The following is a 137,287-nucleotide window of genomic DNA, read 5'->3' as shown; positions in this document are numbered from 1 at the left end:
CGGTGTGCGCGTGGGCGTTGTGTGCGTCCGTCTGGGCCGGGCCGGCAGCCAGGAGGCCGGCACAACACGGTGTGTGGTGCGCTGATGAGAACAGAGTTGTCCTACGTATTTTGCTTGTTTGGGCTTACATAAACACAGTTGGGCCCAACTAGAATATATAAATATAGTATAGTGTACATACCGTGTTTTTTTACTTTTTCAAAACTATTGGTGCACAGATGTACCGCCCATGCACATTATTAATCCTGCATGCCGTGGATGTAGTCAGTTTGGCAGAAGAACCAACTGTGGAACGGCTATTTCCAACTTTTGACAATCATTTCTTTCTGTCTCAGATACAAGAGATGCTTGTAAGTGACAGTGTTCTGAATTTAACATGGCAATTTAAGACAAAATCGTGAACTCTCGGTTAGATTCCTTGCAACGGAACATATCCACCTTTATTATTCAAATCCTCAGCTTAACATTGCTCATATTTTTCTAGATTTAATCTAAGATTAACGACGTTAGTCTTTCAATCGAAGGTGTCATGTAGAGTTATTCTTTTAGCGGTAGGTGACGTGCGTGCGCCTATAGTGACTTTGTTCTCACAGGGGTAAAAAAATGGATTTTACAAAAGTATTCTTTGAGTGATAGGCGATGTGCATACGTCTATAGTGATTTTATCAATCTCGAGATTATATCTGTCTAACTCATTTCTTTAGAGGTGCTCATAAGGGTAAAATAATATTAAGATAAACCGATTGTGTTCTATTTCTAAACTGACTATACAAGTTTATTTGACTTTGTCAATCTCAAAATTTATTAGTTTAATTTAGTTCTTCGGAAATGCTTACAGATATAAAAAACTAATTGTGTTCTTTCTCTAAACCAACTATACAAGTTGGTTCTTTAGTACCGGTGGAACATCGGCTTCTAAATTTCACAGCTCCTAATTTAACAAAGCTTTAAGCAATTAATATATGTAATCAATCAGCTAAAGTTTTGACAAAATTTAAGGCTCCAAGCAGAAGGGAGGACGACCACAAATTTCTGTCAGTGGAGGAAAGCAACAAGTGGGGTTTTCTCTTAAGATGACAGAATAACAAGAGACGAAAATGAAGAAATCACCAACTTAATATAATATAGATACATATTTATGTCAGTTATTTTTTTAGAAAGGACAACAAAAGCGCGCTTTGCCGCGAATTCTATTTGATGAAGAAAGAAAGAAAAGGCAAGTATCTGTCTAGTTTTTTGGATGGAAACTAGGCTAAAAAAGAGGAGAGTGCTCCACTCGTCCTGCACAACTTTGCTCCAACTAGACATCTATCAAAACTTGTGCCACTATTTGCTCCAACTCGGTCGAATCAACCCTAACTAACAACTCAATTAACAACTAACAAGGCCTGAAGAAACACAATGACCTGCCGGGTGAGACCAAACAACACAACTTGGGACACCATCATGGCTAGACGGCAAGGAGCAACTGGGAAACTAAAAAGCCTAGGAATGTCTCCAAGAAGGAAACAATGCTAAAAGAGCCAATAAGGTAGCCCGCCAAGAGAAGGTTTTCACCTGTGATATCCAGAATAGTAGGAGAGGTAGGAAAATACACCTCTAATAAGGGAACAACATCAGACGTATGTCGTCCAAGCTTTCACCCTTAACTTAAACAACATCCACACCATAACCACTAGAAACCAAACCCTACTAGGGAGGAAGGGTGTGACGATGGATCAACAACAACTTTGCCTTGCCGCCACCCCTAGAGACGCTTGCCAGGAAAAGCACCAGAAGAAGCTTGTCGGAGAGTCCACTCGCCGGCCGAATCCGACAAAGCCGGCCAGCAGCAAGCAGGTCAGCTAGCTCCACACCGAAAGCCAACCTAGGAAAGGAGGAATGTAGATGGCAGGGAGAAGAGGCTAGGATCAGAAGAAGACCCCACTCACCTAGCCCACCATTGTCACAACCCCTTTCGAGCCAGCCCCACATCAACCACTCCATACAAGGCCTCCAATAGCCTCCACTGGCCCCATGCCACCTATTCCGCCATGTCGCACCACCCCCGCTTGCCATGGCTAGTGCTCCTCGGCCACTGAAGCTACTACCATTAGTAGCCGCCGCATCTCCACATGGACCAATCTAGAGAACACTAGATCCAGCAGTTGGAGACCCGGATCTGGTTCCCCTTTGAGCGAGCAGCGCAAGCTAGAAGCACCCGCGCCTGTCCCGACCAACAGGGACGGCAACAACAACACTAGTGAGGTCAGACTTGACCCCTCGAGACCCTCTCCATCTTAGCACATGGAGACAACAAATGTAGGCTAGGGGAAGCCAAATCCGCCCGTACCGACGCAGGATGCGCCGGTGGCTAGCTCCCACATGACAGTGCCAGGTCTGCTCGAAGAAGCCCCACTACACGGGAGAGAGGGATGGAGGGAGAAGAACCTAGTCGCTGCCATCATTGCCCTCCGCCGGACCTCCAACGTCAAGGTCCGATGGTGGTCGGGCCGAGGTAGCACGAGGGCTGGCCCTACGGCGACAGTAGAAGGGGTGTGGCGCTCGAGTCGCCCTAGCGGAGGAGCGACTTAGGGGGTGAAAGAAAGAAAAGTCTCCCGGTACCTCCCCTTCATGTCAGGTTGTGGACATGTGGATTTTGACAATCATGTATTCATGTTGGTTAGGATGAAGTACATGTCAAAAAAAAAGACAACTAATGGATCTGTAAGCAATGATGTTAACTATCTAACAAACAAGATTGTAGCATGAAAGCATTATAGAAAAAGATTTCCAGAGATTAACTCTGCTTAAAAAACAATGAGTAAGGGCTTGGATTGCCAAAGCAACCACAACCAAATCTCAGATATATGTGTGTCCAAGATGTCGTGATTGACAATCTCGTGCACCTTCTCCTTTAAAAGAATGAGATTACACATTGCTTCTTGGAAAGCATATGTGCACCTTGTCCTTATATTAATTATTAAAGGGGTGTTTGGATCAAGGAGCTAATAATGTGCCTATGTTTTTATACCACTTAGTAGAAAGCCTAAATATGGGCTAATTCTAGGCTAATAAGAGCTAAAAAGGGGGCTAATCAATGGTTAGAGTCCATTAGCCTTTATTAACCCATAATTAGCTCATGTTTAATCTATAATTTTTTTACCCTGGAACCGAAACAGGCTCTTAGGAGTCTAGGACACTACGTTTTTGCGGCTGCCTCATTTTTCTTTCACATATAACATATCTAGAAATAGTGGATGTGCCCACAAAACAGCCCGACACGCTGAAAACCAATTTCAAGAACAGTCATATTGTGTTGATTGTTCCTATAATCTAGGGATTTTCACAAACCACTAGTACACAGACATATTATACAAGCGGTTGAGAACATATTTGTATACTGCGCTGGGGGGCTTGTACAAATGGAACAATACCACAGGCGGCGTTTCTCAGCGTCGACTACACTGGGGGCTTGTACAAATAGGACAATATCACAGGCGGTTCACATTGCCTGCGAAAACCTGTGAACCGCCTGCGAAATCATTTTTTAAAAATTGGAAAAAAGATTTAATCTTAGGGAGGGCCCATTAGCTAATCGTAAGTTGTAAGTCGCGTATTTTTCATATTAAATCGTGCGCTTCGCGGCCGTAAAAAAAAAGTTTGTCAGCGCTGGGGGCTTGTACAAATGGGACAATATAGCTAATCGTAAGTTGTAAGTCGCGTATTTTTCACATATAAAATCGTGCGCTTCGCGGCCGTACAAACGTTTCTCAGCGCTGGGGGGCTTGTACAAATGGGACAATATCATAGACGGCGTTGGAGGGATTCGAACTCGAGACCTCACCCTCGCACGTAGCCTCGTCTACCACTCCACCCATCACTCACTTGTGTTTATATTAGAGTTTAGTTCCCCACATATTATCTTAAACCGAGCATACATTGATTATTTGAGGCCTAAACGGATTCCAATGGAAAAGTTGTCAACTACAAAGTTTGATAACTTTTCAAGATCTACAACTTTTATATGGATAGTTTCTCCATCCGAGGTCACTTACAAAATTTGAATTTTAAATTTGTGAGATTCAAATGTAGTTTTCGATGACAAAATGATCTCAAATAAAAAAAATTTCAACTACAAAGTTTCATAACTTGAGATCTACAACCTTCATTTCAGAAGTTTTTCAAATGAGGTCATTTGAAAAGCTTAAAAATTTTAATTTCAAATTATTTTTACTGACGGTTTTCCTAACAAAATCGCATGTAGAAATACATGATTTCTATATGCGTTTTTTTAAGAAAAGCCGCTTGTGAAAATTAATTTTTACAGGCAGTTTTCTTAAAGAACCGCTTGTAGAAATCATGTATTTCTACATGCGGTTTTGTTAGGGAAACCGCCAGTAAAAATTGATTTTTATAGGCAGCTTTTGAGTCGAACCCACTGATTTCTTTTCACAAGCGTTTTTTAATTGAAATCGCCTATAAAAAAATTCACCGCCAACATAGAGCGGTTTTGTACTAGTGGACGGTCCTAAGTCTTACTTACAGATCAGCCATAGAAATTGATTTTTATGACTCCTTTGTATCGCCATATTTTAGAAAAAACAAAATATTTTTTATTCCGGTCTCCTAATGAGTTGTGCTCTCAACCAAATAGTTTAATTAGTTTATGCCTTTTAGCAAAAAGCACAAACAATTTTTTGAACACAAAGCATAAATTGTGCTTTGTGCTAAAAAAAAATGTTTGTGCTTTTATTCATGATTGCCGAAAATTTCTATGACTGCCATTTTCAACATACCGCCTTATAATTTTTTTTATATGAAATCTAGTAAAGAGAAATTCTATACCAAAATCATAGAGTTTGGAGACATTTCACGGTGGGTCATAGAAATCTTTTTTCAAAGGTACTTGGTAAGTAGACATGTCTAGCTACGCCTTGTTTAGTTCCGAAAACTTTTTGGTTTTTGAAACTGTAGCACTTTTATTTTTATTTGATAAATATTATCTAATCATGGAGTAACTAAGTTTATTAAAATTATCTCGTGATTTATAGGTAAACTGTGCAATTAGTTTTTATTTTCATCTATATTTAGTATTTTATGCATGTGCCGCAAGATTCGATGTGACAGAAATCTTGAAAAGTTTTTGGTTTTTGGTTGAACTAAGATTCGATGTAAAAATTTTAGTTTTTGGCTACTGTAGTACTTTCGTTTTTATTTGACAAATATTGTCCAATCATAGAGTAACTAGGCTCAAAAGATTTATCTCACAAATTACAGATAAACTGTGCAATTAATTTATATTTTTATTTATATTTAATGCTCCATGCATGCGACCAAAAATTAGATGTAACGAGAAATCTTGAAAATTTTTGTTATTCTAGCTACAGCTAAGGAAACCGCCCGCAGGGAAATCAATACTAGTCATGTATGAAAATTGTTGATATACCATTAGTAGTAGAGAACGAAGGACATCATGCCAATGTCGTGTAGGTAGTACCGGCACTCTCCGTCACATAGTACTAGGAGATCGTACGTATTCAATGAAAACAGTAGATCACATGGACAGCATGGCAACAGTACGAAGTGTGATGCATATATGGGTGGTGGCGATACGAGAAATTTCTAGGTCTTATCCGCTTGTAATGCCTGTTGACAAGTCGCCTCAACTATGAGAGCATCTGGTGCCGCAAGAAGACATCCAGCTCGCTCTGGCCAGGACTGCTTCACCATCATGATCCCGAACGATGAATCCCCAGCTTCGTTGCATCGATTCTGGGATGAATGAGATGAACCAGCCTTCTGCATTGATCTTCAGCTGGTCCTGTGGTGGAGCAATCCATCTTTTCTGGGCCGCCTCGCAACGCATCCGCTGCTGCTGCTCCTTATCACCGAGATCGTCAATCAGGTTCAAAACATCGGCAGCCACTTCATCATCAGATCGTCCCTTTTTCTCCTTGATTAAATTTGTTGCACACACTCCACCATCTCCATAGAAGAAGCATAATCTTGGTACAAACATCCTCCTCCAAGCCAAGCACAGCTACTGATTGACACGGCAATTTTAGTCACTGGAGCAAAGCAACAAGTGGGGTTTTCTCTTAAGATGACAGAATAACAAGTAGACAAAAATGAAGAGATCACCAACTTAATATAATACAGATACAGATTTATGTCAGTTGTGGACTTGTGGATTTTGACAATCTTGTATTCATGTTGGTTAGTAGGGATGAAAACGGATCGGATACGGACGGATATCACTGATATCATATTTGTTTTCATATTTTTGGTCGGATTCGGATTCGAATACGGATAATGTCAACCATGTCTGATAAGATATGATTGGATGTCGACATCACAAATATACGATTTAAGTATTCGGATACAGATACGGTATCGGATGTTGAATATTCGGACTCGGATACGGACAGATCTGAATCCCTCTAAACGAATTCGGTCTCAAATACGGTCGGAAAATATCCGTACCATTTTCATCCCTATTGGTTAGGATGAAGTACACATGTGGAAAAAAGACAACTGAAGAATCAACAAGATTGTAGCACGAAGCATTATAGAAAATGATTTCCAAATATTAAGTTTGCTTTAAAAAAACAATGAGTAAGAGCTTTGATTGCCAAAGCAACCGCTTCCGAATATTAGACATATGTGTGGCCAGGATGTCACGATTGACAATCTTGTGTACCTTCTCCTTGTATTGTGCGCCTTAATTAAAGGGGTGTTTGGGTCAGGGAGCTAATAATTACCCTATGTTTTTAGATACCGATTAGGAAACCTAAATATGGGCTAATTCTAGGCTAATAAGAGCTAATTGGTGGTTAGAGTCTATTAGCCTTTATTAACCCATAATTAGCTCATGTTTAATCTATTTTTATAAGATGGGCTAATTTGTAGCCCTAGGATCCAAACATGTCCTAACTACTACGAGTCTAGGACACTACGAGCCTGTTTGGTTGGGTGGCTAACCCTAACTAGGCTCCAAGAAGTCACCTTTGGGCTGTTTGATTGTTTATTTGGGGTCCGAAACCAGGCTCCAGGAAGCCACCGACCACCCCTTAGCTTGGCTCTGGATAATGCAGGGAGTAGCTATTTTTTGGGAGCCAGGCTTGGCCAGTGTCCCTTCTCCAATTTGGTCTCCTACCGGTCGAGTAGAGAAGGCATGCGAGCTCTGCCTGCTCCTACCCAACGGTGGTCCTCTGCTTGTCTTCCCCATCGTTGCTCCTCTCCTCCCCCTCCCTCTCTGTTGCACATGCTACACACGCTACCCCACCCCTCCCTCGCCACATCACTTCTGAATCTAGTGGGGGCACCACTTGCGGGTTCCCCAACACCGTCGACTTGGGCGACTTCTCACAGTGCGCTGCCCCAACAACATCCACAGACATGGCGCAATTTTTCGTCGTGAAGAAGGACGACGAGCTCAATGAGAGGAAGTTGGTGCAACATCGCGTGGGTTCGATTGTTGTGTCCCTCCCGAATGCTACTTCCCTCTCGAATGCTACTGCTATGGATTCGGTCGCTGCTGCCATGGATCTCTGCAATGCAATAGTGAGCTCGTCCCACTGCTATCGTGCTCGCGAGAATGGCCGCACGCTAGCACGGTAGGGGGTCTGTGACGCGGTGCGAGGGAGGGGGGGGGTCGCGCGGTAGGGTGTGCGAACTGCCGCCGCGTGATCATCCACCGTGTTGTGACAACCATTCTATGATCCTGCAAACCAAAAATGTTTGACGAAATGACTGAAAGGGGGTAACCTTGCTAGTCAGGCTTAGACAATGCATGCAACTAAAAAAATTAAAGATTGACTTGCTAGAATCTGGCTTAGGCTATCGAAGCTTAGATTCTTGCTAGACTATTAGAAGTAAGCTAGAGAACCAAATATACCCTACGTTCCTACGGGTGCCTCAATCATTCGTCGTGAAGAAGGACAACAAGCTCAACGAGAGGAAGCTTGCGCAGCATCGCGCGGTTTCGATTGCCATGACTCCCGAACGTTGATGCTATGGATTCCGTCACTGCTGCCATGGAACTCTGCAATGCAATAGTGAGCTCGTCCCACTGCTATTGCTCGCGAGGATGGCCATAGGGTAGCGCAGCAGGGGGTCTATGACATGGTGGGGTTGCGCGGTAGGGTGTGCATGCCGCCGCCGGCGTGCTCGTTCACCGCGCTGTGACAACCATTCTCTGATCCTGCAAACCAAAAATGTTCGATGAAACTGAAAGAGGGTAACCTTGCTAGTGAGGCTTAGACAATGCATACAACCAAACAACTAAAGATTGGCTAGCTAGAACCAGGCTTGGGCTATCGAAGCTTAGATTCTAACCCGGCTATTAAAAGTAAGCTAATTTATAGTAAGCTAAAGAACCTATTATACCCTACGTTTCTGTGGGTGCCTCATCTTCGTTTCACATGCAACATATCTAGAAATAGAGAGGATGGCCGAGAAGATAGCTTGACACTGGAAACCAATATAAAGAATAGTTGTATGACGGATCATTCGATTAAATCTAGAGATTCTCAGAGACGTTCCTAAGGCCGGTCTCAATGGGGGTTTCACCAGGATGTCATGCATATTTATTAGAGCGTCATATCAGTAAAACTGCACTTTTTGCATGAAACGAAGAGGAGAGAGAAGTAAGTAGTTTCACCATAGTGAAACTCCGCGGGCGTTGTTTCCCACGCGGTGAAACGGGATAAAATCCCCACGGTGGGCTAAATCGTTTCACCATCTTGCATGTGATCCAATCATTTTGCAGTAATTAAATGTTTTGCCCAGCCTAGAAAACGTCAAGGTGAAACTCATGCATTGTGGAGGTTGTTTCATTATTCGGTTCATTGATGCCCTATCAACAGATTTGTTTTGGAAACAATCCATTGAAACGGGCACTGACACTAGCCTAAGCCCTACTTATAAATTATAAATCAGCAGTAGAAATCGATTTTATGACTCGCTCCTTTGTAAGAACTCGCCATATTTCAGAAAAAACAAAATATTTTTTATGTAGGTTTCTTCACATGAGTTGTGCTCTCAACCAAATAGTTTAGCTTCTGCCTTTTAAAAAAAAGCACAAACATTTTTTGAGCACAAAGCACAAATTGAGACAGCCAAAGCTAAGCACTAAGCCTTTTAGAAGACAACTATTCATGATTGCCGAAAATTTCTATGACTACCAAATCAAGTAAAGAGAAACTCTATACCAAAATCATAGACTACGAACCTTGCTTAGCTACAGTCAAGGAAACCGCCCGCAGGAAATCAATACTATCCATTAGGAAAATTGTCGATATACTATTAGGGGGTGTTTGGTTTCATAAGTTAAGTTTACCGCCTGTCACATCGAATATTTAGACAAAGTATTAAATATATACTATTTATGAAACTAAAAACATAGCTAGAGAGTAATTTGTTTGACGAATTTTTTGAGTCTAATTAGTTTATGATTGGATAATAATTATCAAATAAAACAAAAAATGCTACGTTATATATGTTAAACTTTAACGACTCTAACCAAACACACCATCACACGGTGCCAATGTCTTATAGGTAGTACCGGCACTCTCCGTCACATAGTACTCGGAGATCGTACATAATCAACGAAAACAGTAGATCACATGGACAGCATGCATGGCAACAGTACGAAGTGTGATGCATACATGGATGAAAACAATGTAGATATTTTGCAATCGTATTCGAGATCGAATTCATTTAGCGTCTGTCCTTTTTTCTTTTTAATCGTATTTTTTCTGCCAGCCAGCAATATTTTTTTCTTTCACAATAAATCAGCCAACAGTAATTTTAGCCTTAACTTTCCAGACCAACGAACAGGTCCGCCCGCTTGGAATGGTCTGGAACTGACCTGGAAGCATGCATTCGATAAATTGTATTGGACTACGATTTGCTCGTATTCGAGTTCGAATATTTACCATCTGATACCGTATCTGTATCTATCGACATCTAATTGTATCTTATCCGAGACATGGTTGACATTATCCATATATTAACTAAAGAACCTAATATACCCACGTTTATGCGGGTGCCTCATCTTCCTTTCATAGACAACATATCTAGAAATAGAGAGGATGGCCGAGAAGATAGCTCGACATTGAAAAATAATTTCAAGAATAGTTGTACGATGGATCGTTCGATTAAATCTAGAGATTCTCAGAGACGGTCCTAAGCCCTACTTATAAATCAGCAGTAGAAATCGATTTTCATGTAGGGTTCAAAATTTTGGCAAAATTTCACGAATTTTCGGTAATTTCGGTGGTGATCGAATAGGTGTGTAGTCATAAATTATATTGATACTTGTTTAGATTAATTTTTTTAAAAGAAAAACATACTTCATGTGCTAGTCTTTAAAGAAATTTCGATGAAATTTCAGCCGAATTTTATCAAATTCGGTAATTTCGATGGTGGCCAAAATTTTTGCGATGCCGAAATTAAAAATCTTGTTTTCATGACTCCTTTGTAAGAGCGCGCCATATTTCAGAAAAAAAAAACAAAATATTTTTTTAATCCGGTCTCTCCGTGAGTTGTGCTGTCAACCAAATAAAATAAAATTAATTTTTTCTAATAAAAAGTATGGATCACTTTCGTCAAACGTAATTTCGTGCAGCCTTTCATCCAAAATGGCGAGCGCCCGCATATGTGCTTGCCATGATTTAAATTTTACTGTGGTTCCTACACTTTTATTTTGCGCAACGTTTTACGTATGGGCTCCGAGGCGAGCGTTATATTTGCCCACCATAGTTATTTAGGGCCGGCTCAAGCCGACCAGCCCACAGGACAACTGCCACAGTTAATAATTAACCGTGGCGGGCAATGTTAACTAGCCGCCATGATTAATATCTATTAACCGTGGCGGACATTGTAAGCTAACCGTCACGTTAATAGGTATTAACCGTGGCTTTTGCTTATAATGCTCGTCACAGTTAATAGCTCATTAACCATGGCGGATTCTTAACATTGCCCACCTCTGTTAAGTCTGTGCTATAAATGCAGCTGCGCCCACCCTTCTTTCCCGCGGCTCCTCCACCATCTTTTAGGGTTTTGACCTCAAAACCTTAAAAGTGTCCATTTCTAGAGGGAGAGATTTTGCCCTTAGATTTGGTGAAGGAGGACACCGCAAGAGGTTGATTTTCACTCTCAATCGCTCGATCCTCTCTCTTTTCTACGATTTGGATCCTTTTTGTGAAGTTTGCTCTAGATCTAGATCTAGATCTATTCTCGGCTATCTTTTTTTTTCTATACTTACATGCGTTATTTTTGTTGCCCCTACAAGGGAGCGAGTTATGGATAAGGAATGGATGTACAAGATGTTAAGGTTGGATCCAGCTTATATTGAACATTTGACAAAGTTTATTTCCGCTGCCAAAATTCATCGTCTAAGTCTAAAAGCGGGAACTCACCATATGTCCATATAAGAGCCGCAAGAACCTTTATGCCCATGGAGATGACACAATATAGTATCATTTGGTCCGGTATGGTTTCATCAAGAATTACACTATTTGGAAGTTTCACGGGAAAGCAAAAGATTCGCGTGCCGGTGCATTTGATGGAGGAGGGAAGTTGTCGACAGCGACCGAAGCAACGATGAATGCCAGACCACAAACCTCATTAGCAACAGATGACAGGCATGGTAGTGCTATTGCCCATAATGCAGAGCATGACTACATCCTGATGGCTGATCTGCTCCAAGACATGGCTAACGCCGATGAAGGGTACGATGGCAGTGATGAGCCAGTGAGGGATCCCGAGACTATGGAGTTGTTGAGTCAATTGCTAATCGTCTTGACAATGACGACATTCTGTTTGGGAGCCCAAGGTGCTTGGAGAATTTTAGAGAGATGAAGTAGGCGACCATTGATCCCCTCTATAAGGACTATCGAAAACACTAGATGACACTGCATTTTAACCTCCAAATGCTAATGGTAAAGGCTCGCCATGGCTGGTTAGACACTAGCTTCAATGACCTATTACGTATCCTTGTTGACACATACCTAGAGGATAACAAGGTGCCCGTCAACACCTATGGGGTGAAGAAGCTCATCCGACCAGTGGCGATGAAGCTTAAAAATTTTCATGCCTACCACTATATCCTATATCAAGGCAAGTATGAGAAATTGCAGAGTTGTTCACACTGTGACGCGAGTTGATTCAAAAGGAATGTCGGTTGTCGCATAGACACGGACGATGAGAGAGGGCCAAAGAAGAAGAAGATGACCAAGAAGACTACCACAAAGAAGCAGATCCCATCGCTAGAGGACAAGGAAGAAGAGGGTTACAGGCAAAGGAAGATTCTAGCTTTAACGATGTGGTACCTAACCATGATTGATCGTCTGTGTGCTATATTTGGGAATCCTGAGGATGCCAAGCTAATGTCATGGCATGCATCTGATGAGCGCATGAAGGGTGATGGCAAGCTGTGACACCCCACCGATGGAAAACAGTGGAAGTATTTCGACACCAAATTTATGGAGTTTGGTGAGGAGGCGAGGAAGGTTAGGTTCGTGCTAAGTATCGATGGGATGAACCCATTAGGTGACCTTTGCAGCTCACACAGCACTTGGCCGGTCATCCTCACCATATACAACCTACCTCCCTGGCATGTCAGAAGCATATGTATCTTTTACTAACCTGTATTATTTTTGGACCGAAGCAGCCAAGCAATGATATAGATGTGTTCCTAGAGCCATTCATGGAGAACATAAAGATACTATGGGAAACTGGGGTCACCATGACGGATGCATCAGAAAAGAAGTTCACTCTAAAATCCATTATCTTTGTGACCATCACCGATTTCCCTGTCAGGGCAGATCAAGGGTAAGTAAGGTTGTGTAGTTTGCATTGATGGTACCTGCTACACTTATCTTAAATCATCCAAGAAGTTGGCGTACATAAGGCATAGGCGATTCCTCAACAAGAACCATAGGTACCGAGTAGGTATGATGAATGAGTACTTCGACAACAAGGACAAAAGGTGTTTGAAATGGTGAATGACATAGAAATTGAGTTTGGGAAGAAGAAAGAGGAAGCTCGGACCATGACAAGGAAGAAGAGGAAGTGGGATAACGTATAGGACAAACCACCTATTGCCCTAGTACCTTTCAAGAAGCAATCGTGTTTCTTCGAGTACCTGCCATATTAGAAGAAGCTAGACACGCCCTATGCCATCAACTGCATGCACCTAGAGAAGAATGTCTTTGAAAGCACCATTAACATTCTGCTTGACATCAAGACTAAGACAAAGAATGGTCTGAAGTCATGGGTGGATCTTGTGAACAAGAACATTAGGACTGAAATTCACTTGACGCAGTTAGCGTGGAGTGGGAAAGTGGATCTTCTGGGCGCAAGCTACAGTCTAACGAGAGATGAGAAGAGGGCAGTGTGCCAATGGTCTAGGAGTGTCAAGGTGCTGACCTGTTTCTCTTCACACATGAAGAGCTTGGTCTCGATGAAAGACCTTACACTAACCAGCTTCAATGCACATGACTGTCATGCCATGCTTACAGTGTTTTCTTCCCATTATGATCAGGGCTATTGGACTAGAGTATGTGAAGATGGTCATCACATGCCTTGGTTACTTCTTTAACTTCATCATACAAAAGGTGGTCGATAAAGCTGAGCTGCCAGGCCTAAAGCAGTTCATCTCAAAGACTCTTTACGAGCTCGAGATGTGCTTTCCAGTGTCTTTCTTTGATATTATGTCACACTTGATGATGCACATGGTTGATCAGATACAAAAACTAGGCCCCTTGTACCTACACCAGATGTGAACATACGAGCGGTTCATGTCAACCCTCAACATATATGTCCTTAACCATGCCTAACCAGAGGGCTCTATGATCGAGGCATACACAGTGTTAACACAAGGACAATTAGCATGAAGGCAAAACTACACGAGAATTGGTTTCATAGGGAGGAAAGCATGCACCGATTTCCAATATGAAATGGTGAAAGAAGCTCATCACAACGTCCTCAATCATCTAGTGCTTATGGAACCATTTGTTGACAAGCATTTGGAGGGCATCCATGCTACTTGTTATGGATAACGCATGAAGGCATGGGTCCAAAAGCAACACAAGGCCAATTTCACAATGTGGATCAAAGAGCTATGGGACATACCCCACGGGGAATCTGATGAAGCAAGGATTGCGTCTGACCCATCGACCCAAATCACCACTTGGCAAGGATATGACATCAATGGATACAAATTTCACATAAAGGAGAAGGACAAGAAGAGTACGACACAAAATAGTGGGGTTTGATATGAGGGCATCAACGACTCAGCGATGTAGAACATATTCTTATTCATTTGAAAGGTATGCTACTAGCATGCATCGTCAATCTATAATTCATTTTGAGATGCTATCTACCTTTTCTACTCCCTAACATGTCAAGCCCTGGTGTTGTAGGCCAAAAACACCTCCATCCTTTTGGCCCCGGTTGGATGATTGTCCCCAAAATTATGTGCATGGGAAGTTCATGTTGACCGTGGTCGACCTCCTTTAAGAGAGGTCGGAGGTAAGGAGGTTCCATTTGTGGTACATGGAAGCCACAAAAGTGGGCCTCCAAAACTTCATCATCAACATTCCGGCTGAGTATTTCCACACACCCACGAATGGTGAAGTTGTTGTAGATTTCCACGACATGCATAGACTACTACGATGAAAGGACCTTGACATCACCCAAGTCACCATATTTGCCTTGTAAGTTAGTTACATCTTTGATAGAACCTCATCATCACTATGGGAACTTTAGGAATAAACTAATAATGCCATGATGACTTCTTGCAGGATGCAAGCCTATGTAAGCAAGGAATTGAATAGGGATATTATTTATCTCTCTCCGATCCTTCTCACAGAGAGAACCATTGTGGGTTATAATATACCAGACACTCATGAAGACTTAGTGAACTTAAATCCAGAACATAACGAAATATAGGAAAAATCTGCTAATTTAGTATAGGTATCGAGCAGGAATGTACATCTATGGGGAAGAAGGTTCGAGAAAATGGATGTATCATGGCTGCCCTTCAGTTTGAGTAAGATCAAAAGATACTTTGAATATATATTGCAATTGAGACCATGACTTCTCATATTTGAACATTCCAAGTCTGTATCGTCTGAATGGTGCAGGCATGGCATCCTAGGTCACTGTATTGCATTTATAATCTATCCTCAGGATGGAAGGGCCTCCATATTAGACTCCTTATGAGAAACAAACAAAGCAGAGTACAAGCACTTTCAAAGAGTTTTGAGATAGTAAGTGACAGAACTTATTCTTATTCCTTTACAGTTAACATATAAATGTCTTCAAATTATCATTGACACTAGTAATTTAGGTATAGTGCTTATAGGAAGTACGTGGAAGATCCTGATTGCCATGATCGGAGATCTGAGAAGTTGAAGATCAAGAATGGCAAAAAACTAAAACTCAAACGTAATTTCCCGGTAAGTAGCAATACTAATAATATACTACTACTATATTACTACTACAACCACTACTACTAGATTATTACTACTTTTACAATACTATACTCACTACTAGTTGCATGTGGATTCTATGTTTGCGAGTACCTAAGGACGTGCACCGGATTTAACAGTAGCTAGAAGCAACTCAAGGAAGCACAAGGTTGGTGGGAAAGGGAGAAGGTTGGGTCATGATTCAGACAAACAGTAGCAAACATATGTAAGTTTGTCACCGAGGCCGCACATAAAGGTCAAACATTCTCAACAAGGAAAGCGAGTTAGCTCTGGATCGAAACTAGAGCGATAAGGAAAAAGGGTTATAAATAAAGCATTAATTGTTGCACGCGTTAGATGATATGTAGGACCTTGTATATATGAATGATGTGTGTTTATGAAACAATGATGTGATCACTAATGTTGGTTCATTTAACATGCATGAATGTGTGTGTGTGTGTCATCTATTTGTTGCTATATTGATATTTCCATTAGCAAAATTTAAATTCAAATTTGAAAAAGATTTTTTAAATTATATAAAACATTAACAGAGGCGGACAGTTAAAAACAACCATTTTCATTAAAACTTTAATCGAAGCGAGCTATAATAACAACCGTCTCGATCAATCATTTAACTGTGGCGGGCTACTTAAGACAACTGCCGCAATTAATATGTATTTACCGTGGTGGTTGCCTTATGTCGCTCGCGACGGTTAAAGGATTAACCGAGACAGTTCTAAGAACCGTCTCGATTAAGCCACGATTAACCGTGACCTTATGGTCGTGGTGGTTGCAAAAACCGCCACGGTAAATGCAAAAGGCCTCCCACGGTTAAGTTTTACTATAGTAGTGCTAGAAATCTACTTTAAAAAATGCTTTGTAAGTAAACATTTCTAGTAGAGATTGTCTACCCCCTATAAATGTGTTATTTATTCTACAAACCTTGCTTAGCAACAGTTAAGGAAACTGCCCCGAGAAAACAATACTCCATCTCTCCTAGGACGTTTAACTTTTTTGACCCTGATCACTTGTCTTATTTAAAAAATTTATACAAATATAGTCAAATTTAAATCATTTTTAAAGAACTTTTATTAATAAATTAAGTCATGACAAAAGATTTATATAATTTTTTAATAAAATGAGTGGTCAAACTTAATGTTAAATTGTTGTCCTGTTAGTACAGCAGACAACAAGGGACATGATGTCATGTCGTGTACCGCCACTCTCCGTCATAGTATACTATAGTAAGATCGTACGCAATCAACGCAAACAGTGTACGAAGTGCAATCGAGCGGTGGTCACGTACGCTGTGAATGCATATCTTAGTTTTTCTTTTTTTTTAAGAGAGAGACGCATGCATAGCTTAGGTACCTTCACATCTATCCTCGGCAGTCTGAAAATTCAACTGCCTGCCATCCCTAGCTTCCTGCTCGTCGTTCTCGGCGCGCGCGGCCCACAGCGTTCCCACGCCATATCCTTGTCGTCCTGGCCGTCAGGCGGCTCAATCAAGCACTCGATCGTGTCCAAAGCTGTCCTCCCCTGCGCTGCGATGTCCCCAATTAACCAAATGGTTTGTGAGCAACGTCGGCATTGGGTAATAAGCCCCCGTAAGCATGATGTGTTTGTGACGTGGCCCCGATCTATATATATATTACGATGAGACTCTGGCACTAGACCTTACATACGGTGGTGCAATGGATGACCTCCCGCCTTGTTACTCTCCCTGCTTCATGTCACCCGACGGCAACGGTGCAATGGATGACCCCCACTTCATGTCACCCTTTTCCGCCGACGACCACCGCAACCAGAATCCAGCGTCGTCCGAGTTCATGTCCAGCGATGCCCTAGAGAAGTGGTTGTTGGGCAACGACCAAGACAACGTGCTAGACAACCATGAGGACGAAGACCCCCACCAGGACATGAGCTCCACCAGCCTGCCGTCGCCGGCGGCACCACTCGCGGGGAGGAAGCGGGGACGGAAGCCTGGCTCTGGCTCTCGCGCCGCCGGCACCACAATCGTCGTCACCCACGTGGAAGCCGAGCGGCTGCGGCGTGACAGGCTCAACCGCCTGTTCTGCGACCTCCGGGCCGCCGTGCCCACGGTGACTGGGATGGACAGGGCGTCCCTTCTCGCCGACGCCGTCGGCTACATCACCAAGCTGCACGGCCGCGTCGAGCAGCTCCAGGCCGACGCAGAGGCCAATAAGCGGACGACGGCGGCCTCTCTCTCCCAGCTCCCCTGCTTGCTTTTTGGTGGCTCCGGTCAGGAGCTGGAGGTGCGGGCGGTGCACGGTCGGGACGCGGCGGCGCTGCGCCTGACGACGACTGTCGCGACGCGCCACGCCCCCGCGCGCCTCATGGCCGCGCTCCGCGCGCTGGACCTGCCGGTGCAGCACGCGTCCGTGTGCCGCGTGGGCGGCATCACCGTGCAGGACGTCGTCGTGGACATGGCCGCGGCCGGGCTGTGGGGAGACGACTGCCTCCGCACCGTGCTACTGCACAAACTACTGCAGGAGAGCGGGTAGATGGCACTTATTACAAAGCATGCACTAGTTACTCGGCCCCATTACAGTTCAGCCAATTTCGTTTCCCAAATAATGATGTTTATTTATCAACTCTTAAAATAATATGAAATGGGAAAAAAGAAAGTCTATCTCCAATAGTTTGACATAATTCACTTGCACTCCCTCCGTGCCTTAGAGCATCTCCAAGAGATCTTCAATTTTGTTGTCCAAAATATAGTGTTTGCCGACTTCTAAATTAGTATAAGAAGGAAAAAAAAAGTCTATCTCCAAAAGTTTCCTATATTTCTCTCCTAAAAGTTTTTTCTCGTCATTTTTTTCTATGACTTAGTCTCATATTTTGTATTAGAAACCCAAAATTTGTTTCGGTATGCTTGTAAGTCTTTTCACCAAATCTTTCTCTTTTGTGTTTTTCTCACCTCGAACCTTGTCTTTCTTCCAACTTACTAGACGCGCCGGAAAACTCTAGATACGCGCTCTTAGACCGTGCGCTCATGATGAAGTTGGGAAAAATGGGGAGGGAAAATGCTAAACTATTGGAAATTTTTTTATTTTACCAAAAAATTAAGAATGTAAAAACCAAATGGCAAACTATTGGAGATACTCTTAGCTCCTCAGCTCCTCCCAGGGCGGTCATCAATCGCAGCTCCTCCTAGGTGATCAACAGTGTGTAATCGGTGTACTACCATTCAATACAATTAACGTGGCCATGTTTAGTTCACGAAAAGAAAATTTTTCAATGTCATATTGGATATGCCGGCACATATTTGAAGTATTAAACGTAGACTAATCGAAAATCAAATTACATAGCTCGTTTAGAAACCGCGAGACAAATCTATTAAGCATAGTTACTGTAGCAACTATGGCTAATCATGAACTAATTAGAATTAAAAGATTCATCTCGTGATTTATAACTAAATTATACAATTAGTTTTTTCATCTACATTTAATACTTCATGCATGCATCAAAAGATTCGATGAGATGAGTGAAAAATTTTTGGGTGATGAACTATCGCAAAATTTTTTAAGTTTGGCTACTGTAGCACTTTCATTTGTATTTGGTAATTATTGTCCAACCATAGATTAACTAGGCTCAAAAGATTCATCTCGTAAGTTATATGTAAACTATGTAATTAGTTATTTTTTATCCATATTTAATGCTACATGCATACGTTTCAAAGGATTCGATGTGACAAGGAATCTTAAAATTTTTTTAGATATAAGGACAATATATCTCCTTTGTCTACCTAATCAAACCGTGTCTTCTAATGAATTCAGTAAAACCATTCACATCTTGTATGTAGGAAGTTTCATGTCTTTGTTTTGTGTACATCCATAACTTATCCATAGGTTGTCTTGGAAGAAAAGATATATTTGCATCATTATATTGTTCGCATATAACCGGTGAAGAAATAGTCCATTTTTTGTATAAACATTATATTATATTCTAGACCAAGAGCTTAAACATAATGTAAAAAAGTTGTAAACCAAAAATGACAAAGTAAATATACAAATTAACTAGAGTTCATGTGAGCCAAGTAAGTTTGGCAAAAAAACATTTGTCTAAATTGGTAGCAAAAATAAAAACCGCTCCAGCTTCACGAGAAGTGTTAGATTTAGTCCAACATCGGTAACTGATGGTGGAAGAACACAACATATAAGATGGGGCAGTCCTCACCAATCAAGGCTGATATTTTTTAGTTGAGTTAGGCCTAAGGCCTTAGTATGTTGTGGGTTCCGATGAACCTAGGCTTGAGGGGTGCCGACTCGTGGGGATAGCAAGATAGACTAGATTTCGCTGCGACCCATGGTTAGAAGACCTAGAAAATCTCTGGGTTCACATGGTAACGGGGGAGCCCGTTAACGTCCCAAAGGTCACATGGGTTATGTGTGATATCACTACTATAATATTTTTAACCGATGCGGGCAAAAACGCTTAACCGAGGCGGGCAGGCCAACCGCCTCGAACCAAAGGTCACAGTAAATGAGACTATTTTCGAGGCGGTTGCCTGTTCGCCTCGGTTAATCGAATAAAAAACTAAAAAGAACCCATGAACAAGTCCAACAAGCCTATCCACAGGGGCGCCAAGCCCATCCATGGGCCATCGCCCCCATAGCTCGTTGTACCGCTAGGATCCGGCTGCTCGCCGTTGGATCTAGCCTCTGACTACCGGATCTTTGAGCAAGGGAGTGTAGGGGAGGAACACAACTGCAACTCGCCCACACCATCACCGTGTGGCCAACTCCTAGATCCGGGATCTCCTCGCCCATGCTGCCACGCCAGAGGAGGATGAGGACGCGACCATGTTGCCCCTGCACGGATCTAGGCCCTTGGTAGCCGGATCTGTGCTCTCTACATCACGCCATGCTAGATCTGGAGGGAGGGGTGCCGCTGTCAGAGTTGGAGGAGGTGTCGAAGGGTGGAGAAGTTCGACCGGTGAAGGAGCTTGCGCCTAGACCATCGAATCAACTAGGCCTGCGCCATCCGTTGTCAGGCAGCCGCACTGTCGGGCCACCAAATCGCTGCACCATGGGCTGCCATGTCACAGCACCACCAGGCCACAAACTTCTCTAGATCCACCGGGAGAGGGGGGCACTAGCTGAAGGGAGAGAGGAGGACATGCCAACAGGAGAGAGAGAGAGAGAGGGGGGGGCGCTCGGTGAAGGACTATGAAGGGCGAGCGACGCTGAGTGAGAGTGTGAAGTGAACCCTAACTCTGTAGTTCCTATATATATATATATATACCAACCCTATAGGATTGGATGTGGGTTTTTTCTGGGCCTCAAGGATATTAACCGAGACAGGCCTCATAAGTGGCTCACCTCTGAAAATAAAGGTATTTTGTAAATCGATTTTGCGAGGCGGTTGCTTGTAACCGTCTCGGTTAATAAAAAGCGATAGTCTTGTTTAATGACAGTGTTGGGACAAGCGTCCCGAACAGGGTTGAGAGATGGAGGCTCCTCGTGGATTGTTAGCTGAAGAAGGTCCCTCGGTGAAGGTCCCGGACGAAGGCCTGGCTAGAGAAGGTTCTCGACGAAGGTTCAGGACGAAGGCCTGGCTGGAGAAGGTTCTGGACGAAGGTCCAGGACGAAGGCCTGGCTAGAGAAGGTTCTCGATGAAGGTCCAGGATGAAGGTCCAGGACGAAGGCCTGGCTGGAGAAGGTTCTGGACGAAGGTCCAGGACGAAGACCTAGCTAGAGAAGGTTCTCGACGAAGGCGTGGAACAAGTCTCGAATGGAGGTTTGATGGTCGTTCTCTATAAGGGCTTCATGGAGAAGACTCCAAGACGAAGGCTACGCAGAGAAGGCTGTGCGACAATGGTCCAGTGCGAAGGTTCTATGGAGAAGGTTATCGAAGGATCCAAAAGACGAGGAGGGAGAGTGCGGCGGCAACTAGGGTTTTGCGAGAAAAATAGTGGGAGAGTCAAGAGAGCCCCCCTTGCCCTCATGATCATGGCATTATTTAGGCGGAAATTTACAAGCGACCCTCCGTGGGGGTGGATTTTACATACCACTCCAATGGCTTGAGTTGGGCCTCTTCTAGGGACTTGGCCTATGTGAACATGACATGTCCCAACAGACAGGTATTAACCGAGGCGGTTGAAATTTGTGCCCGTCTCAGATAGTGTTTTCAAAAGATCGCGATAAAGATTTTTGTGTAGTAGTGTATGAGCGTTGGACTCGAGGCCTACATAACATATTATGGAGATCACATGGTATAGTATGAAGTGAAGAGTTGGGTTCAACATGTGACGAGGGATATTGTTAGGTTTAGTCTCACATTATTAATTGATGGTGGAAGAGCGCAACATATAAGGTGGGGGCAGTCCTCACCTATGAAGCTAGTCTTTTGAGTTGAGTTAGGCCGAGCTGGGTATGTTGTAGGCTCCAGTTGATCTAAGTTCAAAAGGGGCACTAGCTCGCGGGGATAGCGAGTTGAACTAGATTCCGCTACGCACTCTAATATAAAAAAGCTATTTATGAAGCCAAAACCTAAAAAAGTAACTTCAATAGCAAAGCGAACCTGAGCCGTGCCAAACGAGGTTCCTACCCGTCCTCCCTGACGTTTCCTTGCAACTCCTGAGTCCTGACCCTCCCGTTAACTCCTGAGTCCTGACCCTCCCGTTAACTCCTGAGTCCTGACCCTCCCGTTATTCCTTGCAACTCCTGAGTCCTAACCTGTTGCCGTCTGCTCCTCCTCCACCGCCCCTGAGGTCACCAGTGCAAGGCGCTGAGAAGCTGACGGGGACTTCATGAGGGAGCTAGCCAGGGAGGTCCCCACATGGCCACACCCGCCGACCAAACTTCTCCCGCGAGACGCTACCGAGATCCGGCATGAATCTTCGAGCTTGCGTCTGCTTAGCTGAGGAAGCAGGAAAGGTGCGTGTGTTTGCAGCTGCGAGTGAGGAAGAGATGCTGTCGTCGAGCGTCGTGGAGATAAGGATGGGAGTGTGAGTCACTGCTCATGTAATAAGGACTAAATTTGCATGAACGGTGAATGTATCGCGCATACAGTTATTTTTACATTTTGGTAGTCCCCCATTTATTTTATCCACAACAAAATGCACAGGTATTGTTTCCTAATACAACACAAATACATTTTTATATGGCTGCCACCCTTAAATCCGGCAACCAGGAGTTGGAGTTTCCTCATAAATTAGCCTTTTGGCGTTGTCAACTAGGTCACGCATAGTTAAGCTCTCCGGGATCACTCCTTCTCCATCGAGGAAGACCCTGTATCTTTCCAATCTAGATGGGGTTCCTTTGACCATGTCCAGGGCATCCTTCGCGCCCTTTTCTCTGAAGATTTTTGTGTATCCAGGACACAATTCCACAATTGATATGGCCTCAACAAGGACCCTTCTTATCCTTGGGTACTCAAGACATGGCTCCCTGTTGGACTTGAGAGTATCCAGAAGCTTTGTTACAAGTTGTTCCGCTGCAGCAGCATCGGTATCGGGATCAAGCTCCTGGGCAACGTATTCAGGGATCACATAACCAATTTGTGAAGCGACACAGAGTGCGGCCTCCAATTGTTTGCCCTCTTTAGTCCTGATAATTTCCATTGCCTGCAAGGTGTGAGTGTGATGATAATGACATTGTTAAACAATGAAGGATCACTTCATATATTGTTATTTTCTTCTATGGAAATGAAGCTAACATGCATAATGAATATTGATTGATCGACACACATATATGTAGATATGTTTATACTAATACTAAAAAATACAGATGCGCGAGCCAGTGGATTTAATGAAGGACATACGAGGAAGGAAAAATGATGCTAGCAGTTTGTCATATTGATGGAGATGCTTACCTTTGACAGGGCAGATTCCAGGTGCACGTTTGCACCAAGGTCGATCAGCATGTCTCTGGAGTTTACACAAAGATTATGGAGTAGATTTGCTGCAACACATATGTAGTATTCATCATCAAGCATGTCGATGAGCTTCGTGAGAAGATTATGCTCTGGGTCCGCCAACAAGATAGCGTAGCAGTTGTCTGCGCTATTTATTGTAAGATTTGCCAGTGCTTCCCCTGCAGCCATTCGTAGTGACGAACGATCATCGTCGTACATGTTGGGCTCAAATTCATGCATCAAATTGGGAATAATAGATTGGTTGCTCCCAATCTCCTTCCTTGCAGCCTCATCCACGGCCAGCGTTGCTACTATAGCCATCACCTTCTCCCGTAGGTCATCTACTTGCCAACCCCAAAAGTTCAAGATACGATCGAGGCTGTCCATAAAGAAGGGGTTCTCCGACAGCTCCTTGCGAAACCTTGCGCTAATTTTCCCACCGTTGATAGCAATCGTCCTCACAAACTCCAAACACAATCGTGCCACTTCCATCTGCTCTGTCCTTTTCTTGTGATGCTGTTCCATCTGCTGTGTCATCGTTTTTTTGTGATTCTGTAGGCCATGGCCACCACTGTTTTTTTCCTCAACGGTGAGATAGCAGCTGATAAGTCCTATGATATTAGTGATGATGTTTTTCGTATCTTTGACTATTTCTGTAATGAGCTTCTTATTGGATTCGGAGTCACCTCGTTGCAGGCTGTTGTCGAGAATCCGCAGACCAGCAATTTGCATTTCATGGCTTGAGGTGCAGCCAAGGGACTGAATGGCGAAGCTCTCGAGGTCGAGGCTTGGCGTGTATTTCTCTTTGTCTTGTTGACGAAAAAGTCCCGTTTCCATGCGTGTCTGGTAAGCTTGACGGAAGTATAGGCTGATAGCTTTGGCTCCCCACTCTTGTCTGAATCCCAAGTCACGGGCAAGCGATATGCGACGGAGATAGGAGATGAACCCGAGGATGACTGCCAGGATATAGGATGACCCCTGGCATAGCTCCAGCATGAAGAAGACCACTATGGATGGCACCAAGTTTGGGCTTGCCCCATCACGCAGGAGGTTATTATAGTCATGGCGTTGATGACCTAGCAGGCTGTGAAGGCGCAAAATCGAATGCAGAACCTGCAGGAATGCCACTGGGATCTGCAAGTTGGCGATCAGCACCCCTGCTGTCACCGAGAATAACATATAGAATGAAATCTCAAGGGAGACGGGTATGCCAGGTAATGGGAACATCACGCTCCAAAAGAAGAGTATGGGCAGGATTGTTTCGACGATCTGCAAGAAGAGGCCACAGGATGAGCTACTATTTTGTTCCGAGGTTTCTGTCTCTGGAGAGCTGTTATTGTTGTTTAGCTCCGAAGTCCCCGTGGAGCTAGAGCTATCATCGTCTGCTCCCCAAAGCACTTCGTTGCTAACCATTAGTAGCGTTATAGCGACTGATACGCTCAAGTATTTGTAATAAGAAGCTAATAATGTTGCTTGGAGGAAGGGCAGACATGCCAAGGCTGAGGCTATAAAGATTTTAAAGCGAAGCAGCGGTATGGGATTTCTCATAAACGGTAAGAAGGACATGATTCGACAGGACAGCACTACCAGAAGCATAGTTCCGAATAGCCAGGCAAAAGCTAACCCGGTAGCCTTTAGGGAAGCAAGCGAATCATGCTTGGATGTCTTGGATCTTTGCGGCGCAGTTTGAACATAACTATACATTGTTGCGCTAACACAAACAATCCCCATAAGAAAGAGGACAGTGTGAACAAAAGAGCCCCTCTGTAGTCGAGTCAGCAACTGGCTGACAATAAGCAGGAAGGCCACCTTCAATATGCTTGAAGCTATTTCCGGCCGAAACTCGGGAAAGAAGGCAACGCCGACACCTATGGACACCGCACTTAATTTCCCAGACGTTTGTCCCACTAACATGCGAGGGGGAGAGAAATCTTCCCATCTGAATGCGTGCGTGGAGCCGAATATTAACCGCTGGTTGACTGACGCATCGTTGCGGATGAAAACCCTGATGACATATATGCGGCGGTAGCCATGAATTTTGGTGAGAAATCTTGAAATGCCAATGCCTTTTTCGTGATCTGTATATAGTACATGCATGTAGTAGTAGTAGTAGTTCAAGAAACGCACCAGCTGGAGCCTTCTATGAAGACCATGACCGTGGCGAACCAGAAATCCACGCGGATCAGCAGAGAGCAGAACCCGCCGAGCAAGACCACAGTAGACCAAATGAAGGCGAGAGTGCCGGCAATGTTGCTCGCCCACTCCAGGAACGCAACGCAGAACACGATCTTATTCAGAGTTTTCAGCTTCCTCCTCACCACGTCGTCGGCACTGCGGCTCTCGCTCTGCTGCGCCTCGCCACCGGCAGCGGCCGCCGAGGGCTCCACTGTGATGGAAAGCTCGCCGCCACTGGCAGTCGTCGCCATTGTTGTTGTCTTCCGGCGCTGCAGTGCCGGTTGCCTGACAATAACCTAACTAGTGTGTTTATATATGTACCAGCACCATCAATTACAGATGTAGCCATCCTGCTTGTAGTTGTAGCCTTGTACTCCACACCGGGTCACGGTAACCGGCATGCATGCCTGTGGCCTGTGCTATATAGCCATGCTTGTAGCCTTGTACTGAACAACGGGTTACCGGCATATGCCTGTGCTTTGTTATCGTGGCTGTTTGCCGGCTCTTTGCCCTGGCATTTTTTGAACAAACGCTGGGTTGGGACGTGGGCATGCTCACCCCTCGTTTGTTTTTCCTCGAAGAAGACATGATAGGTACAATATTAATAACAAATATTTGGGAAGATGGCGTATCACAAATCATGCGTGCTTGGTTTCCAGGTCATTCATTACGTGGCAAAAGAACCCCCAACTCTGCTACTTCCGACGTGATTTGATTTGACTCCAGTTGTAATCCTCACTGCACTAGGGAATTTAACTACCTTCGGAGTGGTATGTTACGGATTTATGTAAAATGCATGAGTAGCAATTCATGGATTAGCACTTAGTAGTATATATTGTCCATGCTAACGCTACAGTATTATCTAAAAATACGAATTAACTAATAAAAAGCATAATAACTCATCTATGAGCAAGGTCAATAATTTTATATTTGGTAATTATTGTTCAACTATAAACTTACTAGAGACTCAAAAGACCGTCTCGCAAATTACAGACAAAATATGTAACTAGTTATTTTTTATCTATATTTAATGCTTCATACATGTGTCGAAAGATTCGATGTGATGGAGAATTTTGAATTTTTTTTAGTTTTTTTAAGAAACTAAACAAGGCCTTAGTCGTGGGTGTTTTGGTTTGATTTTCACTCAATAGTTATCGGTTTATTTTGCCCACCTCTGCGGATACAGAGGAAACGATAGGGTATTGTATATTGGGCTTAATTGGGCCTGAGGAGTCAGTTAGCTAGACTATAGTTTTTACTTTTCTTTTCAGGAAAGTTTTTTTCCTCCCTTAACTTCAAAATCAGACAAATTATCTTCCTCAATTTTTTTAAACAGTGCATTTTACCTCTCTGGAGTAGTTTCGAATGCGCTTTTGCTACAATAAATAGTAACTTTGCTACAGTCACGATTGTTTTGTCTTTTTCTTTTTTAATTATTACGGTTGAATCTTTGAAAATCATAGTTCACAAAAAAATCATAAAATATAAACTCTAATTTTTTGAACTCAACATAAGTAGATTTACACGGTGAATATATAATATGGTATGCTTTAGTACAAAGTTTTGCTATAAAGGTTTTGTCTTTGTCTTTTTTATTATTTGGCCAATTCTTTAAAAAATCATAAATAGAAAATATATTTTGTTGGAATCCACATGAGTAGATATACACAATGAACATATAATATAGTATGCTTTAATCCAAAAATAATAATTATAGAAGCTGCAACTATGAATTATTTCAATTAATTACGGAAAAAACATAGATCTAAAGCTACAACAAAAAAATATACTAAGGGGGTGTTTGGGACTGCTCCATGAACTCTGCTCCATAAACTCCGTCGTGGAGCAGCTCCACAAAAAACTGGAGTTCGTGGAGTACCTCTTTAGGTGCTCTCACAACTCCAACCTTTTTTCTCGAACTGAGTGCGTGGAGTTGAAACTGTTTGGCTAAAAAACGTGGAGCAGAGCTGGAAAAACGTGGAGGAGAGCAGTCCCAAACACCCCCTAAAGCATACCACCTTCAAAATTGTTTTAGGGAGGTAAAATACACGCTTTAAAAAGTTAAGAGATGTGGTTTAACTGGCTTTTTAGTTTTTTTTTTAGATTAACCGGAGTTTATATTAGCCATGAGCAAGGTTACAATCATCATCAATGATAACTCGTAAGCCTGGTGGAGCTAACAGCCACTCTTCCACCGGATTGCCACGAGAAACCAATTTAGCACACTCATGAGCTAACCTATTACAATTTCTACTAACAAAGCATAAGCTGAAAACCTCAAAACTCCGGCTTAGTTGCGCCATTTGGTGCATAAAGGGTTCTATCTCCGATTTTTGCATAGCGCGGTTCTCCCACAGATTCACCAGAACCTGACAATCAGTCTCCACCAGTAGCTTCCGCACTCCCCTTTCTCGAGCAAACTGCATGCCGTCACGACATGCCATTGCTTCAGTGGCAAGGGCATTCAGAGAGTGCTCATACCATCTGGCTGAAACCCCACACGCCTGTCCATCATGATCACGGAGAACCATTCCTGTCGCACCTGTGCGATCACCATCATTAAACGATGCATCCACATTACATTTGATCCATCCAGAATCTGGCTTCCTCCATTGTTGGCAGACTGCTGGTGTCAGTCTCTGTTTTTTTGGTGGATGAGCAATTTGCCAGAGATCAACTGGCTTTTTAGTTGAGAGAGGAAAAGCGGATTTTCGTGAAAGTTGAAAGAAGAAAAGTAGACTTTTTTCTTTTAACGATAGGGTGTTGTATGTTGGGCTTAATTGGGCTAAGGAGTCAGTTAGCTGGGCTGTAGTTATGCGCTCGAGGAGGGAGTCAGTTAGCTGGGTTTTTTTTTGCGTTAAAGCTGGGCTGAAGTTTTTCTCAAAAAGTTATGTGGCTAATTAAAGTGCATAACACATAAATCAAGTATCTTTTTTAGCCCGAATACTGATGTAGATACAAAAGCTGAAGTCTGTGAAACACTGAATATTTTGACGGAGTCCTTATTAACTGATAAGTATGTGGGGCTACCAGCTTTGGTTGGTGTATACAGAAGTGATTGTTTCCAGTACTTAGTGGATAGGGTGAGAGGATAAACAAAAGGTTGGAAGGAGAAACTACTAAGCATGGGAGGAAAAGAAGTCCTTATAAAATCAGTGGCTCAAGTCGTGCCAGTGTTTGCGATGATGGTGTTCAAAATCCCAAAAAACATATGCAAGGGGATAATCGACGCCACATCCCAATTCTAGTGGGGTGATGACGGTGATCACAAAAGGATACACTAGAAAGCTTGGTGGAAGTTATGTATTCCAAAGAGTAAAGGAGGTATGAGTTTTAGAGATTTAGAAGCTTTTAGCAAAGCACTGTTGGCTAAACAAATTTGGAGGGTGCTGGTGGAACCGGACTCACTCTGTGCCAGAGTATTAAGATCGAAGTATTACCCAGATGGAAGATTACTGGATGCAAAGCTGGAAAAGGGATGTTCATTTACTTGGCAAAGTATTATTGCTGGTTTGGAGTGTTTCAAGAAAGGGTGTATCTGGAGAGTTGGAGATGGGTCCCAAATAAAAATCTGGGAGGACAATTGGATCCCATCAAGTCATAATTTGAAGATTGTAACACCTAGAGGAAATAGTCTGATTACAAGAGTAGAGGAACTCATTAACCCAATCATGGGTGCATGGGACATCCAACTAATCAGGTCTATGTTCTGGGAAATTCATGTTAACAGAATACTACAGATTCCTCTAAGAGATGGAAGAGAAGATATTGTGGCGTAGCACTACACAAAGAATAACTTCTTCTCAGTTGGATCGGCCTATCATTCACAATGGCTACATAAGTTTGGAGAAAATAGAATTAATGAACAAGCAAGTGGAATGGGTGATGATAAGGTGTGGTCTCAGCTATGGAAATTGGAGGTGCCAGCAAAAATAAAAATCTTTGGTTGGAGGGTGTTACATGGTCTCATTCCTTGTAAAGGTATTCTGGCAAATCGACATATAGAAAACTCAAGCAGTTGTCCTGCCTGTCAATCTCACTGTGAGGACATTAAACATGCTCTGTTCGAGTGCAACCAAGCTAAAGAGATTTGGAGAATTCTGGGAGTAGCTGACAATATCAACTCGGCGCTATCTCTACACCCTTCGGGGTCAGTTGTTGTTGCTGAGATGATTACGAGGCCAAAGCAGATTGATGAACTGAATCACATTGGACTTGCTGAATTAATACTCACGGGAGGTTGGTATATCTGGTGGCAACATCGGCAGTTAACTCATGGGGAAACTGTTCAAAATCTGACAAGAGCAGCACTGTCCATTGCAACTTTAACAACAAACTATCAGAGATCATTGAAGAAGGTGGGGAGAACTGGCAAGAAAGAAGAAGGTTGGAGAAGACCACCCGAAGGTGAATTACTACTGAATGTAGATGCAAGTTATACACCCAAACTCGGATCGGGAGGAACAGGAGCGATTATGAGGGACTCAACGGGTTCATTCCTGGGGGCTAAGGTAAGCTACCTTGAATTCATGTCTGATGCTATTACTGCTGAAGTGACTGCACTTAAAGAAGGTCTTGCTTTAGCTCAGACAATGGGATGCAATAGAATAAGAATTCAATTGGACTGCTTGGAGGTAGTGCAAACAATGCGACAAGGGGGTTTCACAGCTACAATCAGTGGTCCAATTTATGAGCAGTGCGAACTGATGTGGCTTGATTTTGTTTCTATTTCATTAGAACATTGTAATCATGAAGCAAATGGTGTAGCCCATGAATTAGCTAGAGTAGCGCTTCAGGAGAAGCTTACATGTAATTGGGTCGATGAACCCCCTAGGTTTCTGCTAGGAGCTTTGGTGAACGATGTAACTGTCTTGCAAAATCAATAAAGTGCGCCAGATGGCTTCCTCAAAAAAAAAGTGCATAACACATTATTCTACCTCAGACTGTATATAGCACATGTGCGTGTATAGATTATATAAACATGTTTTCCTTATTATTTCCTAATCTAGCTTCTCTTGCTTATTCCATATTCTAGCCACGAGCATAGATATTACATTCTGTTTTTCGTTACCCGTGTTTTTCTTTATCAATAATAGCTGGCGCACTTCACTAAAGGCCTCATATTTGTACGATAGAGTATGATATTGCATAGAAGTGCTGCTGACCTTATCTCTATGTTCTTTGTTCCCTTAATAGCTTATATATGGGCATGTTTAGATCATCCATATTAGTTAGGGTTTCTTTGGATGCATGAGATTATGTTCTTTGTTCCATTAATAGCTTTATATATAAGGGCCTGTTTAGATCAACCAAATTAGTTAAGGTTTGTTTGGATCCATGAGATTAAATAACTAGTTGACTAATTTTTAGTCCATAAGGATCTAAATAGATGAGCTAATGTGCCTTAATTTTTAGCCAAGCCACAAACTAGTAGTTGTTAGCTCACAAGTTGACCAAACAACAAATTGTGGCTAAAAGTTAGCACAAAACTCAAAATGAAATAAGTACCCTCCTATGTATCTCTTCCCCTCACTTCCATGTGCGAGCGTCGTCACCCTTATGACTCCTTCCCCCTATGTCGCTACACCACTGATGCTTTATGTCCCGACCACCACTATATATCCTCATAGTTCTGCCTATGAGGCCAATTGACACCCTAGCCCCACGCTTCCGCGGTAGCTAATCTAGTCTAGCCTTCAAAACGGCCACCTGCCCCCTCCCTGTGTGCCTCTGCCACGGCATGCATGTGCCCCACGCTCACATGCCCTGCCTCTACCATGGCCAACCTCTTCCTCTGACCACACCTCAGGAAGGGAAGGGCTGCCTCGACCCGTGAGGTGATGTTTGCCAAGTCTATTACACATGCCGCTAGAGAGCCTCTCCATGCCCTACCCTATGGTGCAACCAAGGGTAGTGTGATTGTCAATGGAGAGAGATACAGAGGAGAGATGTTGGGCACCATAGAAGAAGGAGATAGGTGAGCACCAAAGAGACGACAATAGAGTTGTAGTGGCAGGTGGAAGCCCTAGTAAGGAGAGAAAAGAGACATGGGATTTCTAGTATAAATCCAATCATTGCATCTACCTTTAGCTAGCATGATCCAAACACACCTGTGGGCTAATTGTTAGTTGTCTAAAGTTTACTTGGATAGATTTTAGCTAGGGCTAATAATTAGTTCTAGTCCATCAAACCGGCTTGTAGTCATATTAAAGTTTCGGTGAACAATGTTTAGACCACTAAAGTTTAGCCGCCTGCTATTTGGGAAATGTGGATACTAGTTAAGCTAGACTAAAAAGTAGTACTCTTTTAGGTAGGGTTTGGTGCAGGGGAAGAGGAAGGATGAGTTGGGGAATCCAATTTTCATTGGTGTTTAGTTAAGGGGCGTGAGGGACGGAGAAATGGCTATGTTTCCTAGATCTGGTGCAACCATGTCCCCTAAATCAGAGATATGCAGTCATCCCACCCTCCACAATGTCAAGTGTCAGTGTGTGCTCCTCTTCTTCTCGTAGGCCTACCTAAATCAGAGCGTGAAGGGGTGGTGGTTGGTTGGGGATGTTGCGAAGCTCTAGTGCAAGCTCCTAATGGCCTCCCACATGACCATGACACGTAGCTCCTCTAGTTGGAGGTGTAGCCTTGGTAGGAAGATGTTGTGGAGGCGGTTGAGGATGGTGCAGAGCTCTTCGAGCAAGGGTAGGCAGGGGGAGGGGGTGCAGATAGATGCGGTGGGAGTGGGCAGGGACAACATGGTTGGTCGATGAAGGGTAGCTAGGTGGGGATGATGGGGCAAATGGAGGAACCATGGAGTGGGTGCAATGTCCCATCCATAGTGACTCTTCACGTGTTTGGAGGTTTAGTGGCTGAATCTTGGGCCCCACTAACACCCCGGGGATAGAGCTTGAGCTAAGATGAAGGATGCCATGCAATAAATGGCATAGATTATGAAGGAAATTCATGGCTTTTTTCAAGTGTAATAAGATAATGAGAAACAAAGATTAGCGGAGAATCATATAGTTCAGGTAGAGCATGCCCATGTTGGCTTTACACTAAGCTCTGCTCCTGCTAATGTTAGTAGCAAAGGATAGATAACGGCTAGTTCATCCTAGCCTTCTCTATTCCGCAAACCAAATAATAAATTTAGGAAGACCCTGTCCCCTTGATAAAACAAAAATGTATGTATCTTTCGATTTCAGAAAATCATAATGAACTTATCTATCCTAGTCCTCAACCCAAATGTAATCTTACTCCACCCGTTTATGTAAACTAGACTAAACTTTAATAATCATCTAAAGTTTAATAATCATCTAAAGCTAAAGTTTAGTCTTAGTCATCCAAATAGAAAGAGACTTAAGTTTTAAAGAATTTCCGGAGGAAAAGGTACTCCAATCCCTATATTTAGCAAGATGGTAAGCATAAAAACCAGGCACAAACTCAGCTGCACACTTACACATCACCGAAGATTGTGAATTAAAAGAGTTCAAGATCCCCTGATCCCTACACCTCCCCAATTATTTGCATAACAAAATTGCAATTTGGCTGCCGAAAATCATTCCCTCGTCGAGGCGAGGAGATGAGATCTTGCAGCAGAGAGCATATGCCTCGCGAAGTTCCCAGCCCAACCGGTTCCCTCCAATATTCCCCTTCGCCGATGGAATATCCCCGGAATTCCAACCCAGGCCCGCCTTCGTCGTCGTCTTCAGTCCTTCTCCCGCTTATATACGCAACGGCGAGCTCGCCCTCTTCCTTGCTCCGACACATCATAGACAGATAGCAGAACACACGCGCCGTGCACGCTTGCGCAAACCCAAGGATTGCCGCTCTGTTCTTGGTCTCCTCCTCGGGTGACCGCAGGGGCAATGGCGATTAACGGGGAGGAGGCGCCGCCTCTGCTACTGGACGAGGCCGCGCGCCCGCGCCGCGTCGCGCTCTTCGTCGAGCCGTCTCCGTTCGCGTAAGCCTCCTCGCCGGACCCTGCTCTGTTGTTTCCTTTTTCTTTTCTTGGTGCGGGCTTTGTCAGGGTTGGTTCTTGGTCTTGTGCGCACTCTTGGCTGGATTCATGAGGTTATCCCCAGGAACGGCGAAGGGTTTCACTCTGACGGAGCCCTGACGCGATGTCCTTCCAAGCTCTCTCTTGTTTGCCGAAAAAGTTTGGATCTTTCTTGGGAATTGGGATTCGTGAAGACCGGATAGAAGTAGATTAAGATTTCAGTTGATTTAATACACGATTAAGAACAAAATTAGCTGAGCTTAAGGCAAGTTTGGATACAGTGGCTAGTAACTAGTTGGGCTAAAAATTAGCCCAAATTAACTATGGTCGGTTAGCTAGTTGGCTAACAACTAGTTGAACACTTGGCTAAAAATTTAGTCCACGTATTAGGCCTCTTGTTTGGATGCACTAGAGCTAATTTGAGCTAAAATTAGCTAGCTAACAATTTGCCCATGGTATCCAAACATGCCCGTATGAATGAATCACAATGATCAGTTTTAAGGTCTGCCACAACAGAAGTATATGCTTTTGTTAGATACTCCTAGATTGAATTTTCATGAAAATGTTCTCACTAATGGAAGTAACTCTGCATCTTGGTGTCTGCAGTTACATCTCTGGGTATAAGAACCGGTTCCAGAACTTCATTAAACATTTGCGAGAAATGGGGGACGAGGTATGCGTTTTGCTGTCATTTGGTAGGGTTGAAATTCTGGAGGCAGCTGATTAGTAGGCGTCGATTAATTTGGTTTAGTTCTGTTCTTCAGGTCATTGTTGTGACCAACCATGAAGGAGTTCCCCAAGAGTTTCATGGTGCCAAGGTTATTGGTTCATGGAGGTAAGTTTTTCAGGATGCTTGTGCCAACTTCTGTCTTAAAATATCAGTGACAGTTTAGGCAATATTTTTTGAAGGCCTGAGTTTTCTTCTTGTTGTTCAAATAATGAAATGAGAATGCCTACTCTGTATAGAAGCTTCCACTAAGAAACATTTGCTGCTAGCTTCTACTCCGTGCGAAGTAGAGACTTAATCCAGATCATAACTGTACCTTTCCTAAAAAAATGATATGCCTTGGAACTGTTCCTTATGCTACTGCATTCAGGTTGTCTGGTTTTGGACATATTCTTTTAGTTAGTATAACTGAATGAATTAATAAGTGAGCACAAGTACAATAGCTTACTTATTTGCTACATGATAAATATTTTAAAAATCTTTCCTAAAGTTGTTAAGTTATTGAACAATGATATCAATCATGCTGCCATGCTGGTTAGACTGGAAGCATTGTATTCTTCCCTATGGGGTACATGATATCTGGCGCCTTTAGTTGTGGAATCTTATGCTTATGGCTGTTTTCTCATCCTTTACAGCTTCCCATGCCCCATGTATGGAAAAGTACCTCTTTCGCTGGCACTCAGTCCTAGGATCATTTCAGAGGTTGCAAAGTTCAAACCTGACATTATTCATGCATCTTCTCCTGGAATTATGGTAAAGTTTATTTTAACAGTCAAATCATTAATTATCAAATCTCTCTGATTATCTATTATTGAATATGACTAAAGTCCATTGCTCTTTCAGGTTTTTGGTGCTCTAGCTATTGCCAAGCTACTCGGTGTCCCCCTAGTCATGTCCTATCACACCCATGTTCCAGTGTAAGCTGACTATGAACTTTATTGCACCAAGTTTTACTGCAAACTGACAGAAATCCAGATTTTTTCATTTCCACTGCATCATATTTCTTTTGCTTGCAGATACATACCAAGATATACATTTAGCTGGCTTGTAGAGCCAATGTGGCAAGTCATAAGTGAGTATTTTAGTCCCACCTCATCTCTGCTTTCCTAAATAGGAACTTGCATGCCTATCTGTGAAACACACTGATTCTTCGTCTTGTTATTCCTAAAACACAGGATTCCTTCATAGAGCTGCTGATTTAACTTTAGTTCCATCTGTTGCTATCAGCAAAGATTTTGAAACTGCCCAGGTCATATCAGGTTGGTCAATTTTTGTACACGTTGTACCATATGTGCATATGTTTCACTGTATGATGCTAAAAATGTGATTTCCCTCATTCAGCTAACAGAATACGCCTTTGGAACAAAGGTGTTGATTCTGCAAGCTTCCATCCTAGATTTCGCAATCATGAGATGCGAGTCAGGCTAAGGTAATACTCTATTTCCTTTCTTCCTGAATGTTCTGTATGCAGCAAGTTGAGATAGATTGTCTTAAGCTTATGTTGTTTGATGTATTCCTTCAGTGACGGCGAGCCTGAAAAACCACTAGTAATTCATGTCGGACGTTTTGGGCGTGAGAAAAATCTGGATTTTTTGAAGATGTAAGCTATTGCCATACTTGCTCCTTTTTTTATTGATTTGATCTTTGATTTGTAGTTGACAAACATGATCAATCTTTATTAAAAACAGAAGAGTAATGTATAACTAAATTAAAATTATCCAAATGCCATATTTGTTCTTCATTCATGCCTTACATCATTGGCTACTTGGAACTAATTTTGCTTTATTTTTTTTACCAGGGTAATGGATAGGTTGCCTGGTGTAAGAATTGCATTTATCGGAGATGGACCATACAGGTATTACCAATATGGTACCTTGTTTTTATTCCATAACTCTTACGCTTTTAGTTCATTAGTCAGCATGGGTGCTGATAAGAAATCTGAACATCATCCTTTCAGGCTGATAAGAATTAAGAAGTACTGATTTCAACAATTTTTATTGAAGTTGCCATTGTTCTGTGTGTTGACTTTTTTTTAAATACTGTGCATTGACATTGTTGAGCCTTTAGTGCTAGGTTTTTACATTTTTTGTCTTTAACTACATGACAGGTGTGAACTAGAGAAGATGTTTGAAGGAATGCCAGCAGTGTTCACAGGAATGATGCAGGGTGAGGAGCTCTCGCAGGCATACGCCAGTGGTGACGTTTTCATCATGCCATCAGAGTCAGAAACGCTTGGCCAAGTGGTCCTAGAGTCCATGTCATCAGGAGTGCCCGTTGTCGCGGCCCGTGCCGGCGGGATCCCTGACATAATCCCAGAGGACCAGGAGGGCAAGACGAGCTTCCTGTTCACCCCTGGCGACCTGGACGACTGCCTCAGCAAGGTCCAGCAGCTGCTGACGAACAGGGAGTTCAGAGACAACATGGGGCGGACTGCCAGATCCGAGATGGAGAAGTGCGACTGGCAGGCAGCATCGAAGACGATCCGCAACGAGTTCTACAACGCCGCGATCTGGTACTGGCGAAAGAAGCGTGCGGAGCTGGTGAAGCCGCTGCAGTGGCTAGCACAGATGTTCCTGCCGGCGCCTGAGGTCCGCAGCATCAAGCAGTGCTGAGGCCTCTCTCCACTTGTGGGACGATGGTGTTGCTTGCAGCCATGATCCAGACAAGTGATGGATGGATGGAAAGCAAGACATGCATATGCACTCCTTGTAAATTCCTGGTGTATAGTGCTGTGTCGATAGGTGAGATAGTTCCCCGTTTTTTTATGGAAATTGGAATTGGGTTGTGATTGTTGTGGCAATTCCATCGATTACATGTGTGTTGTGTAGCAAATCAGAATTGGAATGTGCTATATATCTTGATGGAAATTGTAACCTGTAAATCATGATTAGGCCATTAATTAAATGCATGAGTATGCTTTTGTGCTCAAAATCAAGAGTGAACTTTGTATTGTTTGTGTTTCATCAACACGTGTGCCTGTTCGAATGCATCATTTACAAGATGGAAGCACACAGCAACAAGGTTAACATGACTAGCAGATAGCCATGTATGTTTGCCTCCTGCAGATTTTTTGTTCTAGGTGAGCAAGGATTTGTTTCTTGGTATGATGCGCGCACGGAGCGGGTACTTCATGACGGTGGTGAAATCCACGGTTCTTTCCATGTTGACGGCCTCTCCCTTCGCCGCCGGCAGCCACTCCAGCTCCCTCACGAGGCTTCCCACGAAGTACTCGGCGTGGTGCATGCCCAGCGCATACCCCGGGCACATCCTCCGACCAGCACCAAAAGGCATCATCTTGATCTCCCGGCTCCCCGTGATGTCCACGTCGCAGCCCTCGCCGCCGTCCAGGAACCTCTCCGGCCGGAACTCGTGCGCGGCCGTCCACACCGCCTCGTCGCGGCCGATCTCCGCCACCAAGAAGTTCACCTCCGCGCCTTTAGGCACGGTGTAGCCGCCGATCTCCGCCGCGTCGCTTCGCAGGCCGTGAGGGATGACGAAGTCGCCCGGTGGGTGCAGCCGCAGGCCCTCGAGCACGACGGCTCTCAGGTACGGGAGCGACTGAAGGTTGCCGGCGTCGTCGAGGACGTCGGCCTTGACTCTGGTGGTCACCTCCTCGTACACCTTGGCTTGGACGTCGGGGTTGTTCGCGAGCTCGGCCATGATCCACTCTACCAGGGTCGCCGTCGTGTCCGTCCCGGCGTTGAGGAACTCGGAGCAGAGGCTCACCATCTCGGCATCCGTGAGCGGCCGCTCGCCCTCGTCGTCGGGCACCCGCAGCGCGAGGAGTGAGTCGGCGTAGCAAGGCGGGGGGTCGTCCTCGTCCTCGTCCTCGCCGCCATGCCCGCGCGCGGCGTGGATCAGCGGCACGAACAGCTCCTCCAGCCTCCGGCGCACGGCCACGTGCGCCTCCCACCGCTTGCGGAAGAGCCTCTTAGTGAGCGGTGGGAAGAAGGCGAACACCGGAAAGGCAGTGAAGGAAGCGAGCACGTGCCGCTCCAGCGCCTCGACCTCGTCGAGCGCGCCAAGGCTGAGCCGAGCGCCGAAGCACATGTACACGAGCAGCTCGAACATGGAGCGCCGCAGGAACGGCCTGACCGTGACGGGCTCCGTCTCCGTCTCAAAGGAGGAGACGCGCGCCGCGCGGAGGAGGCCTGTGACGAGCGCCTCGCACGCCCACCGCCTCGCCGGCGCGAAGAGGCCGACGCGGGCACGGTCGGCGGCGAGGTTACGGCGGACGAGGCGCCAGTAGAGGCCGTAGGGCGCGGTGTTGATGTCGCCGGCGCTGAAGAGCGGGTCCGGCTCGGCGAGCAGCGGGCGGTCGGCGAAGGTGACGCCGTCCCGGACGAGGACGCGGTGCGCGAGGCGGCGGTCGGCGACGAAGACGAGCGTGGTGAAGAGGTGGACGGAGATGACGGGGCCGTGGCGCGCGTGCAGGTCCCGGAGCAGAGGGGCCAGGTCGAAGATCGATCGCCGCAGGGCCAAGAATTTGGCGAGGAATACCAGCGCCGGTGGTCCAGGGGGAAGGCGGCCCTTGCTCTTAGTATTTGACGTTGACTTGCCGCCACCATAGCGGCGGTGAAGCAAGAAAAGGAGAGAGACGAAGAAGGCCATGCAGCAGCAGAGGGGTAGGGTCGTCGAGGTGTTGGAGGCAAAGCATAGGAGCTCCATGGCTAGCTCTGGCTGCTCTTGCAATGTGCAACAATGCAACCACTGCTTTTACTCTGATGAGAAGCGCAATCCGGCGGCAGCTCGACCAGCTTATCTTTCAGCTCAGATGGCATGATCGTTTCTTCCAAAACTTAGGCCTTGTTTAGATGAGAAAAGATTTTGGATTTCGCTACTGTAGCACTTTCGTTTGTTTATAATAAATATTGTCTAATTAACTAGGATCAAAAAATTCGATTTACAGATAAACTGTGCAGTTAGTTTTTATTTTTGTTTATATTTAATGCTTCATGCATGTGTCGAAAGAATCGATGTGACGAGAAATCTTGAAAATTTTTTGATTTTCGGTGTGAACTGAACAAGGCCTTAGTTCTCATGTCAAAAAAATCGGTTGTCGTGAACTGCAATACGATTGGATCGATGCCTGATTTGGCCAACTTGGGCGACCCTGGCCCCCCGCCACTGCCTCTTCCTCTGCCTCGGTGCGGGCGTGACAACCACTGCTGCCAAGAGTGTCATAACGCACAAGAATAATCAAAGCTAGCGAACTAATTTCTCACAAGCATATCACGACGTTCGCAGTCTCTGCCAAATCGCTAGCGACGTACTCCCTCCCTCCCAAAATAGGCGTCGTTTTCGCTTCTCGAGAAATAACTTTAACTAAATATATAGTAAAAAATATTAGTATTTCTAGTACATAATTAGTATCATTAGAAAGATCTTTAATTCTAGTTTTTTAACAAATTTATTTAGAGATATAAATATTGTATATATTTTCTACAAATCGAGTCAAACTTGTGGCACAAAAACCTAAAACGACACTTTTTTTGGACGGAGATTGAGTACGGATAGATTGAGTAAACAAAGAGAAGTAACAAAAAGGCAAACCATGCAAAGTAGAGACAAACAGACACATTTTATTGGAACACGTGTGAGCCTAACATTTTACTTGAGGTGATTTCTTTACTTTCTCTCTTCAACCGATAGTATAAAAAATACTTTTCTCTAACCCCATTGAAATGCCCTCACCGTCAACCACCGATGCCAAGAGTGGGATAACAGAGGGACACAGCGGAATAACCAAAGGTAGCAAACTAATTTCTCACAAGCATTTCACGGAACACCTTGTGTGCACGAATTATACAGACCCTAAAAATAAATCGATCAAACCACAAGCTATCCAAATCTTCCAGCAACAATATACTTACATCAATTAGTTCACCAAAACACCAATTACCATCATCTCCAACTCAATATATCAAAGAACACCCATATGCTATTCATGCCAACATATCCATACAAGCAACCACTTCATACATGGAGCAATAACAAAGCAAGATGATGACTTAATAAACAAATATGGCAAGGAAAATACTGAATCAAGAGAGAACACCAAGATTTACGTGGAAACCCCCCGTGGGGGGAAAAATCACGAATGATGGAAAGGTGGTTCCACTATGAGATGAAACAAAATACATAAGGCGTAAGATTCAAGAAATGAGGGGAGACTCTGGTGGATCAAGCTCTCTCTCAACTCTCCCTAACCTAGTTCTCTCCCAAGAAGAACATAACACTTTCTAGAAGCAATTGAGTTCTATGTTGGAAGACGGGGAGCGCACAACCCCTTTTGGGGTGGTTTGGTCATTTTTCTAAAGAGCACTCAAAGTTATTGGATACTACAAAAGAGCCCTAATAATATATCCCAAATGAAGCTGCACTCACAAAGAGGAACAACAAAGAGCTGAGGCACGACTATGTGGTGGATGACCCTCACTCCTCAGCGGTGCTGGACGTGTTGGTGTCCATGGGGCGAGGACGTGCACAAGCTGCAACACATGCTCTGGCACAAGCTCTAAATTGTAGTTTTATCCTAAGTAAAGTTTTCTACTTTGAATTAAGTTTATATATGTTATACTTATACCCATTAATTACCTGATAAGAGGTAATACTTCAAAGCAATCTGAACTATTGATTTATTGGATTTTTAAATATAACAAATAAACAAATAATATAAGAACACAAAGAAAAATCTACATACAAACCTTCCCCTCTGTGATTTACACACAAGTGGGGCCTATCCCTTCCTAAGTTTGTGCGTGACTCAATTTATATATAGAAAAGGTTATTTATATATTTTAATTTATTTTGACAAATAATTATATGCATTAAAATGTTTGTGTATAATAGTTTTTAAATTTTGGTATATTAATATTCACTCTCACGTCAAGATATATGTAAACCTATCATGAGGTCAGAGGTTCAGTTATATACCAGTGACGTTGGGATATTCCTATAAAAATTAGCAGGTTCATTATTATATACTAAAATACATATTAAGAGCATCTTCTAAATTAGAACACGTTTCATGTTAGGTACGAAATGTTGGGAATGAAGAACACTACAACGTGTGTAGCTGATAGTTCCACGTATATTTGATGTTAATTACACTAACTAAATTATGTAATGTGAAGTTGCAAAATAAAAAGGTTTACCATATTAAAGAGATCACATATGTATCTATTAGATCAAAAAATATTTATCTAAAACTTTCCTTATTTATCTATTTTTACAAAATTAAGTATTAAATAAAAGTTTATCAAACTAAGTAATAGATGATCTTAACTATTAGATCTCATTAAATGAATAACTCATAAACATTTGGGTGTACCACAGTAAAACCCTATATAAAATTGCACAAACATATACAACTTCAAACAAGATTTATGAGATACACCAAGAAATATATTTTGATAATGCACTTAGTTTGATATTATAACGTGTAAATCATGACCACGCCATCAACACAATCAAGAGTTGACTAGGTTATGGAGATATATATATATATATATTAGTAGCTGTCTGTCATGCTTCGCATCTACAAGATGGAAGCACACAGCCACATATTGTCTCCTGGAAATTTTTGTTCTAGGTGAGGTAGGATTTGTTTCTTGGTACGATGCGCGCACGGAGCGGGTACTTCATGACGGTGGTGAAATCCACGGTCTCCTCCATGTTGACGGTCTCTCCCTCCGCCGCCGGCAGCCACTCCAGCTCCCTGACGAGGCTCCCCACGAAGAACTCGGCATGGTGCATGCCCAGCGCGTACCCGGGGCACATCCTCCGGCCGGCACCGAAAGGCATCATCTTGATCTCCCGGCTACCAGTGATGTCCACGCCGCTCCCCTCGCCGCCGTCCAGGAACCGCTCCGGCCGGAACTCGCGCGCCGCCGTCCACACCGACTCGTCGCGGCCGATCTCCGCCACCATGAAGTTCACCTCCGCTCCTTTGGGCACCGTATAGCCACCGATGATCTCGGCGTCGCTCCGCACGGCATGCGGGACGAGGTAGTGGCCTGGCGGGTGCAGGCGCAGACCCTCGAGAACGACGGCTTTAAGGTATGGGATCGCCTGGAGGTTGTTGACGGCGTCGTCGAGCTCGCGCTTGGCTCTGATCACCTCCTCGTACACCTTGGCCTGGACGTCCGGGTGGTTCACCAGCTCGGCCATGATCCACTCAAGCAGGGTCACCGTTGTGTCTGTCCCGGCGTTGAGGAACTCAGAGCAGAGGCTTACCATCTCGGCGTCCGTGAGTGGCCGGTCGCCGTCGTCGGCCACCCGCAGCGCGAGGAGGGACCTGGCATAGCACGGCGGTTGGTCTTCGTCGGCGACAGCGGCGCTCGTGGCGTGGATGAGCTGAGCGTAGACCTCTTCCTGCCTCCGGCGCACGGCGACGTGTGCCGCCCAGCGCTTGCGAAAGATCCTCTTTGTAATCGACGGGAAGATGGCGAAGATCGGAAAGGATGTGGCGGTGCGCAGCGCGTGGCGCTCGAGCGTGTCGATCTCGTCGAGCACGTCCGGGGGAAGCCGCTCGCCGAAGCACATGTACGCGAGGAGATCGGACATGGCGCGCCGCAAGAACGGCCTGACCGTGACGACGACGCACTCGGACGTGTCGCGGAGGAGGCTGGCAACGAGGGCGTCGCACGCCCACCGCCTCGCCGGCGCGAAGAGGCCGAGGTGGGCGCGGTGCAGCGTCTCGGCGGCGAGGTTGCGGCGGACGAGGCGCCAGTAGGGCCCGTAGGGCGCGGAGTTGATGTTGCCAGCGTTGAAGAGCGGGTTGGGCTCGACGAGCGGCGGGCGGTACGCGAAGGCGGCGCCGTCCCGGACGAGGACGCGGTGCGCGAGGCGACGGTCGGCGACGAAGACGGTGGTGGTGAGGAGGCGGAGGGAGATGACGGACCCGTGGCGCGCGTGCAGCTCACGGAGGAGCGGGCCGATGTCGAAGCGTGGTTGCCGCATCAGCGACAGAAGCTTGGCCAGGAACAGCGGCGGCGGCGGGCCGGGAGGGAGAGGTGGCCGGCTGGCCTTACCGCTACTCTTCTTTGGGTTCTTGCGGCCATGGCTCCGTTGAAGCAAGTAGAGGACTGAGGCTGCGAGCGAGACGGAGAGGAGAGGGATCGGCAAGATGCGCAAGGTAAGACCCAGTTCCACCATGGCTAGTGGTGTAGACTCTGTTTGCCTTGATCTCAAATGCTGTGTGTGTGTGTGTGTGTGTGTGTGTGTGTGTGTGTGTGTCGGCATATGAATCTGATTTGTACTACTAGTTTGATGTTGTTAATTTGGTCTTATTTGTTGGTCGTCGTGAGCTGCAATTCTAGGACAAACGGGTGACCATTACAGCCTAGATATCACCGTACGTAAGTCGTCGCATGGCCAAATGAGGCAGATTTTAAAAGGGAGTAGCAAACATCAGCATGCAGGTGGATTGGCTTTGTCAGGTAGTATTAGTGGTAAGTAAAATATAAGTACAGGAACATGTCAGAATAAATGAAGGGAATTAAAATCGAAATGCAACCCTGGGCTGTCGAGACGTGATGTTTCCCATGGAATCTTCAAGCCCATTATTCTTTCAAACCCTGGGCTGTATTGTATGCTTAGCAATGTTATAAATGAGCCCATGTCCCAATTAGCACGACGAGTATTTTGTATTTCTTTTGGATTGTGGCCCTATTTTCTACGGTCTGCAGTGTGCTTGTCACTGCTGGTAGTGTCGAACAGCTCTAGTGACGAATGAAATTACATGTGCAGCTATGGATTTTATGCCTATAGTACGCGTACAATGGCATAGGCCACAAACCAAGGAAATTGATCTATCATCTCCAATGTGTTGTTGGAATAAATGGTCTTAGCCTAACTGAGAATTGTTATTATTCTCGAATAAATCTTAAAGAACCATTCATCATGCCTGTAATAAGTGGAAAAAGTTATACAACTTTAAAAAGTAAAGATAATAGAGGTAGGGTTTGCGTCTGCCTTTAATAACAGGAATTTACGTCCGTTTTTAAAAATTAAGGTCAGTTTTAATAGAGTTTCATTCAAGGGGTTCATGCATAATAAATAGGATATCAGAGCATCTCTAAAGGCTTTGGCAAATTGATTTAGCATTTGTTGCTATTTGCAAACTCCCATAACTAAGAGCATCTCCAAGGGCTTTGCAAACAAACTTTGCATTGCCCTATTTGCAAAAAAGAGTAGAAAATACCCCTCCAATGGTTTTGCAAATAAGATTTGCAATTTGGTTAACTTTGCAAATAGAGGTTGAGGCTTTGCATATATGCAAACCTTCCCACCACTTTGCATCCACAATTTCGGCCTTCCACGTCGGACTCCGTCACCCCGCCCCTCCCCCCCACCCCGCGCGATTTCTCTACGTCCGTCCGCCCGCCCTCCAGCTGCCGCGCGTGCCCGCCGTCCCTCCAGTTGCCATGCGCGCCCGCCCTCCCAACCGCGCGCGTCCACGGACTGGCGGTGACCTTGCCTGGGCGGCGACTGGCACGCACGACATACATCAAAATGGCACGAAGGAAAAAAAACACGCGGGCGCGATCGGTGAAAAAAATTTCGGGGGTGGGGTTCACACTTTGGGTTTGCCAAGTCTAAATGCAAAGTCCCTTGGAGTTGGACTATTTTTAGACTTTGCAAATGAGTTTGAGACTTTGCAAACAACACTAAATGCAAAATTCATTTGCAAAGTCCCTTGGAGATGCTCTAAATGCAAAGGATAAAAATAGGCCATCTTCAAAGGAATTGGCATTTGGACTTGGCAAAGGATAAAAATAGAAGGTCTCCAGGCGCGCGCGCTTTCCTTGCGCGTGACATTGCTCGCACGATCGGGTTTGCAAAGTCGTCCACAGCTTGGCATTTTTGCCAAGTTTACTCCATCATTTGCCAAGTTGTCCAAATTGCAAACTCCAAATGCAAAACCATTGGATACCTCTTTTGGAGCTTTTTGGCAAATTACTCAAATGCAAAACCCTTGGAAATGCTCTCACATTAGTTTTTTGCGTGAAACTGAAAGGAGAGATAAGAGAAAGGTTTCATGGCCACAAAACGAATCAGCGCGGTTTCCAAGTCATGAGAAATCGTACGACACCCGCACTGAGGCGCTTGATGTGCTTCATCGATCCCGTGCTCTAGTTCTTCCTCGCCGCTGGCACGAGGGTAGCTACGGTCGCGTCCTCCGCTGGGCACAGCTTTGCCCGTCGCGGACGCGAGCTCTGCTGGCCTCGATCGCGATGGCGGCCGCGGACGGGCTTCGCCAGCTGCGGTCACGAGGACAGTCGCGGTCGCGAGGTCCGCCAGGTATAGCTCCGCTGGCCGTCGGCGTGAGGGCAGTCGCGGTCACGAGCTCCGCCAGGTACGGCTCCGCTGGCCGCCAGTGCGAGGGCAGCCGCGGTCGCAAGCTCCACCGCGCGAGGGCAGCCATGGTCGCGACCTCCACCGGGCGCGGCTCTGCATCGGCCAGATCAAGCGGAGCAACTCCAGGCGCTAGAAGAAGGGAGGTTTTGGCCATGAGCCAGGCCGTCACGGAGGACAAGGCGCGGATCCTCATCGGCACCTACAAGCAGTACCACGATATCTTCGAGTACGGGCGTCGTCTTCGAGTACAGGCGTCATCTTCGGGCATGGTCCCCTTCTGTTTCGCGCGCTCACCATGTGTTCAACACATTGCTCCATCCGACCTATTTTCTCAGCTTCTTGGAGGTGTTGTAGGTGGAGCTGGCGAAGTGGCTCATGAAGGTGTCATGTTGAATAGTCTCAAAATTACTACAGAAGCAGCAATATTTGTTTCCTTGCCAGTTTCTTTTAACTAGGTTGTCTTTAATTAGTATTAATTACAGCCTTTTTGAGGAACCACAAAAATATCTTAATTTTAAGTGGTAGCTTTACACGCCAAACTTCCTATATAACCTTGATGTCATTAGTGATTAGGCATCTGTACATCGACTTAACCATAAAATTATCACTTGTACTTAAGGTGCATGTGATAGTATCCTTCCCTACTTGTAGATTTACATTTGCAGTAGTTGCAACCAGATTATTTCATTCCAGCAATTTATTTCCTATTAGTGCCCCCCCCCCCCCCCCCTAAAATAGACATTAAGGGGAATAGTGTTGAATACTTCGACTGCAGTTGCATATTTTTTGTGAACTATGTTCAACAGGTTTGGGATCTATAACTTAAGAGTTGGTTCCCTAACGAGCTGAGGTATCTTCCCAGAACCTGATTTGAGAGCCATCCCTTAGGTTGAACTTCACCAAATTAAATAAATTGATCTTTCACTGCCATTAAGCCTATCCAAAAATGAGAATCGTCAGCTTTCTTATTAATTTAGGAAAGTGTTTTATTTTTAGGTACTTATTTTGTAATAATTCTTGCCACATTCCATCTTTATTACAAAGTTTGTATAACCATTTACTTAGAAGGCATTTACCGTGTAAATTTAGATTTTGAATACCCAACCCTCCTCGTTCATTCCTAGGGTTGGGACACTAAACCCTATTTTATAAGCCTATATTTTTTCTTGTGTTGATCATTTTACCAGAAAAACAATGATCTATAATATTATATTTTCTTGAGAACCTCTCAAGGTACCTCGAAGAACGAGAACATATATATAAGTAAACTGGATAGTACTGAATCGATTAGCACAAGCCTGCCACCGGCCGATAGAATCCTCTAACTACAAATAAAGTTTTTTTTTCAATACTTTCTTCAATAATCCTCAGGTCTTTGTTATTTAATTTTCTAAAATGCATAGATATTCCTAGATATAGAAAGGGATAGGGTCCTACTTTACAGCCAAAGAGTTATGAGTATTGATATTCGCATTCTTTAGCTGGCCCAAAGCAGAAGATCTCACTCTCATAAAAGTTTAGTTTTAGACCTGATAATTGTTCAAAAGTACAAAGGAGCAACTTCATATTTTTTATTTGTTCAACATCATGGTCCATAAAAATAATTGTATCATATACATATTGCAAAATCGATAGACCATCTTCTGAGAGGTGAGGCACTATCTCTTTTTATCTGATCATCCTCTTTGGCTCTCGCAATAATGATCGTTAACATATCCTCTACTATATTAAATAGTATGGGGGATATTAATGGATCACCTTGTCTGAGCCCTTTCCTAGTTTGCAAGTGTGGTCCTAGCTAGTCATTAACTTTTATACCAACATTCCCTCCTTGTACAAAAGCTTGTACCCCAGTTGCACCAGTAAAAATTCTTCCAAACTTATTGTAAATAGTGCCATTTCACCTTATCATATGCCTTTTCAAAGTTAATTTTAAATACGGAAAGCCATTTGTGTAGGTCTAAACACTTTTTGTGCGACCTTCACAATTCTGTTGGTGGCTACCTTGGTGAAGATTTTGAAACTTACATTTAAATTGGCCTATATTGTTGTATTTGTTTCGCTTCATTAGATTTTGGGAGAACAATATAGTGTTGTATTGGTTTGGTAACACTTAAAATGTTGGTAACCAACACACTTTATATCACCAAAAACACACGTCATATGGTCGAGAAAATTGCAGTTTTAAAATTTTTATTTCCATTGTAAGCAACAATTCAGCTAGTAAAAGATAGCCACTCCACAAAAAAATCTGCCGGGATTAATTGAGCTACATACACCAATCAGTTGAAACTCAAAATGTTAAGCTGATTAGGAATAGTGGGCATACTTCAACACGATAAGAATGCAAAGAAATTAGCGTGTGATGCTAAAGGTAGTGGAACTCTGACTCATTGCACCAAACTCATACCAGCAATTGGTGGAGCAAGCATCATCAATAGAAAATGACGCATGGAACTGCTGAATTGCACACAGACAATGCACGGTAACTCCACAGACTTAAAAGTATTATAATAGGGAATCAAACAAAAGTTGACTAGATGAGCAAGACAAGTATAGTGCTGACCCATTTCAAACTATAGGTTCGTCTATCCGAGAAAACAAAACTTATCTAAACATTGGAATGTAGATGGGGCAGGCACTAATAGGCAAACTGATTAATGTGGATAAAGTTATCCTGAGTACAACATGTTCTGAATCCTCGAGATAAAATATCCATCCTCAGAAATTGTAGAATCAGATATTTATGAAGGTTACCGATACACAACTGCTGACTAGAAGAATCTAGAATTTGTTTCTGCTTATCTGTCTCAAGCAAAAGCTGGATCCGTGATTGAATACAAATCTACTTCAGAGGATCGGATCCGTGATTAAATGCAAACCTACTTCATAGGATCCATCATCTGTGTCTGCCACTCAAGTAAACGTCTGAAAATACCAACGCATCAAATTCCTGACGCTCTTTGGTTACATTTTCAGTAACACCATCAATTATGGACCACCAAAAATTTACCAGGAGTAACTCCTTCAATTCAGGCACTGAAGCACTACAGCTACAGAAAGACCTTCTTTTTCTTCCATAAAGGAAGATTTTATTAAATTTAAAGTTTATTACATCAAGACGATACAGCAAACTTGAAAACACTCCCGGCCTCTCCAGATTGTACGTATTATATTTATATACAACTAAACATCTGATAGATTCATGGTGCAGACTGGATTGCACCTAAAAACAACATGTTCTGGCTTCCATCCAACTGATCATATCAATGAGCCACACTGCAGAACTAGATCTTGCAAACCCCATCCCACTTTTTTTTAAGTTGGCTTATCCCAATAGTCCGGCCATCTAGGCTAATTCGATCGAGGGCGAATTCGCACGGCTGTTTTGGTTAACGTCGGTTGCCAGAGCTAGTGCGCTGAACTGGTCAGTGATCAGAGAGGACTGGGATGGCGAGGTTGGCTGATCGTCCGTCAGGTTAACTGTGGTAGTGTCGCGAATGCTGGATCTTTTCTTGTTGAGCCTGATGAAGTACTTCTGTGCATGAGAGGCCACCTGAGTAGGCGTCCTTGTCTGAACGAAGTTGCGCGATATGTTCCTCCAGTCCCCCTTGCCATATTTCTTCAGGCCTAAGAGAAACAACCTGACCAAAGAACAAGAACAAAACATGATCTTGTGCTGGTAACTTTTTGATCAATTCTTGCTTCACCTTGGTTGAATTATGCTAGCTACTGGTAGGGCCTAAGGCCATCATATATACATCAAGCTATATGACTGTCTTTAAGATTCAGATCCTATCCTACTAGTAGACAAAGAAAACTGACGGGATTAGATGCGGTTAACTAATTGTTGATAGCTGAATAATTATGAACTGCAAATCTTACCATGACCATCAGATAATGCAAACCCTATTGTCTGGAAGTCATATGTATACTCACTTGTGCTCCTCCTCTGTCCATGGCCGCACGCGCTTCTTCCTCCCCTGCTCTGGCCGAGCGAACGCGTTGCCCCCGCTGCTGCCGCCGCAGCTGCAGATCGGGAGGAAGCGCACCTCGCCGTTCTCCATCGTGCTCGTCTCACTTAGTGGTGTATGATAACAATTAACAAACAGATATGCACAACGCTGGCTACCACCAGTTGTTGAGTGAGGTGGCCTTTAAGGATGAAGACGGTGCTCCAAATAGATACCCGCGGTTCTTCTCTAGTGTAATTAAATGAACTAAATTCACTTAGTTTTAGTTCATTTAGTTACACTAGATAAGAAGATATTCATTTGGAGGGTTATCTCTATCCTTAGTAGCCTTCTATATATGTTGCAAAATATTTAGTGTAAACCACATCTTCGGTGTAATCACGAAAACCCTTTGGAAAACCGTAATTAGCAATTTTCAAAAAAATTGAAACTATGCACATCAATACTGCATCTATAGATGTGCATTGTCACAAAGCTTGAGATTCAAACTCGTTTTGTAATAATTCATTTAGCAATAACAAATTAATCGCGCGTCTTGGTAAGCACAATTATGTCCTAAACGTCAACTAATATGAGTATAGAGGGAGTATGTTTGAGCTGTCTTCCACCGTGACTCAGATGTTAGTTTTATGTCTGCTAAGGGTACCAAAAATTATAGGATTACCATATCACCTACACACTATGGAAACAGTATTTTCAATGATTTAACTTGTTTCTTCAATATTTTTTTTTCTTCCAATCTCTATCTTCTTTCCTGTTATTATCTACGCAAACATATCCCATATCCCAGGTGGATCCGTATAAACATGGTTTATATTATATAAAAAATCATTCTCTCTCTTCTCCTAATTATAAATCCAATACCAAATAACTATTTTACTTGTTTGCCACCCTAATTAATACATAGAAACCATTTGTTAGAAAAAAACCATAAAGTCTCTCGATCTAGGATTTTTGGCAAAAATAAAAAAAATATCTTCAAGAGTTCACAATCCCACCTTCTAATCTTTTGGCACTTACAAAAAATCATCAAAATCACAGATATATCCACGCGTCTTCCACATGCTCATAGGTCTACTAATCTAAAGGTGAAAGAGTGTAGGAAAGAGTTCATGATGCGAACGTACAAGCAAAAAAATATATAAGTTTTTAGAATAATTTAAAAATAGTAAAGATTGTTGATGTAAAGTTGTCTTCTATACTTTAGAAATGAATTATGGAAGCTGTTGGAGATGGTCTTATTTACTCCTCTCAATAATTTTTAGCGATTTGAAAAACTCTACGGTTTTGAAAAAAAAACTTGGGAAGTCTTGGAGATGCTCTTACTCCCTCTGTCCCAAATTAAGTGGTGTTTTCGGTTTCCGTGTCGCAAGTTTGACTCAATTTATAGAAAATACGTATAATATTTGTATCTCCAAATAAATTTATTAAAAACTAGATTTAAAGATATTTTCAATGATATTAATTGTGTAACATAAATATTAATATTTTTAATATATATTTAATCAAAGTTATTTTTCAGTAAACAAAAATAACAATTATTTTAGGACAGAGGAAGTACATCCTAAAGTTTTCATTTTGGGTTGGGTTCCTAACCTCGGCACGGCCTCGTTTAGATCCGAAAATTTTTTAGATTCTGATACTGTAGCACCTTTGTTTTTATTTGACAAATATTGTCCAATCATAAAGCAACTAGACTTAAAAGATTCGTCTCGCGATTTACAGACAAACTGTGTAATTAGTTTTTGTTTTTATCTATATTTAATCCTCTATGCATGTGCCGCAAGATTCGATGTGACGGAGAATCTTAAAATTTTTTTGGTTTTGAGGGTGAACTGAACAAGGCGATCCATGTGATAGGATCTAAGATCCTGCCACGCCTGGTAAGTTTTAGGAGTAGGAGACTGGTGGTTGGGGCCTAAACCCCTAGCAGTGTGGGAGACGTGGGTGCGAACAGGGGAAGCGAGAGAGACGTAGGGGATGCCCCTTCAGGCCAAGCAAGATAATTGACTTGCTTAATTATCTCAATCACAGTTTAGAGATTTATATCCTCTCCTAAGAGCAACTGCAACAGTCTTGCTATTCTTGTTATGGAGGCCTTTTAGAACTTCTATAGAAGAAAAATAGGCTTCCGGTTTTGTAAAATAGAAAGTTTGTTATCCCTTGCTTTTCGCTGGTCATATATTGTCGCACCCAATTTTGATAACAAAACCAAGTACTCAAATATGTGTACCCAGGATGTCCAAACGCACATATTATCACAAATTGTAATTATATCAAAGTAAAGTACTTTATTACATCGCATATTCATCATGAACATATCACATAGTCTTGCTCATTGGCAACATTATTACATAAAGCGGAAAGCTAAGCCCTTGTTGCCACAGGGACACCAACTGGCGAACACCAGCACTCTAGAAATCCTGGACATCTTCAGGGAATTCCTCAGCACACACATCTGTTATCCATCCGGGATTTTCATCGAAACATAAACAAGTGTAAGCGCACCATGCTTAGCAAGTATAACATAGGGGGTATATGAAGGCTCAAAGGCTTGACTCGGTTTAACAGCGGTTAGCATTTTAGTTGGTCATATTTTATTAACCAAGTCTTACTACTTTTAATGATAAACCAACCCTGGTTACATAAGTGATTATTCATAATTAATACCTCTCCCAAGTAAAGCCAAGTAGCTGCTAACCAAGAAGGATCCAGGCCGCTCATGACCGAGAGCTCGGCTGTTATAACAGGTTTTAGATTTCTGCAGAAATTGTACAACTTTACCCCCGAGCCGTGGTTCCCTAGTGTCAGGGTTTGCAAGGCCCGCACCACTTCTACCGAGGAAGTGTGACCGGGTTCCACTACTTAACCTTTCACTAGTCACCCTAACAAAATAGTAGCCGTGAGGTTTCAGTGGCAAGTGTGCATAGACGACCTCCTTCAAGAGGCACATGTGGTCGCGGCACTGTACACACCAAGGTAGGAGTGACATCTATACACCACGAGGCACCCCCCTCTAGCGCCTTTCGGTAACTACTAATCTGCTAGAGACATACTAGTTATATGATTAAGGTCAGGGCCATTTGACTCTCGGGATTGTACGTGACCTCCTGGGTGGCCGCTTCAGGATTAAGTCCTTATGGAGAGGAATCTAGAGCCTTCAAACCCAAGCTCTAGCCCCCTGAACCAAGTTACTAGAACATATTTTATCACATTGCATATACCAATTAATCAGGTTAACTTATTAATTTGGGATTTAAGCATAGCAGCAACTACCTAAATAAATGCACACCTTCCCATGGGATTTGTGGTACAAAATTTATCTAGGTAAAGTCCTTATAGGTATTTCAATTTAGACACATGCATATGAATGAATTAAATAATATTCATAGGTACAAGGAAGCCTATATTACACTTGCCTTCCTCAAAAGTTTCCTCCCGGTAGAGCTCCACAAACTGCTCCTCAACCACCCCAACTTGATCACCTTCTAATCGTGATCCAACACCAATCAAGCATCCAGTCCAATCATCACATGCATACAAATAGACTTCTATTAGAACAGTACACAAGCAGTAAAAACGGTGACTAAAAAAGTATATAAATCTACTCTACGCATTTCTACGAACACATGAGCGAAAGAATCACTCTAATCGGACTTAAAACGTGAAAGTTATGCCTAAAACAAAATGAATGGCATTTATGTGAATAAACTGAATTAAAAACAAATATAAAAGAATTAAAACTGAATTTCTAACGGGTCTAGACCGCGCGCACTATTATATAAAAGTACAGGGTTTAAAATGGAAGAAAACAGGATTAAAAAGAAATACTTTTGAACTAGGATGGACCGCGGGTTGATTTGCTTGAAACAGGGAGGTTAAAGTGCAAAATCTCTAGCGGTCCGTGGCTGACCGCGTCGCTGATCGACAGGGGGGCCACGTGTCGTGCCGGGATTGGCTCGGTCCACCACGGTGCGCGTGGACCGGCCGGTCGTGCGCGCGTGGACCGCGTCCACGGTGGACCGGTTACATAACCCCGAAGGAGTATGTAATCTGGGTCGTTGGAATCCGATCGGACGGCTCAGGAAGAAGGGAGGCGGGGCGCTCGCCTGAGCCGAGGCCGACCACGGCGGCGCCATTGCCGCCGACGAGGTGGGCTCCTCGGAGCTCGCCGGAATCTCGTTCCCGGCCGTGCCAAACAAAAATAAAACCACCACAATGACCAGCGCGACGAGGCGAACACGACAGGGCATAAATAAAAGGCGGGGAGCACGTCGGCACGACGGCCCCGCGGCGGCGCCATTGCCGCGCTCTCGGAGAGCCTCGGGGTCGGTGTTAGAGTGTCCTAAACTCGTGATTAAAGGTACGGGAAGCATCGAGGGGGTACCGCGGTTTCGTTGGAGGTGATCGCAGTCTCCGGGAAAGCTCTGAGCGGCTTGACCACGGTCGGGGCGGACTGGAGAGAGAAGAAAACGTCGGTGAGCTCGAATTCATGACATACAAGATCAAAACGAAGGAAGGATAGACACCTACGGTTGCGGCGAGTCCCAACCAAGCTCCCGGGGCGCTCTTCGGCTCTGGGTCGCTCGAGCAAGGGGAAACCGAGGTGGGGGAGAGAAACCGTGCTCCGGTGGTGGCTAGGGGCAGCAAGGGGGGGCTCGGCCTGGGGTTTTATAGGGCGAGCAGGGGCGTCGAGGGGGCGCGCATGCGGGCGATAACTCCCGGCGTCAAGAGGCTTGATGGAGCCCCGATTGATGGCCTCCATCAATCGGCGTTTGAAGAAGGGGATGAATGCCCATTGCAGCGTTCCCGGCTCGGTGGAGAAGAAGGGGGGGAGATGCTGACGTGCGGGCCCCACGGTGCAGCGAGAGAGAGGGGGAGAAAAGAGCGCCGACAGGCGGGGCCTACTGCGCAGTGAGAGGGGGGGAAAGGGGAGGCGCGCGGAGCGGGCCACGCCACTGGGCCGCGCGCGCGTCGCGGGCGAAGGGCGGAATGCTGGGCCGTCACGGCCCAAGGCCAGAGATGAGCGCGGGGTAGAGCTGGGCCAGGGTTTGGGGGCTGGGCCAGATTCGGTGAAGGGAATAAAGATAAAAGAAAAACTCTTTTATATTTTTCAGAGCTATAAATTGGTATAAATTCCCTTCAAATTGATTTTTAAACCAAACAACCTAGTCTTACAATCAATCAAAATATTATGCACCAGCATGAATGCAGCATTTCATGTTTCTAGACCTTATAGTTTATTTTAAATAATTCCAAAAATTGTTATTTACCTAAACAATTCTCAAATAATTCCTATATTTATGCCCATTAAATACTAATTTGAAAATAAATTTTTAGGGTGTTACATATATAGCCAACCACTGGCACTAGCTATCTAAATAGCAAGGCTGTTGTGAACATCTTCTTTTTTAAGAAGTTATCTATTTTACAAAATGGCTAAACATTAGAATTTGACTACTAAGTTTAGCCAAGCTCTTGGAGATGCTCTAACAAATCAATCTAGAATTCTAGATACTATCTTTACGGAAACAAATGAAAATACCTAAAAGTAACTCCAACAACTTGGCTATTCTTATTGTGAGACTATTTTAGAATTTGTATTGCAAAAAGTAAGACTCCAACGGACGTGCTATCTAATTTTATAAAATAGTAAGGTGGCTATCCTTTGATTTTCGGTAGTAGTATAGCCAACTATAGAAACTGGCTATACGACTATAAAATAGCAAGACCGTTGTAGATCTCTTGTTTTTTTAAAAAAAAATCTATTTTATAAAATGACTAAATAATAAAATTTAATATCAAATTTTAGTCAAGCTATTAGAGTTGTTCTAAGGGAAAATCCATCTAGGCCTGTGCGCCCCTATTGGCTTGTGTGGACCTTAGCCACGCGGTCCTAGTGCCTATATATGACACCCATCATAAACCAACTCCAATAGTTTGCTAAAAGTACTTGACATCCTAGAATTTTGTCAGAACTACAAAAAAAACAGCCTCTAATAAGTTGGCTAAACTACTTGGCAATTTTGTGAGCTTGGCAAAATTCTCCCTTCACTTGGCAAATATGTCAAGTCCTTCATTGCTTGGCATCACGTGTATCCCAATTTGCCAACTAGTTTTGTCAACTTGTTGGAGGTTCAATTTTGTGATTTTGGCAAAAAAAATCCTAGGATGCCAAGTTCTTTTGACAAGCCCAAATAGCAATCTGTTGGAGAAGGCCTATTTTTTCACTTGGCATTTGGTTTTGAGACTTGGCAAAACTATAGATTTGCCAAGTGAGTTTTAGCAAACTGTTGGAGTTGCTCAACATCTCTCTTCTTCAAACAACCTGTCCTCAAGCTGAACGTCAGGGTAGAGAGCTTGAAGTCTTGCAACGGCTCTCAAGTGTCATCCCTAGGTGGGCCATACCAACTACATGAGTACGTGCCAGGCGCCCTGTTGCAGCTGTGCACACAACACACATTCTAGCATGGATAGTAGCAAGACGCCCTGCATGGGTGGCACTAGCGGTGGAGTCATCAAAGGGTCCCTGCAGAACAGCTTGAGCAGCCCCACATGGAACACGTCATAGAGACCCCATGGTGCTCCAATACCCGAAAGGGACCAGGGTAGTGGGGCCCAAGCTTGCCCTTAGGTCAGGACTCAAGCGAGCACGTCGGTCGATGTAGGAGACGAAGCCACAACCAATATCCCCCACAAACTCGAGCTCACAATGACGGTCTCCATAGTAGCACTTGGCGTACTATTGAGCCTGAAGAAGGTGCTGGCAAACCTCATTGAGGAAGGCATCACAGTCCAAGAGGGCTTTTGACGCCTCTGTTTGAGCCGCACCTAGGGTGTGCAGCAGCAGGGGTGGTGGAGCCCAACCGTACACCACCTTGAAGGATGTGGTGTGCAATGCCACGTGGAAGGGAGTATTATAGCAATACTCTATCCATGGTAGCCAATCAACCCAAGCACGCGGAAGGTCGTCAGTGGTGCAACAGAGGTGCATGGTGATCACCTTGCTAACAACCTCTAACTTGTCATCTGCGAGGGTGGAAGGTTGAGCTTAAGTGAAGCTTGATGCCAGCCATCTTAAAGAGGTTGTGCCACATGTGGCAGGTAAAGGTTGGGTCACTGTCACTAACAATGGAGGTAGGGAAGCTGTATAGAAAAACAATTCCCTTGAAGAAGGTGCAGGCAATCAAGGCAACCAAGTATGGGTGGTTGAGGGTGATGAATTGCGCATACATGGAGAAGTAGTCGAAGTCCCTCAATGAAGTCCATCAAGATGTTGGCCCACACTTTGGACGACACATTGAGTGGCTGAAGGAGACCAACCGACTACAGGGTTAGGATCTTGTTGTGCTAGCACATGATGCATGTATGGATGTAGTCGTTGATGAGCTCCCGGTCGCCAAGAATGTAGAAGTCCATAGGAAGTCACTAGAGGGTCTTCTATGTCCCCTCATGGCTAGCATTATGGGGTCTAGTCATGGGCCATCATGAGCACCTACTGGTGCAGGTCATGCTGCACCAGCACGAAGATGCATGAACCATGGAGGAGGAAGCCATCAGCTATGCACTAAGATGCCCCGATGGGACACATTGGCTACTAGAAGATGTGACCCACATCTTCATCATTTGTGGTGGCAGCATAGACCTTGTCGAAGTGGTGGAACAATAGCCTGGAGAGGGCATGTAGCCCGTGCAGGGTCAATGGTGGTGTCAGTGTCACGGTGTGAGAGGGCATCCGACATCGAGTTGAGGCAACTAGGGTGGTACTTGATTGCAAAATCAAAGCTGAATAGCTTACTGATCCATTAGTGCTAGGGATTGTAATCATGGACAAGCACTAGTTTAGGAGAAACTTGAGGCTATAGTGGTCAGTGCGGATGAGGAAGCAATGCCCCTAGAGGTACGATCACCAATGTCGCATAGCCTAGACTGGGACGATGCACTCACATGTACTCATACGCTACCAATTTATGGTGACAGTCAGTGAAGGGCTAGCTAAAGAAGACCAGGGGTCTAGCCCCCTAATGGAGGACAACATTGAATCTCGTGCCTCAAGTGTTGCAGTCATGAAGAGGGCATGCTTGAGCACCATAAGTGCCTCCACCGCGGTGTCCAAGCAAAGGTATCCTTGTGCAATAGCTATGTCATAGGCATAGCAATCATTTTGAAATCCTAGATGAACTTCCAGTAGTAGCCGGATAGCCACAAGAAGCCACGCACACCTCGAGGTGAGTGGGCTTCAGCCATGACGAGACGGCATCCACCTTGTCTTATCCATGGTGATACCATCGGTGGAGATGACATGGTCAAGGTAGGTGATCAATGGCACCCTAAAGGAGCACTTCGACCACTTCATGTAGAGGCCATGTGCACGGAGGGCATCAAGGATGAGGTGGATATGTTGCAAATGCTCGAACCATGATGAACTATAGATCAAAATGTCATCAAAGAAGATGAGCACGAACCTATGGATGAAGGGTCATAGGATGTCATTCATGAGTGCTTAGAATGTGGCTACCATGTTGGAGAGGCCAAAGGGCATCATGTGAAACTGAAAGTGGCCATGGTGGGTATCGAATGTTGTCTTCTCGATAGCACTAGGGTGCACACACCTAGTGATAGCCAGACCGTAAGTCTAGCTTAGTGAAGTACTTAGCGCCATGGAGCTTGTCTAAGAGCTCATCGATCACTGGTATGGGGAACTTGACCTTGGATGTCTTGTCATTTAGCACATGGTAGTCAATGTAGAACCTTCAGGAGCCATTCGCCTTCTTGACAGCAGCACCAATGCCGAGAAAGGAGAGGTGGTAGGCCGGATGATGCCCTTCTCTAGCATGGCCATGCATTGTCACTCTAGTTCATCCTTCTACATCCATGGGTAGCAGTAAGATGCATGGCCACCGGCACTATGACCGACAGCAAGTGCATCCAATGGTCATAGGGACATGCTGGCATTAGCCCATGGGTTCCATGAAACCTCCGTGCATTGTAGGTACTAGGGCCTTTGGGGCCCAAAGCTGAGGCTGAAGGTTAGAGAGCAATCACGACAAGATCAAGACAACAAAGCCTCATGGAAGCCATCGAGAACCTTTGGGTAGCCTTCAGCAATGCCACAACGAAGGCCTACTAGACTAGGACATGACCAACCTTCATGTTGGAGATCCTCAGATGGGCCCAAGGACCCAACAAGCGAGGCAATGTCTTGATATCCATTTAGTAAGTAGGTGGTAGGGGAGAATAACCCCTTGACCCTTGTCTGTGTGAGCACAGTGAGATGGACAATATTCCAGCATATTATATAGCAGGTGGAGGGCATTTATGTACAAAGAATGTATGTAATTGTACCATATAAAAAGGGAGCTCAAGAAAAGGTAGACACCTCTTGGCCCACTTACCAAGAATCATTGTGGTTTGGTAATAGTGCTTGGTTGTGCGAAGGCTCCACCTTCAGGCAGTCGGCCTTCACACTAGTCTCTTAACTTGTTCGAAATTGGTAGGTCCAACAATCTAGATCCTCAATCTGCTATGGATTCTCACTTGGGACCTCCAACTGAAAAAGTGACCAATTGGGTCCTTCAACTAATGTTGCACCGAGTAGAGGTCCAAATCCCACCACATCACCTTTGTACTCCCTCCGTATAGGATTCAGAAGTCGATTTGGACAAGGTTTGGGTCCAACATTGGAAATATAAATCATCAATAACTTTTAAATTGTTGAGTTTGTAAATGTGAAAATTATATGAATAGATTTGTCATGAAAAATAATTTTATAAAAGTATACATATATCGTTTTTTCCTAAATATTTTTATAAAAATAAGAGGTCAAAGTTGTGTTTTGGAGACTATGTCGCTATCCTAGTCGACTTCTAAATCCTATATAGAGGAAGTATATGCCTACGTAGATGAGACCATGTGAAACATGCAAAACCTATCCCTCCCCCATCTCCTCCATGTCCACTCTCTTGTGTTGCCTATCACTCTTGTGCCAACCTTGCAGCCGTGCTCTCGTGCTCTCCTGTAATGCATGTGCTCCAAATGCACATGCTCAGCGACCATGCAACAAACAAAGGTGGACTACGGGAGGGTGGGATTGCAAAGAGTGAGATATTGAGAGGGAGGTGGCATGATGTGTTGGGTTTTGGATCGTTAGTCGAGCGCAGTAGTAGAATGAGGATAGATGTCCACTGTTTTAGTTCGAGGAGCCAAATGAGAATCAGTAGTAACTTGAGGACCCTGATAGTCACCTTTTGTTAGTTCTAGGAACCAACTAAGAGTCCATGAAAATTTTAAGTATCTAGGGTGAATTTTCTCCCAAATAATCCCAAATAAAAGTTCTACGAGCACCTATTAGTCCTACTGTGTGGGTTTATCCAACAAAGACCAACTCTAGCAAGAGCTCTCAAATTAGGGTTGCTACTTTTGATTTGAGGACTTCTGATATTTTCGAGGGCTCGTTTTTTACATTAACTTCAACAAGGGCCCTCAAAATCCATTACAACAAACAATGGCATATAGGACCCACTTGTCATGCCCTTTTATCTTCTTTGCCCTATTAGGGACCTCGCTAAGGATCGGCTTCGCCGGAGGGGGACACCTACATCCTTTACCGCTAGGGTCGCTTGCTGCTCCGGTTGCTAGGATGGGAATGCCTAGATCTACTCGAATCGCTCGTTGCTCGAGTCGCCAGGAGGATCGACCAGGACAGGAACATCAAAAGGCGGAGAGGAGCAACACGGCTAGGTTTGGGATTTACCAGGAGGCCACGCGTGTGGCCAGGAGACTACGTGGTCGAAGCTTAGCAGCCAAGTTCCCGGAACATAGGGTACGTGGTACAAGAACGTGGTACGCGGTACGACATTCTCATAAACTATGGAACGTAGGGGGTATATAGCTTCGTCTCGTTCCTTTAAGTTGCGGAACGCGTTCCACTTTCTAAAGGAACGTGTTTGGAACGTAGTGGTTGGCTCAGTTAGTTTTACGTGTTGTTTTGAACCAAATGAGTTTGATTCCTAGAGTGATATAGTTTACTATTGTATTTTTGTTTCATTTAGGGCTGTCCAACTCCAACCTTAAGGCTCATTGCAGGTGTACACCAATGAGTCAATCACCATCTAGATTTTTCGTCGACTGGTCACGGACAGGCACGGCGCAGCACGCACACACACCACGAAGTTCCATAGTCACTTGGGACTGATGTTTCTATGATTGCTCCTATATATGATTCGTGTTCCACCGTATTTGGAAACGATGTTCCATGATGTTCCTGTTCCACGTTTCGGGACGAAGTTCCCGGAACGGGGAACGTGCCCATGTTCCCGTACGCAGCTGCTAAGCGTCGAAGTCACGTGGTCACCGGGAGAGCATCGGGAGGTCATTGGGATCCTCGGGGGCCATGTGGTCGGGGTCTCCAAGTCACTAGGGAGGAGAGAGCTACGTGGCAGGCAGAGGCGGCAAAGCTCGCTATGAAAGTCATGCTGCTACAGCGATCAAGTAGAGGCTAGGTAGAAAGTCTCATGGAATGAGAGCCAAGTGGGTAATTTGAGGGTCTCATATTTTTAGGACTCTACTATTGGCATGCCGGTCCTCTATTTGAGGGCTATGAACATGGTCTAATGGACTAGTTGAGGGTTGAATCAAAGTCTAGCCTTAGTATTTGTGTTTATGTTTAACTATTTTTTAAAATTACTACTCCGCAATCGTTAGTCCAAGTGATCCAAATAGACATGATTCTGTTGGAAGCAAGTGAGAATCAATTCTGAAGTGATTCTTGTGCCAAATGAATGAAAAGTAGTGGGAAGGGGTGGAGAGTTGGTTTTTTTAGCTCTCAGCTCGTAGTGTAAACGAAGAAATGATTCTCATTAGCTCTCCACGAGAATCTAATTCTATTTTATGTGTGGCAGAGCTCCGCGGAAGCTAAGCCTGAAGCTGGGGTTGGGAGAGACACCAAAAGGACCCTTAACATCCTACTTCTCACCTATACTGGGACTTTGCGTGTGTGGAATCACCGGTGTTTCACTTTTCTACGCTGATCGTGCTGGCTGCTGTTCATCGCCAACGAAAATTTGGAACTGCAGTTTACCAAGTGAGCAACTAGAAACGGACAGAGAATGTGTGGTCTATATATTTGAGGTATGGGTACAAATGTCCTGCGGACGCTTTCACATTGCAACTTGGAGCATTAACCGATTTAGAACAGCTCCTGGTGAGCAGCCAAGAGCATGACGGCTGAAAGCAATCTGAAACTTACCCGTTAAGTGTCTGAAAGAAATAAAAAATAGAGTTGGAATTCAAGTCCTTCCAGTTGAATCAACACGAAGTGATGTTCCACACGGCGTCTCCCAGTGTATCCTCCTCGGTTCCGTAACACACAAGCTGTCCGAAAACGACAACTTGCATCGCCAAAATACGCATGACAAAATGACATACAGTCGGCAAATCGCATTCAAAAGTTTATTCCGTCGACGATGTAATAAAAACATCGTTTTGGCTATTCTCTTCGTGTCGACGATGTAAACTGGATGGTTGTTCACTGAACTGAATCAGGTGGACTGAGACATCAGAGAAGGTGACTGGGAGTGGCAATGGCAACTAGCCTGAAGTCCAGGCTTCAGATATTGCTGCAGGCCCCTCAACAATTCAGCGAGTCAGTAAATAGCCACACACCAGAAGCTTCCTTCTCTGAAATAGTGCCACCATCATCAGTGAGTGCCTTGTGTTCTGCAATAGCTGCAACTTGCAGACTCAGTGAGGAGCCAGAAAAGCACAAGCACCCACAGAAGATGGCTGCATTTGGCTTGGCTACAGAGAGCACTGTTTGCACAAGGATCTGCCTCATATCTGTGGATGCCTTTCTGAGCAAGGGGGGAAAAAAATAGGGCCAAAAAGGAATTGCAAAAGCTGGTGCAAATGGATGCAGAGAAAGCATGAGATGCCAACGTAGTGGAACTCTGACTCATTGCCAATCTCATACAGGCATTTGGTGGAGCTAGCATCATCAATAGAAAATGCCACATAGGACTGCTCAACAATGGAGGGTCAGGTCAATCCACGGATTTAAGAAAAGGTGTTATTTCTAAAAGAAAATAATGAATCATGAAAAAGTTGACTAGACAAGCAAGACAAGTAGCAATGCTGAATGACTCATTGCAGACTCAATTTCGTTTATCTTCTCTTCAAAAGTTGCGTTCATCCGAGAAAAGTTTGAAACTTGTCCAAACACAGATTTGGGCAGGCACCAATAGGCAACTAGTTACTACTATGGATAAATATATCTGGACTACAACATGATTTGAACTCTGAAACCCTCAATATAAGCATCATCTTCAGATACAGCAGAATCAGAAGGTCACGACTCACGAAGGTTGTGGATACATCATCTGACCAGAAGGATCTAGAATTAGGTTCTGCTGATCCACGTCAAGCAAAAGCAGGATCCATGATTGAATGCAAGTCCACTTCATAGGATGCATCATGATATGTTTTCAGCCATACCACTCAAGTAACAGTCTGAAAATACCAAGGCATCGAATTCTTGGCGTTCTTTTTGTTACATTCTCGGTATCACCAACAAATTATGGACCACCATGGAAGGAAGATCCCCTTTCTGTTATGCTCCCAGAAGGCTAATTACTTCAATACAGGCGCTGAAGCTACAGCAAGACCATAAGTATTATACACTAGGACACCTGATCGATCCATGCTGCAGAGTGGAATTCGCCTAGAACAGAATGCTCTGGCTGGCGACCAATTGATCATGTAGAGGGCCACACTGCAGACCTTGATCTTGCAAATCCATCCGGTAAGCCGCCATCACAGAGGTCCGGCTTGGTGAATTGAAGGGCAGATTTCCAGAACCGTGTTGCTTGGCATCGGCTGCCAATGAGAACTGGCCTATCCCCGCAGTCGGAGCTGATGCGTTTGACTGGTTGGTGATCAGAGAGGACTGGGATGGTGATGGAGGCTGCTCGTCCGTCAGGTTCACAGTGGTAATGTCATGAATGCTGGATCTCCTCTTGTCCTTGCCGCCGGAGTTGAGCCTGATGAAGTACTTCTGCGCATGACTGGCCACCTGAGTAGGCGTCCTCGTCTGAACGAAGTTGCGTGATATGTTCCTCCAATCCCCCTTGCCATATTTCTTCAGGCCTAAGAGAAACAACCTGACCCAAGAACAAAAACATGATCTTGTCAGTAACCTTTGATCAATTATGGTTGAATTATAGTACTAGCTAAGGGCAGGGCCTAAGGCCATTATATGTACATGAGTACATCAAGCTACATGACTGTCCTAGAGAGTCAGATCTATTCGATAAGGAAAATTCCCCGGATTAAATGCAATTAATTGTTGATAGTTGATTAATTGCAAGTTGCAAATCTACTCAGATGATGTAAACCCTAGTGAATGATGGTGAAATTCAACTATCCAAGATGGAAACTCTCGCCAGTCTCGTGCATGACGCAGAGCAATCGCTCTCAGAACAGAACAGAACCCAGAAGTCGTATGCAGTAATATACTCACTTGTGCTCCTCCTCCGTCCATGGCACGCCCTTCTTCCTTTCCTGCTCCGGCGTGCGGCCATGGTGCCGCTTCCCGCAGCCTCCGCCGAAGCGGTACCCGTGCCTGAAGTCCCCGGGCCCGTAGCCGCCATTGCCGTCCCACTGCAGAGTGAACGAGCTGGCCCCGCTGCCGTAGACCGGCAAGGGCACCTGGCCGCTCTCGATCTGCTGGACGTCGAGCTGGAGGTTCTTGAAGTGGCTGACGACCTCGCGGACCGTCCGGCCGGGGATGGCCTGCGCCACCTTCTCCCAGTCCGGGTGGCAGAGGTCGAGCCCGGCGAGCGCAGACTCGAACCGCTTGTTCTCCTCCGCCGTCCAGAGACGCGCCGCGGCCGGGAACCAGTTGCTCCGTGCGGCTATGTGGTCCACCGGCGGCAGCACGTCCATATACATCTCCCGCATCATCTCTCTCCGCCCCCGGTGTTCCTCCTCTTCTCCCTCCCCTGTAGGAATCACTGAAAGAAAGGTTAGATTTCTTTTTGCCTTTTTCGGCATCTCAGTCGGAACAAGATAAAGATTCCAAGAGCACTGTAACAATTATTAAAGGATTTCTCTCTCTGAACAGGAAGAATTCCTGTCGTCGCTGCAAATCAAATAACATGAACATGGGGATTGGAGGAGATATGTCTGCGGGGAAGGTGGAATCTTTGCGAGTGAAAACTGGAATCAATTGCAAACAGGTTGATTCTCGACCTCAAAAAGGATCGACTTTATGAACGAATTAGATTGGAGCCAAGAACAGCTCTGAACTGAACCCCGAACACAACCGGAAATCGTGTACCATGTGACCCCAAAATCACTTATCCCTAAACAATTTGACCGCCGCAAGCAACAAACAAATTAACGAAACCACCGGACCTAAAGCAGCAGAGGACCTAACTACCTTCAAATCCCACTCCAAATTACACCACCGAAAACTCGAGACCCCACCCAAACACAGAGCAAAATTTCACCTGAACCGCGCCTCCTCTTGATCTCTCGCGGCGCCGACAGGCAGGCTAGTCCTCGGCAGGAGGAACAAAAGGCGATCCGCCTCGGTTCTTGCTCAACACCTCTGTGTGTGTGTGTGTGTGTGTGTGTGTGTTTTTTTTTCCTCCCTCCCTCCCTCTCCGTCTCCTTGCTTCCTTCTCTCAGCAGCTCTGAGCTAGCTTTCCCTGAGCACTAGAAAAGAGATAGCGATCCAGAGGGAGGCAGGTTCTTGTGAGTGTCAGCCGGCGATTGGGCCGTGGCTTGGAGCTTGTGGCCGACTTTTGCAGTATTTATATACTAGCGCTACCTCCACTAGGATACCCGTGTAGCTAAGGGCCGCATGTATGTGCGTGCGCACATCACATACACGCATGCACAGCACACTTGGAGTTGTTCTTGGCTTCCCTTCCCTTCCCTCCCTCGCTTTTTACCTCCACTACTTCCTACTTGGCCCAAATCTCTTCTCTCTAATTGGACATCTTTGTATTTCATACTCCTAGTAGCAGTATTCCTTACACTTTAGCTCGTGATAGAAAGCATATATATAAATATCAATCACTGCACATTGGTGGTTAGCGTCTCTACACTGAAATGGCAAATGACAATCTGTCAGTGCCTGCTTCCAAAATCAGAAAAATAAATGTATCAATGACTTCTTTCTTAGAGCCAATTTATAATCTGAGACTCTGAGTGTAGCCGTGTGCCCAACTAAAAAACAAAGATAATGATTTTTTTTTCCTTCTTCTTCTTCTGTACCCTTATTAATAAGTTGCTTGTGAAATTTTGATTAGTTGGGGGGTGCGTGGAAGTGGTCGAGTTGTGGCACTAATATTTTGTTTATATATATATGTGCGGAGGAGGCCGGAGGGTGATGGGGATGATTGGTCGCCGTTGACAAGTAGCCATGGCTTTCAGCTCAGGGTTTCGTTTCATTCACCTGTTGCCATCGGCCGTTTGGTGCCGCCCACGCATGATTTGCTGGGAAGGCATTGGGCGGTCATTGTTTTATTGCAAAGCGAAAGGGAAACAAATAAATCTGCAGAAGGGCAGCTGGTTCGTCACCGTTTGGTGTCGTCCGTGCCGCTGGGCAGCTTGGTTTCTCTGAATTTTGTCAGGCACTGATCAGGCTCGAAACATTGACCTGCGGAATGATTGGTGCCGCACGCCACACCACAGCCGTCTCACCTGATCGTCTAGCTCGACGCATGACATCTTCTCCATGATGAGTCCATATTGCACTGTTCAGTGTTCATAAATAAATAAAAATAGATATAGTGCAGGGTTCGAACAATTGTCCAAAAAGTTTGAGGCTATGCTGTAGGTGCTGGAGGCTCTGGAGCATGCAGCGTGGTTTGATAGCGAATTAGGCGCTCGATGTGCTTTAGGAATTGTGCTTGTAGATTTTTAGGAGAGAATTTGGGCATCTCCTTTTGTTAAATAAACATCAACCTACGTCACTAGATGGGTTAAAAACTTAAAATCGCCCCTTTTGCTTTCAAGCACGTTTAACACACGAGGAATTAAATTCTTCTTTTAGCTTTCTTACCCCTTTAATTTCTTGGAGAGCTAATCTATTCCCTTCTTATGTACTGTAGGTTTTAGAGGAGTGGTTCTTTTTTTTTCTCGACCGTGCCTTGAGGCACGTTGTTCATTAAAAGAAAATAAATAAAACAGACAAACGGATTACAAAGGCAGTAATAGGCACTTACCGCCAGGGAAAGGAAGAAAAAGAAGATAGAAGCTATACTAAGCACAGCAGTTACTGCCGAACCAAAATACCTCAATCATATTTCCTCCATTCCAGAATCTTGGAAAGTCAAAATATCTCAAATTTGACTAAAATTATAGAAAAAATTACAAAGTTTTGTGACGTCAAATAAATATACTATGAAAATATAATTAATAAAAAATCTAATGATACTCCATAAATGTTATTGCCCTACCATATAAATTTGGTCAAACTTGAGATGATTTGACTGTTTAAAATTCTTGGAATGACTTATAATTTGGGATAAACGGAGTATCTTAGAGCGGTGGTTCTTTATTCTACCCATCCATTCAAATCCAACATGTTCTCAAATAAAGTGCCTTCCATAGTTCTCTTTATACGGTGTATTATGATTTGAAAAATTCTTTGAAGCTGCTCTTGACCGTTAAAATCTCTTAAACCATATTATCAATTGCTATAAAAATCACTATTGTACTATAGTAATAAACAGTTTATGAGATACTAATGTAGTTATATAATTTTTTATAAGCGTACATGCATATAGTTTTATTTTTTCTTTTTGTCAAAAAGGTACAAAGTTTGATGTTCCTAAAACTGAAAACTCCTTGTCAAAAGAAAAGAAGCAAGTGCTGCTTTAAAAACTTTGTATGTACTGGGCGTCTTTCGATGATGATGCTTGCCTTGCTTTCACAAAGTGATTTTCGTAGGTGACAAAAAACTGAAAATTACAGCACCCTTCGTGCTGTGGACAGTAGACTTGACTAGAGAATCTCTTCAAGTGGCATCTTTCTTGAAAGAAATAGGTGACTGACAACGAAGTGAAGAAAAGCCGTGCTCAAGCCATTTCCATTGGATTCTCCAAGAGGGGGCCAAAAAAAATAAATCTTTGCTTCCATTGACTAGGTACGATTTCCCCTGTAACCTGTTCATATTTGCAGTTCAGTTTGCATCAGAAGACAGAGAAGTTAGCCTATTATACTACTATATTTATATTTATATGTTCTTGAATTGTTAATCTGTTGCACATGGTTGTTGCTTGACTGCAAAACCAGATGAGATCGCCACAAAAGCAGGACACGGGGAGCCATGAAAAAGACTGCCAAAGTACAACTGAAGCAGGGGGAGCTTTCTGCATCTGATGAACAAACCCTCATCAGGCATGTCCAGTCCAGTCCAGGTCTGCACCCCACGTAGCAAAAGGAGGAGGAGCCTGCACATCTTAATTAGCTAAACAAACACTAGACAGCCTCGCTTGGAATTCAAGCAAGGCTGTCAGGAAGGTATCAATCAGTAATACTACAAACCACAAGTTTATTTAATTAATACTCGTCACCTGAGACAGCTCTGGCCAATCATGCATTCACGCCGCAGCATGGCCAGGAGAGAAATGCCGGGGAAAGACAGGTTGGAAAGGGATACAAATTTTAAATGCCGATTGGAGATGGCGTATTCTCCCCGTGCTATGTGTCGCCTCCAGTTTTATCAGATGTTAAACGCTCTCTGTATTGCCGGTTTTTATAACTACGCCGGCCTTACAATATTTCAAATGCATTTTTCTTTCTTGAACCTGGAGATCGATGCTTCTCATGAACTGAAATGATTGCTTAGTCTGCTCCCTCAGCACCATGACTTGTGGTCATGAAAGGCCTTGTTTAGTTCACCCCAAAAAACAAAAACTTTTCAAGATTTCTCGTCACATCGAATCTTGCAACACATACATGGAGCATTAAACATAGACAAAAAATAAAAACTAATTGCAAAATTTACCTGTAAATCGTGAGATGAATCTTTTAAGCCTAATTACTTCATAATTGGATAATGTTTGTCAAATAAAAACAAAAGTTCTACAGTCCCGAAAACCAAAAAATTTTCGGAACTAAACAAGACCAAAATACATTTTCTTTCCAAATATGCGCATCGTTTATAGTAAATATTCTGTGAACATAATATATCAAACTAAACTTCATAAATGTATCTTTTTTTATAAAAGATTAATCATTGCAAGTTGCTACATGAAAATGAGTAGTGGTCTTAGGAATTGTACGGACTAAACTATTCTATGGTGTATATGTATTAGCATTAGACTTGTTTAATGAAAAAAATACTTTTGTTTGACTCATAAATTTATTTAAACCCGAGTCATCAGCTGTACTGGCATATACTATCATCATTTTTTAAACTAAAGTACAGGTCACAATTATTATTAGGTCGGAGGACAAGTACAGGTAGTTATGTTGCAATGACTTGAGGTCTGAACTCTGAAGTCCTGAGCACACGTGGCCTTGTTTAGTTCCAAAAAATTTGGCAAAATAGGAATAGTACCGCTTTTGTTTGTATTTGACAAATATTATCCAATCATAGACTAACTAGACTCAAAAAATTCGTCTCGTCAATTCCGACCAAACTGTGCAATTAATTTTTATTTTTATCTACATTTAATACTTCATGCATGCGTCTAAAGATTTGATGTGACGGGGAATCTGAAAAATTTTGCAAATTTTTTTGGAACTAAATAAGGCCATAGGGGTCAGAGAAACAATAGGGGCGTAAAGGAGAAGTACTCCATAGCTAGGGCCTTCTTTAGTTCTAAAATTTTTTACAAAATAAAAATAGTAGCACTTTTATTTATATTTGACAAATATTATCCGATCATAAACTAATTAGACTCAAAATATTCATCTCGTAAATTACAGATAAACTATGTAATTAGTTATTTATTTTATTTATATTTAGTGCTCCATACATGTGCCGCAATATTCGATATGACGAAAAATCTAAGAATTTTTGTAAAATACTTTGGGAACTAAACAATGCCTAGCTAGCGTCTGAGTTGGAGGTACTATCAACAAGGGGTATATTGGCCCTTCCATGCACTAGGAGCCACTGTATGTTTGGCTGTTGAACGCTAGAATTGGCTAGCTGGCTTGCTTCTTCTCATGCTTGTTTCGCACAACTGCACATGTCTACCCGTTCTGGGTCAACAGGCACACCATTTGTTTATTATTCTGCACTTTGCATCTCCCAGGAGCTCCAAGAATGCGGCAAGGTCTTGTTTCTTTAATCTTTTAGCACATTGGTTTCTTAATTACGCACCGTTCCCTCAAAAAAAATTACGTACACCGTTTGTTGCGTCTTTGCGTTTTTTTTTTTGTTATTGTTGTTATTGTTGTATGCTTTGAACAAACCATTCTTCTAAAAAGTGCTATTGTTTATTGATCAACTTTGACTAATCCATTTAGGGCGCGTTCCCAACGGTTCCTAAATCGATGACTTCTGTGAGAATTCATTGGTCACAAAGAAGAGAGAACAACACGCTAGCACATCCTAACTCGCTAGTCTGGCAAGCAGGTTCCTCTGTTAGGGTGTTTGGGATTGCTCTGCTCCGTATTTTTCAGCTCTGCTCCATATTTTTTAGCCAAACGGTTTCAGCTCTACGCACTCAGTTCGAGGAAAAAGGGTAGAGTTGTAAGAGCACCTAAAGAAGTACTCCACAAGCTCCAATTTTTTATGGAGCTGCTCCACGGTGGAGTTTGTGGAGCAGAGTTTATGGAGCAGTCCCAAACACCCCCTTAGTTCTGCTGCTCTATGTCGAAACACTCCATGCTATTATGTTTTTTAATCATTTTCAACATTCAGGTCAAATGGCGATTTGGTCACATCAATGTAGTACCACATTTAGTTGATGGAGATTTGTCTATTTTTGTGTCACCGACCATGATACAGAACAAATTAAGAATATAAAGTTCGCTCTGTTTGCTTGGCTGATAAGCCATAACTGAAAATATTGTTCACTGATTTATTATGAGAGGTTGGCTGATTTGGCAGATAAGCTCAAGTGAACAGACTATGCTTCTTGTACTCAACAAGTCCAATGCATGATTTTTGATGTCAATAATGGTTCTAGGATCATAAAACATGAAAATTGGGATAATAAAGCACCTTAGCTTTGAAGTTCAAAGTATTGTTCACTGATTTCTTGTGAAAGAAAAACACTGCTGAATAGCTGACAGATTCAGTAGATAAGCTAAAGCGAACAGGACCGAAGATACAAAATTTATGATGTCTAAAGAAAGGGTTCAAAAGAAGCTATTTTTTTTCTCCTTGTCTTGTAATTCATTCAAAGAATCACTTCGCTGGTATGAAAAGTCATGACTGAAATTACTATACTGTTGGTTGATTTATTGTGAGAAAAAACACTGCTAGCCGGCAGAAAAAGTACGACTGATAAGAAAAGCGAAGGGGCTCAATATAAAAATATCATTTATTTGTACCATCCGCAAAAGGTAGAGTTTAAAACTTTATTCCTTTATCTAAGAACATTATTAACTATAAGTCTCTCAGTTAGAATATATTTTTAAAACTAGTAAGAGAGAGTACAATTGGCAAGATGATAACTCTCTATTCCAAACTATAAGACATTTTTATTTGTTTTAAAAGATATTGTTTTTATTATATTATCTAAGCGCATAGCAAAAAGATATGTATCAAGAAAAATATATATATATATATATATATATATATATATATATATATATATATATATAATTTGGAATCTGAGGGAGCATTGGACAAATAACCTGGTGATCGGCCTCACTAGAAGTGGATTTGGGCCTGGCGATCCCTGATCCCGTTTTAAATAAACCTACCATGAATATTTACGGGGTGATGAACGAACTCTAAAAATATTTACAGGAAGCAGACCCGTTCACTGCGGCAAAGGTATATTCTTTGTTGGCCGGTGTAACGATTCCCTGGAGGCTGGACTGGAGGCAGGAAGAGCGGGCCACGCCCAGAGCCTGCAGCTGCGGACCAGAACGCGTGGCCGTGGCCGGGGCGAGGACGAGGCTGGACCTCAGGGCTCACGGTCACGCGCCAGACGACACGACATGACAGGTCACGGGAGAGAGCACAGGACCTGCTGGACACGTGACGAATGTAGCCCTGGGCCCTGGCAGGCCTGAGCGTCTCCGTGGCGAGACGTGTCTGCTCGTGCCGAGGGCGGACCAACGCGCTGGCATGGCCAGAGGGGCCAGGGGTCAGGGCCTGGGCCTTGTTTAGTTCCAAAATATTATTATCTAATCATGGACTAACTAGCCTCAAAAGATTCATCTCTTCAATTTTGACCAAACTGTGTAATTAGTTTTTATTTTTATCTATATTTAATACTCCATGTATGTGTGTAAAGATTCGAAAATTTTGTAAAATTTTTTGGAAACTAACAAGGCCCAGGTGCACGCTGCACACGCCTGGCCCGTGTTGTCCGGAGTCCGGGTCCAGAGCCAAGGGGTCCTCGTGTGCGGTGTGCCTAAAAGGGAAAGAAAAGATAATCTATTATCTCTTCTCCTTTTTTTTTTCTCCGAACCCCTTGATATCTATTATCTCTTCTTCTCTTAATTTATTTATAAGTGGAGAAAAAGTTCATTTATCTCCCTATGTTTACCCGAAGGTTGGTTTTCCTTTGTATTGCCAAAAAAAAAAACTGGTTTCCACGTCTTTTAACTTTTATAAAACGGTTCGAAATTTGCGCTTATATGGTTTCCGAAGTGATATTGAATGACGGGTCACTGTGTTAGCCATTTTACATGATGTCACGTCAGCTACGAGAAAGATAAAAAAACAAACAATATTAAAAATAAATTTTCAAAACTTATCTAATGTTTTTGATAAATATAATATGCAATTAAAATTCTATATTCTATTTTTTTATTAGAGGAAACATAGATAGTTTGTTTTAGCTCTGAAAAAAAATGTGAAACCAGTTTTATATTTTTACAAAATTCATGCCCCTATGTTATGGTGCCTAGCTTGAAACTATTTGGATTTTCATTTGGTCTCTTTTTTTGTTTATTTGTTAGTAGATGCTCTTTGTTCTCTATTAAAATTAGTCTACGTTGACAACTAAGATCATGTAGAAGTTCAGCTTACTTCGATGATAAAAACACGTGTCATGTAACCGTCTCATACTTGATCCTATTTAGGCCCTGTTTGGTTCCACCAACTAAATTTTAGCTAGCTAAAATTATTTTAGCTACTCTTGGGTGACTAATGGAACTAAATTATTTTAGCCCCTTTTAGTTAATGTGTTTGGAACTTTAGCTACTAAAGTGACTAAAGTTTAGCTAGCTAAAATTTAGTTAGTGGAACCAAACAGACCCTTAATATAAACACATATGTTGCTGGTACATGCATGCTCACTTATAATAACATGAACACAAAGCAAACACAGATCTTGAGATTGATAAATTCATCGTAACAATCTTGTTGTTAACAGTTTGGCATATTTTGTAGACTTATTCCACATCATTCTCTTTATGTGATTGTATTAATTTTGCACTAATAATTCAAAACACATCGAACATAATTCATTCACATGTTTATAAACAAGAAACAGAAAAGTAACGAGTTTTTCTTTTGCGATATGATGATGTCTAGCTATAGTAGGGGCGTGGGGCCTATCCAAGTCAACATAGATTAATTAGAATAGATAACAAGAGCATTCACCAGTAAATAAATACAAAGGGGCATCTACAAGATTCAAATAATGACATGCTATGTACACATAAGATTGAACATGATTTTGCAAATAAAAAGCATGACTGATTTTATAGTTCTCGATGCTAAAACAAATTATTATGAGTTTTCTAAGATTAGACCAAATTCTAGAATTTTAATTGCATTACGTCCAAATATTGTCATTTTTTGTCGAAAGTATTTTCTATTTTTTAATGAATCTAATTGATCTTCCTCAACTATCATCGTAGTTTGATTTATCTTTATTTATAACTAGCGTGGCACTATGTAGGACGATGGCTAAATTAGTGTGGTGCTATATCAACCAAAATTGTTTTCGAAACCACATAGAGAGCAAATTCAGAGATGGTTTAAAAAGTTGAATGTGGTCAGTATACTATCTATATTTTTTTCTGTTGGAGGAGGTAAATCATACTTTGAGGAAATCTGAGAGGTGAAAAGGGATTTCATTTTTATTAGTGGGAGGAAGATGATCATGGCCTGGCCTGATTGACATTTCCTTCAGGCGTGTGGTAAACAATTCTGGCTGGCCCGGCATTGCTTAGCTTGGGCTGTTACGTACGGGCGTCTCGGCTTCTTGGGCTGAAATATGAACGTTGGGCTGGTGCCGTGCGGACCAGTGTCCTTCGCTTTCTCATCCATAGAGTTCACGCACTCACAATAGATTCTAGAAAATGAGTAAAGTGCTCGATGTAAACAGAGACAAATGAGGATGTAAATGATTCATTGATTCCAAGTTGTGTGTGTCTACATATTTTACCTACTAATTTACCTATATCTATGCGTGGGTAAGAGTTCTTTCTCATAACCTTACCCATGCAGATAACGGGTACCCGTGGGTTATCCTTACCCATGAATCTAAGAATGTTTGTAATATCAAAATTACATATAATCAATATATCATACTCCCAATTTCAACCAAAGAATCACAAATCAATAACAAATAATCAAACAAACTAGCCATACGAACACATGATCAAATAGTCTGATATAAAATCTGTCGTCCAAAGTCGCGAGGAATGAGGGCAACGGGGTCCGGAGTCGCGGCAACTCGCGGTCGCGGTCTCCGTGTGCGTGACCGTGTGAGATGCGGCACCGCAAGGGGAGAGGAGGGAGGAAGTGGGATGGGGAGGTGAAAACCTAGGGTTGCTTTATATACATTTTTACTGGGCTTGGACTGTGTGGTGGTAATTTGACCCATGATTCATAGAGTTGGGTCAGGTTTAATTTACTCATGAGTTAAAGGATATGGACAATGCAGTCTCATATCTTTACCCGCTTTACCCGCTGGGTAAGACTTTTGTCTCATTAACTTACCCATGTGTGAAAAAATAGCCATTTCTTTGCCCTAATAGGGTTTTTACCCGTCAGGTTACGGGTTTTGGGTAGAAATTGCCATCTTTAGTATGGATGTTTCCTTATCACCATATATAGTCTTACAAGTGAGGCTCATGGATCATATCGAGCTTGTTAAAAAGCTTAAGGTTTTGCGAAGGTGCAAAGAATGTATCATTCTGCACAAATGATGATCATGGCAGAGCTAGGGTGTGTGATAAGAGATTTGTTTTAGCATCATACTGACTGTCAACACAGATAAGAGACACTTGCAAATAAAAATAATTTGAATGTGTATGACTTTAACAAAGTGACATGCTTATTCGAACATTATTATAAAAAATGTATTACTTTCATTTGGGCTATTGCATTTAAAAAATATATGATATTTAAAACCACACTTAGATTCTTGATACACATCTAATTCTATATTTAATTAATGACACTATTTAGCTACATCTTTCTTGTACTATATTAATAAAAAAATACATGCACTGTGATATCCAATTCTATAATAGATTAATGATAGTACTAGATAGCCATATCACTATAGTAATGAATTAATAAAAAAATATATCTGTGATGCATCACATGATGTATCAAATAACATACGACTTTATAAATCGTATCTAATTTTGTAACAAATTAATTACTATAGCACATATCAACATCCTTTCTTAATTAATTAATATAAAACATATGGAAAAAACAATCATGAAAGACATGTTTATGGGATTATTAATATCATAAAAAAATACAATACTTGTGGTATTGCATTTTTTAAAAAAGTACATGGTATTTAAAACCACACTTGAATTTTTTATTCATCTAATTCTATTAATGACACTATTTAGCTGTATTTTTCTTGTAATATATTAAAAAATACATGCACTATGATATCGTTCAGCTGTATCTAATTCCACAGTGGATTGATGATACTAAATAGTCATATCACTATGGTAATGAATTAATGAAAATATATCTGTGACTTATCACATGACGCATCAAATAATATACGTCTTTATAAATCGTATCTGATTTTGTAACAAAGTAATGACTATAGCACACATTCGCTTCAAATAATATACGAATTTATAAACCGTATCCGATTTTGAAACAAATTAATGACTATAACACACATTTGTATCCTTTCTTTCTTTCTTTCTTAATTAATTAATTAATATAAAGCATGAAAAACAATCATAAAAGCATCTAGTTCTATAGCGAATTAATGATGGAAACCCATAGCCATATCTCTTCTACAATGTGATACTAAAAAATGCACATGACAGACAATGTCCTCTGTCTACCAGTCCCTATAAATAGGTCTCAATGTCCTCTTCGATTACCATCCACCATGGAACGCAATAGTTACCCCACCAAGGATACGAGATTTAGGCAGAGCGACAATGAAATTTCCCCTTTGCACGAAGCGCTAAGGGGTAAAACAACCATGCCAACTCTTTCTAGCAGTGAACCTAATGACCATGCTCACTCCTTCAAGAGCTACTACAATAATAGTGAAGCAATACCACACCAACTCCACTCAGTTTCTACTCCCATACCACCAACTAGCATCATTGCATCAACAAGGCTGGAGCAAAGCTTGAAGAAAGAGCAAGAGCTTATGCGCATGTTTCTGACAACTCCTGTAAGTGAGGATGCTCGAAGGAAGGCTTTGTCCTTAGAGCCCCAGTCAATAAAATCTTTGCTCCAAGGAGACCCTATGGCTATTCTCCAAGCCCACTTTGACATTGCTGGAGTTTCTGATCCTGGTCCGATCTTCCACGACCCTGCCTTGCATGTTCCTAAGGTCTTGTCCCCATCATTTTTTTTACTTTTTATCATTGTACTTAAATTATGGAACTCTACAAAATCTCTCACATTAATCTACATGCAGGAGAGGATGCACAAAACTCTTGGATCTTCATCTTCATCCCATGATGACCTTTATGGGAAAATACCATATGCCAAACCAACTTTCTTTAATCAACCCCCCGTGTCCTCACTTGTCCAAAGAGAGCAGCATGTGCCAAGTGGTTTTCCAAGCAGCAATTCTTATGATGCCATCAAAGAGGTTATGGGCTCTACAATTAATTTTAGAAGAGTCAAGAAGCAGAAGTACACATGCAAGCTGTGTAGCGCTGTGTTTAGCTCACAACAAATGTATCATAGTCATATGAGCTTGTTGCACAGCAAAGGAATAGGGAACAATTAAAGTGGTCCACCATCCCCAACAAATATTCTTTTGGTGCTGTAAACCACCACTTATGTTAGGACAAATTGTCTAAGTGGCTTCTTCCCATCAAGTGGAAGTAAATGGAATTTAATAATAGTATGAGTAAAATAATTGCATATCTATAATGAACAATTGAATTAGTGTGCAAGGACATATGATGCTTTACATGAAACAATTTGTTATAAAAATTACAAAAACTATTGCATACTTTCAAAAAAGTAATTTAGAACACTAAATCTTTGAATTCAATGTATGTGAAAACCATAACCGTGAAACAACATCAAAACTTGTGCACAGATCATTAGGATTCTTGAACATGCATAGGATGCCACAAACATAATATTGGGCTAGAAAAATACTATGTTTAGCAATTTCAACAAATCTATAGTCGATCATATGCCATTTGACTTAGTGATGGGAGAGGTAGCAGTGGCGGCGACTTAGTGATGGGAGAGGTAGCAGTGGCGGCGACTAAGGAAGAGAAGACAGATCTCTTTTGGGGTCGACGAGGGTGGTGATAATGAATCCCCAAGCGATGTTAATGATTTATCGCCTTCATTACCCTCATAATCCAAAGATGACTCCGGATGACTTAGCGGTAAACTTGTCCTCTGTAACATCTACTTGTCAAGCATAACTTATAGATAAACTCAGTAACTTGGCTAAGTCAAAAAAATAGATGTAACTCTAAAAAACTTTGGGGGGACAACCGCCTAGCCAACCCCAAAGGATTGACTAGAAATAATTGCCACAAGCCTTACACTTTTAGAACAAGACCTATCATGGTGGAATATAGAGGATGGACAGGGCTGTCACCACTCTCCACATACCACTAACTATCCAAAGGCCGAGCCATATCCATAAGTAAGTATAGCCTAAGCACAATGCTTAATCTTTGAACTTGCTACATCGATCTGAGCTTTTGATGAATGAGGTCCAAGCACCCTATCCAGATGGTGGAACCAAGCAGGAAAAGGCCACACTAAGACATAACTTATTCTACAAGCCTATAGCAAGCTCCAAAGCACATTTAGCTAGATAAGCAAGCATGGACTAAGTACAAAGCAAAAGTATATTCAAAATAAGGGTAGTGTACAAATATGGACAGGTACAAAAGAAGAAAAGTAGAAAAGACCTGTAAGACTCAGAAGACTCTTCTAGACACCAAGCAGGGCTCCTACTCTAACTCTCTCCCAGTACTAGCCTAGCAGGCTAGTAGTGGAAGATAGACTATTATCCGTATAAAGTTTCATAATTTTGTTATTTTATTTGTTAATAAAATAAAACTCGCATTTTCTCTTCTAAAAATCATTATCACCTCATTAAGGTTTTGTTTAGTTCTAAATTTTTTTTTGTAAAATAGACACGGTAGCACTTTTATTTATATTTGATAAATAGTTTTTAATTATGGATTAACTAGGATCAAAAGATTCGTCTTGCAAATTACAGGTAACTATGTAATTAGTTATTTCTTTTATCTATATTTAATGTTTCATATATATGCTACAAGATTCGATGTGACGGAGAATCTGAAAAATTTTGCGATTTTTTTTTGAACTAAACAAGGCCTAAAATATTTATGTGACCTGTTAAAGTCACGGAGAAAGAGGGAATTCGCAGGAAACTTTCAAGGTCCTACCATGGCAGAAAGTTCCTCATGGGCGACGTGATTGGTTTTGTCCCCAATATAGGCAGTGGCCCTAATTCCAAGGAAGGAAGGGCATGTACAACCCATAGACGGCTTGCTGTCTGTAAGTTATATACAGACAGTTAAATAGACAGCTTGTACAATCCACAGACAGCTAATCATTTATTTGACTATCTACACACATTAAATACATACATACATCTATGATCAAGCATGAATAAGATCTCTTCGTGATATTTTGTTGCTTCTTTAACACAAACGATATCACGGATAAATAAGATGGACACAAATATATTATTTCTTTAGAACCATCAATTTAATATGATATATTAATAAGTGTAAAATACAAGTATATTTATTAGCATCCGATTGTTGCCTATGTGATTTCTGAACGAAATGCCGGAATACCTTTTGAACGTATGCAAATACTTTGGTGGGACATTCAATCGAACACCTAGTGAGCAGCTGAGAAGCGAGCCTTCCGTCCACTGCCTCTTTGAGGCCATGACTGCTGCAGCAGTGGTGCCGTCAGCGTCAGGGCACAGCTGCCATGAGGGCCTCTCCCATGTTCCATTGAACACCAGATGAACTGCGTGCCACACCTGGATCCCTCACCTCGCCGCCTGGAGACGACACTCCATACAACGCTACTTCGAAGGGCCACAGCACCTGGGAGCACGAGCCGCTGCTGTCGTCTCGCGAGACGACGGCCCGGCTGTCTCTTGTGTCAACCAGGGGTGTTTTTACAAAAAATGATGGTATAAAGACGGCTCGAAAACACCCGTTGTACGTGCCCTGACAAGTTGAAGAGGACGATGGCCGACGGGCACGAGAGGAGGAGGGTACGCAGTCAATTAGCTGTGCTCCAACCAATCACCTACCTAGCAATAGCATACTACGCGGTCAATTAGCTATACTCCTCCGAACAATCAGCTAGCGCTCTCACCTCCCCACACATCCCAACGAGAATTAATACACGGAGCAACGGCGTAGCCGCGACGCACCGGACGTCATCCATCCCCGACCCGTCGATCGCGATCGCGTCGGACGGAGGAGTCCACCGCTAGCTGCTAGGAAAGGAATTATCGGCAGATCGCGTTCACTCCACCGGCGCGGCGGCACCAGCACCGAGCCGAGCACGGCGGGTTTGCCCGTGCGTGCGTGCGGTGCGGCCCGCTCCGTCCGTCGGTTATAAATACGGGGTCAAAGGCAAGGCGGTTGTTTCGTCGCGCTCCTCTCCTCCTCTTCGGCCAGAGACAGACAGGGAGCGGGGGAAGTTCGGTCGACGACACGATCGCAGTGCCGGCCGCAGATTCTCCCGTCGCTTCGCCGTCCTCCAGCCCCGACACTAGCAGCGCCCGCCCTCGCCCTCGCCCTCGCCCTCGCCCGGCGGTCCAGTCCAGGTACGGCCAGCCTCCCCCTCCTCTCTCTCTCTCTCTCCCGTCTCCTGCCCCGGCTTCTCCGATCCGTCCACGAGCCTTGGTTGGAACCAGAGACCCGCCGCTAGAGGAATCTCGTATCGTCCGACGACCCATTGTTTGTATTTTCTCCCCTGTTTTGCCATAATAATCGCGTCGTCTCTCTCGTTTTAGTCACGCTCTTCGTTTTCAGATTTTCCAGTCCCCTTGTTTTCGACTGTTGTATTTTGTTTCCTCTTTGCCATACCCATACATATGGCACTGTGGCAGCATATTCCGGCTGTGTAGAGAGCTGAGACAGTGAACGGGTCTCTGCTGTTCTGGTGGCCTCTTTCTCTTTGGATATTCAAAGATTCCCCGGCCGTCGTGCGACACCTTTCTTCTTCCTGGCACGTGTATTGGTGAGAGTAGCAGCTTACGCTCGCGGCCTCGCGCGCATGCAAAGGAGAGGTAGGCAGGTTCGATGAACCTGGCTGCTTTGCTTTGCTTTGCTTTGCTTTGCTTTTGCCGTGCCAACCATAAAACCGCGCAGAATTCAGGTTGTAGCCGTATTGATCACCCTGCTCGTTTATAGCAGCAACACCAATGCTAGCTAGCTAGCACACTGTCTTTGGATTGGATTTGGATGGCCGGCCACTGCAACTCCATCCATCCATCCATGGCCTGGGAGTCACGCGGTTAGCAGCCTAGCACCCTCTTTTGCTCGCATACTCCTCTCTCCTGATCGTCGCCTAGCGCTTGCAGCGCATTCATTACTACCACTACTCATCCTACATTAATTAACTAAATTAAATTAATTAAACAGCCAGATGTTGGGTCATAATAAAACAATAATGCTGTCATCATCTGGCACGTCACCGGATACTCATCTCCCGTCATGTTGAATTGTTGATATAAATCAGTATTCTCGATTCCCTCGTGTCATTGCTAGTGTGTGCGCGGTACAAATTAAAGAGATGTTCAGATGAGTATAGTATTATTATATACTGTGTGCTACAAACAACGCAGTGGCGTCTCTCTAGCGTGCCGCGCGGAGGGTAAAAATATGGGTTCTTGTCATGTGTGCTACGTATATATAAGCATTAAATCCACTTTTAGCCTCTCAACTATTGATCGACTTTAATTTTAGTCATCAACTATAAAATCGTATGGACAGAGCGGTTTTGAGCCACTTTGAGCGGTTTTTTTTTCTTTTCTATGGACTATGGTTAGTGAATTTTTGAAGCATTGGAAATTCATTAAATCTTTTGGGTAGCCTTGTCATGATGTTCTCTATGCAGAAAAAATGTAAAACTATGGAAGTTAGTATTTTTTGGATGCTAAAAAATTAGCTCTTTTAATTAATAAATACATGTTCTATGATTTTTGTACGATAATATATATATATCCTATGATCATGAAACTTTTTGCATAACTGTTTTATACTAAGATAGACCTTCAAAAAAAGTTTAAGATTAATTTAATGTTGTTTGCTTATGTCCCTAATTTATATGTAATTAATAAAGCATATAAATTAGGGATACAAACAAACATCATTAAATTAATCTTAAATTTTTTGAAAGTCTATCTTAGTATAAAACAGTTATGCAAAAAAGCTTCATGATCATAGGATATATATATTATCCTACAAAAATCATAGAACATATATTTATTAATGAAAAGAGCTAATTTTTTAGCATAAAAACACTACTTATTTTTATAGTTTCATATTTTTCCTTCATAGAAAACATCATGACAAGGCTACAAAAAAAAATGATGAATTTACCATGCTCAAACAATTCACTATAAAATTTACAGGTTTAACCATAGAAAAGAAAAAGGAAAAACCGCTCAAAGTGGCTTAAAACCGCCTTGTCCTCTCTCCGGGTGCTAAAAGTGACCGGTTTTGATAGTTGAGGGTGAAAAACAGACGGTTTTATAGTTGAGGTCTAAAATTAGACAACCAAAAATTGAGAGGCTAAAAATAGACTTAATCCTATATATAATAACATAACATCAATAATTGGACACGCGTAACCTGGGCCGCGAAGACTTTTAGTCAATTGCACAAGCTAAAGCAACGAAGAAAGTACTAGAGTATCCGCCACACTCGCCTCATTCATATATTAATCATGAATCTGTTGAAAGATTCCCTTCACCATCAACCTATAGTTCTCCCTTCGTTCCTAGACCAATTTTTAGAGTTATTCTTAAACTAAACATTTTTATTTAACTAAATTTATAGAAAAAAAAGGTAAGGTTCAACATATTTCTCTTTGAATTGAATAATTCCATGGATTTAATTTATTTAAGGACAGAGATAATATTATATTATATTTATAACTATAATAACATTCAAAAAGTTTTTAGATAAGAACTAAACAAAAGATTATTCGCCTAAGTTTATCTGTCGAATCTATAAATTATTCAATAGTATTTTTTTCTTATAATAAATTAAGGCCTTGTTTAGATGCGAAAAGATTTTGGATTTCGCTACTGTAGTACTTTCGTTTGTTTGTGGCAAATATTATCCAATTATAGACTAACTAGGATCAAAAGATTCGTCTCGCGATTTACAGGTAAACCGTGTAATTAATTTTTATTTTTATTTATATTTAATACTTCATGCATATGTCGAAAGATTCGATGTGACGAAAAATCTTGAAAACTTTTTGGTTTTCGAGGTGAACAAGGCCTAACAAATAATACTTTACACCATGACGCCAAACAACCGGTTGCGAGTCTAGAGAAGAGATGGTTATTCACTCACCGCGACTGCCACGTCTCGTTTCGAGGATTCCGAAGGCCCCACGCGCCAGAGGCCACCTGTGTGCTAGTCGGCTGCTAGTCGCCCGGTCCTTCCACAGCCACCAAAAGGGTCAGTGCACGTGCTGGCTGATCTCTGTCAGCCGGCTGTCACCAAGCCAGCCACACCACGCCAAACCAGTCGCCATAGCCGCAGGGAGCGCCGGAGAAGAAGATCCCTCTCAATGGTCGCCAACTCGCCATAGCCACAGGACACCAGTCGGGTCAAGGCGTCCAATCCTGCGCGGCCGAGCTTTGCCCAGAGACCATCATTGCTCCTCATCTTTAGTTTTTAGTGGGACTGGGAGGTGGGAAAGAAAGCGGCAAGCAGCCATCAAAAGAGGCCCCAAAGTTCTTGGTGGCCTAGCTGGATTGGATTGATATTTGGACGAGTGTTCTTCTTGGCTACCCGCCTACTTCTACTTCGTCTTCTTGTTGGCTGCGCACGGCGCCAGCAGCATCTCCCCACGGCTACGAGACGAGACAGGCCGTGCGCTTCTTGCCCTAGCCCATCGAGCAGCAGGTGCGTACGAGCGGCCTCCTCGCCTTCCTGATTCCGTCCTGCCATGGCATCTGCATCAGCAGATGCCAGATGGAGTGGAGATTTGGAGAACCCCGGCGATTCTGAATCTTTTTGGTTCTCTGCTTCGTCAGTTCGGGGTTTTTTTTTCCTAAGGTTTGGCGCCCAATTGCTCTCGGCGTGGGTTGGGTTCGTCGTGATTTCCTCTTCCCTGTAGTTCACTTTGGCCACTAATGATTGCTGCGGTCTAGTGTCTGAAACTTTTACTTTGCGGGCTGAGTTAGATTCGTTTCAGGTAGAATTTTCTTATAGATTATTCTGCCTTCTGGCTGATGCTGGCGAGCTATTGCTCAACGATTGCGACGGACCTGTAGTAGTGTTCATGAATCATAGCTCGGTGAACAATTCCTCTGCTAGGCAGGTCTATCTCAAATTCGGAGCTTGCCTGTTGTTGTGTGGAGAAATCGAAGTGGTTGATAGTGAAACTGAGCAAGATTCCCCTTTTCGCCTCCACTGAAGTGTGCAGTAAAGGCGATGTTTCTTTTCTTTATTGAAGAAATTTGATCAGTGTACTGAACTGTCTGTTGCTGCAGTTCTTCATGTTCACACCTAGTAATCTGCTAATCATCATCGGGTTCGTTTTTTTATTAAAAAAAATCTGCTAATCATAGATGACACTGCGATTGTTTCTGATTGTCCATGATTTCTTTTGCACATTGTTCACATGCAAGAAGGATCGTTCACACCCTGAAGAATAGTTGCATATTTGCAGGACACAGGAGGCCACTCTGACTCTGAGCTTCGCATCACCTGCTGACGGACGCCATGGGAGAGGTCGCGGACATGTACACCCAAGACGGGACGGTGGACAGGAAGGGGAATCCCGCCCTGAAGAAGGACACCGGCAACTGGAGGGCATGCCCCTACATCCTCGGTCAGTACACTCCTCTCCTGTGTTTCTTTCCAGGAATCGTCCATTGCTGCTCTGCTTTGTGCTTGCTCTGTTTGTTTGTTTGTTTGTTTGTTTGTTGTCCACTCCACTGATGGCAGCTGATACATACATGGTTCAGCGAACGAGTGCTGCGAGAGGCTGGCCTACTATGGCATGAGCACCAACCTTGTTCACTACATGAAGACCCGGCTTGGCCAGGTGAACAGCGTCGCCTCCAACAACGTCACCAACTGGTCAGGGACGTGCTACATCACGCCACTCATCGGCGCCTTCTTCGCCGACGCGTACCTGGGGAGGTTCTGGACCATCGCCAGCTTCATGGTCATCTACATTTTCGTAAGATCGTTGCTCGAATCAATCCGTGGTTTGGTTTTCTTTTATTTGATTTCCCATTGCCATGATCTGACATTCTGACGATTTGACAGGGACTGGCGCTGCTGACGATGGCGTCGTCGGTGAAGGGGCTGGTGCCTACGTCGTGTGACAATGACGGCGTGTGCCACCCGACGGACGCGCAGTCGGCGGTGGTGTTCGTGGCGCTGTACCTGATCGCGCTGGGAACGGGCGGGATCAAGCCCTGCGTGTCCTCCTTCGGCGCCGACCAGTTCGACGAGAACGACGAGCGGGAGAAGAAGAGCAAGAGCTCCTTCTTCAACTGGTTCTACTTCTCCATCAACATCGGCGCGCTGGTGGCGTCCACGGTGCTGGTGTACGTGCAGACGCACATCGGCTGGGGCTGGGGCTTCGGCATCCCCGCCGTGGTCATGGCCATCGCCGTCGTCAGCTTCTTCGTGGGCACGCCGCTGTACAGGCACCAGAAGCCCGGTGGCAGCCCGCTGACGCGCATCGCGCAGGTGCTCGTCGCGTGCGCGCGCAAGTGGAACGTGGCCGTGCCCGCCGACAAGTCGCGCCTCCACGAGACGCTGGACAAGGAGTCCGGCATCGAGGGCAGCCGCAAGCTGGAGCACACGGACCAGCTCGCGTGCCTCGACAGGGCTGCCGTCGTGACGGCCGAGGACAGCGCCGCGGGGGCGGCGACGGCGACGAGCCCGTGGCGCCTGTGCACGGTGACGCAGGTGGAGGAGCTCAAGAGCGTGATCCGGCTGCTCCCCATCTGGGCGAGCGGGATCGTGTTCGCGGCGGTGTACTCGCAGATGAGCACCATGTTCATCCTCCAGGGCGACACGCTGGACCAGCGCATGGGGTCCAAGTTCAAGATCCCCTCGGCGACGCTCTCCATGGTGGACACCATCAGCGTCATCTTCTGGGTGCCCGTCTACGACCGCGTCATCGTGCCCGTCGTGCGCTCCTACACCGGCCGTCCCCGAGGGTTCACGCAGCTGCAGCGGATGGGCATCGGCCTCGTCGTCTCCATCTTCTCCATGGTGGCGGCGGGCGTGCTGGACATCGTGCGGCTGAACGCCGTGGCGCGGCACGGCCTGTACGGCAAGGACGACCACGTGCCCATCTCCATCTTCTGGCAGATACCGCAGTACTTCATCATCGGGTGCGCGGAGGTGTTCACCTTCGTGGGGCAGCTGGAGTTCTTCTACGACCAGGCGCCCGACGCCATGAGGAGCATGTGCTCCGCGCTGTCGCTCACCACCGTCGCGCTCGGCAACTACCTCAGCACGGTGCTGGTGACCATCGTCACGCACATCACCACCAGGAACGGCAACATCGGGTGGATCCCGGAGAACCTCAACCGGGGCCACCTCGACTACTTCTTCTGGCTGCTCGCCGTGCTCAGCCTCCTCAACTTCCTCGTCTACCTCGTCATCGCCACCTGGTACAAGTACAAGAAGACGGCCGATGATATCCCGGACGCCAAAGGGGAGCACTGATGGGCAGGGCAGTTGACACTTGACACTACTACAGCATGATGGCCGACTCAGTGAACCGAGATGGCGAAAATGAAGTGATTTCTCTCTGTGGTCGTTAGCTGCCGGTTTGTTTTGCCAGAGTCTGTGTGCTTAAACGATACTTTTAGTTCACTGTAGATGCCTGGGGCGAATCCATTGTTCAGATGTCATGTGTTGGTTTTATATGCGCAATGCTCGATCCCAATGATCATATCTAGATCTATGAAATAAGTTGAGCTCTTACTAAAACCGCGAATTATCGAATCCAAAAGAGCAACGAAACCATGTTAAATTTTTTAAGCTTGGACAAAAAGTCCATTTCATCTTCCTTAACTGTTATGTAAGTTCGATTTACTTCCCTCGATCAGAAAGGGTTTTTTTTTCGATCACCAAATGGAGCGGCGCTCCATTTACTGTACTGAAAGAAGGACCCATGAGAACAGGCTCAAGGTTACACCAAATCGATCTGGCATTCCAGGGGCAGAAAATACATAGGGGTGGAGGAGTGAGCAGATTACATGGGACTAAGACATTCTTGGATATAGGCTTTCCATTCCAGGCGCCGATCAATCCTCTATCCCTCTTGTAGCGAAAGGCCAAATGGTCTAGATCATTGATTATCCCGCACAGGACAACAGTGGGTGAGACATCTTCATCGTTGAAGATCATTGCATTCCGAGCCTTCCAAATGTGCCATAGGGAGATGAGCATCACATCGATGACCTTGGCGGGGAGGTCCAAATCCAGCCCGATGCACCATGGCTGCCGCTGAAGGCCTTCAGAGACCGTTGTATGGAGGAAGCGCCAAATTCTGCACTCTCTGGGGCACGAAACAAAGATGTGATCACTATTCTCAAGCATGTCGTTCTTCAAAAAAAAGTCTCAAGCATGTCGAAATGAAAGAGCCAGCGAGTTAAAAATACTGTTCACTTGATTTGTTGTGAGAGAAAATACTGTTAAATGGTAGGTTCAGCCGGTACGGCGGGCTCAGTGGCGCCACACAGACCATCGCAAGAGCGTTCCCGCACGTGGAGTGCAGCGTGCCGCCGGTGCTCCCGCTGACACCCGCCGTGAAGTACGTCGCTGGTGACATGTTCATGAGCGTTCCGTCAGCAGACGCTGTCTTCCTTAAGGTACCTACGGCCATCTACGTCGTAGTAGATGGGAACAAAAGGTCAGTAACAACCAGTAGTGACATATATGGCCTATTTAGACGTAAATATCTTAGGCCTTGTTCAGTTGGCAAAAACTGGTGAAAAAGGACACTGTAGCACTTTCGTTTTTATTTGACAAACATTGTCCAATTATAGAGTAACTAGGCTCAAAAGATTCATCTCGCGGTTTACAGATGAACTGTGCAAATAGTTTTTGTTTTCATGTATATTTAATGCTCCATGCATGTGCCGCAAGATTCGATGTGACGGAGAATCTTGAAAAATTTTGCGAACTAAACAAGGCCTTAGAGTGAAGAGTCATGTCGATCGCCTATTTGATCCTAAGAACTATGTCAAACTTTATAAACCTTGCCTGGATCAATGTCGCAAAACACAAGGACACTGCACAGAACCACATCGTAGAAAAAGAACTCGACGCGCCAGAGGAAAAATTGGTACTGCTACTGAGCTTATGGTGGCCAAGCACAAGCAGGACCAAAGAAAAAACTACAAAGTAAATGAGAATAATAAATGAGTTAAAATACAAAAGTGTTTTTGTATTGATACGCCAATCGTCATCTACCATATACAATATACACGCAGCCTCACGTTATGTAACATAATGATTAGATTAACATAGCCAGTCGATGTGTCGTGCGCCGGGGTTAACTGGAAACTAGAGTAATTAACTATTGCTTGATATATACGTACAGCCTCCAAAGTTCAGAGGAGCCAGCGAGCAGCAAACTCACCATGTCGTCGTCGTCGTCTCCTATGCCCCACGTCCTCCTGGTCTCCGCTCCTCTGCAAGGCCATGTCAACCCTCTCCTCGTTCTGGGCCGTCACCTCGCCTCCAGAGGCCTCCTCGTCACCTTCTCCACCGCCCCCCATGCCGGCCTCAAGTTTGGGCACGGCGACGGCGCGACCGTCGACGTCGGGCGCGGCACGATCCGGTTCGAGCACCTGAAGGGCGGCGCCCTGTGGGCCTCGGACGACCCCCGCTACCACGACCCCACCGGCGGTCTGATGCGCCACCTCGAGGAAGCCGCGCCGCCGGTCCTCGCGGTGTTGGTTTGATCTCCCACCAATATGGCCCAACGGCCTTATTGGGCCTTGTCTCGCGCCCTGATCGGGGGCGCCCAACCCTATATGGTTGGTGGGCCCCCGTCGCACTGCGCTATAAATAAGAGGTGGGGGCCGGCGGCACTGTTCACGAGTTGAACAGTTGCCACTCCTCCCCACCGACATCTACAAACCCTAGAAAACCCTAGCCGATCAGGGAAGCGCAGCCAGCGACGGGAAAACTCACCGACGCCGGATCTGCGCCACCTCGACATCCGCATCACCGCCACCATCGACGTCCTCGAAGATCCACTCCACCACCGACGTGATGGCCTCGGGATCGTCTTCCGCCGCCCCTGCTGCTCCTTCTCTCGACGGTCTAATCCTATTAATCCCGACTCATTTAATTGTATTTACTGTTTCCATTTTAGATCTTGTATAGAATATGTACCTTGTTGTTTACCAGTTAAAGATTGTACCCGTCTAGATCTACTACTAGTCGATCCTATGCACAGATTATTTCTATCAATGGTATCAATCGCCTTACTAGTTAGTGGATCCAGATCGGGATAGAAAGATCACAGAAAGACCAAACCCTAACCCTAGAACAAATATTAAAAAAAAAAAAAAAAAAAAACACACACACACACAGATCCGCGCGGCAAGGGGCACCACCGCGGGGCCACTCGACGGTGCCGCGCGCGGCTCCGGCCGCACGCGTGCTCCGGCGAGGGGCGCCGCAGCGGCGCTGCTGTCCTTCTCCGGTCAAGTCGCCATGGCAACTGCAGGCCCGGTCTCGAGCTGGGCATGGCAAAGAATAGGAGAGGGACAGGACAGCAAACAGAAAAGAAAGAAAGAACAGGGGAGCAGCCGGACAAGTCCCGGCGGCGCCACCATGCCCTTTTTTTTGCTGTGACAGAATAGAGAAAGAAATGGATTAGGGTTTAGGGAAGCTGGCTGTTGGGTCCTTTTATTCCAGCGAGAATGAAGGAGAGCCGTCCGATCCAGATCAATGGCTCAGATCGGCTAACGCCGGAACGGGCCAGATTTGGCCCAGGCGGGTGCAAGCTTTCCCGGCCCAGGCCCAGGTTGCGGCCTGGGCGCGGGGGTACACTGCCTGCAGCTCGTTCGCGGGCCGAAATCCGCCAGGAGCCCAGCTAATCAGAAGCAAAAAAAAAAAAAAAAAAGAGCACTGCTGCTGGGCCGCGTACAGAGCTGGGCCGCGACTGCGCCAGCTGCTGTCAGGCCGCGCGTGCGCCAGCAGCCGCGTGGGCCGCGAGTGTGCCCAGGCCAAAATGGCCATCTACTCAAGAATTAGCTCAGTTTTTTTTTTCTTTTTCTTTTTCCAGAAGCAGTTTTATGCATATTTAATTAAATTTTGCACAGATTTCTTTGCTTTTCTCTGTATAATTTTTGTCCAACGATAATTTTGTTCAGAGAACAGTAAAGTATTCAGATGTTTCTGGAAAATAGATAAAGAAATTATTAAAGTTTCCGCTGCGTATTTACAGATATTTGTTTCACTATTAAATTCGAACCAACGGGAGAATTTAATCTTTGAACATAGATATGTTTTCCAGATTATTATAATATTGTTATTATTCTGACCAACGTTGATTAATGGCAGTATTATGATGTGATTAAAAGATTATTATGCATTAATTCTATTTCTGCCCAACGGTGATATAGTTTTATTGCATAAACAGTTGTATGTTTTAATTTTGACCAACGTTGATACTAAGGCATACAATTGTGATTATTTATGTTCTCACCCAGAGGTTTGTGTTTCAGGAGCTTACTCGTTGATGACGTTCATCAACACTATTCCACCACTCAAAGGGGACAACTACGTTGAGTGGAGGAAAAAGATCGACATGGCCTTCACCTTTGCTGAGGTGGACTGGGTCCTTGACACAGAGCGTCCCGTCCAGCCCGTGCCACCTGTGCGGGCAACAGATGAGACAGATGATGCATGGCAGAAAAGAGAAAGAGAGTTTGCTCCCATCCAGATGTCTTATGACCTTGAAAAGAAAAAGTGGGAATCAGCAAACAAGAAATGTAAAACGCTTGTACAGAACACGATGGAGTCTCACATATCAGATTCCATTCCAGTAGTAGACAGCGTTAAAGATTACCTAGATACTATAAAGAGGCAGTTTACTGGCTCTACAAAAACGTATGCAACAGAAATGATCAAAGAACTGATCTCACAGAAATATACTGGTGGTGGCACTGGTATTAGAGAGCACATCCTTAGAATGAGTCACTTGGCATCTAAAATCAAAAAGTTCAAGGATCTCACCATCACTGATGCTTTCCTTGTTCATTTGGTTTTTGCGTCGTTGCCAAAAGAATTTGAAACCTTTGTTGTTAACTACAACATGCAACCAGAAACATGGGACTTAGAAAAGACTATTGCTATGTGTGCTCAAGAAGAAGAGAGAATCAAAGCCTCAAATGGTGGTTCAATCAACCATTTGAGGGACAACAAGAAAAAGATTTACAATTCTCCTTCAAAGAACAAGGGAAAGGGCCCTATGCAGCAACAGGGCAAGCCTTCCACCCAGCACCAGGGCCAGAACCAGTCTCAGTCTACCATGCAGCATCTCCCTCAACAGAACCAGTTTGTAGTGAACCAAAACCAATGTCTCTACTGCAAGAAAGAAGGACACTACAAGAAAAGATGCCCTGATTGGCTACAGATGAAACTCAGATCATGTGGTGAGAATATTATTACCTTTGTAAATGAATCCCTGTATATAAGTTATTCTAAATCCACTTGGTGGGTTGACTCAGGTGCAACTGTTCATGTTGCTAATTCTTTACAGGGGTTCAGCTCGACAAGGACGACAACAAGAAGAGAAAGACACATTAGAGTGGCGAATGGAGTCAGAGCAGATGTTGAAGCTGTTGGCGATGTCTCCCTGGAGCTTGCTAGTGGCTTCACACTTTTACTTAGAGATGTCCTTTATGTTCCTTCGCTTCAGAGAAATTTGATTAGTGTTTCACGTTTGGACGATGATAATTTTGCTTGTCATTTTGGTGATGGCAAGTGCCAGATTTATTGTAATAATGACTGTGTTGGTGTTGCATTCCAACAACAAGATCTTTATTTATTATCGCTTCGTGAAACAGTGAATTCCGTATGTGATGCTACAGAAAACACGTCCTTGTCTCAGAGTGAGAATAGAAAAAGAAAGCGAACTCAAGATGTATCGTCGAAATTATGGCATTGTCGTTTAGGCCACATTTCGAGGGGGAGAATAGAGATATTAGTAAAGAATGAAATTCTTCCTCCACTTGAGTTCTCAGAATTAGATCAATGCATAGACTGCATTAAAGGAAAATTTGCAAAGAAAATTAAAAAGAATGCCAAAAGAAGCACTGGGATTTTAGAAATAATCCACACGGACATCTGTGGACCGTTTCCTGTGAAAAGTATGGATGGCTATGACTCGTTCATAACATTCACAGATGATTACTCCCGATTTGGGTATATTTATCCAATTAAAGAAAGAACAGAGGCATTAGATAAGTTCAAGATATTTAAGGCTGAAGTTGAAAATCAGCACAACTTAAAGATTAAGATAGTCAGATCCGACCGTGGAGGGGAGTACTATGGTCGGCACACCCCTTATGGCCAAGTTCCTGGACCTTTTGCAAAGTTCTTACAGGAGCATGGCATAGTAGCCCAGTATTCTACACCGGGCGAGCCTCAGCAGAATGGAGTAGCTGAAAGACGCAACCGTACCCTGATGGATATGGTGCGAAGTATGATTAGTTACTCTACATTACCACTAAGTTTGTGGATGGAGGCATTAAAAACCGCCATTCACATTCTAAACAGAGTTCCCAGTAAATCGGTGCCTAAAACACCGTATGAGTTGTGGACAGGAAGAGTTCCCTCGCTAAGCCACTTGCGTGTGTGGGGGAGCCCAGCTGAGGCTAAAGTATTTAACCCAAACATTGGAAAGCTAGATCCCAAAACAGTCAGTTGCCATTTCATTGGCTACCCAGAAAAATCAAAGGGTTATCGTTTCTACTGTCCAGACAGATATACAAAGTTTGTAGAAACGAGACACGCCGTATTTCTAGAGGATGAGCTGATCAGGGGGAGCGTGGTAGCTCGAAAGATTGATCTTGAAGAGAAGCGGGTGTATGCACCCACTCCGATGATTCAAGAGCCATTTTTTGAATTACCCATTGTGAATGCACCAACAGTGCCCGACACTGTGATGCCAGAAACAATTGCTCACTCTCCTGTGGCAACAACAGATGAAAATGAGGAACCTGTCCTTCAGGAGCCCATAGAAGAACCAGTTGCCACAGGCGAGGGGGAGCAACAACAGCCCCAACCAGATCAAGTGCCAACTGTGGAGGCACCGAGAAGATCTCAAAGAATCAGAAGGTCAGCTATCCCAGATGACTATGAAGTTTTTAACACAGAGGAATTTCATATGGAGGGTGATCCCACCTCATATGATGAGGCCATGAGAAGCGCCAACTCACAGAAGTGGCTAGAAGCTATGATAGAAGAGATGAAATCCATGAACTCCAATGGAGTTTGGGATTTAGAAGAAATTCCTAAAGGAGCCAAAACAGTAGGCTGTAAATGGGTCTACAAAACCAAGTATGACTCCCAAGGGAACGTAGAAAGATTTAAAGCGCGACTTGTGGCAAAAGGCTTTACGCAAAGAGAAGGGATTGATTACAATGAGACTTTTTCTCCAGTCTCATGTAAGGATTCCTTCAGGATCATAATGGCTCTAGTAGCACATTATGATTTAGAATTACATCAGATGGATGTTAAGACGGCTTTCCTACATGGGGATTTGGAGGAAAATGTTTACATGGCACAACCGAAAGGTTTTGTCGTGGAAGGAAAAGAGCGAATGGGATGCCGCCTAAAGAAATCCATTTATGGATTAAAACAAGCTTCAAGACAGTGGTATTTGAAGTTTGATGAGACCATAAGAAGTTTTGGGTTTAAACAGAATGTAGAGGACAACTGTGTTTATGCAAAGTTTAAGAATGGGAAGTACATCTTCCTAATCTTGTATGTGGATGATATCCTACTCGCAAGTAGCGATGTCGGTCTACTGCAGGAAACAAAGAAATTCTTGTCCTCGAAATTTGACATGAAAGATCTTGGTGAAGCATCATATGTTTTGGGCATAGAGATTCACCGAGATAGAACGAAGGGGGTATTGGGATTATCACAGAAAGCATATATAGAAAAAGTTCTAGAGAGATACAATATGCACAAATGTAGTGCATCACCTGCACCGATAGTCAAGGGCGACAGATATGGGGATTTTCAGTGTCCCAAGAATGAGTATGAGCTCAACCAGATGAGATCAGTTCCATATGCTTCGGCTGTTGGAAGTTTACAGTACGCTCAAGTATGTACTCGCCCTGACTTAGCTTTTGTTACCGGGTTGCTTGGCAGATTTCAGAGTAATCCAGGTGTGGAACACTGGAAATTAGTAAAGAAGGTCTTGCGTTATTTGCAAGGAACAAAGAGCCTCATGCTTACATACAAGAGATCAGATTCCCTACAGATAGTAGGATATTCAGATTCAGATTATGCGGGAGATAACAGAAAGTCCACGTCAGGCTATGTATTTACTCTCGCAAATGGAGCCATATCGTGGAAAAGTAAATTACAGACGGTCACTACATCGTCCACAATGTATGCCGAATTTGTAGCATGTTTTGAGGCGTCGGGGCAGGTGAACTGGTTAAAGAAGTTCATACCCGGTTTGAGAGTGGTTGATAACATCTCTAAACCACTACAGTTATACTGCGATAATAATCCAGCAGTAGAATATGCACACAACAATAGGTCAAGTGGTGCTGCCAAACACATTGACATAAAGTACTATGTTGTGAAAGATAAGATCCGGGATCATGTCATAAAGCTTGAGCATATAAACACTGAAAAGATGCTTGCGGATCCGCTTACCAAAGGCTTACCACCCAGCGTGTTTAGAGAACACGTAGCCGGCATGGGTTTAAGGGAAAGCCTATGATTCCTGGACAAAGAGGCCCAAAGAATAACAGAATTTGTTTCAGATCAGAGAAGTGTATTCGTAGCTGTCAAGTCTATCGGCGATAGACCGTGATGATGACGCAGCTCTATGCACTAATTTGTGATGAAATAAATAAGGTAAAAGAGTTTGAAAAGAAAGAATACAGACAAAGAATAGAGTGAGATCAAGGGGGAGAATGTTGGTTTGATCTCCCACCAATATGGCCCAACGGCCTTATTGGGCCTTGTCTCGCGCCCTGATCGGGGGCGCCCAACCCTATATGGTTGGTGGGCCCCCGTCGCACTGCGCTATAAATAAGAGGTGGGGGCCGGCGGCACTGTTCACGAGTTGAACAGTTGCCACTCCTCCCCACCGACATCTACAAACCCTAGAAAACCCTAGCCGATCAGGGAAGCGCAGCCAGCGACGGGAAAACTCACCGACGCCGGATCTGCGCCACCTCGACATCCGCATCACCGCCACCATCGACGTCCTCGAAGATCCACTCCACCACCGACGTGATGGCCTCGGGATCGTCTTCCGCCGCCCCTGCTGCTCCTTCTCTCGACGGTCTAATCCTATTAATCCCGACTCATTTAATTGTATTTACTGTTTCCATTTTAGATCTTGTATAGAATATGTACCTTGTTGTTTACCAGTTAAAGATTGTACCCGTCTAGATCTACTACTAGTCGATCCTATGCACAGATTATTTCTATCACGCGGAGCTCATCCGGCGGCAGTCCGGAGCCGGCCGGCCGGTGTCGTGCGTCGTGGCCAACGCGTTCGCCCCGTGGGCGACCCGCGTCGCCGGCGGCATGGGCGTCCCGCACGCCATGCTCTGGACGGAGTCCTGCGCCGTCCTCTCCCTGTTCTACCACTACTTCCACTCGCTCGCGGACTTCCCGTCGCGCGACGCCGGACCAGGCGCCACGGTCGCTGTCCCCGGGCTGCCACCGCTGGCCGCCGGCGATCTGCCCGCCCTGATCCACGCTCCCGACGAGTTCGTCTGGCGCCAAGTGCTCATCGCAGACCTCCGCAGCCTCCGCGAGACGGTGACATGGGTCCTCGTCAACACCTTCGACGAGCTCGAGCTCCCGACCATGGAGGCGCTCCGCCCGCATCTTCCTGTCATACCAGTCGGTCCGCTCTGCAGCGAGGCAGAGAGCCACGGTAGTGGCCACGACGACGACGGCGACTGCGTGGCGTGGCTCGACGCGCAGCCGCCGCGGTCAGTGGTGTTCGTGGCGTTCGGGAGCCTCCTGCAGATCAGCCGCGACGAGATGAGCGAGCTGGCGGAGGGCCTGGCGGCCACGGGGCGGCCGTTCCTGCTGGTGGTGCGCGACGACAACAGGGAGCTCCTGCCCGACGCCGGCGACGACTGCCTCGCCGCGGCGACCGGCAGCGGCAGCAGGGGCAAGGTGGTGGCGTGGTGCGATCAGGCGCGCGTGCTGTCGCACGCCGCCGTGGGGTGCTTCGTGACGCACTGCGGCTGGAACTCCACCGTGGAGGCGCTCGCGTCCGGCGTGCCGGTCGTCACGTACCCGGCCTGGGCCGACCAGCCTACCAACGCCAAGTTCTTGGCGGACGTGTACGGCGTCGGAGTCCGGCTCCCGAAGCCGATGGCGCGTGACGCCCTCCGCCGCTGCATCGAGGAGGTCATGGGCGGCGGGCCGGAGGCAGTGGCAGTGCGGGCAAGGTCCGGGAAATGGAAGGCCGAGGCGAGCGCGGCGCTGTCCACCGGCGGCTCGTTGGACAAGGGTATCCAAGACTTCGTCGCCGCTATACTGTCAACATGTGCTGGTACGGTTGAATAACAGTTGTGGTAATACCGGCCGGTTCCTTCCTGTTGGTTCGCAGCATGTTTTGTCAACTGTCAAGTGGCATGAATTTACTTGTGGTGGCTGTCAAGTGTCAAGTACCTATCGTAGCTCGTCCGTAGCAAGGTTAGTCTCAATGTGATTTCATTAAAGTTTTACGGACATTAAATATGCTGATGTGGTACAATATTAATAAAGAGAGAGATAATAAAAGTTTTATGGGAGCAGAGAGAGTTTCATCCCCATGAAACTCTTATGTTTCCAAAATCAGATGCGTCAGAAACTGGGACATGAAACTTCTCATTGAGACTGACCTAATAGTTCCTTCTCTATGTACTCTCGATCCCGTCCCAATATACGAGAGATGGTTTGATTGGTGCAGTCTTTAATATTGTACTCTCTCTGTTCCAAATTATAAAATCGAACTCAAGACTTGAGAAGTGGTACCGAGGCCACCTAATCGACTCAGCTTGGCATCTTGAGTTAGTCCTCTTACAATTACCAAAATGTGAGATCACCAAGTGATATAGGTGATGTCGATCACTAAGAGTAATAAGTACAAACTCTCCTTGGACCTAACAAAGTCTAATGAGAAGATTGGATGCACACTTGCTACTCTCTAAACACTAATGAAATCCTTAATCTTGATTAGCAAATCCAAATTACTCCAATAGGCCAAAGCTCTCAGTTGGACACCAACAAGTTTATGGATATGTCCTGAATGCCAAGAGAGCTCTAATGCATGAGATGGAGGGGTATATATAGGGCTCACTCCTAAAAACTAATTGTTACTTCACTCAGTAGAAACATCGGAGATCTTTGGTGCGCCACTAACACTTGCACCGAAAAAGTTCCAATGCCTCTCTAATAGTTCGTTCAAAAACTAGTTGTTATTGTACACACACTTTGGTGCTACAATTCTAGCGGTCCACCAGAGAGCCCCGGTGCGTACTTGAACCCTTTGCATACCTTTCTAAAGTCATTGTCCCGTGGCACAACTCTAGTGCACACGAAATAGCTCTGGTGCCTTATACTGTGCTAGTTCACCTAAAAACACTCATTGTATCGAAGCTCCGGTGTGACACTTCTAGTGCACATTAGAAGTTATTGTGACATGCACTATTTTTCATCTGAAAAACACACTATTTGGGCACTCTGGTGCACCCTCCTATGCTCCCCCAAAGAACTCCAATGCTTTCAAAACAGCACCAAACTCATCCAATTCAAATGCCTTTGAGTTTGGTTTTGATCCCATTGATCCTTGGGCTCCATTTGTGCTACCTAACACTAGTTTCACAAGTGTGTATTACATCCAATTACTAGATTCAACGAGGCTAAGCTATCCGTTATATCCCCTCTAAATATATAGTATGGCTAAAGGTGAAAAAAAGATCATATCACTACTCTTAAGTGTCCCTCAAGGCCTTAACTCCATTTAGAACTAGTCCATCTTTAATCTTCGTGCTTATTCTTTGAAAACCGATAACCAACCAACAGTAGGGGCATGAAAAACATAATTGTCCAACATCAATCATCATTGCGACCATACTTATGTAATATCACTATAAAACACACGTTAGTCATTAATTGTCAAATCCAAATTAGAACCCTAAATTATTTCAGGGTCACCTCTCCTAGGCATCCCTCTAGAACCGAAACCAATTGTTCTCTTCTAAACCTCAAGCCCCATTATAGCTTAGAGGTCGCGAACATGGAATATATTACTTCCTTTATCTCTGAAAGCTTCAATTATTAGAATTGTCTTAAGTCAAACTTTTTAAACCTTAATCGAATTTCTAGAAAAAAGCTAAGGTTTATATACCAAATTAGTGCCATTAGATTTATCATAGAATATATTTTCGTAAGATACTTATTTTATATTATAAATATTGATGTTCTTTTTTTATAAAGTTGATCAAATTTAAAAAAGTTTGATTGATACGAATTTTATGAGTTGAAGCTTTCAAGAAGAGTAAGATATTAGTAAAATGCTCCGCGTCGGCACAGAGGACACTAGCCTCAACACTTGATGGCTTATTATAGCTTGATATATAAATATAACACGTCTTGTCTCGATGGAGCGCATCATAATAACCAATCTGTTTTCTATATTATTATGCCACTGTACCGAGGGTTGAATATGGATAATTGGATCCTAGCTTGTCACTTGAAAAACATGCATGCTGATGGATTAGATGGCATATTTTGGTCCAAAAAAACATTTTCAAGCAGCTGACGTGTTCAGTTGTGCTGCGATAACCGATAACACTATTTTTTTTTATGATTTCTGTAGCTCCTTTAAGTACTTCTTTCTTCCCAAATTATAACTCATTCTAACAATCTTAAAAAATCAAAGTATTTTAAGTTTGACCAAAATTATAGAAACAATTACAAAAATTTATGATATCAAATCGCTATATTATAAAAAAAATAAATAATAATAAATCTAATGATACTTATTTGATATTATAAATGTTATTATTTTATTGTATAAATTTAGTCAAATTTAAAATGTTTTGTATTGACTTTACAAAATTCTTGGAATGACGTGTAACAACGTCACTCACCTTAAGCCCGGCACAGTGTACTGTTAAGCATGTTGCCCACGGGCCACGGGCCAAAAGCATGGCCCAAAGCACGGTGGTTTGATTTAGCCCAAGCATGGCACGGTCCAACCACAACCGTGCCCGTGCCGGCCTGAAGCACTTAGCGAGCTCTGCTCGTGCCGTTTGTTGCACTGCTGCTGTTCATTGCTGCCCTCTCGCTGCTCTTCGCCATCAGGAACAGGAAGGGTTCCCCGTCAAGCATGGACGGCCGCCGGCGACTGCGGCCATCACCTTGGGCCTTCCACTCCTCGGCCACCTGCCCCTTCTTGGCTCTCTGCCGCACCGCGGGCTCCAAGCGATGGCTGCCTCTCACGGCCCGGTCATGCATGCTGTTGTGCCCGGGCCGCGTGCCAACCGTGGTGGCCTCTCCTCGGCGGCCGCGGCGCAGGAGGTCATGGAGACCCGCGACCTCGCCTTCGCGAGCCGGCCGGCGTTGCGCATGGCCGAGCGCCTCCTGCACGGCCGCGACGTGGCCTTCGTCCCCTACGGCGAGCACTGGCGCCACGGGCGAGGCGTCTGCGGGTATGTACGGGCCCGGCGATGGCGGCGGCGAGAAGCTCGCGAGGCTGTTTGCCGACTTCGAGAGAGGAGCTGCTCGGGACCGTCACCGTGGGGGAGTTCGTGCCCTGGCTGGCGTGGGTCGACACGCTCATGGGGCTGGACACGCCAAGGCGGTGCGCACGTCCGCGGAGATGGACGCCTTCCTGGAGCGCGTCATCGCGGACCACCGCCAGAGGCGCCGTGACGGCGGCCAACGTGAGGGCGATCACGATCACCGGGACTTCGTGAACATGCGCTGTTGGACCTGAACGACGACGCTGAATATATAGGCCGGTGGAGTCAAGTTTGACGACGTAGCCATCAAAGCCATTATCCTGGTAAACGTACTAATACTGGTTACTAACCTTAATTACATGCGTGTATGTTCATGAATCGTGTCATCGTGATGTGTAACAAACAACCGATCGACCGGCATTTATTCATTTACGCAGGAAATGTTTGCCGTCGGCACGGACACACGATCTACACCACGTTGGTATGGGGGCCATGGCGTAGCTCATCAACCACCCACACGAGATGCGGAAGGTCCAAGACGAGATCCGCGCGACCCTCGTCGTCGCCGGCAACGGCGACCCCACGTCGTCACTGAGGACCACCTCGAGGAGCTGCGCTATACTATAGTACCTCAGGACTCATCAAGGAAACGTTCCGGCCGCGGACGCCGCTGCCGCTGCTCATACCGCGGGAGACGACGATCGACCGTGGACACGGACGGAGCTGCTCGGCTACCACACGTCCCCGCGCGCAGCCGCGTCATGCTTGGGCAGGACACTTCAGGTTCGTGGCGTTCGGTGCCGGGAGGCTTGGGATCACCATGCCTTTGGGTGTAAGATGAAAACATTCATGCGAGTGTATTTTAGTTCCATATATATCATGTGCTTTAGATGTGCATAAACGAGAATATATTGTACAATATATACAAGTGGATTGGGGGATCTTCGCAAAAAATAAAAGTGGATCGGGGGGTGCTGGTTCAGGGATTATCAAAAGCACGTGTGATTGCCACACTTTTCACATGGTTTCTCTCTGTCACTCATTGAATTTGCTTCGTACCTGCTCCCTCCATTGTATAATACTTGAGTTTAGTGTCTTGTGGGTATTAACAATGATTTAAGATGTCTTTTAGCTAAGGCCTCGTTTGGATACTTCGAATTGAATTAATTTTAATAACCATAATTTAGACACATATTAATTAAGCTCATATAGATTATATTTGTATATTATTGTTGACTATACGAGGCATATTTATGCGTTGTATTTCTACCGTAGAGGAGCGAGTTGAAGAGTATGTTATAAGTTACAAAGTAAAAACATAGTATGATCATCTATACAATTAATTTCAATTCCTCCAAATGAAAGATCTAAACAGGCCAGAGTTTTTAAACGGGCCTGCTGCAAAAGCTACATTTCAACGGTGTCCTCTGATAAATGATTTAAGAAATGATCCAAATAGCTCTTAATTAAGAGTTTTTTAAGTACATGCATGATGTAATATAACTTTCTTTTTTTTTGGCAAACATAAAATTTGTCTCAGAATAAATTAACATCTAAGTCCTAAATTAACATCTAAGTCCTCACCATCCATCAGACCCTAGCGGTCAATATACTCATTTACTAATTAATACTAGACATGATGCTCCAATGGTTGATGTAGTGGGTGTAATAACTTTTAATATATTATTGGAAGCAGCAAAACTTATTGCTCCAGCTTCTTAGTTATTGGTGAGTTCAGTTAAATTTTTGAAAAAATAATAAGGGGTAGTAAGTTCTTTTCTCTTGCTTGCTAATTTATTCAAGGGCACCCTTTGAAAGGAGTCAACATCTAGCTTAGAGATCGTGCCTAGAATCAAGCAACAACAACCAAACCAGCTCATCCAATAATTCATGGTACTTTGAAAAGAGTCGACATCTAGCTCAGAGATCCTATATGCAGAATCAAAGCAACGACATTACAACAACCAAACTCACGCATCCAACAATCCACTGTACTCACAGAAGCAGGCCTGCTGACCAACTCATTTGTACTAGTAAAAGAAATCTCTCAAGCCTGCTAGTCAGTTAGTCCTAGGCGCCTAGTGCCGGAGCAGAGCGAGAGAGAGAGAGAGATAGTCTCAAGTATGCTTTGGAACGCACAACTTTCTTCTCCACGCAAGTAGAAATCTGGAGCTAGTCTATTGGACAAGCCTTAACTTTACTAGAAATCTATTCTTTCATGGACTTAGTTGCGCGTGTACCATGGCTTTGATGGCTACACTGTCAAACTTGACTCCACTAGCCTTCTCTACTTCGTTCGTGTCCAACAGCCGCATGTCCACGAAGTTCGTCACTTGTGGGCTCATCACCCTCACGTTGCCCACCACAATGCCTCTGGCGGTGGTCCGTCGAGGAAGGTGTCCATCCCTATGAGCGTCTGGGATGATCTTCTGTTCTTGCATTAAGGGGGTTGCTTGGTTCTCGGCCTGTTCTTGCACTTGCCTCCACGAGAGCTTCTAAGGACAGGGCCATCCAAACAGGCCTAACACGGCAAAGTTTTCCTTTTGCTCTCAAGAACACATGCTCTCACCCTCTCATCCATTGAATTCGCATTGAAAAATGTGCAAACACACATCTCCATTCAGTTTTGCTTTGAAATGTGTGTTTACATATTTCTCAATGCGAATCCAATAAATATGAGAGTGGGAGTATGTGCCCTTAAGGGCATAAAAACCACGTTCGCCATAACACTACTATTTGAACCATTTTGAAAGAAAATGCATTTGGAGTTTGGGAAACGCCCAAAAAAAATTATGGTCCCAACTCCCAGTCGTATACCAACCCGCCAAGCTACGCATGTGAGCAGAGCACTGTGCAGTTTCAGCGTCAATGTCAAACATTTGGCTGACCAACAGGTATGAAAAACGTTCTCCGCCTATATATAGTATGCCCTTTGCTGCCTGCCACAGAGAAAAGCACCAACACACACCTATGTCGTCGTCTCCTTCGCCGCCCCACGTCCTCCTCGTCTCGGCCCCTCTACAAGGCCACGTGAACCCGCTCCTTGTCCTCGGCCGTCGCCTCGCCTCCAGAGGTCTCCTGGTCACCTTCTCCACCGTCCCCCACGCCGGTCTCAAGTTCCCGCATGGCGACGGCGCGTCCGTCGCCGTCGGGCGCGGCACGCTCCGCTTCGAGCACCTGCGGGGCGGCAGCCTGTGGGCTCCGGACGACCCCTGTAACGACCCAGAAATTTTCGCAAATTACCAAAATCACCACCTGAAAAATTTTTCTACAAATAACCCTTGTTGGTGAATTCATACTAGAAAAAAATCCCTTGTAGATGCACAAGTAGAACTTATTTGATTTTTGAGCATATGCATATTTAATTCAACGTATGATTTGGCTTTTATTGATTTTATGTAATGAATAATAAAATCAATAACCTTTATTTAACTAGTGATTTCTCTTCAAAAGCTGACCCTTGGCTTGTGCTCAAGTTGGAAACTAAGTTAGGCAATTAGGGAATCAAGGGGTTGGAGAATAGACTTAGCAGAAATTAGAAAACGGTTGAAGCTAGGGCTGGAAAAATTGAAAAGCAAATCTGGCCCGAGAGCAGCTCGTAGCCCAGCTCGCTGCCCCACCCGCGCTCGCAATCGCCGCGGCCCAGCACCGCGCGCGCGGCCCAGCACACGCACCCCACCCGCACTCAACACTGCGCGCGGCCCAACCACCGGCCAGCGGCCCGACGCTCGCGCAGCCCAGCACCCCGCACCGCGCACGGCCCGCCCGCAAGCCAAGCAGCTGGCCGCGCCCAGCAACCACCCCGCGCGGATGACAGGTGGCCCCGCCTGTCATCTCCCACCTTTTCCCCCCGGCCTCCCCTGCTTTTCTCCTCCGACACTCCCCTGCCGCGGTGACGCCATTCCACCCTCCCCCTTGACCGGACGGGCGCGGAATTGGAGGGCGCCAGCACGATCGCAACCACTCCGCGACCCCCAAACCCTAGCCTGGGATACTCGGACGCCCTACACGTGGCTCGATGCCATCCCCCGCCGTCCGCCGCAACCATGGCCGGGAATGGCTATAAAAGCCAATTCCCGAAGCCCTAGCGCACCCCGTCCGACCCGCCGCCGCGCAGCGGCACAGTTTCACGCAGCAAGCACAGCAGGCCGAGGGAGCAGCGCGGAGGAGAAGAAGGGACCGCGCGCCAGAGTCGCTCGAGCACCGGAGCAGGAGGCCGCCGCCGCCATCTCCATCCTCCTTCCCACGGCGGTCGTCACGGCACTGCGAACCTTCGGCACGGCATCAGCTCGTCACCGCCTCGCCAACCATCAACCCCGCCACCCCCGGTGAGTCGCCATCCCCGCTGCGTCCACTGCCGAGACGGCACGAGCGCCGCCATGCGAGGTCTCCGCGGCCACACCTCCCGACGCCGTCACGACACGCCCTGGGAAGAGCCAAGGAGCCTCCTTTCACGCGCCCCACGCTCGCCCACACGCCGGGCACACAGCACGCGCTATGCCGCCTCGCCACCGACTGCGGAAGCGCCGTGCGCACGCGCCGCGAACGCGCCCTGGACGGCGGCGCCACGAACCCACCAGAGCCGACCTCCAAGACCCTGCCTTTCGCACTTCACGTGTTCGCCTCACACCCGCCTGCGCACTGCACCACCTGTGCGCGCCGTTGGGCGCGTCGCACGCACCCGAGCGAGCACGCTCACGGCCGCAGGCGCCACGGACCCGAACGTCCCTGGCACGCACGACGTTCCGGCCGTTGCACGCCAGTAGAGAGACCGGAACCACCTCGGGCACCTTCACCACGATCTAGAACACGCCGCGCGCACTCAGCTAGCAAGGAGGGGACGGCGGAGCGAGCAGGGACGAACGTCGGAGCGCTGCCGGGGTGCTGCGCGTCTCTGGACGCCGTCGGACAGGGAAAGGAGGGGAGGGGGAGAAGCCCGGGTGCACTCGGTGCACCGTGGACCGAAGAGAGCAAGGGGAAGGAGAGAGATCCAGGCCGTTTCCCCCATCGTGGACCACGGCCAGTGGTGCACCCGCAACCGCGCGCCCCTTCCTGGCCGCTGGGCCGAGCCCAGCACAAGGCCGAGGCCCAGCAGTGCCAGCCAGCCGCAAGAAGGCCGACGCCAGCCCACTACCTCGCCCCCCCCTGGCCACCGCGTGGGCCGGTTTGAGGCCCAAACCGCGGATCTGTCTCCCTGCCCCTTTTTCTTTTCTTTTTCCAACGTTTATAGCTTGCATAAATCTTTTAAAACCCCAAATGGATTCCGAAAAATACAAACCAAGTATCTAAATTCTTATAAAAAGAAGCTCTACGTCATAGGCTTATTTATGAGTGCAGTTGGTTCTTTCGATTCTTCTATTGGATTTTTGTGATATCTATAGGAGTCGCTTATTGCGACCATATGTCTCGCTTGACAGACCCGGAGGAGCCGACGACTGAGGAGTACGACCCCGACTACACTGAGGAGCTCGAGGACGACTTGCCAGGTGCCACGTCCCACCCAACCTCGTAGAATCCTATTAGTCATGCCATGAATGTAGAAGCTAGCGCTTTACTTTTATGCAATAATCTGAGATAGGATGCATGGTAGCAATGCTTGTGAGCCGTTACCTTGTCGCAACCTACTACCCTTGCTTACCCGCAGTTAGGATAGAAGCTTGCATTTTACTACTGGTACTCTACTCTGCATTATATCTGTGATGTGATGCTTGGTGGACAGTTGTTGGGTGGTTAAGGCATGGAATGCCGATATCGGATTGTGGGAGAGATCTTGGTGTGTGTTTTGGGTGTGTGGTGAGGGTTGAGTCGATCGAGCAGGAATGTACGACGAGTCTTGGGACGAGTCATGCCGGGAGATGCTACCTGGGCATTTCCCAAGAGAGATGCCTGTGGCGGGCGCATGTGACAGGGTGAGGTCCCGGAGTGGAGTGTCTTCGTGGGACGAAGCGCCGGGATGGGAGGTGCTGTTTAGCACGGGGTGACCGGATGTCCCGTTGAGCGGGGCATCGGCCGACCCCACGTGAAGATGTCCTGCTTGGTCGCTTAAGGACTGATATGTTCTGTGGACCGGGTCTTAGGAAGCCTTGCACCCTCACTCGCCTTCATGGGAGGGGGACGGATGTACGACCATCTAGGGCGATGCCACTACTACTGGGTTGTTAGCGGATAGTGTAGGGAGGTACGGGCATGGGACCCACACCCTCCTAAGACAGCGTAGTGACCCTGGGGGCCCGGTACTACGTCTCACAGTCTCAGCATGCCGGTGGTACTCCGGTATGGCCCCAGTTCTGAGTGGTAGGGTGGCACCGTGTTAGTTGGAAGGCAGCCCGGAATCAGCCTAGACGATGTACAGCGTCGATGATGGTGATCTTGTGAGTGATGTAAACCTCTGCAGAGTTTCTGGTTGATCGATCGATACATATGCCGTTCGCGGCTATGGACCTTTCCTAAGTACAGCTTCACTTGACTAGAGAGAGGAGTCCTTTCTACCTTCCCCTGGGTTTGTGTTGGATCCGGCGTTGGCCGCTGAGGCAAGGCACGAGCGGGAGTCGTCTTTGTCGCCTAGAGAGTGAGAGTGTGGTGAGATGTGTGTGCTGGGATGGGAGAATGTGTGTGAAAGGTGTTGGAATAAAAGTTGACTTATTATTATTATAAAACTTGACGTATTCGCATAGGAAACTACAGCCATATATTAGGTCTTTTGATTCAAACCCTTGCATTCCACCTACCACAAAGCTTAGCAAGAAGCATAGGGTGGGAGCCAGTGGCCAGTACAAATCGTACTGATACTTTGGCAGCAGGTTCTGAGCCTGAGTACGACTATGCGGGCGATGATTGGGAGGAGTAGGCGTCTCATCCTACGCTCAAGTTTGGAGGATCCGGAGTTCGCGCCTTCGCTATCTACCCGATGCTGTTCCGTATGCTGTGTGTGTGAGTGTGATTCCGCCAAGTGGCGATGTAATAATGAGTAAACCCCTCTTGTACTCTCTTTTGTTCGTGTATGACTTGTATAACAGCTGAAATTCGGGTAATTCGAATTGACTCCTTCGCGCGTTAATTCGTTTTACAATTCGAATCTGGGGATTTTCCTTCGTGGAAATCTAGATCGTTTCAGTTGGTATCAGAGCCATACTTGACCCTAGGACGAGACCCTTAGGATTGGACGACAAAAATCAGGAATGAGACTTGTCTTTTCGGCCTATATTCGCCGACCTTGCATCTTTTGTGCATGGCTTAACCTTACATCTATTCTTTCACCACCTCAACCTCACTAAGTTCCCTTCTAACCTCATTCTTTGGTAAATGCAGAGCACCATGTTGGTCGTTGAGATGGCTGTGGACGCCCAGCAGTACGGTGGCTTTGTGCCCCTGCTGTACGACGTGCTGGCTGAGCTTGGAGTCCCTACCGAGCCGATCCGCTACGTCTGTCGTGGAGAGGCGGGACCGGACGGACAGCTTCAGGGTCACATTGTGATCAACCTCACCGTCCCCGCCAGCACTACGCTTCCTGGAGTGGCAGCTTTCCAGGAGCTGGCGATCGAGACTTCGGTCGCCAACTGCGTCCAGGCTGCGACTCGCCAGGCCCTCCGCCACGTCGTTCAGGACACGTGGGAGCACATCCAGGGCGGCAGATTCCGTCTACTTCCTCGTGTCCTGGACCTCACCTACGTCGAGGGAGCCACCGTCCGAGTGTTGGCTGCGGACCAGCTCGCTCAGGAGGAGACAGACCCTTGTCTTCAGTTCTCGGGCCGCTACATCTTGGCCCAGGATCGCTACATCACGGCGGTCGAGACCGAGAACAAGCGCTACCGAGACTTGGTGTTCACAGCCGACCACGTCATCGAGATGGAGCAGGTGAAGAAGAGGATACTGAGGGACGCTATCCTGACAGAGCGCCACAGCCGTGACCGCCTGGAGGACTTCAGCCGAGCTCGCGAGGTCGCCTTCAGGCAGGAGATTCAGGAATGGCAGAACAAGGCCCGGGACTATGAGCTCCGAGGCGACCACTTGGACGCCAAGGTGCTTGAGCTGGAGGACCGACTAGAGCGCCAGCGTGTGCTCTTGGGCGAGTTCCGTCAGAGGGAGAAGGAGAAGATCTTCAGCAAGCTGTGTCTGGAGACCCGCTATGAGCGTATGTCACAGGAGAACGAGGTGCTGAGGGTTGAGTCCACCCACAACACTCGTCACCTGGCTGAGCTCATCAAGACCACAGAGTACTTCAGGGACAAGGCCCAGAGGACCCGCCAGGCTTGGATCGCTTCTGACAACAAGCGTGTCAAGGAGATCGCCCGTGTCCAGGAGCCCCTTCCTCCCAAGATGCGCAAGGAGGCGCGCAAGCACTCTTTCCGTCCTGCACCCACTACCCTCAACCTCACAGCTTGCCCTTCTGAGCACTACCCTGAGGTACCAAGGACCATACAGCTCAAGGCCGCGGAGGAGTACGCCGGCCGACTTCACCGCACTGACGCCGAGCTCGAGGCTATGGACAGGGACTCTGAGGAGCAGCTCCCTAGCTCTCGCCCCACCACACCACCTTACGTCCCTACCCAGTAGAGTAGAGTAGTCGTCCTGATGATGTGCCCTGCGTGGCGAATGATGCGACATGTAACTCACTATCTGTAGTAGAGCAGAATGTCCTGTCTTTTGGAGCCTACCTGCGTGTAGAGCGATTCCCGCGAGCCCTCTGGTGTAGTTGCCCAAGGCATCGCTGTGTAATGAACTCATGTAATGAATGTTTGGGTCTTAATGGATTTTATCGATGTTATTTGCTTCTTTGTATGAGTGTTGGATAGAATGTTTTATGAATTAAATTGCCTAAATATCTAAACACTGTCTTAACACATTAAATCATGACCTAATCCATGCAGAGAGATGGTGTGCCGCCGTTCTGAACGCCTCAACGTCCGTTCCCCTTCACCCGAGGTGGAGTACCGCGGTCGTGGACGTGGGCGTGGTCGAGGAGCTGGCTCTCCCGCCCCCAGACTCGAGCGGGAGGTGGAGGAGCAGCCCGCCCCAGGAGAGCCTGCCCTAGAGGAACTCCACAGGAGAGCTAGGTCCCCTCAGCTCGGGGACAATGATGCACCACCACCGCCGCCGCCGTCTCTGTCTGAGGTGATGGATCGCCAGACCCGCCTTCTGGAGGCCCTGGCGGATGGCATACTGCGTCGTCCTGGAGGAGGTCCGCCCAATGATTTCCAAAGGAAGCTAGAAGGTTTCCTCAAGCTGAGGCCTCCTACTTTTGACTGTGCTGATGATGATCCCATTGCCGCCGAGGACTGGCTGCGTGAGATCGAGAAGAAGCTGGACCTCACCACTTGCACTGATGAGGAGTGTGTGGGAGTTGCCGCACACCAGCTCACTGGCGCTGCACGCGCATGGTGGGACAGCTACAGTGACACCCACGAGAACCCCGGGGGCATAACCTGGGCTGAGTTCACTGAGGCGTTCCGTGAGCAGCATGTACCTGAGGGTGTCATGGACGCCAAGGTGGAGGAGTTCCGCAACATCTCCCAGGGCACTCAGAAGGTACAGGAGTATGCCACTCGCTTCACCCGCACCATGAGGTATGCTCCAGATGAGTCCAACACTGAGAAGAAGAAGATGTACTTCTTCAAGAAGGGTCTGAGTACGCGCCTCAAGGTGGCCCTCTCGGGTCACACCTGCTACACCCTCCGGGAGATGATCAACAAGGCCCTGGAGATGGAAAGGGACCGCCTGGAGGCCGATGCTCAGTACAAGGAGAAGAAGCGTCGGTCCGAGAGTTCTTCTCGTGGCCCGGCACCCCAGAGGCCACGTGCTCACGTGCCCCCTCCGTCGCGCCCCCGCTCTGCCCAGGGCGCTGCACCGGCTCCGAGTCGAGGAGGTGGTACCCACACCGCCAACTACCACCGCCCCACTCAGAGCCGCCCCGTGCAGAGTACCAGCACGTGGAAGGCCACTGCACCCACCTCCACTGGCAGTGTGCCTTTCGCTTGCTTCAACTGTGGTCAGCCAGGCCACAAGGCGGCCTACTGCCCTGCGAAGGCTGCTCCACCACCTGCCCCGGCTGCGACCAGGCAGGCACCTGCTCAGGGTACACTCCGCAAGCCAGCTGTGGGAGCCACCCGCGGCCGTCTCACCCACCTGACAGCACAGGACGCTCAGGACGCCCCCGACGCGGTGTACGGTATGTTTTTGGTACAGGGAGTTATGGCATCAGTTCTATTTGACTCTGGTGCAACTTGCTCATATGTATCCTCTAGTTTTGCACGAGAGCACAACCTACCCGTGACACCACGGAAGGTACCTATAGACACCATATCTCCTTTAGGCAACCTCAGATGCACCCAAAAATGTCAGGGAGTGAGTATCACCATTGAGGGTTACCCTTTTCTAGCCGATCTCACCTTACTTCCGTCAGATGGACTGGATGTCATCTTGGGAATGGATTGGCTGACCCGACACAAGGGAGTGATATCTTGTTCACCGAGGTATGTGGAGATAACGCACCCGAGTGGTCGCGTGCTCCGATGTGAGCCTAACCATGAGAAGAAGGCGCCCATGATATGCGCCTTAGAATCCAAGACAGTTGAGGAAGTGCCTATAGTGAGTGAGTACCCTGACGTGTTTCCAGAGGAGTTGCCGGGTATGCCGCCTGACAGAGATGTGGAGTTCGTGATCGACCTTCTGCCGGGTACGGGTCCCATTGCTAAGAGGCCCTACCGCATGTCAGTCGATGAGCTGGAAGAGCTCAAGAAGCAACTCAAGGAATTGGCAGATAAGGGGTACATTAGACCCAGTGCTTCACCATGGGGTTCCCCTGTCTTGTTCGTAAAGAAGAAGGATGGTTCCATGAGGATGTGTATTGACTACCGGAACTTAAATGCCGTGACTGTCAAGAACAAGTACCCTCTCCCAAGGATCGATGACCTTTTAGACCAGTTGAAAGATGCCAAGTTCTTCTCAAAAATCGATCTCAGATCCGGGTACCATCAGATGAAGATCAGACCAGAGGATATACCTAAGACAGCCTTTGTCACAAGGTATGGGCAATATGAGTTCACTGTTGTGTCCTTCGGACTCACAAATGCCCCAGCTTACTTCATGAATATGATGAACAAGGTGTTCATGGAAGAGCTAGACAAGTTCGTAGTGGTGTTCATTGATGATATTCTTGTCTATTCAGCCTCTGCCGAAGAACATGAGCAACACTTGAGAGTAGTTCTAGAGAAGTTGAGGCAGAACCAACTCTATGCCAAGTTCAGTAAGTGCGAGTTCTGGCTTGAAGAAGTCGCCTTCCTTGGGCATGTTCTCACAGCTGAGGGAGTCGCAGTTGACCCAGCCAAAATAGAAGCCGTGAAGGAATGGGAGCAACCCCGTAATGCGACGGATATCCGCAGTTTTCTGGGTTTGGCCGGGTACTATCGTCGATTCATTGAGAATTTCTCTAAGATCGCCAAGCCAATGACTAACCTTCTCAAGAAGACCAACGAGTTTGAGTGGACACCTGAGTGTGAACGGAGCTTCCAGACCTTGAAACAGAAGCTTACCACCACTCCAGTGCTAGCCTTGCCCGACATTCAGAAAGATTTCGTAGTCTACTGTGATGCTTCGAGACAGGGACTCGGATGTGTTCTGATGCAAAGTGGGAAAGTCATAGCATATGCGTCGCGACAGTTGAAAGACCATGAGCAACGCTACCCCACGCATGACCTTGAGCTGGCAGCTGTTGTGCATGCCTTAAAGATCTGGAGGCACTACCTGATCGGCAACAAGTGTGACATTTACACTGATCATAAGAGCTTGAAGTACTTTTTCACTCAAGAAGATCTGAACATGAGACAACGTAGGTGGTTAGAACTCATAAAGGACTACAACCTGGAGATCCACTACCACCCGGGAAAGGCAAATGTAGTTGCTGACGCCTTGAGCCGCAAGAGTTACTGTCATAGCCTGTCCATGGAAGCCATACCGACAGAGTTATGTCGGGAGATGGGAGACCTACAACTCGAGATCGTACCCAGGGGTTTGCTCAGTGAGTTGCGGATACGATATGACCTGGAAGATCGAATCCGCAGAGCCCAGCAGGACTGTCCTGAGATCCAAGAGGTCCACGAACGCATGGAAGGGGGAAAATGCCCTGAGTTTCGAATAGATGAAAGGGGGACATGCTGGTGCAAGAACAGAATATGTGTACCTAGCAACGAGGCCTTGCGTGAAGATATTTTGTCGGAGGCACACGACTCCAGGTACTGCATACACCCTGGCAGCACCAAAATGTACGCTGATTTGAGGAAGGTCTTCTGGTGGAAGGATATGAAGAAAGACATCGCTGGACATGTTGCTCGATGTGACACTTGCAATAGGGTCAAGGCAGAGCACCAGAGACCAGCAGGGTTGTTAAAACCCCTAGACATACCACAGTGGAAATGGGACAACATAACCATGGACTTTATCGTAGGGTTACCCCGATCCTCGCAAAGCCATGACTCCATCTGGGTGATAGTTGATCGACTCACCAAAGTAGCTCACTTCGTGCCAGTCAAGACAGACTACCGAGCCGACAAATTGGCAGACTTGTACGTACACCACATCCTCAGGCTTCACGGGGCACCTGCTAGCATAGTATCAGACCGTGGCCCCCAGTGGGTATCCAAGTTTTGGCAGAGCCTACACAAGGCAATCGGCACCCGCTTAGACTATAGCACCGCATATCACCCGCAGACTGATGGGCAGACTGAGAGAGTGAATCAGGTCCTAGAGGATATGCTCAGAGCTTGTGTACTGAAGTATGGGTCAGACTGGGAAAAAAGTCTACCTCATGCAGAGTTCTCCTACAATAACAGTTATCAGGCCAGCATTCAGATGTCACCCTTCGAAGCCCTATATGGAAGGAAGTGTAGAACCCCGCTGATGTGGTCACAGGTGGGAGAGAGAGCGTTCTTTGGCCCTGATAAAATTAAAGAGGCCGAAGAAGGAGTCGCCCACGTGCGAGAGAACCTGAAGATCGCTCAGAGCCGACAGAAGAGTTACGCAGATAACCATCGAAGAGATCTTGAGTTCAAAGTGGGGGATCATGTGTACCTCAAGGTCTCCCCGCTACGTGGGACTTTCAGATTCCATGTGAAAGGAAAGCTCGCACCCAGGTTTATAGGCCCCTACCGGATCGTTGCTAGAGTTGGCAAGTTAGCATACAAGCTTGAGTTACCGGGAGAGCTAGACAGAGTGCATCCAGTGTTCCACGTATCTCAGTTGCGCAGATGTCTGAAACTGCCAGAGACACAAGTGCCCGTTGAGTCACTAGACCTACAGGAAACACTAGAGTACCGGGAGTACCCAGTCAAGATTCTAGACAAAGCCACCAAGGAAACTAGAAGCTCTACCATTCCCATGTGCAAGGTTCTGTGGAGCAACTACACAGAAAGAGAAGCCACTTGGGAGAAAGAGTCTGAGCTGCAGTTACGATACCCCTACCTCTTCGAAAGGTACGTCACACCTTAAATCTCGGGACGAGATTCCAATGAGGGGGAAGGACTGTAACGACCCAGAAATTTTCGCAAATTACCAAAATCACCACCTGAAAAATTTTTCTACAAATAACCCTTGTTGGTGAATTCATACTAGAAAAAAATCCCTTGTAGATGCACAAGTAGAACTTATTTGATTTTTGAGCATATGCATATTTAATTCAACGTATGATTTGGCTTTTATTGATTTTATGTAATGAATAATAAAATCAATAACCTTTATTTAACTAGTGATTTCTCTTCAAAAGCTGACCCTTGGCTTGTGCTCAAGTTGGAAACTAAGTTAGGCAATTAGGGAATCAAGGGGTTGGAGAATAGACTTAGCAGAAATTAGAAAACGGTTGAAGCTAGGGCTGGAAAAATTGAAAAGCAAATCTGGCCCGAGAGCAGCTCGTAGCCCAGCTCGCTGCCCCACCCGCGCTCGCAATCGCCGCGGCCCAGCACCGCGCGCGCGGCCCAGCACACGCACCCCACCCGCACTCAACACTGCGCGCGGCCCAACCACCGGCCAGCGGCCCGACGCTCGCGCAGCCCAGCACCCCGCACCGCGCACGGCCCGCCCGCAAGCCAAGCAGCTGGCCGCGCCCAGCAACCACCCCGCGCGGATGACAGGTGGCCCCGCCTGTCATCTCCCACCTTTTCCCCCCGGCCTCCCCTGCTTTTCTCCTCCGACACTCCCCTGCCGCGGTGACGCCATTCCACCCTCCCCCTTGACCGGACGGGCGCGGAATTGGAGGGCGCCAGCACGATCGCAACCACTCCGCGACCCCCAAACCCTAGCCTGGGATACTCGGACGCCCTACACGTGGCTCGATGCCATCCCCCGCCGTCCGCCGCAACCATGGCCGGGAATGGCTATAAAAGCCAATTCCCGAAGCCCTAGCGCACCCCGTCCGACCCGCCGCCGCGCAGCGGCACAGTTTCACGCAGCAAGCACAGCAGGCCGAGGGAGCAGCGCGGAGGAGAAGAAGGGACCGCGCGCCAGAGTCGCTCGAGCACCGGAGCAGGAGGCCGCCGCCGCCATCTCCATCCTCCTTCCCACGGCGGTCGTCACGGCACTGCGAACCTTCGGCACGGCATCAGCTCGTCACCGCCTCGCCAACCATCAACCCCGCCACCCCCGGTGAGTCGCCATCCCCGCTGCGTCCACTGCCGAGACGGCACGAGCGCCGCCATGCGAGGTCTCCGCGGCCACACCTCCCGACGCCGTCACGACACGCCCTGGGAAGAGCCAAGGAGCCTCCTTTCACGCGCCCCACGCTCGCCCACACGCCGGGCACACAGCACGCGCTATGCCGCCTCGCCACCGACTGCGGAAGCGCCGTGCGCACGCGCCGCGAACGCGCCCTGGACGGCGGCGCCACGAACCCACCAGAGCCGACCTCCAAGACCCTGCCTTTCGCACTTCACGTGTTCGCCTCACACCCGCCTGCGCACTGCACCACCTGTGCGCGCCGTTGGGCGCGTCGCACGCACCCGAGCGAGCACGCTCACGGCCGCAGGCGCCACGGACCCGAACGTCCCTGGCACGCACGACGTTCCGGCCGTTGCACGCCAGTAGAGAGACCGGAACCACCTCGGGCACCTTCACCACGATCTAGAACACGCCGCGCGCACTCAGCTAGCAAGGAGGGGACGGCGGAGCGAGCAGGGACGAACGTCGGAGCGCTGCCGGGGTGCTGCGCGTCTCTGGACGCCGTCGGACAGGGAAAGGAGGGGAGGGGGAGAAGCCCGGGTGCACTCGGTGCACCGTGGACCGAAGAGAGCAAGGGGAAGGAGAGAGATCCAGGCCGTTTCCCCCATCGTGGACCACGGCCAGTGGTGCACCCGCAACCGCGCGCCCCTTCCTGGCCGCTGGGCCGAGCCCAGCACAAGGCCGAGGCCCAGCAGTGCCAGCCAGCCGCAAGAAGGCCGACGCCAGCCCACTACCTCGCCCCCCCCTGGCCACCGCGTGGGCCGGTTTGAGGCCCAAACCGCGGATCTGTCTCCCTGCCCCTTTTTCTTTTCTTTTTCCAACGTTTATAGCTTGCATAAATCTTTTAAAACCCCAAATGGATTCCGAAAAATACAAACCAAGTATCTAAATTCTTATAAAAAGAAGCTCTACGTCATAGGCTTATTTATGAGTGCAGTTGGTTCTTTCGATTCTTCTATTGGATTTTTGTGATATCTATAGGAGTCGCTTATTGCGACCATATGTCTCGCTTGACAGACCCGGAGGAGCCGACGACTGAGGAGTACGACCCCGACTACACTGAGGAGCTCGAGGACGACTTGCCAGGTGCCACGTCCCACCCAACCTCGTAGAATCCTATTAGTCATGCCATGAATGTAGAAGCTAGCGCTTTACTTTTATGCAATAATCTGAGATAGGATGCATGGTAGCAATGCTTGTGAGCCGTTACCTTGTCGCAACCTACTACCCTTGCTTACCCGCAGTTAGGATAGAAGCTTGCATTTTACTACTGGTACTCTACTCTGCATTATATCTGTGATGTGATGCTTGGTGGACAGTTGTTGGGTGGTTAAGGCATGGAATGCCGATATCGGATTGTGGGAGAGATCTTGGTGTGTGTTTTGGGTGTGTGGTGAGGGTTGAGTCGATCGAGCAGGAATGTACGACGAGTCTTGGGACGAGTCATGCCGGGAGATGCTACCTGGGCATTTCCCAAGAGAGATGCCTGTGGCGGGCGCATGTGACAGGGTGAGGTCCCGGAGTGGAGTGTCTTCGTGGGACGAAGCGCCGGGATGGGAGGTGCTGTTTAGCACGGGGTGACCGGATGTCCCGTTGAGCGGGGCATCGGCCGACCCCACGTGAAGATGTCCTGCTTGGTCGCTTAAGGACTGATATGTTCTGTGGACCGGGTCTTAGGAAGCCTTGCACCCTCACTCGCCTTCATGGGAGGGGGACGGATGTACGACCATCTAGGGCGATGCCACTACTACTGGGTTGTTAGCGGATAGTGTAGGGAGGTACGGGCATGGGACCCACACCCTCCTAAGACAGCGTAGTGACCCTGGGGGCCCGGTACTACGTCTCACAGTCTCAGCATGCCGGTGGTACTCCGGTATGGCCCCAGTTCTGAGTGGTAGGGTGGCACCGTGTTAGTTGGAAGGCAGCCCGGAATCAGCCTAGACGATGTACAGCGTCGATGATGGTGATCTTGTGAGTGATGTAAACCTCTGCAGAGTTTCTGGTTGATCGATCGATACATATGCCGTTCGCGGCTATGGACCTTTCCTAAGTACAGCTTCACTTGACTAGAGAGAGGAGTCCTTTCTACCTTCCCCTGGGTTTGTGTTGGATCCGGCGTTGGCCGCTGAGGCAAGGCACGAGCGGGAGTCGTCTTTGTCGCCTAGAGAGTGAGAGTGTGGTGAGATGTGTGTGCTGGGATGGGAGAATGTGTGTGAAAGGTGTTGGAATAAAAGTTGACTTATTATTATTATAAAACTTGACGTATTCGCATAGGAAACTACAGCCATATATTAGGTCTTTTGATTCAAACCCTTGCATTCCACCTACCACAAAGCTTAGCAAGAAGCATAGGGTGGGAGCCAGTGGCCAGTACAAATCGTACTGATACTTTGGCAGCAGGTTCTGAGCCTGAGTACGACTATGCGGGCGATGATTGGGAGGAGTAGGCGTCTCATCCTACGCTCAAGTTTGGAGGATCCGGAGTTCGCGCCTTCGCTATCTACCCGATGCTGTTCCGTATGCTGTGTGTGTGAGTGTGATTCCGCCAAGTGGCGATGTAATAATGAGTAAACCCCTCTTGTACTCTCTTTTGTTCGTGTATGACTTGTATAACAGCTGAAATTCGGGTAATTCGAATTGACTCCTTCGCGCGTTAATTCGTTTTACAATTCGAATCTGGGGATTTTCCTTCGTGGAAATCTAGATCGTTTCAACCCCCGCTACGGCGGCTTCGTCGTCGATAGCATCATAGAACACCTGGTGGACGCCGCGTCGGAGGCCCTCGCGGGGCTCATCGGACGCCAGTCTGCCGCCGGCCGGCCAGTGTCGTGCGTCGTGGCCAGCGCCTTCGTGCCATGGGCTGTCCGTGTCGCCAGCGGCATGGGCATCCCGCAGGCGCTGCTGTGGACGGAGTCCTGCGCCGTCCTCTCTCTCTTCTTCTACCAGCACTTCCACTCGCTCCCGGAGTTCCCGTCCGACGAGGCCGCGCCGGTCGTCGTCCCTGGGCTGCCGCCGATGGCCGCCGGCGACTTGCCAAGCCTGATCCGCGCGCCCGAGCAGTTCATCTGGCGCCAGGTGCTCGTCGCGGACCTCCGCAGCCTCCGCGAGACGGTATCCTGGCTTCTCGTCAACACGTTCGACGAGCTGGAGCGGCCGGCCATCCAGACGCTCCGTTCGCGTCTGGGTCGACTGGCGGTCACGCCGGTCGGCCCGCTCCTGGAGACGGCGGAGGAGGATGAGCATCACGGCGGCCACGCTGGCGACGACTGCATGGCGTGGCTCGACGCGCAGCCGCGGCGATCCGTGGTGTTCGTGGCGTTCGGGAGCATCATGAAGCTTGGCCGCGACGAGATGGCCGAGCTCGCGGCGGGCCTCGCGGCCACGGGGCGGCCGTTCCTGCTGGTGGTGCGCGACAACGACGACAACAACCGGGAGCTGCTCCTCCTCCCCGATCAGCCCGACGACGACTGCCTCGCGGCGGCGACCGGCGGCAAGGTGGTGGCGTGGTGCGATCAGGCGCGCGTGCTGTCGCACGCCGCCGTCGGGTGCTTCCTGACGCACTGCGGCTGGAACTCGGCCGTGGAGGCGCTCGCGTCCGGCGTGCCGGTCGTCACGTACCCGGCCTGGGCCGACCAGCCTACCAACGCCAAGTTCCTGGAGGACGTGTACGGCGTCGGGGTCCGGCTGCCGAAGCCAATCGCGCGTGACGCGCTGCGCCGCTGCGTCGAGGAGGTCATGAGCGGGCCGAAGGCTGCGGCAATGCGGGCGACGGCCGGGAAATGGAAGGACGAGGCCAGCGCGGCGCTGGCCACCGGCGGGTCGTCGGAAAGGGGCATCCAAGACTTCGTCGACGCTGTGCTGTGTACTGTCGTTAATTAGGTGTGATGGTAATGAGTTCTTTTTTTTTTTTTGCGATTCGTGGATGGTAATGAGTAATGACTAGTACTCCTCTACAGTACGTACGGTACAGTAATTGTCAATGCAGGGCGTCTTGGTTTTCAAACTGTGATTGTTACGTACGTACTGTACTTATATTTGCCACCGCCCACACTAGTGGAACTTGTGCATGTCGTGAAATATGAATGCAGTCGAGTCGTAGCAGATCTGCCGTGCTCGTACGTGCCTCATGCACGGTTCATTCTTGATAGGGAATGGGCTGACATTCTTGACTTGGGCCATGATCCTACCATGGAACATATATATTCAATCTTTGTACGAGTACGATGATTTTGAAAATGTAAGTAATAAAGCTAAGAAAGATATATACATTCAAAAAAACAAAAAGTTATTGATATTTTCGCGCAGGCACTTAGGCAAGGCACTTACGAAAGATGCATACAGTGTGAACGCATGTAAATCAAAGCATGCCGAGTTGGGCCTCCATTTCACTGCAAACGGAATAATAATTGTTTTTCATTATAAGGACATCAATCAAATTTTAACAAGAATATTTGTTTTTCATTACAAGGACATCAAGAATTTTCGTGCTATATAAACCTTTGTTTTCTTTAGAAAATGATCAATGATTTAAATAACTCTAAAAAAATCGAGAACAACTCGGGGAAAGCCAAAAAAAAGATAGCTGGTAAAATAAAAAAAACTAACGAAAAAATTGTGCCGACGTATCAGGACCTATGAACGGCAAAAGTAAGGCCTTTTCACTCTGAAAACCAAAAAGTTTTCAAGATTTTCCATCACATCGAATCTTGTGGCACATGCATGAAACATTAAATATAGACGAAAATAAAAACTAATTATACAATTTAGCTGTAAATCACGAGACGAATCTTTTGATCCTAGTTAGTCCACGATTGGATAATATTTGTCACAAACAAACGAAAGTGCTACAGTACCGAAAACTTTTCACTTTTCGGAAGTAAACAAGGCCTAAAAAGACAAACGAAACGACCGAATGGAAAAAAAAGAAAGAAAAAACAAATGGAGAGAAAACCTGTACGTGTAGGACTTATAGATGGCCACCGGCTCGGGCCAGGCTCGAGTTGGGCACGAGCTGTAGCGTGCCGTGTCGATTTGGCCCGCGTACCTGCCGTGCCGTGCCTCAGCAGCCCGCGTGCCTGGCCTTAGGCCTAAGCACGGGCCCACGGGCTGACTTCGTGCCGTGCCGGTCCGCGTAGCCTGGCGGGCCGGGCCGGTCCATAGCCCGGTTTTGTAAAAAAAAAACAAAATAACCACACAATGACAATGATCACTTCACCAACATAATGTCACAATCAATTTTTTACAACTTTCAACTTCTCAGATTCACAATCTCAGTCTTAAATCATAGAAATGACATAAAAAAAACATGTAACATAAAAATAAAGTTGTTTGTGCAATGCCCGCGGAGGTGGTACCGGGCCGTTACCGAGCCAACCCCTAAAACTCGGGCTGGGCCGTGCCAGCCCGCGGGCTCAGAGGTCGGCCCAAGCACGGCCCGCACCACCGGGTCGGGCCGGGCCGGGCCCACGAGTTATCGTGCCGGGCCGTGCTCGGGCCGGGCCGAAATGTCGTGTCGTGGGCCGGGCAGTCGTGCCTCGGGCTGCATGGCCATCTATAGTAGGACTCAAAGCCGAATATCTCCGTAGTTAACGACCGGCAGGAGTCCATGAAATAGCAGGTTGGTTATGTAATCGAGAAAACAAGGAAATCTTGAATTTAAAGAGGAGTAAATCGAGTGTCAAAGTCTTATTATATCCTCAAATGATGCAAGACTTTGGATGTGGCAACGTCTTTATCGAACTCATAGCCTCCTTAAAAAAACTCGCTCTTTTATAATGTGATGTGATGATGAGAAACAATATGTCCATTCTCAAGGTGTCAAACGAATGACGTCAAAACAGATAGAAACTGTTGAATAGAAATAAAAAAATATAGCCGATCCTAAGATCTTCCGTGCAAGAAGAAGATGTGATTCATATCATCTTAACTCGGTTCTGGGCTTTTCCTTAAAAAAAGAATATCAGATCAGACTCTTCTCATACCAGTAGAATAGACCATGTAGAACAAGCTCTTCTTCATAGAAACCCTTTTGATTTAGATAAAAAAATCATACAAACTTTTATTAAACCATGTGCTATGGCTAGAATCCAATAGTCAATCCTATTTTCAATAGCACCACTTGTCAATTGAATCCAACTTTTCTCATTATTTGACTAGCCATGATAGTGCGAAAAAAGGTTGGAGGAAGAGGAGCATGAGAGTTTCTCGTTACTTTGTCTTTGGATTAGTGAATTCTTCAAAAGTATGAGTAAATTGGGCTCAAAGCCGGATATATCCTGCAACTAGATTCGTATTAGTCAACGACCATGTTTGGATACTTTAGCTCGGCTAGAGTTTAGAGTTAGTTTCTAGCTTAGGACTAGCACTGAACTTGCTCTAGCTGAAGACGTGTTTGGATGCAAAGATTAGAATGACAATAAATATGGCGGATCGATCGTCAGGGAAAAGGATAAACTCGATCCTATACGTACAGCCTGAGTTGGAGAAAAAAAATTATTGTGGACTCCACTAGAACTAGCCCAAATAATCACCCTTTTGGAGGGATAGTTTTTTAAGTGGGCTAGTTGCAAAAAACTAGCTCTAGTCCTCCGGCCTGTTTAGCTACTTTAGAGCTAGTTGAGCATAAACTAGCACAAACTAGCTCTAGCCCCTAGATCTAAACAAGACCAACATTTGATAGGAGCCTATAAAACAGAATATTAGTCATGTAAGTGAGAAAATAAGAAAAATCTTAAGATTAAGAGAATGGAAAATCGTAAATTACTAAATGTCAAAATCTTATGTATAAGACTCAAAGCCCATATTCGTCAACATCCGATAGGAGTCCATAATTGAAAAAAATTTGGGTAGACGATGGGTCCAGCCGGGCGCGCGTACACCCCCCCTGCCCGATTGATGCCACGTGTGTTCAGACTTTATCGCACGACACGTAGTGTACAAGACGTTTCGATTGGCTCCAAATTAGCAGATGGCTTGGCTTGGCTCTAAATCTGTTCGGCTCCTGCGAGTTTGTTTTTTCTCACGAGAATACGAGAGGAAGCCAACTAACTGCCCGATTGCATCGAGCATTCGAGCCCTAGAACAACGCGGGCTCTTGCACGTGGCCACGTCCGCTTCCAGGAATCGAGCAGCCTCCATGGCGGGCGATGGAGGCCAAGAAGACACATCACTAGTGTTAACCTGATGGCATCATCTTCTGTGATGGAGGCTTCATCCTGTGCACGAAGAAGGCTGGAATTGATGTCGTTGTTGGCAGTTGTGCACAGATCGACGATGGCAAGATTACAGGAGTGTTGCGAACTTGCGATGGGAAGAAAGAGGCCAAGTCGAGAAGGGTTGCGATGGGAAGCAAGGGATCGAGCCGATTTGGAGCAAGCCGTTTGCTAATTTGGAGCCAATCGAAATGTCATGTACAGCTGCCGTGCGATGAAGTCTGGGCACACGCGGCATCAATCGGGCAAAGGGGGTGTACGCGCGCCCTGCTGGACCCATCGCGCACCGAATTTTTTCCCCATAATTCTATCAATAATATAATTAAGGAAACAAGGAAATCTTAAGATTAAGAGATGGTTAAAATCGTAACTTACCGAGTGTCAAAATCTAATGAATCTTATATCCTTAGATGCAGCCGACACACATCTCACATTTGCATCGAACAAATATTATAGGTTAAGGGACTTATAAAAATTTCATTCTTTTATCGTGATGAAAATGAAATTGAAAATAAAAAATAAACAAGATGAGATGAGATGACGATGACGTGATTAATTAATTATGTATTAGTAGTTAACTAAATAAATAAAGGCTACCCTTAAATAAAAGTCAGGCGTGTGAATTGGTCAACTGCACCACGACTCAAAAAACCCATCTGCAGTTGTAGCAGGGGAACTCTTTCCCCGTGCCACGGACGACAATGACTATCGACGCGGCGCTCCTCGCCATCGTCGTCGCCTTCCTCCTCCCGCTACGCCTCGTCTCCCTCGGCCTCCGCCTGGCGTGCGGGCGCCACAGCACCAGCGCCAGACACCTCCGCCGTTCCTGTGCTGCTTTGGCCGTCGCGGCCGCGCTCCTCGCAGTAATCTTCGCCCTCCCGCGTGACCAAGCCAGGGAGTGCGCCGCCCCGGTCGCCTCCGTCTCCAGTGGCGGGGATGACTTCGGCGGTTTCCGCGAGGAGTTGCGGTCGGAGGTCGAGCAGCTTAAGCTGCAGCTGGCGCGGCTTGGTATGTTGGGAGAACGCTAAACCCTAAGCCCCATGTTCCTGTTAGGGCTAATCCTGTTTGTATGAGCTTGTTTACCCGTGCTCTAATTTTGTGATTCGCGATTGACAGTCTTGTGATTGTGATAGTTTAACAACTGAACTTTAGTCTTTAGGGCTAGTTTTTTTTTAATAATCTAATTCTGCTTATTAAAAAATTGAACTCTATGTTTAGGACCCGTTTGGAAGATGGAATTTTCCCCATATCCTGTGTTTTTGTGTGAAATTTAAACTAATTCCAGTGAAATTCCTACATTGAAAGCGTAATTTAAACTAATTCCAGTGAAATTCCTACATTCCAAGTGTAATCTACTTGTCCTATGATGTTAATGGAGTTTCTTATTTTTTTCTTTTGTATGCTGATATATTTTGAACTATGCTTGCAGAATCTCTTTGGGATAGTAAATCTAAAGTGGTGGATGAGAAACTTGATCCTTTAGAGGAGGAGAATGATCGTGTAGTGAGAGCAATGGAACTTGATATCCAGTCTCTGATCAATGAGCAGGAAAATATCAAGGTATGTTCTGTGTGTCTGGTGACTTGTTCCTTCTCGATTGTACCACATCAATTCCATGGAGTTTGGATAGTCATTGACTGTTACTACCTTACCGAATTGCACAAATATTCTGATTCTACAATATAGTTCATACATTTAGATCATGATCAAGCATCCTCCAAGCTTGAACTTTGGTGATGGTAGGTCAAGATAATTAGATGGTCTAGGTGTAACATGGGTACAATGTGCCCAGCGATAGTGCTACTGCATCAAGAAATCATAATATGCTGTCCTAGCTGCTGCTGCCATGTAGCACGAAGGCAGTGGAGATTTTGTATTGAATGAAAGTTATAAAACTCCTTTTTCCCTACTTAATTGAGCAGCAGAGCTCCTGCCTTTACCTTAAAAAAAATGTGGGGGTTGTCAAGTTAATTTTTCTGTGCTCCATTCGTGTGTCATTTTGATTGGAATCTTGGTCTTTCAGGGTGGGTGCCGGGGCCGGGGGTGGGGGGGGGGGGGGTGGGGGGGGATGACCTGTCACAAAAACAAATGTTAGTTTCTTCATTATTGCTGTAGTAGTGGATAATGAAGCTGAATACTCCCACCATACTAAAACATGAAGTCGTTCTGGACAAGATTTGAGTCAAACATTGGTAATATGAATCATAAATAACTTTTAAGTTGTTGAGTTTGGAAATGTGAAAAGCATATGTATAGATTTGTGTTGAAAAATACTTCCATAAAAATATACATATATCACTTTCTAATAAATATTTTTATAAAAGTAGGTTGTCAAAGTTATACTTTGGAGACTGTGTAGCTGTCCAAAACAACTTTATCTTTGAGTATGGAGGGAGCATGAGTTAGTAAGCTTATGGTTTGGTCAACCTAAATAAAATCTGGTTGTTTCTGGTTTCTGCTTATTGTTTTATTGTGACTAGAATGAAGCTAGCCAACTTCTCTACATTTAACATTTATGTTCTTAAAAGGAAAAAAGGTTCTTAAATAGCATGTATGTTGTGCTGTTTTTCGTGCAGATTCAGGAATCATTATGCAGCTCATATTTTGGTGATAGTATCAAGGCAATAGAAAATGAGGTGCCTCCCACACTCAGAAAAATGTTGGATGTATTTGCTCATGTTCCTACTAAAATAGGACTACTGGTTAGTTTGGACAAACAGCTGTCCGAGTCAGATTTTTTTCTTATACAGATTTGCCTCTTAAAAGCTCTATTAGAATCTGAATACATCACCAGAATTATTCAAATATTAGCTGGATACTCTGTTCATCTCGTCTACAGGGTCAAAACTCTTTAATCTTCATATATGCCTAAAAATGTTGCATGCTTTTGATATTTATATATATGCACTGCTACTGTTTACATCGCTGCTTTGATTTTCTTTTTCTTCATTGATACACCTTTTGCGAACCTTTAAAGTTATTAATGCCTGATCATCATATGTTTTATTTTTTACAAATCCAGAAAAACACCTACCTGTCTTTTATCTGTTTCAGTAGAGTGTTAATTTTGCTAACTTATTTTGTACGCATCTTATATTGCCTGTTATGTGTGGCAAAGAAAATATTATTCCAGCTGTTCTTTTGTGATATTGGGCCTCTTTTCTGAAAGCTGTTTCAGCTATTGACCTTATGGAGTTATGATTTATGAAATAGGTTCAAATTCTAAAAGATGGATCAAGAAAGATGAACTCGGATATATGGACTGTATCAAAGGACACAACAGAAAAGGTCGAAGGTCTGCATTCAGCTATCAAGAAGGTATCTTTCTATATGTTACTGTTTTGTGTTTTATGTTTGATCAAGGAACCTTTTAGGTGCATGACCTTATGTGCTACTCTCTCCATCCCAGATTATAAGTCGTTCCAAGAATCTTGGAGAGTCAAAACATCTCAAGTTTGACCAAATTTATATGATAAAATAATAACATTTATGATACCAACGAAGTATCATTAGATTCTTTATTAATTATATTTTCATAGTATATCTATTTGATGTCACAAATCTTTGTAACTTTTTCTATAATTTTGGTCAAAATTGAAATGCTTTGACTCTCCAAGATTCTTGGAATGATTTATAATTTGGAATGAAGGGAGTACTTGTTTATTTATAAGTTTTATTTTTATCTTTTGTCTGGTAATACACCTTAAAATTTTATTCTATGTGGTTAACCATTTTTTCTCGGACCTTGTGTTGTTGAAATTTAGGCCCACTTTATATATGTAAGCAATATAATGATAAGCTTTGGTGTGACAATAATGTCACTATTGTGATACTATTTTGGCATTTGTCAACTCCACTTCTTTCAATTGCTACCCAATTTTTTTTTCCTGGAAATTCAGACAGAATACACACACAATGTCAGTGGCAAATAACCATTTCTACCAACATTTTTTTTCTCGAACACGCAGCAGAGCTGTGCATCATTGTATTAATAGAAAGAAGTGGTACCAACAAATTAATAAAGGGCGGTAAAAAAACAAATTAATAAAGGGACATTTCTCAAGTGAAGCATATTGACCCGCCATCTTGTGCCACCCGCCACCATCACTAGTCATGCGGTAGTTTGATCGTGGTGGTGGTTGGTGGTACATGAAGTTGTTGCAGTGCTTCTCTTCACCATTGTTACCTGTAATGTTGGGCCTGTCCTACTACTGCAAGAAACATGAGGCGGTAGAGGGCTAGGAGGCTGTGGCAACAGCTTACTTAGCAATAAACCTTTTTATCTATCTACAAGAGTTGTTCTTAATCAAGTTAGCAAGTTTTAGCCACCACCTCTCATCCAAAATGTTATTTTAGCCTTCCCCACTTACTGTCGCACAATGTTTTCTGGTCGGCTGGTCGATCCTGGTAGACCTGGGACTGACCAGGCGATTAATTGCGATTAATCAGCGACCAGGTCGTCCCCTGGTCGTCCAGGCATATCAGCTGGTCGACCTATATATATACCTCTATATATACACTATATTATACACAATAAAGGAAGCATCAAGACTGCATTAGTGTAAACCAACATTCCTCTTCATCTTCAACTTGTGCTGGCGCCTCTAGAATAGTCCTTGAACTCTTTTTTATGTAAACCAACATCTCCTTCTTAACTATTTCTGGAGAACTGGGACAACCAACAGCATCTCCATACCCCCCACATATCTGCCCAGTCAAAAAAGCCCCAAAACAGAGCACAAAACCTGGTCGTCCATGTCCTAATCGGATGATTAATCGCGATAAGCGGATGACTAATCGGACAACCAGGTTTCTGGTCGACCTGGTCGGGTCGGACCTCCTAATCGAGCACTCCTGGCCGACCAGGACGATTAATCGTGATTAATCGCAATTAATCGAACGACCGGAAAACATTGCTGTCGCAAACTATAGATTATTCCACGTTGAATCACTTTTCTCACCTTTTCAATAAGAAAGCAATAGGGATCCAATCTCCCTCAGTCACCAGAAATTTAGGTTGCCTGGGCAGGTCGGATTCGAGGGACGTGGGTTGTGGGTGTCTAAAAACACGGGTTGGATGAGTTAGTTTGAATTGAGTGACCCCAACTAATCGGAGTCAATGAGCTTTGATACGCCATGTATGAGTAGTTACAAAAGACCAATACAAAGTAATAAAAAATCAAAAGAACAAGATAGTTTAAATTGAGCTGTGTACAGTGGCCCATTTAGCCAAGCTCGATGAGGTATATAATATGGCTATGCAATACAGTAGATGTAGAAGATCCATTGTAATAAAGTTAAAAAAAGAAAAGAAAAGGTAAATATTAGTTGGGCTTCTGCACTCTGGCCTGTCCAGACTACCTAACGTTCTGCCCTAATAAGAAGTTAAGAGCATAACCTCTAGTCTCTCTTTTCAAATGCATGCTGCCAGCAGTTCCTTCCTTCCTCATTTCTCTCTGCTCCCAAGTCCCAACTCCATCAATGCTGCCAGCATTAGTTCCATCACCACTGGCCAAAACTGCCTACTCTTGTTCTCATCTTTGCTCTAGTAGTTTCAGTTTCACTAAAGACACCCATATCCCGCTGTGGCTGCTACTGCACCAGTGTGGTGCTGTCACCCGGTGGCTGGTGGTCGATGGTCCTCATCAGTGCTGTGTCTGGGTGCCTGCCACACCTTAGCAACAGTAACCTCCTCCATATCTCCCCCCTCCCCTTACCAACAGCATCCTCCATATCTGCCCCTCACCCTTTTATTCCCTGATACATCTCATTCCATGTGGCAACAGGACAGTGACCCAGGCAGTGACCATCATTGATTTCGACCCCATGAAACAGGGCAGTGTTTCTGGCTCACGGAATGTGGAGACGTCCCAGATCTCTCTCTCTCTCTCTCTCTCTCGGCACATCTTACCTCCCAGGATTTCCCTCTTATGATCTTATCCAATCCATGCACAGATATTGCCTAACATTATGCCACCACACCCGGAATAGTCCTATACCATAGTTACGACTTGATCTTATCCTGCTTCTTCTCCTTGCTATTGTGATCTCTATATAGTGTATTCATGTTACTTCCCACACCAACTAAGCTTGTTGCAGCTGTGAACACAAACCACACATTGAGCATGCCACTGCCTTCCACCAGCACCACACCACACCTCAGCCACATTGCTCTCCGTGGCCACACCACATCTCAGTCCAAATACCGATTTATCAGTGAACAGCATCCTATTGGCAGTGACAGCATGCTGGTGGGTGGAAGTGGTAATACCAACCAGAGTGATCAATGGGCTGGTGGGACAAGCACGATTTGGAAAATGATTAATGGGGGTCTTAAGGGTATGTTATGCCTGTTTATAACTGGTGTCAGTGGTTATGAAGGAACTCCATTTCCCTCTTCTGAAGCGATATGCATTTATGCTCCTTTTGCTATCCAGAACCAGTCAAAATGCTTTTCAGGGGAAAATTAGACTGGGAAGTATAATAATATGCATTCTACCTTAATGAACAGAACTTGGGTCACCAATATCGTACTTGAAGGAATCCCTTCAAAATTGTAGAACCAGAAGAAAATTACAGCCCTAAAAACTATCTTCATAAATAATACCCTCAAGAATGCCATATGCAAGAACTGAAAATCTTTAATGCAATGCTGAATTTTATGATTGATCTGTTCTTACAGTGTTGAAAACGTTGACCTTATTTCCAACATCTTCATCCACCGCATCCTAGAAAGGACATCATAGCACGCTTAGGGATTTTAAGCTTCAGTATCCAGTTGCCTTATAGTTCCTTTGGCACTTTAAAGCTTTGTTTTACAACTTTCATGGCTATGTGCTAAATATGGTTGTAGCTGTAGGTACTTGTTTTCAGATGGTCATTTCATGGTCATACTACTGCAGGTTCAAGTTATAGCTGATGAATGGGTCAAGATGAACTCTACTATTAACAGAATATGGTCATTCACCAAGGAGACAGAGAAAAGGGTGGAAGGTCTATATTCAGATTTAAAGAAGGTATGCTTATTTAGACTATCAAGTATCAACTTTTCATTATCTAAAATGTCCATGTTGTGTAAATGTCATCCTTGTTTCACATTTGATTTATTATATTATTTTGCAGTATAATTTGAAATTGAGTACATTGTAAGACTTTCTTTTTTTGAAAAGTCTTTGTAGATGCCAACACTTAAGACAACCTCTCGTTGTTAAAATGCTTGGACAACATTTCTTTACTAAATAGTCAAGCAATTTCAAGGCTTGTATTGATAGTCTTACATTTTTCACTTCCCACATGTGCACTTTTGTAACAGAAGAAACAAAGATACATAAATCATATCCAGATGCTAGGAACATTTGTCGCTGGAACAAATTTGTTTAGTAGATAAAAGTGCCATATTACTCTGTATGCTGCAGTTACATGTTATGAGTATGAATGAATCAAACGGGAAATGTTTGTTGGGGGGAGATGCTAGTATATTTTGGAGCATATACCATAAAATAAATAATCACACGTGGAACTATGTAATAAGACACCAAAAGGAATTTGCTTTGATGAGGATAGTAACTAGAACATAAAACATGAAAACATTTCTTGTTTTTTATCACCAGTGGTACTAATAATTTATGCACAGGGCTTCAAGCAGACGAAGAGAAAAGTGCCATTCTGGAGAGATTGATGATGCTGTGGACGGGCCTGATGTTTGATCACTTGTCATTGATGCTCCGCTTGGAATTGTCACACAAGCTGTTAGCAACTTAATCCGCTTGTGTCCGTGTTTATATATCTTAGTTCACGTCCTTATTACTTGTCAGACGTCAGTGCAAGGTTGTGGTTGTTGATACCTTGTGCGACCCAACTTGCCAACTTCTTTGGTCCCGTCATGGTCGCATAATGGGTAATGTGCTTTTAACACTGGCGGACGTCCGTCGAAATATGAATTGTTATTTTTAGCTATATATATGAAATACACAGTAGATCTCCGAGATAGACAGGTACCACAGCTTTATTTCTCTACTTTCCGCTCTAGTAGCAGTACTGACACCTACCCTCTTTTTTTGTGAACGTGAAAAATGGCGCCGCTTGTAACAGCAACGGCAATGCTGTGGTTTATAGAATTCTAGTGCCTCCTTTCTATTTTTGATCGAAGTCCCTCCAGTTGTGGTGGAGTTGCTGTCGGCGTGACTCACTTCGTAGTTCCTCCTCGTCCTTGGGCCAAGGTGGTGAGCTCCATGCCTCTCAGTGAAGACGTCGCTCAACACGACCTTCACACCGTGAAGCTTCCCAAGGGCCAAATCTGCGTCGAGGTGTATTTTGTTTTGGGCCGTGAAGCTTCCCAAGGGCCAAATCTTCGTGGGGGTGTATATGGTTTTTTGGGATAAGAAGGATGTGATGGATGCATTTCAGTTTTTTTAGATTGAATGGACGTCTCTGTAATGTGTTTTGGTGGAGAGACGGGGATGAATAGGATATGTTACCGTTTATGATCTGTTAGACATCCGTTAAACGGGGCTCACATGTCAATCTCTCTCCCACCTTCCTTCCACCACCGCTACTGCCTTCTATTCCTATATATCCACGCCCCTATCATCATTGCTCCCTACCGCAACCACATCAGTCCATCACAGCCATGCCCTCCAACTGTCACATCCTGTCCCTGCCACAACCCTCGACTTGCTCCGTTGGTCGTCTCTCCTGTCCTGGCACTTGTGCCAACCCTACGCTGCGCTCACGCATGGTGTCCGATGCTTGCACCCTAACCTTTGCCTCTCCTAGCCCTAGTCGTAGCATGGAGTCCGCTTGATGCTCACACCAACCCTACCCTAATCTCACATAGGAGCTCTATCAAGAACTTTGTGGCACCTTCGCCTAGATCCACGATCGCTCCCATTGCCGCCAACCCTCACTAGATTTGCCAGAACACTCGCACATGAGAAGAGGAAGAGGAGGTGATGACAGCGGACGAAACCAGTCGTAGGTCTGCAAGGAACAAGTATGTAACTAATTTTTTAAGGGACGAAGGGAGCCCCGAATATTCCTCTCTGTGGATGCTCCCATCTCCCATGTCCTCAAACTAAACATTAGGACAAAGTGGGATATATATCCCACTTGATTCCTGTCCTGCCCCCACATCAAACACAAGGTACGCCCAAGGGATGAGTGATCGCATACCTATAAGGGTGATGACTAGCTGGTTTAGTCACTAGCTATTAGCTAACCACTTCCTAAGGTGCTTACTAGAAACTCATCTCCCTCAAACTACCAAAATAAGCTTTATAAGCTTATTACTATTCCAGACGCACTATTTTGTCTCATTCTTTCATATTTGCTCCTTTTTAAATGCATCCTAATCAATGCAATCTTGCATTGTAAGTTGCAAAATTCTAGATGGTGTAAGAAAAAGGGTACCTAGCGAGGGCCATAAGTGGTTTTTATGATTGGATACAACAAGACTATTTGGACTAATGTTGTTTGCCTATGGATGCAACTTTCAAGGATGAACTTGAGCAAGGCCACAATGAAGATAAAGTGATCAAACACCTTAATCATCAAAGGATAATGAGCTTCCATGAAGACAGTATAAGACAAGAAATAAGCTCTAAGACATCAAGTAGAAAAAGGTCAGACGAAAAGACACATTGAAACTACTCTCAGTAAGCACCAAAGGGGTGCACCAGAGCTTCTTGGTGTGCACAGGATAAAGGGGGTGAAGCCCAATCCAAGGCAAGCTACAAGCGATGCACTAGAACTCTCCAGTGAGCATTCAGCTTAGGCATGCGAGCTTCAAATAGAGAACAATGCACAAGCGTGATGGAGGAGATAAAGAGCATCAGAGACTCCAATGCATGTATCAAGTGAGCACCGAATGTAGGCATTGGACTTTGCATAAAAAATCTCCAATGTAGGCATTAGAGAAAACTCTAGAGAATCAAATCAACGATGGTTGAAAGGATATATAGATGCCTAGAGGGGGAAGGATTGAATAGGCTATAAAAATCCTTTTACAAAAGCACAACACTAGAGCAAAGGTGATTAGTAAAACAAATTAATGATCCTAATAGCCTCTACTTGTTCTAGGTCTAAATCTCTCAAGCAAGCCCCTATACAATTCTAGTAGTGAGGGATTTCTAGTATAAAACACATCTAGCTACACAAGCAAACTAGAAAACAACTAAGAACTAGCTAGTTAATTATAAAACTACAACTACACTACTCTAGGTAGATAAATCAAGCAACTACCACTCACAAGCATAATAAGAAAGTAAATACAAGAGTGAGTAGCAGCAGCAAACCAACCAGAGCAAGTGATCAACATAATGATTTATCCCTCTGGTTCGATTGCTTGCAGGCAACCTACATCCACGTTGTGGTGAGTACCCAAGTGATGATTTGTGCACTAACTAGCGTGACAAGCTAGACCCATAACTTGGATGCTGCATGGATCAAGCACATGGTGCACTCCAACTAGCCATGAGTATTTCACTAGAGTATCCATTTGCAACTCCACGAGGTGGGATCAATGCCTCTCACAAATCACTGGTTGGAGGTGGAGAACAATCACCAACACTTCCCTCAACAACTACAACTGCTCTAAAAGGGTTTCTTCAAAATAAACATTCTAAAAGACAATATTCATATGCATACCTACCATTAATGTCTATCACCAACCCAAATATAGTAGTTAGGGAGGGTGACATACTTTATTTGTCTTACATAGGATGTCCTAAAATTACAACAAGTCCTTATATTTCAGGATAGAGGGAATAAAAACTCTTGTTCAACATTTTCTTGTGACATCATTCATATAGATTTCAGCTTTCAACTTTTGATCTCATTTGTTGATGCAATTTTTTATCCACATGTGAAGAAAACCTATGGTTGTGTATCTTTTATTCAAAATTTTACTTTTGTGTTCTATTAAAATATATTCTAGTTCCTAAGCTTCACTGTTAGATATAAACTGCATAACGTTTCAGCCTGGACAACGACACTCAAGGTGTTGAGTTGCTATATTGAAAATTTATATGTGTAATAGTATTATTTGATAAAAAATATAAAGTACTTAAATTAAATTAGTAGTATTGATGTGATATATTGTTACAGTCAAAATGTATGAACTTATTTAAAGTAGGAACTTATAAATTTATTGTATTGAGTACTAACATAATTTAAAGTGCACTATATTAGTGTCATTGTTATGTGGTGAACACATTTTTCCTCTCTTAATAAACTACTAAAATAATAAGTATAACAATATGCATGCTTCCGTGGTGGCGCATATGTTTACTTTTAATTTAACTAAAAATGATTGGAGTGATAATTTAGAAACATATATAACATACTTTATGTCCATTGAATTATTTTTTATAATAACTTATATTAATATTTATATTTAGATTTGATAGACATTTAAGTTATGTGTACTTTAGATAGGGTGCTATTAAATATTATCATTCATAACGTAGATGTAGGTAATTTAGATGCACAATTACTTTGCATTACCTTTCATAGTATTAGAGTTAATTGGGTAATTTAGACATAAATTTATTAAAGGCACCATCTTTTATAGTGGCAAATGTGGGTATATGAAAGCAAAGTGATTATTTTAAATTATCTTTCACAATGACAGTGGCTAGAGATGATGATTAGAGTCTAAAATTAAAGCCTAGACATTTCTAGTTATTACGAGAATTTATATGATTTATATATCGTGTCGTGAGAGGCCCTTAATTAACTGTAGTAATATTCAGATCAGATAATGTACCTAAGCCTGAGTTTGGATAGATCAATTTTCTTTTGGCTGTAGCAAAACTGTTTCTTCCTGAAGTAAGTTTGCCTGAAGAAAAGTACTCTCCCTTCCAAATTACATGTCGTTTTGCTTTTTATAGGTTTTGCAAGCAGTACACCTAGATATATACTCTACGTCTAGAAACTTAGAGAAAAGTATATTTAAGAGCATCTCTAAGAGTATTCTATTTTTTCTTCCTAAAAATATGATGACTACTCCTACAAAAGTATTAGAAAGGGAATAAAAACAGTCATCTTCAAGAGTTTTTAATATTCCACTTCCAAAGAATCAAAAGCTCGGTCCCGAGTTATGATATTTTGCATCAGAAATTCTAAATTTATTTCTATATCCATTTAAGTCCTCCTACTAATCTTTCTCTCATGTGTTTTTCTCACATGGAACCCTATATTTCCTCATTTTCTTTTCCCATGTGGAGACCATGAGAGAAAATGATAACACAAAAGGAGTGCGCTGACGGGGAGGGCGGATACGTGTGACTGACCATCTGCGTATCTTTACGTGCATTGGACCTTTTTTTTCTCAAGTGCTAAAAGATTAGGAGGTCATTTTAGAAGTTGTTGGAGATGAATTTTTTCCATTCTTCCTAAAAACAAGGATTGGGAAGGATTATTAGGTACTGTTGGAGGTGCTCTAACGTATAAAAAAAATAAAATGGCTTATAATTTAGAATGGAATAACATGCAAAACTTAGTGGCAGTGCTCAAACTAAATTACTGGGAGCCGTTGAAAAGAAGTTGCAGCAAAATTTCTTGTCGGTGGCTTGCATATATCAACGATGGCGTCCATGTCGGCGACTATGCAGGCAGGAGCCCGGAGGCCCAGGATCCTCCTCCTCAGCGGCGGCGATGTTCGTGCTCCTGATCGATGTGCATGCACATGCCGCATGCGATGAGACTGGATCTCGGACGGGTCAAAGGGCATCTGGCAGTGCTGCGACTGTACAGGGAGGCAGCATCGATCCGGACATCCGGTATTTTAGTTAGCTAACCAACTGTGTATATATATAGGTCATGTGATGACCACAAGATCTGAAGATCTATCTCGACGCCTAGCTGCTTACCTAAGAATTTAATCTTAAATAGTACAATTAGGGCCTGCATGCATCTGATGAAGTGATGATAATCAGCTAGAGCAGTGAGGAGTCCTTTCAGTCACTAGTTTATTCCACTGCATCTGGAGTAATTTTGCTGCACAGTATTATATTGTAAATAAACATAACATTTTAGTGAGGAATTGGATTAGTATCTTCTTGAATCTACCTTAGTCACGCTAACTGTAAGATATTAAGCTGTCAATTACTCACCTTAGGCGCAAATAATGATGCTTAATTTGGATGCACACTTAGCCCCTTAAAATGCAAATCTGATCAGTAATTCTGTTTGCAGTGTACACTATCCAACTTACATAGATTAGCATATATGGACTTATGGAGTATATCTACAGACTGAAAAGTAAGGTTTTCCTAAAAGAAAATTCACATGGTGTAACTGCAGTCATCCACATATACAATTACATAAAGATCACCTTTCTTTTCCTTTTACCATGAAACAACAATAGATGCTTCGAATTGGAAAATCTTTCAATCTCTTACTGTGAAGACAAAGAATCCACATAAAAGCTAGCTGGTGAAGTCGATCTCCACAGCTTGTCTATATGCATCTGTGGTCTCGCGGATCGTCGTCAGCATGTAATAATTGTAAATTAGACCGGAAACTCTAGTCATTCTTGTTATGAAACAAGCGAAAACAATCAAGAAATCGTCAGCAAGCCAACATCTCACTAAGCACAGCCAGACAAAGAGAAATTAACTGCATACCTTCTGATACAGGCTCATATGGAAATTAACAGCCATACGAGACAGGAATTGATGTGGATGCAACTGCGGATATGAAGCAAGCTGTAGCAAGATGGAGTAATGTCTAGAGGAAGCCTCCAAAAGGATCGCATGATCCGTCGGGAACGAAGTCCTTGTAGACGACGACCACCCATGATAGAATGGAAGGAGTGACGGATCAATGCGATCCCTTTGGATGCTTCCTCCAGGCATTGTTGTCGCCTCTCTCTCTCTCTCTCTCTCTCTCTCTCTCTCTCTCTCTCTCTCTCTCTCTCTCTCTCTCTCTCTCTCTCTCTCTCTCTCTCTCTCTCAAGAAGCGTGCGAGAGGTGTTGTGCAAGAAAGCTCCAGTGAGGTCCTTATATATAGCTAAGCAACCTTCCTTTGCCCATCATGGTTGCTTAACTCACCTCCCAAATAGAACAATAGTTTATATTATTTTCGCAATTTAACACATTCTTCTATCAATTTTTTGGCGCTACCTTATTGGTATCTAGAGTTAAAGATTATCGTCTTAAAACTATATAATCTTGATGATCTCATGCCTGTGGCCAAACTCTATGAATTATATATTATACAAATATTTATAAGTCTGCTAGCACTTAGCAGCATTTTATATATCAAATTTGCGTGCTTTCTGGATGGCGCATAAGCATTTGCTTGATAACATTGTTAATCAGCATACATATGCTAATGGTTTCTTTACGCTTTAATCAATTATGGATGCATCATTAGACGAACCGTAAACTGGGGCTTCTTCTCCCCAGATGGCAGATGCCCTCGCCTTTCTCCAATTTTAAATATACCGGCTTGCAAAATCGGCTTTACAAACAACACTCACATGATTGATTATGGAAGCTAGGGGAGCCGGATGACTGTATGAGCACCTGCAGGATCTTTTGGTGATTGGGGACACAATTTTGTTAGGGTAGATTAGAGATGCATGTGGGCCTGGGAACAACTAATTGCAGCCATTCAATCATTAAAACGTACGCCATCCATTACTGTGATTCCCCCTAACCGCCTTTCTAGCAGCTATGCTTTCAGCAGTTGCGAGGCTTAAGCATCTTTACGTCTATCTTAATGACAAGTGCTTAGTAGTCTTTTGCATTGTAGCTAGGCTTGATAAAATAATCAAAAGTCCTAGATTTTGCTAGTAGCAGGACAAATGTCCTGCAGATCTGAGTACCAATCAAGCCATATATATCAATGTGCAGTACATTCTTCTTTTGCAATGTTACCGAGGTTGATACAGTGTTGTAACATGCTTCAACAATATCCTCTGTGTCCTTTTGCTGGTTTGCTAGGTGGTCTTGCTGCAGTGCTGTAACATATGCATCCATACCAAAATTTAGACAAAGGAGTGACGGATTTGGCAAATATCCTTTTGGGCGTATATACAACCAGAGTGCTATTGGTACCTGCATGTATAGTACAGAGAACTTTTCTACTATTTGATCTATGCATGAAAGTTGGAAGAATGCATTGAACCCAGCTCCAGCTTGGTGTAACAGGGAATTGTTCAGAAAGAGATAGAGGATTATGTGAGGATAACCAAATTTGGATTGGACCAACAGATATATACAGTTGTGTAGTTGTATATAGACACTGTAGGGGCCGGATTTTCTTCTTCTATGCAAGATCAAGATCTATATATATGTAGCCTTGTCTCACTATGGGGAAAGCCTAGCAATCAAGTCCTTCTTAATACTGCTTTACTCATCTGTCTGTGAGGTAGATGGCAGTCATCATGCATTATTGTTAGAAGAAGGCATACGCATAACCTATTCCCAAATGCAGTGCAGCTTATTAGTTGAGGCGAATGATTCAGTGGGAAAGTTCACCTCAAGAATGGAAGAATTCTATGCTTATTCGTCAGATATCATGTCATGAATCATGATTGGACCGGTATTTGTAGCTTTTTGTCACCCAATGAGGCTGGTGCATTGCATATATATGTTGCCGGAAGGTGATGAATAATCTGCCCCCGGGCAGTAACTAAAGGTACCTCTCACAATGCCGTGTGTGGTTTTCACGGCATCTAGCACTGCTGATTTGTTTCCCTAGGGCTCTTTATTTGTCGAACGATGCCGAAAGATGGAAGAGAGATATGAATATATGATCTGCCAGCAGCATGTGCATCCATATGATTCCTCCTGACAGTGCAAGGCCCAGACATTCTTTTTGTGCGCGCGATCAGTTAGGACTTGTTTAGTTCACCCTGAAAACCAAAAAATTTTCAAGATTCCTCGTCACATCGAATCTTGTGGCATATGCATAAAACATTAAATATAGTCGAAAACAAAAACTAATTACACAGTTTAGCTGTAAATCACGAGACGAATCTTTTGATCCTAGTTAGTCTATAATTAGATAATATTTGTCACAAACAAACGAAAG

At 45.1% G+C, this 137,287-nt stretch overlaps 11 protein-coding genes and 1 pseudogene across 17 annotated transcripts; 8 read left to right on the top strand and 4 right to left on the bottom strand.

The window, feature by feature from the left end:
• LOC8073327 (transcription factor bHLH14) lies at window positions 17,163-18,032 on the top strand. Its single transcript, XM_002457341.2, has one exon. It carries the CDS (start codon window positions 17,192-17,194, stop codon window positions 17,984-17,986), a length of 795 nt encoding a protein of 264 aa, XP_002457386.2. The 5' UTR covers window positions 17,163-17,191; the 3' UTR covers window positions 17,987-18,032.
• On the top strand, window positions 33,067-37,127 carry LOC8073325 (sulfoquinovosyl transferase SQD2). Its single transcript, XM_002457340.2, has 11 exons — window positions 33,067-33,465; window positions 34,108-34,174; window positions 34,266-34,336; window positions 34,864-34,981; window positions 35,072-35,145; window positions 35,245-35,300; window positions 35,404-35,487; window positions 35,570-35,657; window positions 35,751-35,828; window positions 36,027-36,083; window positions 36,336-37,127. The coding sequence occupies exons 1-11, from the start codon at window positions 33,371-33,373 to the stop codon at window positions 36,838-36,840; spliced, it is 1,293 nt and encodes a 430-aa protein (XP_002457385.1). The 5' UTR covers window positions 33,067-33,370; the 3' UTR covers window positions 36,841-37,127.
• LOC8073324 (cytochrome P450 89A2) lies at window positions 37,275-39,036 on the bottom strand. Its single transcript, XM_002455175.2, has one exon. It carries the CDS (start codon window positions 38,894-38,896, stop codon window positions 37,304-37,306), a length of 1,593 nt encoding a protein of 530 aa, XP_002455220.1. The 5' UTR covers window positions 38,897-39,036; the 3' UTR covers window positions 37,275-37,303.
• LOC8073323 (cytochrome P450 89A2) lies at window positions 41,718-43,721 on the bottom strand. Its single transcript, XM_002455174.2, has one exon. The coding sequence runs from the start codon at window positions 43,472-43,474 to the stop codon at window positions 41,819-41,821; it is 1,656 nt and encodes a 551-aa protein (XP_002455219.2). The 5' UTR covers window positions 43,475-43,721; the 3' UTR covers window positions 41,718-41,818.
• LOC8073322 (transcription factor DIVARICATA) lies at window positions 48,659-49,729 on the bottom strand. Its single transcript, XM_002455173.2, has 2 exons — window positions 49,532-49,729; window positions 48,659-49,236 (listed from the first exon to the last, which is right to left on the bottom strand). Exons 1-2 carry the CDS (start codon window positions 49,657-49,659, stop codon window positions 48,942-48,944), a joined length of 423 nt encoding a protein of 140 aa, XP_002455218.1. The 5' UTR covers window positions 49,660-49,729; the 3' UTR covers window positions 48,659-48,941.
• On the bottom strand, window positions 62,699-65,381 carry LOC8060819 (transcription factor DIVARICATA). 2 transcript variants are annotated; one of them, XM_021457274.1, is made up of 3 exons: window positions 65,073-65,381; window positions 64,082-64,574; window positions 62,699-63,722 (listed from the first exon to the last, which is right to left on the bottom strand). In XM_021457274.1, the coding sequence occupies exons 2-3, from the start codon at window positions 64,522-64,524 to the stop codon at window positions 63,284-63,286; spliced, it is 882 nt and encodes a 293-aa protein (XP_021312949.1). In that variant the 5' UTR covers window positions 64,525-64,574; window positions 65,073-65,381; the 3' UTR covers window positions 62,699-63,283. The 2 variants fall into 2 exon arrangements, with proteins under 2 accessions (XP_021312949.1, XP_002455217.2); XM_002455172.2 differs by having other exon boundaries at window positions 64,082-64,562.
• On the top strand, window positions 76,054-76,901 carry LOC8060818. Its single transcript, XM_002457339.2, has 2 exons — window positions 76,054-76,496; window positions 76,584-76,901. Exons 1-2 carry the CDS (start codon window positions 76,137-76,139, stop codon window positions 76,899-76,901), a joined length of 678 nt encoding a protein of 225 aa, XP_002457384.2. The 5' UTR covers window positions 76,054-76,136.
• On the top strand, window positions 79,683-86,323 carry LOC110433833 (protein NRT1/ PTR FAMILY 8.1-like). Of its 4 annotated transcripts, none has more exons than XM_021456604.1 (4): window positions 79,683-79,973; window positions 84,065-84,226; window positions 84,363-84,580; window positions 84,670-86,323. In XM_021456604.1, the coding sequence occupies exons 2-4, from the start codon at window positions 84,118-84,120 to the stop codon at window positions 86,086-86,088; spliced, it is 1,746 nt and encodes a 581-aa protein (XP_021312279.1). In that variant the 5' UTR covers window positions 79,683-79,973; window positions 84,065-84,117; the 3' UTR covers window positions 86,089-86,323. The 4 variants fall into 4 exon arrangements, with proteins under 4 accessions (XP_021312279.1, XP_021312280.1, XP_021312278.1 ...); XM_021456605.1 differs by having other exon boundaries at window positions 79,792-79,973; window positions 84,051-84,226; XM_021456603.1 differs by lacking the exon at window positions 79,683-79,973 and adding an exon at window positions 82,871-83,295 and having other exon boundaries at window positions 84,051-84,226.
• LOC8060816 (limonoid UDP-glucosyltransferase) lies at window positions 87,903-96,592 on the top strand. Its single transcript, XM_021456606.1, has 3 exons — window positions 87,903-88,325; window positions 93,524-93,526; window positions 95,083-96,592. Exons 1-3 carry the CDS (start codon window positions 88,014-88,016, stop codon window positions 96,169-96,171), a joined length of 1,404 nt encoding a protein of 467 aa, XP_021312281.1. The 5' UTR covers window positions 87,903-88,013; the 3' UTR covers window positions 96,172-96,592.
• On the top strand, window positions 98,981-100,171 carry LOC8060815 (annotated as a pseudogene).
• Window positions 116,479-118,069, top strand: LOC8060814 (limonoid UDP-glucosyltransferase). Its single transcript, XM_002457335.2, has one exon. The coding sequence runs from the start codon at window positions 116,916-116,918 to the stop codon at window positions 117,912-117,914; it is 999 nt and encodes a 332-aa protein (XP_002457380.1). The 5' UTR covers window positions 116,479-116,915; the 3' UTR covers window positions 117,915-118,069.
• LOC8073321 lies at window positions 121,875-129,235 on the top strand. Of its 3 annotated transcripts, none has more exons than XM_021457397.1 (6): window positions 121,875-122,254; window positions 122,676-122,806; window positions 123,823-123,948; window positions 124,460-124,564; window positions 128,149-128,262; window positions 128,880-129,235. In XM_021457397.1, the coding sequence occupies exons 1-6, from the start codon at window positions 121,948-121,950 to the stop codon at window positions 128,922-128,924; spliced, it is 828 nt and encodes a 275-aa protein (XP_021313072.1). In that variant the 5' UTR covers window positions 121,875-121,947; the 3' UTR covers window positions 128,925-129,235. The 3 variants fall into 3 exon arrangements, with proteins under 3 accessions (XP_021313072.1, XP_021313073.1, XP_002457379.1); XM_002457334.2 differs by having other exon boundaries at window positions 121,877-122,254; window positions 123,823-123,882; XM_021457398.1 differs by lacking the exon at window positions 123,823-123,948.

Source organism: Sorghum bicolor, chromosome 3 (genome assembly GCF_000003195.3).
Source record: "Sorghum bicolor cultivar BTx623 chromosome 3, Sorghum_bicolor_NCBIv3, whole genome shotgun sequence".
NCBI classification, from domain to species: domain Eukaryota; kingdom Viridiplantae; phylum Streptophyta; class Magnoliopsida; order Poales; family Poaceae; genus Sorghum; species Sorghum bicolor.
This window is presented reverse-complemented; position numbering and strand designations above follow the sequence as displayed.

Bases quoted from the DNA above. Each gene is read 5' to 3' on its own strand.
- LOC8073327 (XM_002457341.2), top strand. From the start codon at position 17,192: ATGTCACCCGACGGCAACGGTGCAATGGATGACCCCCACTTCATGTCA.
- LOC8073325 (XM_002457340.2), top strand. From the start codon at position 33,371: ATGGCGATTAACGGGGAGGAGGCGCCGCCTCTGCTACTGGACGAGGCC. The intron at 34,982-35,071 runs GTAAAGTTTATT...TTGCTCTTTCAG, and splicing joins CATCTTCTCCTGGAATTATG to GTTTTTGGTGCTCTAGCTAT. The intron at 35,301-35,403 runs GTGAGTATTTTA...CCTAAAACACAG, and splicing joins GCCAATGTGGCAAGTCATAA to GATTCCTTCATAGAGCTGCT.
- LOC8073324 (XM_002455175.2), bottom strand. From the start codon at position 38,896: ATGGAGCTCCTATGCTTTGCCTCCAACACCTCGACGACCCTACCCCTC.
- LOC8073323 (XM_002455174.2), bottom strand. From the start codon at position 43,474: ATGCCGACACACACACACACACACACACACACACACACACACACACAG.
- LOC8073322 (XM_002455173.2), bottom strand. From the start codon at position 49,659: ATGGAGAACGGCGAGGTGCGCTTCCTCCCGATCTGCAGCTGCGGCGGC. The intron at 49,237-49,531 runs GTGAGTATACAT...TTCTTTGGTCAG, and splicing joins TGGACAGAGGAGGAGCACAA to GTTGTTTCTCTTAGGCCTGA.
- LOC8060819 (XM_021457274.1), bottom strand. From the start codon at position 64,524: ATGATGCGGGAGATGTATATGGACGTGCTGCCGCCGGTGGACCACATA. The intron at 63,723-64,081 runs GTGAGTATATTA...TTCTTGGGTCAG, and splicing joins TGGACGGAGGAGGAGCACAA to GTTGTTTCTCTTAGGCCTGA.
- LOC8060818 (XM_002457339.2), top strand. From the start codon at position 76,137: ATGCCAACTCTTTCTAGCAGTGAACCTAATGACCATGCTCACTCCTTC. The intron at 76,497-76,583 runs GTCTTGTCCCCA...ATCTACATGCAG, and splicing joins CTGCCTTGCATGTTCCTAAG to GAGAGGATGCACAAAACTCT.
- LOC110433833 (XM_021456604.1), top strand. From the start codon at position 84,118: ATGGGAGAGGTCGCGGACATGTACACCCAAGACGGGACGGTGGACAGG. The intron at 84,227-84,362 runs GTCAGTACACTC...TACATGGTTCAG, and splicing joins GGCATGCCCCTACATCCTCG to CGAACGAGTGCTGCGAGAGG. The intron at 84,581-84,669 runs GTAAGATCGTTG...ACGATTTGACAG, and splicing joins TCATGGTCATCTACATTTTC to GGACTGGCGCTGCTGACGAT.
- LOC8060816 (XM_021456606.1), top strand. From the start codon at position 88,014: ATGTCGTCGTCGTCGTCTCCTATGCCCCACGTCCTCCTGGTCTCCGCT.
- LOC8060814 (XM_002457335.2), top strand. From the start codon at position 116,916: ATGGGCATCCCGCAGGCGCTGCTGTGGACGGAGTCCTGCGCCGTCCTC.
- LOC8073321 (XM_021457397.1), top strand. From the start codon at position 121,948: ATGACTATCGACGCGGCGCTCCTCGCCATCGTCGTCGCCTTCCTCCTC. The intron at 122,255-122,675 runs GTATGTTGGGAG...CTATGCTTGCAG, and splicing joins GCTGCAGCTGGCGCGGCTTG to AATCTCTTTGGGATAGTAAA. The intron at 123,949-124,459 runs GTTAGTTTGGAC...TTTATGAAATAG, and splicing joins CTACTAAAATAGGACTACTG to GTTCAAATTCTAAAAGATGG.